The following is a 144,179-nucleotide window of genomic DNA, read 5'->3' as shown; positions in this document are numbered from 1 at the left end:
ATTGAACATTCATCATTTCCTCCTTGAAACTTTTGTGTCCCTTGACTTCCTTAATATCATTCTCTGATGATATTTCTCTGATTTGGCCAATCCTTCCCATTTTCATTCACATAATATCTATAGCATTCATCCTTTTTCCTTCTGTACCTTAAATGTGAACCATACCTGGACTCCAGCTTCTGAAATTTCAGTTCTATATACCCTCTAGATGACCTCATCCTCAAGACTTCAAATGCTCCCATTTTATTGAGTCTACCAAAATAATAAAATCATAATGAGGGCAAGATTCACACCAGTCTTGGTTTAGAGCATAGGAAACACCTAATATATATTTGCTAAATGTGTTAAATAGCTATCTCCAGCTCTCCTTCTTGAGCCCCAGACATGCAAGTACATATATGTACATGTGTGTATACATATTATACAAATATGGTATTGCATACTTGTATGAATCATATTGTATATCTCCTTATTGGATGATTACCTGAATGTCCTCTAAGCATCTCACATTTGTCTATTCAAAAGTAGCTGACTCCCTATTGGTCCCCACCCTCTTTGCTACCCTTTTGTTCTCTATTTTAGTAAAATGGCACCATGAAAAACAAGCACCCTGGAAGCCATCTTCATGACTCTCTCTTCATCAACACACCCTCTTTCCATTTCCATCCATTCAGCAAATCCATTTCTTTTCCTTTTGTAAAAGTTTTCAGTCTGTATTCTGTACTGCATCTGCTCACGCTACCGCAACTTAGCTCAGGGCTTCGTGGTTATGGAGCTAGCAGAGTTCCCTAGCTGGTCTCATTCTCTCCGTTCTCTCTCCAGTTGCTAAACACCCCCCACCCCCATGCAGCCTCTAACTGCTGTCAGAATATTTTATTCTGAAAACAAATCTGGTCACATGCAATTGTAGAACCAGTGCTATAAGCTCCATGAATCCAGCTTTCTTTGCACCTGTGAACACTGCAACAGGAGCTCTGTATGAAAAGCTCACCAGAGGCGAATAGAAACACCTCCTTGTCACAGGAGGGAGCCAATCTTCCAATGGAATTAGAGACCCGGGTCAAGAGCACCTAGATGCTTACATTTTGATCATGCCAGGGTAGTGTTGCCTGTGCATATTTCTAGCCAACATACTTTATCTTGAACAGGACTTATTTCACTAATATAAAATTATTGCTAGCATCCCTCAGGCTAGTTAATAAACCCTCTAGAGCTAATTGAGATGACTGAGAGTTAAACATTTATAGTAACTACCTGATTAAAGTCTTTCAAATGCTGACTAACCTCCCTGGAGTGTGTATTTCTGATTAAGGTACTTCAAATATTAGCAAATATTAGCAAGTTGCCCCTGGAGGTAAGTTAAACTAACTAAACACACACATATGTATCATACTTTCTATGCTGGGTGATTTCAAACTAAATTGCAGACAATATAACACCCTATTTTACAGGGCCTTACATGCATGACGAATCTGCCTACTGGGTAATTAAGTAGTGAAGAATGGAAATGCAACAAATGTTCTGTCGATTAATAAACGAGTGACTTTACTAATCCATTCATTATAAGGACAAAGGATCTTGATGGGAACCCAGAATTTATTTTATCTCTGCAGGTTTCAATCTTCCATTTCTCTGACAGTAGCTACTATTTATGAGTCTCAACCTTACCAAAATATCATCTTTAAAGTTCAAAAGCACACAAATATTGGCAATCTTGTGTGGTTTAGCCTTCTATGATGTTTCCAAGCCACCTTTGAATAACAAGGAGAAACGACTGTCAAGCACTGGTGAGAATCCAGTTCCATTCAGACGCTCAATGACAAGGTCCCACCGAAGCAGATCCCCACCTCTCAGTGCTGTCAGTCGCCTCCAAACTCATTAATATTCTTAATCATTCAATGGGAGGCTGTGGTTGCCATGAAGTTGTCATAGATCAATTAAATCCCTGGAGATTCTGAGGTGACATTCAGATTAGTGGGAAGGTGAAAGGAAATCAATTTTTACTTTTTAGCCTGCAGGTGCCCACAGATGTTCTGGTGTGAACAGAGAACTCTCATTCAAACACAAAGGCAGAGATGGCCTCCTTTCCTGGGCCAGTGGCTGAATCTTGCCTTGCCCACTATGGGCTCTCTCTTTCTCTCTCTCTCTCCCTTTCTCTCTCTCTCTCTCTCTCTCTCTCTCTCTCTCTCTCTCTCTCTCTCTCTCTCTCTCTCTCTCACACACACACACACACACACACACACACACACCCTTTGTCCCAGAAATTAGAAAGAGAGTGGAATTCCTGTTTCTTCAAACCTTGAAGTAAAATTACCTTGAGAATCTGGGCTTTGAACAGGGATAAGAATACCAGCCTTCATTATTCAGCCAACTCAGGAAGGGAAGAAATGCTTTTTGTGGAAAGGTGTCACTTCAGAGGGGAAGGGAAAGGAAAAATGAGTCAAGGTGGGGCAAAATGAATTCCACCATTTAATTAGCAATCACCCCTGACCTGTCATCCTCAGCGAATGTGATTCCTGAAAGGTTGAGTCAAAGCAAAAGAGCAGGTAATTAGACAACAAGCACTAGAGCATAGAGAAGCTTCACGTTTCCAGGGTTTGCACTGTGAACAAACTGGATATATGTGCTATGCTTCTAATATATTCTGCTTTCTAATTAGCAATCAGGGCTGATTTGTCAGTCATTCCACCTATAATGCATAAAGCACTGGAACATAAGGGGGGGGAACTAAGTTCAGAAAAATCAATTATGCTTATATTTGCATTCCCTCCAGGCTGGGGCGTTGCAAAAACTGCCGAAATATTATCTTTCTCTTTACAAAGGAACAGAAAGGAAGGGTGAGGTTGCAATTCAATATAATGAATAAATCTCTGACTGTTTGGGGAAAGGTACAATAGCTGAATATTTATGAGATTGGTGATGGGAAATGCATTTCATATGATCAGCAACTGTGGAAATAGTCCGCCATTTTTAAAGAGCATAAGAACAAGTATATGCTCAAGAATCATTTTTGACATATAGGGAATAACAGGAAACATGTTAAAACTCAGTCCTTTATTGGATGGTTATTGGCAAAATGGATATTTCTCATCCCTCCTAAATAGCCGTAAGTGTAACATGATAGTCAGACAAGCCTTCTCAAAAACGGTAGTCCAGATTCATCAGTGTCTCTATTTCCTTGGCTTATATTCCACCCTCAACCAAAGTATCTGTCTTCCATTTCCACCTTTCCACCCAAACCATCTTACTCAAGTCCCCCAGTTGCTCTTAATTTCCCAGTCAGTGCATGCTTTCCAATAATCATCTTTACCAGCCTCCCTGCACTTGCTGACACTGATAGTTCTGTCCTCTTCTTCCTGAAACCCTCTCGTTCTTGCTTTCTGTGGTTCTCCCTTGTGATGCTCCTTCTGCCTTTTCCTGGTCATCCCATTTCTCTTCTCTGTGTTTGTCTTTATTGGCACATGTCTTAACTATTGGTGCTCGCTTCAGCCTTCATACTTTCTTTGCATGATATTTGTTTCTATCCTTATGATTTAAACTGCCATTGACAAACTAAAGATGCCTAAGTCTCTCTACCTCCCTTCCAACCTGATACCTGAACCTCAGTTCAACATGTAACTTCAGATGGAGCTCTACCTAAATACTCACCAATACTTTATTCTCCACCTGTCCTAAAAAGAAGTAAATTTTCCTCCTTTGACTGATGCCCCCACTTCCTCTTTCCCTCCCTACTGCACTTCAGTTTGCAGCTGGCAGCCTCCTAGACATTCTCCAATGAGTCCCACTTTCTGATGTCCATGTCCCTCTGATTCCCAATCTCTTGAGTGTGGGCTGGATCTAGCAACTTGTCTCTGACAAGTAGAATACAGCAATATGTCACTTCCTAGATTAGGCTATAAAAAGGACACTGACTTCTTGCTTTGTCTTTCTTTTTTTCTTCCTTATTTATTCCAGGGAAAGTCAGCTGCCATGCAGTGAACTGTTCAACAGCAAGGCCTGCAGGACCAAAGACTGATGTTCCTATTCAACAGCCCAGGAGCACCTGAATCCTGTCAATGGCCCTGTGCCTGAGCTTGTTAGCAGATTCTCCCTCAGTTAAGCCTTGAGATGTCTCAGCTCCAAACACCTTTATTATACCCTGGCAGAGTTGGATGAAGCTTATACACCATATGAATTCACTTCATAATAGATTTAATAATTTATTATTTAATAATCGTTTGCAGAAAATACACATGTGGTGAAACCATATAGGAAAAAAATGAAATGAATAACATAATTGAGAGCAGTGTGACTTTCATTAGGGGGAATGGTCGGGGCAGGGGTGGGTAAAATCAAAGAAGACGCCACAGGGAATACCAGGGAGTTAATAGTATTTAAAATTGATTGTGAGAAATGAATGTTTTATTATTCTTTCCATTTTGTATTAGTTATTCTTCTCCAGAGAAACAGAACCAGTAGGAGATACAGAGAGATAGAGAAAGGGAGAGAAAGGAAGTTCAAGCCTTACTGTGTACATATAGAGTATAAGAAATTAGCTGATGAAATTATGGAGGCTGAGAAATCCTACGATCTGCTGTCTGCAAGCTGGAGACTCGGAAAAGCAAGTGATGTAGTTCCAGACAGACCTCAAAACCTGAAAAGAGTGGCCAATGGTGTAAGTCTGTCTAAGGACAGGAGAACACTGAAGCCTCAGCTCAGGCAGTAAGGCAAAGAGGAAATTCAACCCTCGTCTTCCTCTGAGTTCTGTTAGGACCCTCAATAGATTGGATCACGCCCACCCATATTGAGGAGGACGATCTGCTTTACTCAGTCTCCAAGTCAAATTCCCTCACAGAAACATCCCAAAATGATGTTTATCCAAATATCTGGGCACTATTTGACCCAGACAAGTTAACTCATAAAGTTTAACCACCACATCTATATTTGTGTATGTGTGAGTATGTTATATTTAAGTGTATATACAAGATGCATAAATATATATTAGCATATATATACCCACACATGTATAATGTGTGCATATACATATATATTTATATGTATATGTATATGTATATGTATATATATATATGATGTACTCTTTGGCTATATAATACACTTTGTAATAAAAAAATAAATAAAAGTAAATGTGTACCATATGATTCAGCAATCCCTACTCTAGGTATATATCCACAAGCATTGAAAGCGGGTCTTGAAGAGATATTTGCATATCCATGTTTATAATCTCACTATTCACTATGGCCAAGAGGTAGAAGAAACCCCAATGTCATCAATGGATGAATGGATAAGCAAAATATACTGTGTGTATACAATAGAATATTATTCAGCCTGAAGAGGGAGGAAATCTTGTCACATGGTACAACCTTGAGGATATGATACTAAGTGAAATAATTCAGTCACAAAAGGACAAACACTGTATGAGTTCACTTATGCATGTTATCTAAAAGTAGTCAGAGTCACAGATAAAGAAAGTAGAAAAGGGTTTGCCAGGAGCTGCAGGGAAGAGACAAAAGGGAAATTGATCTTTATTGGACACAGCATTTCAGTTCTTCAAGATTAAAAAAAAGTTTGGGGCTCTATTTCACAACAATGTAAGTTTACTTCATACTAATGATCCAAATACAGTCATCCACCACATAAGGATGTTCAGGTCAATGATGGGACACAGTGGTCCCATAGACTCTAAAGGATCTTAAAAAGTCCTATCACCTGGTGACATCATAGTTATTGTTACAAGGTCATAATGCCAATACACTCTATGGTATTGGCACCACAGTGAAATCACTTAAATTCCACCATTTCTCAGAACACATTCCCATTGTTTAAAAAAAATGACTATATTTAGAAATGGCTAAAATGGTAAATGTTATATGATTTTTACCACAATAAAAATATTTAAGCAAATATTTAATGCATATTTTTCACTTCAAAATAGTAAACTAAATATATATCTTTCTGAAACTATATTAAAATGTTAATAAAGAAATTATCAGACCTTTTTATTTTGGAATGATTTTAGACATACAAAATATAGAAAAAAGTACAGTGTTTTTGTGTATGCTTTTCTTAGCTTCCTCTAGTGTTGGTAATCTCCTAGTTTAATTATCAAACAAAAATATTAACCTGGTAACAGTTTCTTTAACTAAGCCACAAACTTTAATTCTATCAGTTTTTCCCCTAAAATCCTTTTCCTGCTCAGGACATAATCAGGAATCCCATGTTGCTTCCTTACTGTTTTCCACATAATCTATAGTGATTCCTCATTTTTTCCTTGTTTTTTATGTTCTTGACCAAGTAGTGGTCAATTATTTTGAAGAATGTTGTCTAAAGCAGATTTGTTTAATTTTTCCTTTAATTATGAATTAAGCTTGTTTTTCAAGAATTAGTAATGTTTTGTGTTTCTCAGAATGTATCAGAGAGTAAATGAATTCATCTGTTATTACTGATGATGTTAACCTTGACCACTGGCTAAGACAATGTCTGCAAAATCTTTCCCTTCTAAAGTTACTATTAGTCCTTTCTTAATCAATGGATATAGTTTTGAGACTTTTATTGATATCCTCAAACTTTTGTTCAGTGATTTTTATCATTCCTCTTTCTTCGGGAATCATATTGCTATGTTTGCCTAGTAATGAATTTGTATTTTCTTCATACCTTCTGCCATTGTTAATTAGAATTGTCTGTAGGGAAGACCTATCTCTTCTCTCCATTTATGTATTTATTTGATTATTTATATCTGTATGGACTCAATAATATTTATTTTACTTCCTTGGTTAAAATACAATATTGAAGTTGCATATTTTATCATTCAAATTTCATTTAACATACCCTCCTCCTTTTTCCTTCCTTTCTTTCTTTTGTTGTTGTAGTTGTACTTCCTTATTTTCTGGCCCCATGATATATTCCATTCTCATCTTATTCTCTCTCCCCTAACTCTTGAATCCATCACTTTTCCAAGGGGCTCTGGTTCCTTTCTATTGTAAAATAGTATTTATAAACCAAGATTTTGCAATAGGTGTTCTAACAGCTAGGGAGTTATTTACTGTAAGGCCCTCTCAAAAGACAAAGCTAGGAAATATATATATATATATATATATATATATATATATATATATTGACCCATGCATCTATACTTATTTCACTTTTTATCTATTGACCATCCATCTATCTCCTACTCAAAATCATGAGCACATATTTGTCCCTCTGATTCCAATCCAACACCATGAGGTTGGTTCTGTGCTTCCCTCTTTATTCACCTCTGACTTCCTCCAACAGTGGGAGATCCTACTCTCAATATCTACCAGAGACTCACTTCTCTGTCAATACTAGTATATTCTAAGAGGTCGCACAATTGATAAACTGTGCCCGTAAAAAAAAAAAAAAATGTACAAACTGGATAACAGAATTTTCATGCAATTCTTTTCATCTTTCATCTCATGGTATCCAAAGTGCTATTTTCCAAAGTTATCCAGGCTGGTTTTTTGCCTCTCCACTCACTTTAGTGTGGCTATGACCTTCATTTGTTGTACAGTCACGTCCATCAGCATGGACTCCATCCCATTGGGGTTTCTCATGTTAATTTTAGCTACTTATTGGAGGACAGGTGTATAAGTGGGACATTAGCATGGTTCCAAGAGCCCAGCCTTTGTAAAAAAAAAACAAACAAAAAAAAAAACACTCTATTCCTACTAACCCATTCCCATTCACTCCTTTCCATACCTTTTCCTCTTTAGTCTCTAAGTTATCATTTTTTATTCCTTTTTGCATAAATGTGTTGTTGTTGTTGTTGTTGTTTTTTGGGGGGGTTGTTTGTTTTATGTCTTCTTTTTTTGTTTTTTTTTAATTTTTTATTTGTTTTAATTATTTATACATGACAGTAGAATGCATTTATACACTTTGATATATCATACATAAATGGGATATAATTTCTCATTTTTCTGAGTGTACATATTGCAGAATCATATTGGTCATGTAGTCACATATACACATACAGTAATAATATCTGTTATATTCTACTATCTTTCCAATCCCCACATCCCCTTCTCTCCCCTCCCATCACTTCCCTCTCTCTAATCTAAGATAATGCTATTCCCAAGAAGTAAAATTAAGAATCAACATTTGATGGATTCAAATTTAAAAGCTTCTTCTCAACAAAGGAAACAATTAATAACATGAGAAGAGAGCCTACAGATGGGGAGAAAATCTTTACCACATGCACCTCTGATAAAGCATTAATCTCTAGGATATATAAAGAACTCAAAAAACTTAACACCAAAAAAAAAAAAAAACCCAATCAATAAATGGGCTAAGGAACTGAACAGACACTTCACAGAAGAAGATATACAATCAATCAACAAATATATGAAAAAGTGTTCAACATCTCTAGCAATTAGAGAAATGCAAATCAAAAGTAGTCTAAGATTTCATCTCACTCCTGTCAGAATGGCAGTCATCAAGAATATAGGAAACGATAAATGTTGGTGAAGATGTGTTGAAAAAGGTACACTCATACATTGCTGGTGGGAGTGCAAATTGGTGCAATCACTATGGAAAGCAGTATAGAGATTCCTCAGAAAATTGGGAATGGAACCACCATTTGACCCAGCTATCCCTCTCCTCGGTGGATACCCAAAGGATTTAAAAACAGCATACTACAGTAACACAGCCACATTAGTGTTTATAGCAGCTCAATTCACAATAGCTAGACTATGGAACCAATATAGGTATCCCTCAATAGATGAATAGATAAAGAAAATGTGGTATATATACTCAGTTGAATATTACTCAGCTTTAAAGACGAGTAAAATTATGGCATTTGCAAGTAAATGATTGGAGACGGAGAATATCATGCTAAGTGAAATAAGCCAATCCCACAAAACCAAAGGCCAAATGTTTTCTCTACTTTCTTACTCTTTTACAGGAGCAGAGTAACCATGCTGCAATTTATTCAATCTTTCTTTACTGTACTCAAATTTAGGTAGCTTCTTCTATCTTGCAATTACAAAAAATACTACAATAAATGATGTTGGTATATGTATTTTTGTGTTTTGAAAAAGTATATCTTCATGGTGGATTTCTATAAGTGGGATTTCTGAGCCAAAAACCAAATGCCAGTGTAGTTTTGTTACGTATTTTTACCAACTTGCCTTCCGGGAGAGTGACCAGGGTTTCTTCTCTTCAGAAACTTGGGCGGAAGCGTCTGTGCCTTCATGGCCTCACTAGCATATTAATATACTCCTTAATTTTTCTCAGTCTGATAGTGAGAACATGTATCTCAGCATTGTTTAAATGTGCATTTCTCTAACTGTAAGAGAACATGAACATCATTCACATGTTTGAGAGCTGGTTATATATTTTTGGGTCTGTTGATAGTTTTTCTGTAACTTTTCCAAATATTCTCTCTCTCAATTTCTATAAGTTCTTTATGTCTTTTGTAGTATATGTGCATCATAAATATCTTTTTATAAGTTGTCAGTTGTCTTTCAGTTTTGTTTAAACTGTGATTTTTGTCCTGAAAGTGTGATGTGTGTGTGTGTGTGTGTGTGTGTGTGTGTGTAAATTTCTCTTTACTTTTATTGACCTGGATCTTCAGTCACAGAGAAGTTTTCCCTTTCTTTCCAAATAAAAAGAAGAACTTACCCATGTTTTCTTCCCATGCTTATCTGCTTTTCTTTTTCACATTTGAATTCCTAACCCTGTTAGGATTTGTTGTTGTGTATGCTATGAGGTGGTATGGGTCCAATTTAATCTCCTTCCAAGTGGCCACCCAGAGATCCAGCACCATTTAGTAAACAGTCCAGCTTTATCAGTGATCAGAGATCCCACGGAATAAAGTAATTTTTAAATCTACAACAATGAAGAGATTATGAGAACCATGAGCAGATAAAAAAAATAAAAAAGAAATTTATTTTAAAAAGCAAACAGGGTATTGACAGATGAAGCCAAGCAAAGGAAGCTGGAACCTAAAATACGTGAAGAGGAAGGATATTTTATAACGATTTTCAAAAAGTCAACACATCAAAAATATACAACGATCTTAAATGTGTATCCACTGCAGGGTTTTTGACTGGTTTTTAATCTAACCGAAGTTCTATGGCTCTCATTTAACACAAGAGTTGGGTTGGAAAATCATTTCTTTATTTGTTCTTCTGGAATTGTTTTCCATTTCAACCCACAGGGCCAGAGGCACAATGCAGAGCTGCCAGCCACATCTACAGTAACATCCTGACATCCCTGACAAAGTTTAGGTCCTTAGAAAACAGCTGGATATAGGATTAATTCAATTCTTCCAGCTGTGAGTTTTTATCTTTTGCTTTTGGCTTTTTAAAATTTTACCAATTCATTTCCATTCTCCCAGAAAAGCTTCAGATACTCAAAACATCAATTTGTTTTAAAGACAGTGGTTCTGAAAACTCTTTTTTTTTTACTCTGAAAGACCATGAAAAGCAAGGAAATCAGTTGCTGGCTACCTTTCATTAGTCATTCAATTTCACATCAGTCCTGAGCACCTCTCTTGCTTCGTACCCTACAGAAGTACTGAGAAATGAATCATTTAACTTAATAAACACTTGGTGCTAATTCCAAACTGGATGATGAATTTTCTGTAAGTAGGATCCGTTTGACATTTAAGAAGTGCTCCAGAATCCAGCTTTTAAGGTGTGCACGAGGTGGGTAAACTAACTAGCTAGGACTCATACCGAAAAGATTCATCCATACCCTGAGCTGTGGGAACCAGAGAGCCAGCCAGTCTTCATGTTTATGAAATGTCTTTCCTCCAGGGAGTTCTCCTCACATTCATTATCTCATTAATCACCCAACTATTCCCTTGGAGAAAAGAAAGTGGGGAAACATGACTTCTATTAGCTCTTTGATTCCCAGGAGGAAACAGTGAAGCGTAGAGAGAAAAAATGATTTCCTCAACTGTAAAATGAGTCCTCTGGCTCAGTCCATGCCTTTTACCCCAGGTACTTGGAGAGGATAAAAAATTTGAGAAGTTTCTTTCCTCCTTAGGAAAAATAATTACATATGGCTAGTCAGGCAAATTATTGGAGGTTATACCACTATGATTTAAGTGAGAATTTTAATGAAATTGAAAATACTCTGTGCAAGAACCTATTGCCATTTGTGGCTACTGATATTTTTTTCTGGGGGGGGGGGTCATTGTTTTGATCCCAACCTATGAAGCTTCTAGTTTAGGTACCTCTCAGAGGTATTGACACATTTTTTTATACATATAAGGGAATGAAATTGATTACCATTAAGGGAATATCATCTTTGTATAAAATTATATTTAATCCTGGCAACAATCAGAGGAAGAAGGTATTGGAAGAAAAAAGTTACCAAGGATATCACAGCCAAGTAGATGGCAGAGCTGAGATTTGAATCCAGGCCTTTTAATTCTTAAATACATGTTCTTTCCAATACATGAAAAATTCCCCAGAAATAATATGTTTCATCTCAATTTCTGTTAATCTAGATATTTTAAATAGTGTAATGTACAAAATGGGTGTCTGTATTTGTTGCTTTGGAAATACTGTGTTTTGGAACAAGACAGGCACAATCTCAATGCTCGTAAGAGAGATAAAAGGTGTCATTTTTGCTGGGGATGTGGCTCAAGCGGTAGCGCGCTCGCCTGGCATGGGTGCAGCCCGGGTTCGATCCTTAGCACCACATACAAAAATGTTATGTCTGCTGAAAAATTTAAAAAATAAATATTAAAAAATTCTCTCTCTCTCTCTCTCTCTCTAAAAAAAAAAAAAAAAAAAGTGTCATTCTCTGAGAAAGGCAGAGGAGAGGTTGCAGCTCATAGGTGCCTTCTGTAAGGTACACCACAATTGTCCCATGACTTGGAGTGTCTGGGGAAGAAGATACTGTATTTTTTAAATATCTGAGAAACAAATAATTTTCAAGGTTGAAATGATTACTGTCATTAATTACATGTCAGTGATTACTGAGGATGGGATAGTGAAGCTTCCACAGAAATTCAGAAAATGGACCTTCCTCAGGTGATTCAACTCTGAAGAGCTGGGGAGCTGGGGATGTGGGGAGAGATGAGCACCCCTTTAGGCAATCAAATCATGCCTTTGCAAAATTATGAAAAATGCAGCCTAAGATATTACAAACAGGTTACTCACTCCCACTCTGAAGTAGCCCCACGCCAAAGCCTACAGGTTGACTAGTATAGGCTGTACTCCAGTCTCATCCTCCCTTCTGGGCAACTGAAGCATTATCTCTACCATTGTGAGTAATGACCCAGCTCAGGAGCTATGGCAGTACACTAATCTCACAATCCGGATTATATAAATCTGAATACAAATCACACTATTTACTGTTTAATCATATTAAACACCTATGTCTGAGTCCACGTGTGCTGCTATAGTACCATAATTTATAAAGAACAGTTATTATTATTTCTTACAGTTCTGGAGGCTGGGAAGTAAGGGCTGCTCTTTGCTTCCAAGATGGCACTTTGTTTTGTCATCCAGAGGCAAGGAACACTGGGCCTTTCCGTGGTGGGAGGAGCAGAAGAGGCGTGCTGTCTCCCAGTTCTTTGCAAACTCCAATAACCTCTCTGTTGTCTCTTACATCTGCTTGCTGACTTCAATCATATTACTTGCCTGGCCCCTAATGGCTCTTGAGTTTGTAAACCTTAAGTGCCTCCCTCTGCTCCAATCATTGTAGAGCCAAGTGACAAAAATCACCTCCTTGTTTATAAGAAACAATATTTCCATAACAGAGAACCTTGAACAGGAAACCTTCAGAAAAAAAATCTAAGGACATTATACGTATTTTGAGGTGTGGCCTTCCTTATATATGTCACCAACAGGACAAAAGCATATATTTTTCTAAATATCAATATGTAACATAAAAATCAATAAGGTTATATCTATTTTTATTAAAAATTTAATTTACAAGCATTCTTGTTATTTGAATATATTTGGTTTGACATGTTAGATAACAAATTTGGAAGGAGTGAGAGATATAAGCAATATATTTCCTATTATTTTAAGTGGGAAAGATTATACTCTGCTTTAAACGTATCTAAAACCCCAATAAATATTCCAGAATTTAACTAAATACTCTTAAACACCCAAGGACCCAAGGATTTCTCCATAAGTATGTTACAAAATGCCAACTAAGATAGATGTGGTGGCACATGCCTGCAATCCCAGCTTCCCAGCATCTCAGGAAACTGAAGCAAAAAGATTGTGAATGCCAGGCCAGTCTGGGCCACTCAGGAAGATCCTAACTCAAAAAACAGAACAAAATCCCAACTACATAATTATTTAATAATTAATGGGGTTTCAGTGGTCATGCTTTCATGTAATATGCGACAATACAATAAAGTACCCATTAGAAATTAGTTTTCTCTCTGTAATGCACCAAGCATAAACTTTTATGCAAATTTAAAATTACTCTGTGTTTTAAAGTTATATAATGAATATACTACCACTAAGTTAAATAAAATAAGCAAATATGGAAATACTTTTAAATGATTAACCAAATAAGGAATGGTTTGGGGAGAGAAAGATGGAGGCTGCAGTCAAACTTGGTTGCTACTCAGGTGTTGAGGGAGGAAACCAGGAGTGAATCTGGCAGAGAACCAGCAAAACCTCAAAGGCCTGTTATGTTCAAGTCCGAGCTTCCCGGGGACAGTCCTCTCTTTTTGGTACTTGATACTCTAGAACTGGATGGCTATAAACAATTATCTGAAATGCTGGATAAAGTCATGGACCAAAACAAAGCCCAACTTGCACAGTCATCTTTACATAATTCCAAATTTTCCTTAAGATCTGGCAATAAGTTTAACGGCTCCTTTTCTTTCTTCTCCTGGGATTTAGAATGAGCATCCAGTTGAACTAGTTCCTGGCTTTTAAGTTGTTTGCACCATCCACCTCACTAAATCTAGCCTTCTTCACAAGATTTAGGATTTCTGCTTTGTGTTAATCACTTCCACAAAACCTTGGAAGTCAGCAATAAATGGCAGGACTAGTTTCTCTTACAGTCCATTCATTGTTTGTTATGATACATGCCAAATCCCGTTGATAAATGTGAAGACCTTCTGAATGTCAAAACTCTCCCATAAATCCTCCCTTGAAGCAGCGTTGCCTGCGTCGTCAGACCATATATCAGCTTATAAGCACCGCGTGCGGCATCACCATCTGCAAACAATAAGCCTTGAAGGCTGCAGTGTCTCCTAGGTCCAGAAGCTACAATAATGACACAATGCTGGAAGGCAAAAAGACCACTTCGATATCATCTCCATAATTGCCAACACTAGAAGGACATCTGGGAGCTTAGTCTATTATCAAAAGAGCCTTGTTTGCAAGTTTTCCATCCTTGTGTACTCCTTGATGAATAGAGACAGTTAGCTCCTCATGTAATCACTGAGCACTGCCTTGGTCACCCAGTCTTTATGAGCTGAATATCACATAACAGGCAATTCACTCTTCAATAGTCTCTAAAAGGCACTGGGGTTTTTGAAGTGTTGCACACCAGCAGAGGTTTCAGCCTAACTTCCCGTTCACTTCAAAGCAAGACCAGCCTATTTTAGATGCTTTATGTTCTAGCACTTTTGTCTCCTTTTCCAAAATGGACTTACAAGATGGCATTTGTATCCAAGAGAGCCCAATTATCATCAATATTAAAAAGTTGCTGTGCAGTTCAATCACCTTTGTCGGTAGTTTCCTGCAATTTGTGGGCGTGTGTATTTTCTTTGCAGGCTTTTCAGCATTCTTAGAAGACATCTTCATATAATAATGCAGGGGATCTGATGAGATAATGCACAACATGTTGATACTGTGCAAACACAAGACTCGGGATTATCAAAAGAAAAGCTGAGACTCTACTGCAGCACATTCTCTATTTTCTCTCCTTGAATTTGTGCTCATATCAGTCTTCCTGCTGTGACAGTCTGGATTTGTTACAACAAATTTGTCTTTCACATGGCAAATTTTGGGCAAATTTGTGTAAGTCTTTAAAACGGATATTTAGATCGTAAGATTCACAAGGCAAAGAATGTCCATTACAGCATAAGAAGAAAATAAAAGGATTTAAATCAAGGTTGTTGGTAACTATCCCTAAGAGATGGAACATCGTAATTTTTACAATTTTTCTTTTGGTTCGCTGATGCTTTTAATCTACTTAAAACGAATATGTGACAATTTTATAGTTTAAATGAGGGAAATAGATAAATAAACAGAATAAAATGCCATCTACCTAGGCTAGCAGAGTATTTCACACCTAGAGAACATTCTTTTGAGCTCCAAAGCAGGAAAGCACTTCAACAAAATTTCCTATTCACTAATACTGCAAGACTTTATTAAAAATGTAACAGGATATTAAAAGGGGACTCGTTTTTTACCTTTATTTCAATAGAGACCACGAAAAAGGTGAAAATCAAACAATAGAAGACAAAGGAGACTTGGAAAGGGGGTGTCAGAAAGCTACCTTTTCGACTTTCAGCTCCACACCATGTCAAGGGGATAAAAGGGCATGTAGAAGATTCCAAGAAAGAAAACTAGGGGAATGTTTTTCACAGCCTTGTGATATTTTTCCTTTATTCTTCACTGGGAAAGAAACAGGATACTCGCCCCTTGTGGCAAGCTTGGAGAAGGAGTTTCAGGGGAACATTTGGGAATCCTGACATCAGTTTCCCAGAATGTGGAACCCACAGTGAAGATGTGTTGAACATACCCGGAAGGATTCACCACCAGGAAGAACCCAGAAGCAGCCCGGGTTCAGGAAGCAGGAGCCACACTTGCAGCTCTAGAGAGGCCCAGCATGGCCAGTCAACCAAGATGTTCCCTGTCCCCGACTTCTCTCTTCCCCAGTCAGAATCCAGACACAGGGCTAGAAAACAAGGTTCAACAAGTAAAGAAAGAAATCAAACCATAAGGCAAGCAAGAAGTCAGACCGTGTCCCTCCTTTACCACCACAGACTCCCAGCCCAACCTGTGGGCTGCAAATGAAGTTCAACTGCAAATGAGGTTCAGAGTTGGATTGTGTTGGTGAACCTCAGAGTCATGACTAAAAGGAGACAATTCTAGTCACTAAAAGCAAATGGAAACATTTTGTTTTCTGAGAATGATGAGAACCCCAAGAGTTGAATCTCAAAATCCACTCCCAGAGGGGTGGGGGAAAACCAACAGGCACAAAATGGTTGGTGATAGTGGTGTAGGGAGAGGAAAATAATATACTGTTACCCTATGGAGTTCTGCTTGTTCGTAGAACTAAATTCCCATATGCATAATATTGTTGTTCACTGCAGGAAGTCATGGGGTACATCAAAATCTACAGGAAACATATCTTCTTTACCAGAGCCCATGGGAAGGAATTTGCCCAGGTCTGGCTCCAGCAATAGTTCTCTTTCTCCACGGCAAGTTGTTGTGATATGGGCACCGTAAACCAAGGAACTGGTCCGGCTGCTTTTGCTTAGCTGCCAAGGGCTCAGAATGAGGTGTGTACTGCATTTCTAACAAGTGAACCACTCTACAGTCACTGAAAGTACCAACCTCATTCCTGGATTCATCTTACATTCCCACTCTTTTGCCCATGGTTTTATTTTGTCTTTGTGTGCAGTATGCATGTGTGGAAGCCACTTCTTTCTTTAATATGACAGGACGACAAATACATGTGTCACATACGTCTGTCAACCTGGCTTGAAATAACTTGGGTTACAATTCATCTTGAATTATGAAGGTGCCAGGGTCCTGCATGGCCTTAAGAATATCAAGATTATTATTGTGCTGTACGTGTGATTAAGCAGATAGGGGTGTCTAAATAATGGTAGATAACAAAATTTTCTCTTGGTCATCAGTCTGGAATAGAAGTGAGAGGCGGAGAATAATATCTTGAAATCATCTTCTTTCATTTTTAAATATTTCTCAGTAAATACTTATTTATGTATAAATCATTCCATTTTAAAGGAACAAATACTGTCTCTACTACACAATAATATTTGTACATGTTTAAGATTGTGTGTGTGTATGTGCGCGCGCGCATGTGTGTTTAATCTCAACTGCTTAGAATGTGGACCAAGCAGGATTTCTAATTCAAAATTCAAAAATTGGGTTCAAATTTATTGTCCAGTAATTCCAATGAGGAGTGAAGAAAACATCTAATAAAAGTTGGGCGAAAGAAAATAGTAGAAGAGGAAATTGAACACATTTCTAGAAGATGGAAATTGGAGAGAAGCTACTGAAAGATAGGAATGAGGGAGCAGGGACCCAGAATTCATTGAAGAAAGAAAAGTAGGGGGAAAGAAAAACCTGTTAACCTTAATTGCATAACCACGTCAGACCCCAAGCTCAAGGCCAAGGTGGAGAGATGTATTAGTCAGCTTTTCATCTCTGGGACCAAAATACCTGACAAGAACAACATAGAGGAGGAAAAGTTTATTTTTAGCTCACGGTTTCAGAGGTCTCAGTTCATGGTCAGTCTGAGCCTGGGGCGAGGCAGAACAGAACATCAAGGAAGGAGAGTGTGGCAGAGGGAAGCTGCTCATTTCATGGCAACCAGAGGCAGGGAGAGCACAAGGAGTCAGGAACAAGATATAATCCCTGTGGGTACACCCCCAGTAACTAACTTTCTCTAGCCACACCCCACCTTTTACAGCTCCCTCCCAGTAACCCATTCAAATTATTACTCTGAAGGTTCTGGAGAGTGAAATCCACCACAATATACTGTTATATACTGTGTGCATGTTACACAACATGTAACAATGAATACCATTGTTGTGTATAATTACAATACAAAGAAAAATAATAATAAAGTATTAATCCACAAAATGGATTAATCTATTGATGAGGTTACAGTTTTCATTGTCTCATTATTTCACTTCTGATATTCCTGCATTGCCTGAGCTTTTAGGAGGACACCTCATATGCAAACCACAATAGGAGGAGAACAGGAAAATGGGTAACTGAAAAGGAGGGATTAACTAAAATTCCTCCACCAAACAATACTGCAAGAAGGCAGAGAAGATAGGGAAGGAAGGAAATAAGAAACACCAAGGGGAAAAAATTGTACAAGAAAATCACATCCAGAAAGTATGTAAACTAAAATACAGTGTGGTTTGGAAGAAATGAAGGAGGAAGGGATGATAAAGGAAGCTCCATCTGAACTAGATGCAAGGATCATGTGGCTCTGATTGGTTCCAAGCTTCCCACAATGAACTCATAATCCTACACATTGCCTGTCTCTATACCAGACAGTGTTCACTTATCCATAACAATGTAAATGCTGGGTACGAATTTTCAATTTCTTTTGAATTATTCCATAAGCCAAATCTGGGCAACTTAACAACATTAGGAAGCAGAATGTAAATGTTATCAATGCCAACAACATAATCTTGAAGCTAAGAGGAGATAAGGGTGAAAGTGGAAAGGTGAAAAAAAGGAAGGCCAGAGTCTCTAATAGCCTCCTCTACCATCAGTGGAGACACAATAGAGCAGGATCATAGCAAATCAATCAATACAGCCACCTACTGCTCCACTGCTTACTAACCAACAGGTTAAATGACTGCTATGTGCCTCAGTCTCCATACCTGAAAATTGGGACCATGATCTCTATTTCAAAGGTCTGATGTGATGACAAAATGAATTAATGTACATAAAAGGTTCACAGCCATGTCTGGTACACAGTAGGCACTCAAATGTTTAATATTATCTGACACCATTAGTTATGAGATGCTGTCTCACTTAGAATAAAAGCTGCAACCACAATAACAACTGTTTTAAAATAGGAGGGGGAAAGGATGGAGAGAGAGTCCACTTAAAGAGACTCAATTTTTTTTCAGCTTCTCAGAAGTTCAACTATTAAATAATGTCTGAAGTTGACAGTTGAAAAAACAGCAGTGTTTGTACTATCTCAAGTTAAGGAGGTAACCATTAGAAACACTGAATCCAGAAATAGTTACAAACATGTATTATTTTTTCTAATCAAATAAAGAATCATACAATTTTTCTTTTAAAAAATAAAACTATAATAGAATTGGCCAAAAGAATTAATTCTATGAAAACTGAAAACCCAAAAGCCAAACAAATCAAACTAAATCTGTTCTTTCACAAATGAATTCAACGTGGCAGATCTATTCCAAAGTGAAAAATAATCTCTCAGCCTACAATATTTTCCCAAGTCTTTCCCACACTCTCCCGGATGATAATAATGCCACACCTCTTGGCAACCAGACCCAAACCTTGGGGAGGTATAATATTAATGCCTTATGTCACATTTTCAAACTCCACAAAAATTGTACTGGCCCACAGCCCAATTCTGTCCCCACTCACACAGCTGCTTTTCCAGCTCCAGCTTGTGGAAGCCACTTGTGTGGAGGGCTAGAACTCTCTCCAGAAGACCCCTGGCAGGCATGGTCAGCGTTCACACTTCTTGCAGGTGAGTGACTGCTCTTCAGATCATTCTAGATCTCAGAGGGGCCACCTTTCTCATCTCTTCACCTAACACTCCTCCTTCATGCAATGCTTAAAATCTTCCTTGTTCCAAGGCACATCTTATAGGGACATTAGATTAACACCTTTGAAGGAAACTGAACCCCTAAAAGTCCTTAGGTATATATCGAATGTAAATTAGTCTTCATGTCAGTGAGGTAGAGGGTCCAATTTCCCCTCTAAACAGCTTTCCTATAGACGTTGGAAAAATTTCAATTCTTGTTGTCTATCAGGTCCTGTGCTAGGAGTTAACCATCTGGTTTCTCAGATAAATTAGATAAAAATGGAAAGAAATGTAATAAATCCTGTGATGAAGGTCAACACCAGGTGCTACCGGACCATATAAAAGGGCAAGGAGCCTGATATTAAAGGAAAGGCCTTTTTGATATGCTAAGGAACATGGATTTTTCTGGAAGTCTCAAAGAGAAACACTGAAATCTTTCAAGCAGAGAAGCAACATAATCATTTTGTATTGTGACAATTACTCTGGTTATAAAGGACGGATAGCGGCAGGAGAGCAGAGAGATCAATCAGAAGTTTAGTTGAACACTTCCCCTGGGCTGCTCCGCCTCTCAGCCCACCTCTTCTTACTAAAGCTTACTTACATTGCTGGAGGATGTGCCACCCCCTCTCACTTCCTGCCTGCAGGATTCCCAAGGCTTTTGCTACTGGTGGGCATTTGTGCAAATGCACCCTGTAATTGCAGGACTTCAATCATGGAGCTGCCCTTGAGCTGGGAGAGCAATACTCTCAAATACCATTACAAACCCCTGCCGCACAGTCCTGTGCACAAATGGTTTGTGCTGATGGCCAATCTGTGTTGGCGTGCCCTCCTTCTGTTTCTTCACTCCCATTCCTCAGGATAAATACCCAGATAAACCTGAGCCCAAGCCTTTGTTCCATTCCAGTTATGCTTTTGTGAACCTCAGGTTAAGACAGAGACTACTGCATAAATCCAGGAGAAACCATGGATGCCTGAATAAAGCATGGCGGTGGGGATGGAGATGAGGAGATGGATCAAGTCATGGGATCTTAGGGATATGGAATAAACAGCCTGGTTAGGAGGAATGTAGGAGAGACGAGCCCAGACCTAGGCTGATTCTTGGGTGTCTGCCTCAAGTAGCGGGGGTGAGTGCTGACATGGTAGAAAGCCATAGGAAAAAGGGAGAATTAGTGTCTGAGGAATGAAGGACAGGTGTCTATAAATTTTTTGATTTTGTACTTTTTATATATTCTGGATATCAGTCTTGGATAGAGTATGTGTGTGAATTGGTTTTTAATCATCAAGGAGTTTATGACCTGAGGGCAATTTTACATACATATACACACATGTACATACTATGAGTATGTAAAGGGGAAAGAAATGTAAAGATAGGTATTTGAAGAACCTGTACCTGAGAGGGGCACACAGACAATTCAGTGGAATAGACTAAGATGGAGCTCAAGAGGTGTTTTGAAAAAAAAAAAAAAAAAAGAGCAGTGACTCAGGATCCAAAGAAGGAAAGAATTTTTTAAAGTTTTTAAAAGGAGGGAGAGAACCAGAGGTCTCTAATAAACAACTGAAAAGTGTATCTTATATTTGACAAATAGGAAGTCATCATTGACTGTGGAAAACAGCTTTCAGTGGAAGGATAGGTGCAGAAGCCAACTAGCAGTGGGTTTTAGAATAATCAGAGGATGGACAAGACAGGCAGAAATGTCAAGGCAGGACTCACTGGATATGGATGGACAGATGCATAGATCAGAAGTCCATTATTTTAAAATTCAGACAATAGAAGAAAGCAGAAAGGTTTAAAAGGAATCACCATTGTTCCCACCCATAGATAATAACTGCTAATGTTTCAATGAATCTCCCTCTAAACTTGTTTTTATCTGTATACATTGCTTTCAGAAAAAGAAAGTGATGATATCCTATATATCACTTTATAATCTGTCTACATCATAGAAGAGTAAGCAATGAACATCTTTCCATGTCCCTAAATCTATATCTACAATATCATTTTTAATAGAGGTATGGATTCCACTGAATGAATGAATCACAACTTACATAAATCTCTACTGAAGGAAATATAATATTTTTTTGAATTGACAATCTTATACAACCATCTACATTTGACCATTTGCTTAGGATCAGTTTTTAGAAAGAGATTGACTCTGGATGCTTGTTTTGTTTAAAGATTCTTTCAGAACTATGCACCAGAAAGCTTATACCACAAGCACTTTATGATAGCATCTATTCCCACATGAACCTGACAATAATGCACCGTTTTTTTGTAGTATTTTCCAAACTGATTTTTAAAATAGAATCTTTCTTCAGGTTCTTGGCCCATTTATTGATTGGGTTATTTGGTTTTGTTGGTGTTTAGCTTTTTGAGTTCTTTATATACCCTAGTGATTAGTGCTCTATCTGATGATTGAGGGGTAAGGATTTGTTCCTAAGATGTAGGCTCTCTATTCACCTCACAGATTGTTTCTTTTGCTGAGAAGAAACCTTTTAGTTTGAGTCCATCCCATTTATTGATTCTTGATTTTAATTCTTTTGCCACAGGAGTCTTTTTAAGAAAATTGGGGCCTAATCCCAACTTCCTTGATGGAGATTAGGGCCTACTTTTTCTTCTAGTAGATACAGGGTCTCTGGTTGAATTCCTAAGTCCTTGATCCATTTTGAGTTGAGTTTTGCGCATGGTGAGAGATAGGGGTTTTATCTCAGAAGAATGATGTACAATCAATCAACAAATACATGAAAAAATGTTCATCATCAGCAATTAGAGAAATGCCAATCAAAGCCACTCTTAAGATTTCATCTCACTCCAGTCAGAATGGCAGCTATTAGGCATACAAACAATAATTAGTATTGGTGAGGATGTGGGGGAAAAGGTACAGTCATACATTGCTGGTAGGACTGCAAATTGTGCAGCCAATATGGAAAACGTTATGGAGATTTCTTGGAAAATTGGAAATGGAACCACCATTTGGCCCAGCTGTCCCTCTCCTCAGTCTATACCCAAAGGACTTAAAAAGAGCATACTACAGGAACACAGCCACATCAATGTTTATAGCAGAACACTTCACAATAGTTAAACTATAGAACCAACCTAGATGCCCTTCAATAGATGAATGGATAAAAAAATAAATGTGAATAACATTTATTGATTTCCGTATATTGAACCAGCCTTGCATCCCAGGGATGAATCCTACTTGATCATGGTGTATAATTTTTTTGATACGTTTTTGAATCCGATTTGCCAGAATGTTATTGAGGATTTTTGCGTCTAGGTTCATTAGAGACATTGGTCTGTAGTTTTCTCTCTTTGAAGTATCTTTGTCTGGTTTAGGCATCAGGGTGATGTTGGCCTCGTAGAATGAATTTGGAAGCTCTCCCTCTTTTTCTATTTCCTGAAATAGCTTGAAAAGTATTGGTGTTAGTTCCTCTTTAAAGGTTTTGTAAAACTGCTGTATACCCATCCGGTCCTGGGCTTTTCTTAGTTGGTAGTCTTTTGATGGTTTCTTCTATTTCCTCTATTGTTATTGGTCGGTTTAGGTTGTCTATATCCTCCTGACTCAATCTGGGCAGATCATAAGACTTAAGAAATTTATCTATGCCTTCACTATCTTCTATTTTATTGGAGTATAAGGATTCAAAATAATTTCTGATTATCTTCTGTATTTCTGAAGTGTCTGTTGTGATATTGCCTTTTTCATCCCGTATGCTAGTAATTTGGGTTCTCTCTCTTCTTCTCTTCGTTAGCATGGCTAAGGGGCTGTCGATTTTATTTATTTTTTCAAAGAACCAACTTTTAGTTTTGTCAATTTTTTAATTGTTTCTTTTGTTTCGATTTCATTAATTTCAGCTCTGATTTTAATTATTTCTTGCCTTCTACTTCTTTTGCTGTTGTTTTGCTCTTCTTTTTCTAGGATTTTGAGATGAAGTATGAGATCATTTATTTGTTGGTTTTTTCTTTTTTTAAGGAATGAACTCCAAGCAATGAATTTTCCTCTTAGAACTGCTTTCAATGTGTCCCCTAGATTCCGATATGCTGTGTCTGTGTTTTCATTTAACTCTAAGAGGTTTTTAATTTCCTCCTTGATGTCTTCTAAAACCCATTGATCATTCAGTAACCTATTGTTCATTCTCCAAGTGATGCTTGATTTTTCCTTCCTTCTTTTATCATTGATTTTCAGTTTCATTCCATTATGATCAGATAAGATGCATGGTATTATCTCTACTCCTTTATATTGTCTAAAAGTTGCCCTGTGACATAATATAGGGTCTACAAAGAAACTATTAGAGCTAATAAATGAATTCAGCAAAGTGGCAGGATATAAGATCAACACGCATAAATCAAATGCATTCCTGTATATCATCGACAAATCCTCTGAAACGGAAATGAGGACAACTACTCCATTCACAATATCCCCCCAAAAAATAAAATACTTGGGAATCAACCTAACAAAAGAGGTGAAAGACTTATACAATGAAAACTACAGAAACCTAAAGAGAGATATAGAAGAAGACCTTAGAAGATGGAAAAATATACCCTGTTCATGGATAGGCAGAACTAACATCATCAAAATGGCGATATTACCAAAAGTTCTCTATAAGTTCAATGCAATGCCAATCAAAATCCCAACAGCATTTCTTGTAGAAATAGATAAAACAATCGTGAAATTCATATGGAATAATAAAAGACCCAGAATAGCAAAAACAATGCTAAGCAGGAAGTGTGAATCAGGCGGTATAGTGATACCAGACTTCAAACTATACTACAGAGCAATAGTAACAAAAAAGCATGGTACTGGTACCAAAACAGGCGGGTGGACCAATGGTATAGAATAGAGGACACAGTAACCAATCCACAAAACTACAACTATCTTATATTTGATAAAGGGGCTAAAAGCATGCAATGGAGGAAGGATAGCATCTTCAACAAATGGTGCTGGGAAAACTGGAAATCCATTTGCATCAAAATAAATCTGAATCCCTTTCTCTCGCCATGCACAAAAGTTAACTCAAAATGGATCAAGGAGCTTGATATTAAATCAGAGACATGGTGTCTGATAGAAGAAAAAATTGGCTATGATCTACATACTGTGGGGTCGGGCTCCAAATTCCTCAATAGGACACCCATAGCGCAAGAGTTAACAACTAGAATCAACAAATGGGACTTACTCAAACTAAAAAGTTTTTTCTCAGCAAAAGAAACAATAAGAGAGATAAACAGGGAGCCTACAGCCTGGGAACAAATCTTTACTCCACACACTTCAGATAGAGCCCTAATATCCAGAGTATACAATGAACTCAAAAAATTAGACAATAAGATAACAAATAACCCAATCAATAAATGGGCCAAGGACCTGAACAGACACTTCTCAGAGGAGGACATACAATCAATCAATAAGTACATGAAAAAATGCTCATCATCTCTAGCAGTCAGAGAAATGCAAATCAAAACCACCCTAAGATACCATCTCACTCCAGTAAGATTGGCAGCCATCATGAAGTCCAACAACAACAAGTGCTGGAGAGGATGCGGGAAAAAGGGTACACTTGTTCATTGTTGGTGGGACTGCAAATTGGTGCAGCCAATTTGGAAAGCAGTATGGAGATTTCTTGGAAAGCTGGGAATGGAACCACCATTTGACCCAGCTATTCCCCTTCTCAGTCTATTCCCTAAAGACCTAATAAGAGCATGCTACAGGGACACTGCTACATCGATGTTCATAGCAGCACAATTCACCATAGCAAGATTGTGGAACCAACCTAGATGCCCTTCAATAGACGAATAGATAAAAAAAAAAAATGTGGCATTTATACACAATGGAGTATTACTCTGCATTAAAAAATGACAAAATCATAGAATTTGGAGGGAAATGGATGGCATTCGAGCAGATTATGCTAAGTGAAGCTAGCCAATCTTTAAAAAACAAATGCCAAATGACTCCTTTGATATAAGGGGAGTAACCAAGGACAGGGTAGGGACGAAGAGCTTGAGAAGAAGATTAACATTAAACAGGGATAAGAGGTGGGAGGGAAAGGGAGTGAGAAGGGAAATTGCATGGAAATGGAAGGTGATCCTCAGGGTTATACAAAATTACATATAAGAGGAAAGGAGGGGTAAGACAAGATAATACAAGTGGAAGAAATGATTTACAGTAGAGGGGGTAGAGAGAGAAAAGGGGAGGGGAGGGGAGGGGGGATAGTAGAGAATAGGACAAACAGCAGAATACATCAGACACTAGAATGGCAATATGTAAATCAAAGGAAGGGTAACTGATGTGATACAGCAATCTGTATACGGGGTATAATTGGGAGTTCATAACCCACTTGAATCAAACTGTGAAATATGATATATTAAGAACTATGTAATGTTTTGAACGACCAACAATAAAAAAAAAGAAAGAAATTTTAAAAAATCTGAGAATACAAGAAAAAAAATAAAAAAAAATAAATGTGGCACTTATACACAATGGAATATTACTCAGCAATAAAAGAGAATAAAATCATGGTATTTGCAGGTAAATGGATGGAATTAGAGAAGTAATGCTAAGTGAAGTTAGCCAATCCCAAAAAACCAAATGCAGAATGTTTTCTTTGATATAAGGAGGCTGATTCATAGTGGGATAGGGAACAGGAGTGTGGGAGGAATAGACAAACTCTAGATAGGGTAGAGGGGTTGGAGGGGAAGGGAGGGGGCATGGAGTAATTAATGATGGTGGAATGTGATGTTCATTACTATCCAAAGTACAGGTATGAAGACACAGACTGGTGTGTATACTATGTATACAACCAGAGATATGAAAATTGTGCTCTCTATGTGTAATAAGAATTGTAATACATTCTGCTATCATATATAAATAAAAAATGTACATTAAAAATAGCATCTTGCTTTGTTTAACACTGGCTATTTACTAATAATGTCAAGTATCTTTTCATATTTTTGTCATCCTCAATAAATTGCTTGTTAACAACATGTCTATTGGTTTTGATACTTATATCTTGATACTAAAATACCTTTTGGATTAAAGGTATTTAACTTCTTACTGTTGTGAATGTTATAAATATTTTTTACAGCTCTTCACTTACCCTTTGAGTTTGTTCTGGGATACTTTAAAGCTCTTTTTATTAGTTTTTTTTTTAATTAAATGTGTTAAAAAAATCTAGATCTTAATTCTTTTTCCATCCAATTTTAAGTCCCTGGGGTAGATGGTGTCAAAGAAAATACATTTACATGCTTTCAAAAATACATCAAGATTCTGTATTTTATGTATTCAAGATGCCTTTTTTTTTCCACTTACAACTTTTTGTACCATTCTAACAAAAGCTTCCCAAACTATATAAACATTCACCTTTAATTCTAATATTTTTATTTTTACATTAAATGTTTTAATCTATCCAAATTTTATCTTAATATTTGATAAAACACACAAATCTAAGTTGTTTTTCAACCAAGGGCTGTCCGGTTGTCTGAGCATCAGTTATCAATAATGTAATTTTCCCTTTCCTCAATGATATGAAACAAAACTTTTGTCATAAACTAATTCTTCTATCTTAGGTCTCTTTTTGAACTTTCTATTCCATTCCATTAGTTTGTTTATTATGGTATAGGTGCTATAATGTTCTAATTATTGCCACTTAGAGATTTTTTTTTAAGAACAAAACAGAATCGGTTGAATAGTGAATTGCTATTAACACCTGCCTTCTCTTTATATAAACAACAGAGACGATGTATTGTTCACCCTCTACTCAGGTGCTGGGGATTGAACCTCCACTTGGAATTTTTAACAATAAGAATACTACTAATCAGCATTTACAATAAGAATATTGTCCTATTCTTATTGTAATAATCTTTAACAATAAGAGTGATTAACATTATTACTAAATGCTTGTGTGCAGTACACATTAAATGCTTGATGCTGATCCTCTACTCATACCTTCCAGTGATAGGAGAGACTAGGTATCATCCCCAGTTCACTAATAATACTAGTAATAATAATTTGTTTGCAGGATATCAAGCAGTGTTCTAAGTAAAAATCTCACAATAAATCTTTAAGGGAGCAGCTATTATTACCTCTGTTTTAAAGACAAACTGATTTATAGAAAGAGGTTAAGGAACTTGTCCAATGTTAATTACTAAAGGGGTGAAGCTAGAATTCAAGCCCAGGCAGCCTATATTACTCTGCTAAAACACTTCTAAATGATCATAAAAACATGTTTTAAAGACCTCATTATCCATTTCTTCCACAGGAATTTTGTTGGTTTATTCTCCACAAATTCATTTGCAGGATCACTTTGTATTTTACAGATATGCATCTTTTGCCATATGACATGGAAATTTTTTTTCTCACTCACCTTTAAAATCTTTTAAGTAGACAAATTTTTTCACCATATATAAAAACAAGTTAATGTTATGAAGTAAAATACACTTCCCTTGATGTTTTTTACTTCTGAATTTTTCTCACACACCAAGTTTATAAAATTGTTTCCTAAATTTTATTCTGTATTTTATACACCTATATTTTAAAACTGAACTTATTTTTTCTTTCAAAAAAATATGAGCTACAGATATAACTTTATTTTCTTTTTTTTCTTGGCCCATGATGCCTGCATATCTACAAATATACCACCCTTCAGCCCCCAAACTGAAATGACATTTTTATATTTGCTAGTTTCTCACATGTAGTCTGATCTTTTTCTGAAAGAGTTTATATTGTTACTAAACCAATGTTCTCCTACCATTCTGGTACTGAGTGGGTATAATTATAGCAACTCTGAGGTAAATGCCAATCTTTGCAAAGGCAAGACGTCCCTTACTAATTTGCAGAAGAATTCTGGCTAGTCTCAGCTGTCTATTCTCGCCTACAAAAACATTAGAATCATTTCATCTTGTTTGAAGAATAAAAGCCCAGGCATGATGATGCACACCTATAAACCCAGAGACCCTCAGGCAGTGGAGGAAGGAGGCTTGAGCCCAGGAGTTTTGAGCCAGTTCAGGGGACATAGTGAGGTTCTATCTCTTTAAAAAAAAAAAATTTTTTTTGAAAAGGGGCACAGTGGTACAAGTCTGTGATCCCACCAGTATTGTTTTTTTTTTTTTTTCCAGAAAGCAGAGGCAGAAATGTTAGGAAGGCTAGTCATCCATGAACAGGTGGGTAAAGGAAAGAATTCCGAAGGGCAGTAACATACAGGGGTGCAGAAAGACATCAGACATATGCAGTAAGAAAATCCATGAGTCACTGAGACCAGGAGGAGATGTATCTGGCCGGCAAGCATCTGGAGAATGGAAGCCGGAATGTCCAACCTTTCCCAAGACTAGATAATTACAATTCTTAAAGGGAGCTATCACCTAAACTCACTTATCAAAAAGCAGACAAGCTTCGGGAAAATGGGGCCTGGTGTGTGAGATCCTCCCCTGGCCACAGTTAATTATGATTCCTTAAGGAAACTGCCATCTCCAGACCAAGTCATTTCTCTCATAAGCAGGTTGCCATAATCCTCCCTTATCACCGAAACTACTGTCACAACTACTCCTGTGGCTAGGACATCAAAGCCCTCACAGAGAGCAGCTGAGGGCTCTCCCAAGGGTAATAAACCAATTGAGGGGGTATGAGAAATACAGTCAAGGACAAAAGAACTCAAAACCCTGAATACCCCAACTTTGTCAGGGCCAAGGCGACCCATTCAGTCTGTCCTGAACATCTGCACCTGCTATCTATCCTAATAAACTCCTGCCTGTTACTGTGGAGACATTGCAATTCTTCCCATTTGAGAACCCCTGTGGCCACTTCTCTTCTGCAAGAGGGTTCCTTCTGCAACAGGAGGATGGCAAATTAGAGGCCAGCCTGGACAATCGAGCAAGACCCTATCTCAAAAACACAGAAAAATAAAAAAGGCTGGAGATGTAGCTCTGTGGTAAAGGACCCCTGGGTTCAATCCCCAGTACTAGGGGAAAAAAATTTTTTTAAAGATAAATAAGATTCTAAATGGAAATGCTGTGAGTTTATATATTAATTTGAGAACAATTATTCTAATCTTACGTATTACCATTGGGAAAAATAGATGTCCATAGTCATTCAACACAGATTCAAGCCCCCTACTAAAGGATTTGTAGTTACATAATATGTGTTTTTGTTTGTTTGCTTGCTTTTTCCGATACTAGGGATCAGACTCAGGGACTCAGACATGCTAGTCAGGCATTCTATCACTGAGCTATATCCCCCAGCCAGGATCTGTACCTTCTTTATTGTTTCTTCCAAGGAATTTTATAAACTTTGTCACTATTGAAAGGTCTTTTGTTTTTTGTTTTTTTTTTTTGTTTTTCTTTGCTTCAAATGGTAACAGGATACTAAAAACTTGGGGAAAATCTTTTGATTTTTATGTATTAGTCATGTGACTAGGCAAAAACTAATTCTACAAGAAGTCTCTAGAATATATAGCCACATTATCTGCTAATAATAAAATCATTGCTTATTCTTTTATTTATACCACTTATTTAATTTTCTTGCATTATTGGTTTAGCTAAAACTTTAAAAATCAAATAAATAATGGTGGTGATACAGGATAAATTTACCTTTTTCCTATTTTAAGGCAGTGGTGTTAGTATTTTACTATGAGCCATGATCTGTCAATATTGTTAGAAAGTCTTTATCATTTTTAGGTGGTTTGCTCCTATTACTATTTTATTTTGAAGATTTTTTTCTCTTTAAAAAATTGTTTTATGTTCCAGGCATGGTGGTACATACCTATAATCCCAGCTACTTGAGAGATCAAGGCAAGAAGATCACAAGTTTGAGAAACTTAGTGATGCCCTACTCAAAATAAAATAAAAAGGGCAAGTGGTAGAACACTTGCTTAGTGTGTGCAAGAACCTAGGTTGAATCACCAGAACTGCCCCCCAATACATTATGTTAAAATACATCATGCATGCAACTTAAGATTTAAAGTGAGTGCTGTAATAAAATAAACACTCATGTACATAACATCCTTTTGAAGAAATAAAAAAATTGCCACCCACTCTGTACTCCTCCTTGACCTCATCTTTGACACCCACTCTGTACTCCTCCTTGACCTGATCTTTCTCCCTATACCTGCCCCTTCAAGAGGTAACTGTTACCCAGAATTTCCTGTTAATTACGCCCTTGCTCTTTCTTTAGAGTGTTACCCACTCTCTATTTCTGAATGACTCAGTTTGAGATGTTTTGAATTTTTTGTAGATAAAATAATGCTACGTGTATTTTTTCTAACTTGCTTTTTCACTAGGTATATTGAAATTAATTTGTTATTACATGTCGATATCATGCATTTTTTTTGTTGTTTGTTTTATTTATGTAATACCGAGAGTCCAACCCCTGGGTACTTTACATCCCAGCCTTTTTTTTTAAATTTTGTGACAGGATCTCCTTAAGTTATACCTAGGCTGGCCTTGAATTTGTTGTCCTCTTGCTTCAGCTAAAGCAGTAGTGAGATTACTGGTGTGCCCCATCACACCCAGCACTTGTGTTGATTTTTTACTATTGTCTATCAGTCAGTTGCACTCTTGGAAACATTGGGTTGTTTCAGTTTGGGAATCATAAGTAATGCTGTTGTAGAAATTCTTGCTCCTGTGTCTGCTGGTATACCTGTACAAGAATTTCACTAGGTAGATATTCTGATTATTGTCTAAAAGGATAATATGATAATGTGCATAGAAAAGGAATTACTGTAAATAACTTTACATTGCTATGGCAACTTCATTGTTAAATTGCAAATAGAATATATTGTTTTTAATCTTTAATTTAAATCAACCTTATAATAAACAACCAAAAAATAATAATTTCCCTAGGTAAAAGTGGGTGTAGGTTTAGTCGTGTACAACTTTACTATAAATAACAAACTGATTTCTATTCAATTTATCCACTCACCAATAATCAATTGGTGAGTGATCATTGTACTAATCATATGTTTTTAAGACTTGCTATCTGGCAAACAAAATACTCTTGTTTTGTTCTTCAATAACATCTTAACTACCATTGACTCCTTGCCCTATCCAATAAATTTTAAAATCAGCTAGTTTAATAAATTAAAAGGTCTAATTGAGGATATATAATCAATTAGAGGGACTTTCTGTTCACAAATACTTTCTATTTACCACAATCTTCTATATGCCTTCTAATAAGGTTTTAATTTCCTCCATAAAAGTATTGCAAATATTCTATTAGAACTAGTTTTAGCATATAACTAATTAAAACATAAATTTTTAAAAAACAGTTTTAGCATTTTTCATTGATATTATCTATTGAAACAGTTATCCCTTTTTAAACTGTTTTGAGTTTTGCTAATATATAGAAATAAAATTAATTTTACTCATTTATTTGTTTCTAGGAACTTTTAAACTCTCTTAACTACTAATTTAGATTCTTGGGATATTTGACCAAAACTCTCCTGGTGATAATGAGGTGCTTTTTTTTTCTCTCTCTCTCTCTCTCTCTTCTTAAATTCTTATACCTTTTGAATGAACCAGACATGGTGGTATATGCCGTCTACCTAGGAGGCTGAAACAGGAGGATTGATTGCTTGAGCCCATGAGTTAGAGACCAACTTGGGAAATATAACAAGACCATCTCAAGGAAAGAGAGGGAGGGAGGGGGAGAGAGAGAGAGAGAGAGAGAGAGAGAGAGAGAGAGAGAGAGAGAGAGAGAGAGAGAGAGAGAGAGAGAGAGAGGAGAGGAGAGGAGAGGAGAGGAGAGGAGAGGAGAGGAGAGGAGAGGAGAGGAGAGGGGAGGGGAGGGGAGGGGAGGGGAGGGGAGGGGAGGGGAGGGGAGGGGAGGGGAGGGGAGGGGAGAAATAAAGAAGAGGGAGAAAAGGGAGGGAAGGGGAAGGAAGGAAGGAAAGTAGGTAGGCAGGTAAGGAAAGAAAGGAGAGAGAAATTCTTATATCTTTTTTTTTTCCCTTTTGTCACTAAACTGTGTAGGGCTTCTAATACAATGTCTAAATGACATATTTTAAAAATAATTTTTAAATATTTTTTTAGTTGTAGGTGGACACTTTTTTAATATCTATATTTTATTTTTATGTGGTACTGAGGATCAAACCCAGTGCCTCGTGCATGCCAGGTGAGCGTGCTACCACTTGAGCCACATCCCCAGCCCTAAATGACATCTTTTAATTCTGATCTTGAGAGGAATGCTTTCAAAATTATATCTTTAAATATCATGTTTGCAATAGTTTTTCTTTGGTGAATACCCTTTATTATTTTTAATAATTGCCTTTCTATTCCTATACTACTGAAAGCATTTTTCCTCATCATTTTAAGAGTTAAATGTTATTGACTTTTCCAAATGCAATTTTTTTATCTACTGAAATAATCCTATGATTTGCTCTTACATCTGTTAATGAGGTTAATTACCTCAACTTATTCTGTACTGTTAAGCCAACCTTGCATTCCTGGGATGAACCCCATTTAGCCCTGATGCATAATGGTTTTTACATAATGCTAAATTCACTTTGCTAACATTTACCTTGGAATTTTTCCATTTATAGTCATAATTTCCCATTTCTGTTCAGTCTTCATTTGGTTTCATTACCAAGGTAATGTTAAACTGTTTAAATTGGAAAAATATTCTCTCCTCACTGTTCTCTTAATGAGTTTAAGAATAGAAGAAATGTTTCTTCTTGTTTTTTTCCTTCTTCCTGGTGGTAGAAGATGATTAGATCACCTTTACTCAAGGGAGAGCCATGGTGAGAGTTTTAGGGGCCACTGCAAAAGGGTCCTACAGTGGGGAAGAGAGATTGGGCTCAACTCCTAGAATCTGTTTCTTAATATGGGTGTACTTTCCCTAAAACCACATAGACCAGGTGTTTGTTTCCTTTGTAGGAATGAATTTTAACATTAGAATCTATTCTTTAATAATCATAGAACCGATTATAGAACCAATTGGAGTTTTTCCTTACTAAATGAGTTTCATGCATTTGTATTGTCCTAAAAATTTATCAATTCCAACTAAGGTTTCAAATTGATGATTGGTAGAAAGTTATTCATTATATCATATGCCATGTATCCAGGTGTATGAATTCATACCTAGTGTTACTTATTTGGGTTCTTACATACTCTCATTCTCTCTTGTCTATATCTTCCTCTCAATTAACCTTGTCTGAACTTTGTCAATGTTAAAAGTTTTCTCAAAGAGTTAACTCAATGAAATGATAAATTATCATGAACCATGTGAACATCACAAGGTGGGAAATAGCATGCTGCCAGTGCCCATAGATCTCCACAGGGCACATCCTCATTTTCCCATGTGGAGCTTACGTTACCTCGATTTCTGTGACAATCACTTTCATGCCAGGTAACTTTTACCAAATAACTCTGCAACCTTATACCACAAAATGTCATTTTACCACTTTTTCAACTTTTTGTAAATAGAATCATGTAGTATTTATTATTTATGTTTCCTTTTAGTCAACACTTTGAAGATTTACCCAACCATTGCAGGTCTATAGAGTTCATTCAATGCTTGATTATAAAGTTCATTAGTCAATTTTTTTTTCTGGTACTGAGGATTGAGCCCAGAGTTACTTTACCACTGAGCTGCATCCTCTGGCATTTTTTTTTTAAAGACAGGGTCTTTTTAAATTGGTGGAGGCTAGGCTCAGTCTTATAATTCTCCTGCCTCAGCCTCCTAAGAAACTGGGATTATAAGAATCTGCCAACACATTTGAACACGTTAATCAATTCTAAAATGTTGAATATGAGTTTATGATTTTTTTCAGTTTCAAGCTATAATATATAATGCAATTATAAATATTCTGGATAGTGGCATTCATATGCCTAAATTTCTTTGGAATAAATATCCTTTAGAATTGGAATTCCTTACTTGTGAAGAACCTGTTTTTCTATAGAATGTTTGATTTTTATTTTTTAAATCTTTATATATTCCAAATATGAGTACTTTTTCAATTATATGTATTACAAATATCTTCTTCCTACTTTCTCTTAATGATATCTTTCCATGACTAGACATTCTTATTAAATGGACATCAATCATCACTCCTGTAACGAACTTTTGGCAACATGTTTAAGCAATCCTTTATAATCCCAGAAAGACTAAGATTCTCACATAAATTATCTTAAAAAATCTATATAATTTTATCTTTCATATTTATATCTATAACCCCCTTAGAATTCATTTTTTTGTACACAATATGAAAGATTTAATATCTTTCTTTTTCATAAGTATACATATTTTTATCACCACCATTTATTGAATAAACTGTTTTCCCCTCTATTTTACAGTGCTACTCCTATCTGTCTTGGGGATTATTTAGATTCAGCACACCAAGGCCTCCATTACTTCATTGTTTTGGTTACTGCAGTTTTATAATAAACCTTTGAGGGCTGGTGATGTGGCTCAAGTGGTAGCACACTCGCCTGGCATGCGTGCGGCCCAGGTTCGATCCTCAGCACCACATAAAAAGATGTGTATCTGCCAAAAACTAAAAAATAAATATTAAAATTCTCTCTCTCAAAAAAAAAATAAAAATAAAATAAACCTTTGATGACGATGACTTCTCCTTGTTCAACTGTATTGATTAACACTTTTTATTTTCATGCAAGTTTTAGAAAGTTTTTCATGTTGCATACACATACACAAACACACACACACACACACACACACATACACACACACATGATCCTTTGGTATTTTGGTTTGCTTTACTTGAATTTATTCAATTTGAGGAAAATGCTATTTTATAATAGTGAGGCATCTAATCCATGAATAAAATAATATCTCTTTCAAGGTCTTCTTTAATAACTGTAAAATTCCAGAGTCTTTGTAGAGATGTTGTACATCTTTTATTAGATTTATCCTAAACATGTCAATGGTTTTTGTATAATTGTAAAGGTATCTTTTAAGAAAAAGTATTTATTACTTGTCTGTGTCTGGTATCGATCTGTATATTGATTTGGTATCAGAACAATCTAACAAATGATCTGTAGATTATTTAAAATTTTATATCTATATGATCATAATTTTTGAATAATATTAGCATTTTTTCTTCTCTAATTCTTATTTCTTTTGGAACATGGATCCTGCCATATTTCATTGGTTATAACTACAGTATAATGCTAACTAAAGATGGTAGAATGGGTACTTCCTCCTCCTTCCTGATCTCAAGGTAAATGTTGCCTGTGTTTCATCATTAAGAATGCTACTTATTATATTTGTTGATTGATTGTATATCCTCTTCTGAGAAGTGTCTATTCAGATCCTTGGGCCATTTATTGACTAGGCTGTTCATTTTTATTGGTGTTAAGGTTTTTGAGTTCTTTATATACCCTAAAGCATCAACAAACCTATGAAAAAATGTTCATAATTTCTATCAATAGAGAAATGCAAATCAAAACTACTCTTAAGATTTCATCTCATTCCTGTCAGAATGGCAGCTTTTAAGAATACAAACAACAATAAGTGCTGGCAAGGATGTGGGGGGAAAGGCACACTCATACACTGCTGGTGGGACTGCAAATTGGTCTGCAGTATGGAGTTTCCTTGGAAAACTGGGAATGGAACCACCATTTGACCCAGCTAACTCTCTCCTTGGTCTATCCCCAGAGGACTTAAAAACAGAATACTACAGGGACACAGCCACATCAATGTTTATAGCACAATTCACAATAGCTAAATTGTGGAACCAACCTAGATGCCCTTCAGTAGATGAATGGATTTTAAAAAATGGGGCATATATACACAATGGAATATTACTCAGCAATAAAAGAGAATAACATCATGGGCATTTGCAGGTAAATGAATGGGGTGGAGAAGATAATGCTAAGTGAAGTTAGCCAATACCAAAAAATTAAATGCTGAATGTTTTCTCTGATATAAGGAGGCTGATTCATAGTGAGGTAGGGAGGGGGAGCATGGGAGGAATAGACAAACTCTAGATAGGGCAGAGGGGTTGGAGGGGAAGGGAGGGGGCATGGGGTTAGAAGTGATGGTGGAATGTGGTGGACATCATTATTCAAAGTACAAGTATGAAGACATGAATTGGTGTAAATATACTTTGTATACAATGAGAGATATGAACAATTGTGCTCTATATGTATAATATGAATTGTAATGCATTCTGCTATCATATATTTAAAAATTAACAAAATAAAAAAGAATGCTACTTATTTTAGTAGATATCAGATTAAGGGCTTATCATTCTATTCCTAACCAGCAAAGAGGTTTTACCATAAAGGACATTGCATATACCAATATTTCTTCTGTAACTATTAAAATAATATAGTTCTCCTTTAACCTATTAAAGTATGAAAATATGCTGATGAATTACCTAAAATTAAAACAACTTTGCATTCCTGGCATAAACCCATGATTACAATTATTTTTATAAAATGGTATTTCTTTTGTTAATATTTTATTTTGAAAGGCTGCATGTATTTTCAAAAGTAAGAATAGCCCTTCTTAAGATGCCCAAAGTTATCTGGGACTCCCAAGTTGAGAAATGTTCTCTTTCTCTAGTCTCTGTATGAAATTGTGTAAGATTGGTATTAATTTGTCACTGAATATTAGTTAGAATTCATGAGTGAAACCATTTGGGCCTGGTTCCTTCTTTCTAGAAATGATTTTAAATGTAGGCTCCATTTCATTAGAGTTTTATAGTATTCACTATAGCAACATGTCTCAATTTGCCCGCATCTCCCTGCAGTCACACCTCTGTGGAGTAGTACCTTCCCACGTTGAATTTAGGCTTGGCTGTGTAATTTGTTTTGACCAATAAGAAAGCAGAAAAAACCAAAAAACAAAACAAAGACTTGAAAAACTTATTTGCTTCTTTTGGACCCCTGCAACTGCTACTACATAAACAAGCTTGGAGTAAGCTGCTGCTGATGACACATGCCCCCATCATGTCATCCTAACAAGGAAACCCACGTCACTCTGAGTAATGCCCCCTAAGGGTTGATACCAAAATTCCAGGACCAATGAATATGTTAGATGGTAAAGGGACTTTGAAGATGTGATTAAGTTATGAATCTTGAGATAGGGACCTTATCCTAGATTATTCGGGTGGGCCTGATGAAATCACAAGTGTTCTTATAATAACAGGGAGGCAGATTTGTCTACAGAGAAAAAGGTGATGTGAAACCAGGAGCAGAGGTTGGAGAGACGCAGTCAAAAAACAAAGAATATTGGCAGCCTCTAAAAGTTGGAAGAAGTAAGGAACCTAGAGCCTAGAACCTGCTGACACTGAGTCAGACTGATATTGAACTTCTCACCTTCAAACTAGGAGGAAAAAAAAGTTGTGTTTAAGCTAGTGGGACAGATGGTGGAATGGGATGGACATCATTACCCTAGGTACATGTATGACAGCAAGAATGGTGTGACTCTGCTTCCTGTACAATCAGAAAAGTGAAAATGTGTTTTCCATCTGTGCACAACGAATCAAAGAACATTCTGCTGCCATGTATAACTAATCTTAGAACAAATAAAAAATATATATTAAAAAATAACAATGGGGCCCTAAAGATGAGGTTCAAATTATAACCCATGAAAAATTGTGCTACACTCCAAAAGAATTAGTTGAGTTTTCTAATTTGTTCAAGCAAAAGTCCAGGGAACATATGTGAGAATGAATATTAAGGGTTTGGGATAATGGTGAGGAGGCATAAAGTTGAGTCTGGACAAATGTGTTGATATAAGTGCAGATTTTGTATTCAACATTGCAGCACAGGGAATCAAAAAATGTTCTAATAGTTTGATTGGTTGGCTGAAACATGGTTCCAAAGGTAGAACACGAGGAGTGAACAGGAAGATAGAGGAAGGGACTAAAAGCCTTAAGGATATTGGAAAGTTCCAGTCATGTAAGTTCTATTCATTCAAACTGCAAGGGCCCAAGAGACACACCTTTCATCAATACTTTGAAAAATAAGACTGTGAGCATCCTTGAAGAGTTCTGTGATTTCTCTTCTCTGTAGGCCAGACCTTACCATGGGAACCATACCCACTGAATTGCAAAACTTAAATACTATATGAATAATTGGACCTTAGGGTACCAGGGGCCAAGTGTCAACTCTTAACTGCCAAAGGATGGGTATGTTTACCATAATGGAAAGCACAGTCAAAGCAGTGATCAAGAAATTTATCTCAAAACTCTAGTGAGACATCATTCTCAAAACAATGGCTATTACAAAAAAAGACTAGATATAAATATTGGCAAGGAACTATTGTATACTGTTAGTGGGGATGAAAACTAGTGTAGAGTCATTATGGAAAAAAAGTATGGAACTCTTCCAAAAAATTAAAAGTAAAACTACCATACAATACAGAATTCCCATCCCTGGGCATATAATCAAAGGAAAAGAAATCAGTGTCTTGCAGATATCTATGATCCAATATTCTCTGCAAGATTTTTCACAATAACTGAGATAGGGAAACAATTTAAGTGCCTATCAACAGATGAATAGGTAACAAAATTACAGTACACATATACCATGATAAGGGAATTCTACCATTTGCAACAATATAGATGAACCTGGAGGATATTATGCGAAGTGAATAAACACCAAAAGACAAACAATGAATGATCTCTCTTATATGTGTAACACAGAGTCGAACCCATAGAAGCTGAGGACAGAATAATGGTTTCCAAGGGGTGGATGATGGAAGAAGAGGGTAGAAGTTCAAATCACACAAACTTTCAGCTATAATGAATACATTATGAGGATTTGCAGCATGGGTTGTGTTATGGTTTGGCTGTAAGGTGTCTCAAAAAATCTCCTGTTAACCGCAGGAATATTCTCAAGTAAAATGATTACCTTGGAATTGTATAACGACTAGATTAGGAGCACTGTAATCTAATCAATTCATCCTAGTTTGAATGGACTAATTGGATGGTAATTTTAGGCAGGTGGGGTGTGGCTAAAAGAGGCAAGTCACTGGGGGCATGCCCTGGTAGAGTTCATCTTCTCTGTGGCCCCTTTTCCTTTTTCTCTCTGCTTTCTGGCCACCATAAGCAGAGCAGTGTTCCTCCACCACACCATCCTGCCTCACTCAGGCCCAGAGCAATGGAGTCAGCCAACCATGGACTGAACCTCTGTAACCATGAGCTAAAATAAACTTTTCCTCCTCTAAATTGTTCTTGTCAGGTATTTTGTTCAGAGACAAAAAGCTGACTAACATAAGTGGTGATGGGTGTACAAATTTGACTGTGGCAATCAGTACACAAAGTATACCAAGAGCTATACAAAACAAAACAAAAACCAACAAAAAACACTGAAAGATAGAGTGATGATGATTCCCACCCCACCTCCATTCAAACTGTCTTATTTAGCCTGTACAGAAGATGGATCTTGGAGAATGGCACTGAATTGCCATAAGCTTTAACCAGTGAATTCTATTGTAGTTGCTGTTCCAGATATCACATCATTGCTTGAATAAATCAGCCAAATACCTATGATGCCTATTATGCAGCTATTAGCAAATGCTTCTTCTCCATCCTTATCCATAAAGCCCACCAGAATCAGTTTGCTTTCAGCTGGGAAAGCCAGCCACATATAATTTCACTGTCCAACTTCAGGGGTACCTCAACTCTCCAGGGCTAGGGATGCAGCTCAGTAGTAGCTAAGTGGAATGCCTGCTTAGCTTGTGTAAAGTCCTGGGTTCAATTCCCAATACATCACACACACACTCGCACAAGAAAACAACTCTCCATCTCTAGGTCCTAATCTAGTTTACAGGGGCCTTGACTGCTTTCCCTTTCACAACATATCACACTGGTGCATTGCCTTAAGGACCTCATGCTTATAGGCCTAGTGAGTGAGAAATTGCAACTACTCCAGAATATTGGTAAGATATTTGTGTATCAGAGGGTGGGAAATAAATCCAACTAAAATTTAAGGGGCTTCCACCTCAATGAAATTTCTAGAGATCCCAAGGTGTGGATTCCCCTTCTAAGGTGAAGGATACAATGTTGGAAGTGGCTCTTCCTATAACTGAGAAAGAGGCACAAGGCACAGTGAGCCCTCTCAGATTGTGAAATAATATTTTTCTCATTCTGGTGTGTTAGTTTGACCAATTTATCAAATAATCTGAAAAACTACTAGTATTTTTTTTAAGTGGGACACAGAAAAAAAGAAGAAAAAAAAATGAGGCAATTCTATTACAGGTCTAGGCCACTGTAAAAGTTGCTGTTCTTGGGGCTGGGGAAGTGGCTCAAGCGGTAGTGCGCTCGCCTGTCGTGCGTGCGGCCCAGGTTCGATCCTTAGCACCACATACAAACAAAGATGTTGTGTCCGCCAAAAAAATAAATAAATATTAAAATTCTCTCTTCTCTCTCTAAAAAAAAAAGTTGCTGTTCCACTTAGGCCACACAATCCAGCAGATTTGATGGTGCCTGAAGTTTCAGTAGCAGATAGGGATACTATTTAGAAACTTTAGCAGGTCCCCTACCAAACTGAAGTTAAGTCTTGCTTTCATCTTCAGGTAATGACTCTCTTTTACAAATAGCTCTTGCTATTGGGCCTTAATAAAACTGAACATTTGACCACATGCCACCAAGTTACCATGCAATCTAAACTGCCTCTCTTGAACTAAGAATTATCTGACTCTCAAAACTATAAAGTCAGGCATGAACAGCAACACTCCATCATCAAATATAAGTGGTATATATATGATGAAGCCTGAGCAACCCTGAACTCATAGTAGGTTACATAGATGGCCCAGTATCCACGGTCCCCATTCTTGCCATACTTCTTTCTCCCAGTCTGCACCTATTACTTCATGGGGATTTCTCTATAGTCTGTTGAGAGAGGAAGAGAATTCTAGGACCTGGTTTACAGGTGATTCTCCATGTTGTGGACACTTTCTGAAAATGGATATCTGAGACACTACAGCCTCTCTCGGGGACATCCCTGAAGGACAATGGTGAAGGAAAATATTCCCAGTGGTCAAAACCTTGGGCAGTTGACTTTCTTGGAAGAAGAAACAAATGGTCACCTTATGTAATTACATACCAATACATTGGTTATAACCAAAGGTCTGTATGCTCAGGGACTTGGAAGGACCATGATTAGAAAATTAGTGACAAAAATTGGGAGAAGAGATATATAAAAATTCTCAGAATGAGCAAAAGATGCAAAAATATTTTTTCCTATGTGAATGATTACCAAAGAGTAACAAACTTTAGCAGAGAACTTTAATAATCAAGTGGATATCACCTATTCTATAAATAACTACTTTTCTTCTCAGTTACCTGTCAGCATCCAATAGACTTATGAATAAAATTGCCACCCCCCGCCCCAACCTTTTTTTTTCATACAGCACAAGCTCAGCAACAGGACTTCCATTCACCAAGGTTAACCTGTCCATGACCACTGGTTAGTGTCCAAGCTGCCAATAGAGTCTGAGTGCCTGATATGGCACTATTCTATGGGTTGATCAGACAGGTTTGTACTGACAGGTTGATTACATTGGAAAATTTCCATTAGACAGGGCAGCATTATGTCCTTTTTGGAACAGACAGCCTAAATATTTGTCTTCCTTGTATTCAGTAGTTCTACCAAAACTTCTATCTCATCCCCATGTCTCTCCACAGTCATTGTATTCCACATAGCATTGTTTCTGATTAAGTAACTTCACAGTCAAAGGAGTAGAGCAATGGGCCGGTGCTCATAAAATTCACTGGTCTAACCATGTTCCCACCATTCTGAAGCTGAATAATAGAATGGCCTTTAAGGCTGTTAACAGCCAGGCACTGTGGCACATACCTATAATCCCAGCAATTTAGAAGGCTGAGACACAGGATAGTAAGTTTGGGGCCAACCTTGGCAAATTAGTGAGACCTTGTCTCAAAATAAATAAAATGAAAAGAGCTGAGAATATAGCTTAGTGGTAGAGTGCCCCTGGGTTCAATCCCTGGTAGTAGAAAGGTGGCAATAACTTGCAGGGCTGGGCAAGGTTCTCCTACCTGGGCCATGTTTGCTCTGAATCAGAGGTTCAGAGCAATATATATATATGCTATATATATGGTGCTATTTCTTCTATAACCAGAAATCACAGCTCTAGGAATCAAGAGGTAGAAATGGGAGTGGCATCACTCACCATTACTGCTAGTGATCCAATAGCAAAAGTTTTGCTTTTTATTCCTATGACTATATCAGCTGGCCTAGAAGTCTTAGTTCTGGAGAGAGGATATTTCCAACAGAAGATACAACTGAAGATTTTCAACAGAATGTTTTCAACACAAGATTCCACTGAACTGGAACTTAGGACTGCCATTGAGACACTGGGTGCCTGATGCCGCTGAAACAACAGAGTGCTATAGTGTTGGCTAGGGTGGTGGATCCTCATTACCAAAGGGAAATGGCATTACTACTCCACTACAGAAGCAAGGAAGAACATGTCTGGAATACAGGAGATTGGTTAGGGCATCTCTTCTTATTACTTCATTCTGTGATTAAAAAATCAATGGGAAATGACACCTATTCAGACAAGACTAAAAACATTCCATACATTTCAAGGATGAAGGTTTGGGTCATCCCACCAGGTGAAGAACCATGACCAGCTGAGGTATTTAAAGAAAATAAAGGATCTACAAAATGGGTACTAGAAGAAGTTAGTTACAAATATCAGCTACAATCACGTGGTCAATTACAGAACAATCATATTTGTCTTTAGTATTTCCTCATTTTGTATGCATACATGTATATAAGCACAGAGATATCTTGCAAACATGTTTTCTTTCATTTAATTCTTGTATTATGAGATGTTGCTACATTTAGATCTTGAATGTCCCCTAAACGACCATATATTAAAACTTTAATCCTCAAGGTAACACTATTTGGAGATGGCAGCACCTTAAGGAAGTGGTTTAGTGAGAGGTCCTTGGGTGATTAAGGGTGTGCCCTTGAAGGGTATTATGGAATGCACTCTTTCCTTTTTTTTTTTTTGCTTCCTGGCCATGAGATGAGCAATTCGCTATAATGCACTCTCAACCACTGCCATCTAGCAACCCCACCAGAGGCCAAAAGCAATAGGTCTGCCTAATCTTGAACTGGAACCTTAAAAACAATAAGTCAAAAATAACTTTTCTCTTTATAAAAGTTATCTATCTCAGGTATTTCAGTATAATAACACAAAACTAACAAAGATGTGTTATGAACTCAAGACATTTATAAACACATTTTGACCAACTCAAGAAGCCTCTTTATATCCTGTAATTTTCTTTCTTTTATTTGTTTTACTTAGTTACACATGACAGTACAGTGATCTTGACATGTCATACATTTGAATCAGATGGGATATAATTTCTCATTTTTCTGAGTATATAGGTTGCAGAATCACATTGGTCATGCAGTCACATATATACACACAGTAATAATAATGTCTGTTTCATTCTACTGTAATTTTCTACCTCCAACTTGGAAACTTTCTGGAGACACTCTTCCTATGTATTCTTATTATAATCCTATGATTTTGACATTACCAGTAGTGAATTCCAAAATTCACCAAGGAAAATTTAAAATCATAAGGCTGTAATGGGACTTCTAAATATTAAACAATGTTTAAGAGGAATTCCTAAAAAAGGATAAAATACCAATTGCTCAGTGATCAAGTTTTTCTGATTCACATCTGGGGCTCAAAACAAACAGCAATCTAAAAATGGTCTCAAAATAACCAAAATAGTTTATTCAAACCCAAGACACCTGAAATATTTTATATGAATTATTCTGACTCCCAAGAGCCATACCTTCACCGTCAATTCACATTTCTAGTGCTCCTTATTGCTTCTTTCCTTGACTTCCTTAACAAGTTATTTTTTCCATGGGGTCAATCAACATCTATGCTGAAGAGCAACTGCAGGCTTAGCTAAATTAGTTGAAATATTGTCAGATCCTATTGGGGAGTCACCTTTAAATCTTGCTCTTATCATTTCAAAATATATCTGGATATGGAGATATATATATATATATATATATATATAAAATTATACATAATGACTTTTCACCGCTGCAGAGTACTCCATCTATGGGTAGACACCATTTTATTCACCCAATAACCTATTAATGAACATCAGTTTCCAGTGTTTTGCTACCACCATAATGCAGCAATGAAGGCTTGCATAGGTCATTTTGTACTTTTGTCAGCATATTTTAGAGGAAAAAGTTAGTATATGTGGCATTACTAGGTCAAAGGACAACTGTATATATAAATTTTGATAGACCGAACTAAATTCCCCTCCATAGGGGGTTGTAGTCATTTTATATTAACACTAGAAATGTGTGAGAGTCCATTTTTACCCAGCAAAAATATTGTTAAACATTTAAATTCCAGATAATGATGCATTTAAACTCTACGTTTGTATCATTTTAGTGAACTTTCTAAGTTTCATTATCCTATCCTTTTAAAGGGTCACCTTTTGTTCGTGTGTGTAAACCATCTATTTGTATCTTATGGCAATTTTTCTATTGGAGTCTTTTGAAGATTCATTCTTAACCACCATATATTCCACATAACCTCTAAATTCTTTGTTTTATGCATTATAATTTTTCTCCCAGTATGTGACCATTATTTCTCCCAGTATGTTTTTTAAAAATGTGTTGACTTCATGCTTGCCTTTAAGTTGCAAGTTTTCATCCATTTTAGAAAACATTGAGGTAGTATCTCTTCAAATACTGTTTTCTACTCCCTCCCATGATTTCAATTTCTGTCTCTTGATATTTTCTTAGAGAATATTGAATTACACATTCCATTTTTTTACCTCTTAAACACTTTTCATACTTTTCAATGTTGCCTGTGAGACCTTCTGTTAATTTTCTCAAATTTATCTATTAGATCACTAGTTTCTCCTCAGTTGTGCCTCTATTTTTATATCTAGAAGGTGATTCTATTTCTTTATCAAATCAAGTTTTCAAAAAAAAAAATCATCCTGGCCTATGAATTCTTTCTAATACACATATGCAAGTGTCTTTTTGATTGATTCACTATTTCAGTTCTTGGAGTACAGACTCTATTTGCTTCATCTGTTTCCTCTCCTTATACTTCTCCATTTCTCTTTTGCTTTTAAATGAGTTATCTTAAGCCAGATTTTCCCTATCTTTTTTTTAAAAAGACTGTCTCATGCTCTAAGCCATTTCTGATGGTTGGGTCACATTTTTATTAAAAGTTTAGAATATAGGTTATTAATGCATAAACATACCATAGTCTTCTACAACTCCAAGGCTGCATTCTCCTTAACATTTTATGGTCCCAAAGTACCATCTCCTATGTCTGCAACAAAATGAGTTAGGGATCAACTTTCTAGCACTTTAAAGCCCACATCTTCAATTCCTTCTGCTAATTTTTTGGTTTCAGTCTGCACTTATCATCTGGTTTCAATTTCTAAATCTCTCATACCCAAGGAGGAAGTCGGCATTGTTTCTTTCTTTCTTTTTATTTTTTTGAGTACCAGAGATTGAACCCAGGGCTTCACACATGCTAGGCAAGTGTTCTACTACACAGCTATTTTGAGACAGAGTCTCCCTATATGCCAGGGTAGCCTTGAACTTGTGATTTTCCTGCCTCCACCTCCCAAAGAGGTGGGATTACAGGTATGTGCCACCAAACCTGGTTCTGTATTGTTCTTTTAACCTTGGTAATTGCCACAGTCTGGTTAGGCTCAAATCACGAGCCACTCAAGAGGAACAAATTTTATTTCTGAACTCCACCAGCACACTCCACACACGTTCCCCAAGAACTCTCCTGAACACCACGCGGCTCCTCCAGGAACCACCAACCAGAAATCCCTCCTCCGGCACTTCCCCAACCAATGCAAACTCTTCAGGAACTCAACGGGAACTCCGGGAGAACTCAAAAGTCATCATCTTAATGGCTCGCTGGCATCACCTCTCAACCCTACTTCTGGCAAAAATGCCATGCATCATCCTGATTTGGCTGTGGCCCTCAACAGGTAATATACATATAATATACATTATATATAATATGCATATTATATATCATATATTATATATATTTTGATTATATTTCATAAAGAAATGCTTGCTGTTTCAGTTGAGTAGTTAGGTAATGAAAGCCAGAAGCAATCCTTTAAAATTACCTGCTCTGTCTTACCAGGGCACAGACAATACTTTTTCAACTTCATGCCTTATCTCTTGGCATTTCTTCTCTCTGGGAACACACTCACACCACATTGAGGGAAAAATCACACCTCTACCTCTAACAAAATTGGTAAAGATTATGTTTTCTGCCAGAAAAAAAAAATGCATATATACAAATCAACAAAAAAAATTACATAAAATATAGAATTCACTATTCTCAATCCACAATGTAGATTTCATATTAAAAACTTCCATCCTACAGTATACATAACACAGTATACAAAAATGTTCAATATATTAATGGAAGGAATAAGCCAAAACCAAAACAGAGCAGAGCATGATGAGACATTCATACCTAGTATATGAAAATTTGATGGAAGGAATTAAGACATGAGACATAAAATGCATTAGGTTTTAAGTTATTTATTTACAAAGTTCTATTTATGTAACTACTTTTAAAATACAGCCCAAAAAAGGTCATTTATTAATCTCTGAAGTGACACATACATGGCATAGAAAAAAATCTATATGGTCAATTAAACTATTAAAGTAGATAATTAAAAACTGTTAAGTAACTATGAAATCTTCTCAGTAATCCTTAAACAGGTAGAGATGACTAAAAAAAAATACCACTGTGAATGATAACATGACTTTGAAAAATATTTTACAAAAGTAAATTTCCAATTTTACATTTAATTATAAGATCACAATAAGTTGACCATACATATATCTATGCATTCCACAAGAGATTAATAAAACTGATGGCAACTTTAGAATTACTGCATCAAGAGCATAAACAATCTTTACAATGGTTTTCTCCTTTGAAATTAAAGTCAATACAGTATCAAACTAAATCAATATTTGCTAATGGCTAAAAATTACCAAAAATATATTGTCTCTGAAACAGCTATAAGTGTATCCAATATCTTGCTTTTGCAAAATATACAAAGTTTTTAAATCTTTCTGTCCTTATCTCAATTTGCAAGCACATTTTGAAACACTCTTCTTTAAATGTTATACTTATTGATAAATGCAAATCATGCTAGATCTTGAAAATGTTTAAGAAAATATACAGCAGTTAAATACATTAAATGGTGCATGTGAAACAAAGCTGCACTATTTAATCAGGAATATATGCAGATTTTTATTCATTAAGTATTGTACTATCATTTAATCTCCGCACAAATTGAGATACATAAATATGTACTTCCATAAACTCATTCACAGATACTATACAAACACATTCACAAGTAACACCTACAATAAAATTTAATTACTGTTTCAGGGTTACAAAGCTAGTGATAACATGAATAACTTAAATTATTGGTCTTCGGATAAGAAATATAAGCAAAGAGATAAATTACATCAAAATCAATATAATTTTTTACATGAATTAACTTTAAACAGAGAGGTAAACTTTAGTCTTTCGAGAAGAAAATCAAATGGCATAGTTTAGTGTTAGTTTTCTTCTTTTCAGCTTTTACCAAGGGCTAAATACAAGTACCAAAAGTCAGTTTCTTATGTGAATATGAATTTACATATTTCTTAAGTTTTTTTTTTAAGTTTCATATCAAATGAGTTGTAGATCTACTTAGAGTATGACTTCTTCTTTCAAAGAAGGAAGGAAGGCTGACAAGAGAGGGAGATGGGATACCCTGTAAGACAAAACAAATACTTTAAATTTTTGTTTAAAATTTCGGCATGATTATCATGCCTGTCGTTTTTACATTATACAAATTATTTAAAGAATTAGTTAAATGACATTTGACAATTCTAAGCCCTTTAAATAAAAGAACTTAAAAATCAAGAGAGTGAACCTCTTTTAGCATTCTGAAACTAAATGAATATTAACTCAACTAGAATGGACATTGGCTTACTGCTAGTAGTGACAATCAAATTTTCTTCTGTGAGATATTAATGACTCAGTGTTACAGATTATGAAAGAAAAAGTTAAAAACTGATCAAGTTTAGTGGTTTCTTCTTAATTCATAAAGCAAAACTGGGAAGGGCGAAATCACCTCATGGGAAATAATTTTCTAAAATTAAAAGTCATATAATCCTATCTTATTGTATGTGAAATTCGTGTGTGTGCGTGTGTGTGTTTGTTTAATTTTGCTCCATATGAAAACTGAGCAAAACAGTAGTGCTTCTGGATAACAGTGATTAGAAGTTGCTAGCTATCTAAATTCTGTTTCAGAGGCCAAAGTTAAATATTATCAGAATTTTTAACTATAATAAAGAAATATGCATATAAACAAGAATATAAAAACCCAAGGGTGGGTGTAAATCAGATTAGAGCCACAGGAGGTGGCATATGCCTGTAATCCCAGAAATTTGGAAGGCTAACACAGGAAGATCACAAATTTGAGTCCAGTCTGAGTAAATTAGTGAGACCTTGTCTCAAAATAAAAAACAAATGGGCTTGGGGTTTAGCTTAGTGGTTGAATGTTCCTGGGTTTGATTCCCAGTACATACGTACATAAGTACGTGTGTATGTATGTATGTATGTATGTACACACACAGTTTCATTTAACATATAAATAGCTAACTAAACTTATAGTCAACAAGGTAGCTAGTTATAAATTCTTAGCAAAAGTAGTAAAAAGAATTTTTTTTCAAAGAATTAAGTTAGTTTTTCTCTGGTGGAACTTTTATGATGACATATTAAAAATATGAATTTTATATAAATGCCAAATATTTAAGATTAAGAATCAGATTTAGAGTAGAAATCTACATTTTATAACATTTTTTAAAAGAATATTGCCCTAAATAAAATTTTCAGTGGATCTTAAATATTCTGTACAGAACAGTAAATTACTTTGTAAAACTGTTTTTATTTGGCAATATGCAAAGAAACACTATTAAACTTATACTATTTTTAAACAAAGCAGTAATAAAGTTGTGAATTCAAAAGTCCCAACCCACCCAATAAGTAATTCAGTGGAGAAAGAACACTCTCTTTTTTTTTTTTCAGAATATAAATTTCAAATAGCTAATAAGCTCACATTAAACTTCACGAGGCTTGTTTCCATTATTGCTTGGCATATCTCCTAATTCTTCACAAATGTCAAAGATGACTTGGATAGGACTTTTTTTGAATTTTGAAAAATCAATATTTCCTTCTAGTATCTTTGAAAAACTAGCTCGGGAGGCAGAATGATGTATAGATCGAAACCAGGAGAACTGAGAGCGCCCACCAGTAGAGTTTGAGCGCTGAACATAAATATGCTTAGTAAATCCAATTATATTGCTTGTGGAAACAGAATGGTTTATCTGTTAGAACAGAAACAAGCAATTGAGAAGAGGACATGAAACTCTTAAAAATATCTTAATTTACTTAGGTATATATTGTCTATATAAAAGTATTATAACTATAAATAATTTCCTGAAGTCTTTCTATAAAATCCACTTGCCTTCATTTGAAAGACAATAGTTAATAATAGTTATATAAATGCAGAAAATAAACAAAAGATAATACTTTGACCTTGAGAAAGCTTAAAATTTAATAAATGAATGTGTATCTGCATTATCAATTTAAATTAGCCAAATTACTTTGCATATATTTATATAATCAACTAAGTACAACTTGTCTCCTGCTGGTTAAGGTTAACCTTGAAGGAAAATCTGCATAAATATAAATTCAGCTGTAACTCTTTGTTGTGTTAACTAAAGACCTAAATAACTAGCTTTAAAAAATTTACTGAATATTATGTGCCTTGCCTATATGAATTTTATATAATATAAAAGGTAATATACTTCTTAATCACTAGAGCACCCACAATGTGCAGGTACTATTCTAAGTACTTAGTATATATTAACTCGTTTAATCCTTACAACCACTTTACATTCATTTTATGACAGTAAAATAGAGAGATCTTTAATAACTTGCCAAAAATCGTACTGCTAAAAAATATCAGAGCAAAGTTGAACACTTGGGTTCATGCTCTTAATCACCAACCAAATTGTGTCTCAACATATAATCATATCATATATATAAGTTGTGACTTTATACATTGATATGTATAATTTGATTCTTATTATAACACTATGGGAGATAAGTACTGCTGACCTCCTTCCTCTCATCTATAAAAAGGCAGACAAAGAGAGAATAAGAAACTTTCTGAAGGACACATGGCTGAGAAGTGATAGTCATTTGCTTTTCTTTAACCTTAGATACTTAAGTTAATAATAACTGTACAAAGAAAGAACAGATATATTTGTACACTAAATTATATGTGTTAAAAATGCCCTTATTGAATAAATCTGACACTTGTGAATTTGGATTGTTCAGGGAATTATTTAAACATACACATACAAACTTAGAACCAGTATCATCCTCTAGAGTTCAGTTTCAGAGATTATTTTCTACTCATCAAAGAAACAGTAAAGGGAATAATACTCAATCTCTGTAATTAGAACCCACGTGCATAAACAACCATAGTATTTACATTAGTAAAATGACAATCCAGATTGAAACCTGCTTCTTTTTTTATGAATTTAGAATAAATTTTAAAATAAATTTCAATCCCAGTTAAATTTCATATTGAATACACTACACATTAAGTATGTGTCTAGTTTATTAAAATGCTAAAGAATTCTAAACCAACTCCATGAGTTAAGTCATTTAGCCCATTAAATCAGAAACACTTACTGCTAATGATGATGTGCTAGGCAGACGACTCACTCCATGTTTATCACTGCTGGGAGGACTTCTTCCCTCCACTGAGCTATGGGATGGCATAAGAGCCATTCGTAGAGCTCTCTTTGGAGTTTTTGAAAAAGAAAATGCTCTTGTAACCTAAAATTAAAAAGTTACAATTAGTTAAGCCTATATAAATTTAATGTATCTGATCAGAATGGGATAAAGAAAGCCAAATATACAATTTTCTACAAGTATTATGTGACAAAATTCTATAGGGAATAAAGCAGTGAGAAAATGTAGGTGTAGATTATTCTATCTTACATTTAGAAAACACTGAAATCCTATGAAAAAAGAGGGTGGGAGGCAAAAAGCAGTCTGGGAGTTAAGACACCTGGGATATGTCAAATTCTGTCACAGCCTTGTGAAATCTCTCATGTAAAACCATTTGAACCTCAATTTCTTTGTTGGAATAGTGATAGTTTCTTTTAATCATCATTTAACATGTAGAGACATAAAGATGGCACAAAGCCTATCCTTTACAGGGAAAGAAAACAAAACAATATTAAACTTACACATATAAGAGTAAGCTATCTGGTTGCAAATTACCCTAGGAACCTTAAAATTCTAGTTCCACTTTTAAAAAGCCTTACTATCAATTACGCTGATAAGTCTTCAATAACTCTGATACAATGTTAGAAAGTCATCTTCATCATGAGAAGATTAAACACACTTCTAGAGTCACGACTAGATCCTCTGTCCTCAGGCTCAAGTCATTAGCCCTTTGCTGAAAAAACATCTGAGGCAATATTTAAGAATGAACACATAGCTATATCTAAAACACCAAGAGCACAATGCCACTGCAGCATAATTCACAGACTACCACTGTAACAAGAATGGAAGGGAAACCAAGTTATTATAATTGCTCTGACAAAGAAGCTACGGAACCAAAACTATTATCTCAATTCTGTGGGTAATTTCTTAGAACCAAAGAATGGCTTTGTTGTATAGACTATCTTTATATACCAGTATTTATGATAATATTAGTTCAATATGACCTAAAAAATATTTTAGAGATATGTCAAATAATTTCACTGAAACTCACCTTTTTTGAAGTCTTTTTTATTGCTCTAGATGCTCTACTCAATGTACTATCCATATCTTTTGTATTCATTTCAAAGGACTCAGGATCAGCAGTGTAAATAAGATTCTCCTGTTGAAAAATAATTATTACTTTAAAATTAAGAAAAAAACTGCTTCTAAAATCAAACATTTAAACACAAGTACACATATGTGGATATTTATAAATTGAGTCACCCAAGATTTGTAATGTGCTTGAAATAATTTTTCCTTTGAAACGCACTAATTTAAGGATATTTGCATAAAATAAGTATTCAGTAAATGAATAATTCACTGCAAGGACCACAATCAAAGCAATGAGAAAGAGATATCAATATAGAATCATACTAACAACCCTAAACTAACAACTTTAGAAAGTTTGCATTCTTAGTGCAAAACCAATAAAACCTTAATAAATTTTCAAATTAAGATTTCATCTTTCTTCTACTTTTCTCTTTCTTCTTCAATCCGCATATGGAATGAGAGGTTCTAAGCTTGTGATCAAGAACTCGTAGGGTCACAAGAGCAGAAATCAGGGAAATTGTGTGGAAAATTTTGAATGATCACGTGCAGGTGCATTTTTCTGAGGAGCGAGTTCATAGTTTGTATCACATTACCAAAGGAATCAAAGACCTCATATAAGCCAAGAGTCACTGATCAAAATTTACAAGTGAGATAACTAATCTGTTAGTCATTCAAAATCTTACTTGTTCAAACTGTTTTGGCTTTCAGAGAAAACAAATTAAACAAGATAGCTTTTGTATATTCCTATAAATAATTTTCACTTAAAATGTATAAATCTAGACTATGAATAGGCAAATTGCTTCACTATTCTAACACTATAAGACTATGTCTTCAAGCACATTCATTCTGTGGCTACAGAGAATTTTATAGAAAATTGTAGGGAAAATGTTTTTCTGAAAGATTTCACAAGTTCAATGTAGAAAATGTTGTATCTAATTTATAGTATTCATAAGGCTAAAACAAGATAATTCACAGAAACATTTTGAAATGAAATATTAAGCCTTTTAATATACACCAAGTATTAAATATTATACTCCATAATTATAATTGCCCACTCTGGCTTTCCACCACTGACAGTCACATAGATGGCCTTAACTTTGATAAAGCTTCTCTAATTTCTTCATTAGAACAACCAAACCTGCTCTTCCTGCTCAAGACCTTCTTTTTCCCACTTGATCTGTTTATTAAATGATTCTTGGGCTTATCTAATCCCAATTAAGTAACAGTATTTAAAATTACCAGTATCTTTTTAAAAGTAATTACTAATTAATTACTAAATAATGTTACTAAGGCACAAATTTAAAATAGAATAATATATATCACTCAACTGTACTAATCAATTACTATTTACCGTTTAGTATTATTTCTCATAGATATTTTCCTACCTACATAAAAATGTTTTTATAACAAAATTGGAATCATTTTCTTTAGTTTTGTATCTTATGTCTTTCAATTAGTTGTGCGCTACATTTTCAAGTCATTAAATACTCATAAGAATTATTCTTAACAAACAGCTGACAAGTCTCTTCTGATTATACCATTTTCTAAGCTAGAAAATTAGAAGTAGAAAAGCAGAAAAATAAACATTTTTAAATTCTTGATGTATAAATTGCTTTCCAAAACAGATATACTGTTACAATATCCCCACTAGCAGATTAGGAAAGGGTCTGACTATTTTACCTCATTAGCCCTGAGTAACTTCCTTTGGAAAAAAAAAAAAAAAAGCAACGTGGTTTGCAAAACAATTTGATAGCCAGGCACAGTGGTGCACGCCTCTAATCCTGCAATTTAGGCTGAAGCAGAAGGACTGCAAATATATGTATTTCCTGGGCTACATGGCAAGACTCTGCCCCAAAATAGATCAGTGGCAGAGCACCCGTGTGTGTGTGTGTGTGTGTGTGTGTGTGTGTGTGTGTGTGTGTGTGTGTACTGCGGATTAAACCCAGTAAACACAGACACACAATCAACAGATTGCTTTCTTAAACTATGTTGCTTTATGTTACTAGCTAGCGAGGTATATTTTCTAACTTTTAAAACTGTATTTATAAATTGTCTATTTATATACTTTGACCATTTTTCTAATGAAATACCAGTGCTTTGGTATTTAATTATGAAATAAGCTTTTAAGAAAGGAAATAATTGGCCAGCTTTGTCACTATTTCCCCCCAATATTTATTTTGTCTGATTTTATATTCCTAATTATTTAATTTTTTATATTTTAATTGTTCATTATTCACTGTTTTAAAAGATTTAATTTTGACAAAATTCATGTTTGATGCCATAGTTAGTTTATATAATTGTTACATTCCTGATTGTTTTAACATAAGGAACAATATAGATGCTATTTCTAGTCTTATATAGCTTCTATGCTGAACAAGCATTTCCTTACTTAAAGAGCTAATATGCACTACCTACATTTTCTTATGTTTTTGAAATGGTTTGGGCTTTTTGCATTTAACTCTTGTATTTATCTACAACTAATGTGTATAAGTGTTGTCAGCATTAAAAACTTTAGTTAAGGTTCTACATTTATAATACAATAAATGTCTTATATTTCAAGGCCATCTATTCCTTCTCTTATTTCATCTATAAATTTCTGAAACTGAGCAGTAATGTTGATTAGTTTAACTTAAAAAGTATAATTTAATGTCTCACAAAGAAATTACTGTTTTCTAAATTTTCTTAGGTATCATTGCTTTTTCTTTAAAAACCACCTTTGGAATTATTCTATAAAATTCTAAAATGTCCCTGTAGGATTTTATAGACATGGCAATAAACTTGTAAATTAATTAAAGACAACTTGACATCTTTGTAGTAGTCAGTATTGCCATTCAGGAATATCAGAGGTGTCTCAGTATTATAGTTTTCTTAAAATAGTTATCATGTGTTTCTTATGAGACCATTTGTAGTTATTTCATGCCAAATTTTATTGGAAGACAGATCTTTATTTTCTAAACTTTCTAAATGGTGACTACTAGCACAAAGGAAAACCATTGATAAGTATATATTTACATATTCCTTGGTTACTTTATTAAATTATGTTTAAAATCCTGATAGTTTTCAAGGTTTTAATCATCTTCACAATAATCTGTAAAATAACTGAATAGGGAGACCTGAACAGGAAGCTAAGGCAGACGGTTCCCAATCCAAGGCAAGCCTAAGCAACTTAGAGAGAACCTGTCTCAAAATAAAAATAAAAAAGGATGGATATGTACCTAAGTGGTTGAGTGTCCTTAGGTTCAATCCCCAGTACCAGAAAAACAAAATTTATAAAAATATATATATTTCCTACAGATCATAATAAAGGGATCATGTTTCCTTTATTAGTGTACATATGGCACCATAAAGTAATCAGAGCTGTAAGGTCATGTGCTGCTTTAACAATAAGCATACATTCTGAGAAATGAATCTTTAGGGAATTCCATCATACAAACATCAGTGTACAGGAAACAATGTAAGATGGCTACAGTGTCACCATAAGGCTATATATCTTTTATTTATCTAACTATTTTTTTATTTATTCTTTGAGATGGGATCTTGCTACATTGCTAACTTGTAGACTTAAAAGATCATCCTGTCTTAGCATCATGGAGCCACACCTGGCCCTAGATTCTTTATTTGCTGTTGTTGCAGTGCTGGGATGTAACCTAGAGCCTCAAGAATACTAGGCAAGTACCCTACCCTTGAGCCACATACCAGCCCCACTAGAAATCTTTTATGCTCATAAAATATAGAAGCACACTCAGAAAAAAAAAGAATGTTTTGACATTTAAATACATTTTCCATCATCGTTTTATTTTTAAACTATAAAGTAATTTGCCAATGCTTATTTTAATTATGACATTTTAAAAATTGAAAGCTAAAAAATCCAATGGAATTGGTTGGGGGGGGGAATTAGAAACAATATGGGAACTCATTTATTATTTATTAAAAATATATATCAAAGATCCAGGACACACACAGGCCCCTAGGCTCAATCCTTAGTACAAAAAAAAAAAAAAAGAGAAAGACTGCCAAAGAAACAGAAAATAAGGTGGGCATAGTGGTACATGTCTATAGTACCAGCAGCTCCAGAGGCTGAGGCAGGAGGATTGCCAAGTTCAAGGCCAGACTCAGAAACTTAGCAAGGCCCTAAGCAACATAATGAGACCCTGTCTCAAAAATAAATAAATAAAAATAAAAAAGGTCTGCTATGGAAGTAGGTTCAGTGGTAAAGTACTCCCCTGTTCAATCCCAAGTACTGAGAAAGAGAGAGAGAGAAACTTACAAATAGCCAAAATATCCTATTTATGATACTATTCTACGGAAAACTGCCTGACAATTAATATTAATTAATGCTCAAAAGAGGTTTTATGTTCATGCTTGATACTTCTGGAAAGAGAGACTATCAAAAGGTATGTCTGTGAAAAGAAAGACTAGAGGGACAGGGGTTATGTGACATTTTATTGCAGTTTACCTTTATTTATTTGACTTTTCTCTTATGTGCAAATATTATTTTAAAATATAGAGTAAACTCAGCATGAACAAAAAGCCAAATCTAGCATATTAAATTAACTCCTCAAATAAAATATTTAGATGCAAAATGTTCAATGTATATGTAATGAAACCAACTCCAATATGCTCAGTATTTGGTATAACACTCTTTACAATTGAAGGTCTCTGAAATTTAAAATTCTAGAAGTTGCTTCTAAAGAAAAAAATTATTACCAAGTTTATTCTCAGTTTTTTTTCTATTATTTTTACTAAGCATAGAATAATCACCTCTAAACCAAACAGGGAACAAATGGCTTCACATTTTCTTTAAATGAACAAATAAACTGTTACTGATTTGATATAGAAGGCTCTGGGTCAAGAATGACTGAAAGGGTTAATATCTAGATAGTTCACTAGTGGCTGAAATGACAATATGGCCCTTTTCAAAAATGTAAAGATGAAGTATTTCCTTTCCTTCTCTTTGCGCGCATACACACAACAAAGGTAAGTTAGGCAAGAGTTCAATGGGGGAAACTTATCAGCAGTCTTGGGCTTCTTTCTGTTTCTTTCTCATTAATAATTCCCATTCTCTTTTCTAAAAGTCCTTTCTATATTTTAATCTCTTCCTCTAAATTTCTAAAATAAAAATAAAATTTATAGTATAGCCAAAACTCATTTTTAAATAACATACTAAATAGAATTCTGAAAACAATTTGATTTATTAAAAGTATGTTTAGCATTAATGAAATTTTGGAAAGGCAGGATTTTTTCAATCAGCTCCAAATTCACATTTACCTAAGACTAGTTCTAAAGAAAGACTAGCTGAGTTTAAGATTAGAAAGAAGAACTTAATCTCTCCCATTGAAATACATAATATCTTTCAAGAGAAATGGAGCCTCTGCTACAGATCTTATACTATTCGTGGGTGTTAAATTACAGAAAATTTTCTAGCATTTCTAAGGTAATGATCCAACTTAGAGGTGAGTTATCAGATTCTTTTCCTCTCGCTAATTTCTTTAAGCTCTCCTTTCCCATTAGTCTTCAAATTTCCAAATGGTTAAGAAACAACCAAAAACTACTCTCTTCTGTCCCCTTCTTTACTTAACCTGTACCTCAGGGTTTCCTCAAACTCTATAATCATTTTTATAGCTTAGAGCTTTGATTTGGTCTAATTAAGGTAATAATAATAATAGATATATAGTAACCATTTACTATAAATTGAGCATCCCAAATCCAAAAATATAAAATGCTTTACCCCACATCCTTGCCAGTACTTACTGTTGTTTGTATTCATAATAGCTGCCATTCTGACTGCAGGTGAAATCTTAAGAGCAGTTTTGATTTGCATTTCTCTAATTGCTAGAAAAGATGAACATTTTTCATATATTTGCCAAGTGACTATATATCATCTTCTGAGAAGTGTCTGTTCAGGTCTTTGGCCCATTTATTGATTGGGTTATTTGTTTTTTGGGTGCTTAGCTTCTTGAGTTCTTTATATACCCAGAGATTAGTGCTCTATCTGATGTATGAGAGGTAAAAATTTGCTCCCAAGATGTAGACTCTCTATTCATCCCACAGATTGTTTCTTTTGCTGAGAAGAAACTTTTTAGTTTGATTCCATTCCATTTATGGATTCTTGATTTTAATTCTTGTGCTATAGGATTCTTATTAAGGAAGCTGAGGCCTTACGGCCAATATGGAAAGCAGTATGAAGATTCCTTGAAAAATTAGGAATGAAACCACCATTTGACCCAGCTGTCCCTCACCTTGGTCTATACACAAAGGACTTAAAAACAGCATACTATAGGGACACAGCAACATCAATGTATATAGCAGCACAATTCTGGAACCCACCTAGATGCCCTTCAGTAAATGAATGGATTAAAAAAATGTGGCACTTATACACAATGGAATATTACTCAGCAATAAAAGAGAATAAAATCATGGCATTTGCAGGTAAATGGATGGAGTTGGAGGAAATAATGTTAAGTGAAATTAGCCAATCCCAGAAAACCAAATGCTGAATGTTTTCTCTGATATAAGGAGGCTGATTCATAGTGGGGTAGAGAGGGGGAGTATGGAAGGAATAGACTCTAGATACGGCAGAGGGGTAGGAGGGGAAGAGAGGAGGCATGGGGTTAGAAATGATGGTGGAATGTGATGGTCATCATTATCCAAAGTACATGTATGAAGACATGAATTGCTGTGAATATACACTGTATACAACCAGAGATATGAAAAATTGTGTTCTATATGTGTAATATGAATTGTAATGCATCTCGCTGTCATATATAAATTTTTAAAAAATTAATAAAAATAAAATGCTCCAAGATTCAAAATTTTTTTGAACACTGATGTAACACTCTAATTGGAAAATTTCACACCTGCTCTCATGTGACAGGTCACAGTTAAAATGTAGGTGCACTAAAGTATTGTATGAAGTTACTTTCACACTGTGTATACAGTACATATGAAAAAATAAATGAATTTCATGCCACATCCCCAACATATCTCATGTGTGTGCAATATTAAAAAAATCTAAAAAATTACAAAATCTGAAATACTTGTGGTCCCAAGCATTTCAAACCCAAGGAAGTTATTTGTAGACTAATCAAATTGGAAAAAGGGTAACATTGCTTACACTTATCTATTAATAAAATTATACTTCAGATATTAGAGTTAGAAATCTGAAATCACTTTACAAAGATACCACCTGACAGCAGGTAATATTTTTAAACTTCAGAATATGAAGCATGCACTTAAAGATCACATGTTGACAAGAGACAATAAACACATACTTAAGTATTCTGAGAGATAATAATTTTAAGAAGCTTTAAATTCTGAAATAACAGAATATGCAACATCATATCCATGGGAAGAAACACTATAAAGAAAGTTTGACCAAGAGTAAGGAAGCCCAGATTTTATACTAATCTCTACTTTTATACTTAAAGGTCACTGTTCTTGGCCTTGGTTTCACATTAAAAAAATAATAAGTTTTCTGGGGCTGAGATTGTGGCTCAGCAGTAGAGTGCTCATCTACCACCTGCGAGGCCCTGCGAGGTTTGATCCTCAGCACCACATAAAATTAAATAAACAAAATTAAGGTATTGTGTCCAACTACTTCTAAAAAATAAATATGAAAAAAAAATTAGTTTTCTTTCAGCCTAGAAGTCCTAATTCTTAAGTCATTTATGAAGGGTCATCACAAATGAAAATATCATGAAATATATTTATAAAATAAAAAAACTGTATTTATAATATATCAAGCAAGCTTCCATTAGTTAGGATACTAAGAAATACATAATAGGAAGACAAAACCTACGATTCAAAGTATGAGAGATTTCAATATATTTTACATGTATATGTCTTTTGTGTTTATATATTTATAAACATTACCTCTTCAACATGGAAAAACGTTGTCAAAACACTGACTCAGGACTTTTTAAAAAATTTACTATGTGCAAAATTTTAAATGCAGGAAAGGGAAGACACCATATATCTGAATTTACAAACAAAATTCTAAGAAAAATTACAACAGATTGGATTAATTTTGTAGGATAAGAATATAAATCAGAACATAGTTAAATGTTTGCTGCCATCTTGTGGAAAATTATATTTTATGAAATTTTTCATTTGCTACTTATATTTCAGTTCTAATATTATTAGCCATATTGTGTCTTTAACTTTACATTTTACCATTAAGGTTATAAATTTGGAAAAGACTACATAGGCCATCAAGTCTCACATCCTGACAATGCAGAAGTCATTTCTACAGTAATTACTATACTGTAAAGAAGTCCATTTTATAGACAAATACCTATAACTAAATTTAAAAATTCTTCCTTATAAGAGATACTTTTAATCTTTAGGTTGTTTTCAGTCAGGCATGGTGGAACACACCTGTAATCTCAGTGACTTCAGAGGCTGAGATACGAGAATGGCAAATTTAAGGGCATCAGCAATTTAGTGAGGTCCTAAGCAACCTTGTGAAGCCCCGTCTCAATATAAAAAATAAAATACAGGGCTGGGGATGCAGCTCCGTGGTAAAGCACCTCAGAGTTCAATCAATTCCTAGTACAAAAAAAAAAAAAAAGAAAGAAAAGAAAACTCTACTTTTTCTATGACCAAATACATTCTTGATCCATAAAATTTTTTTAAAAACCAAATGAATCACGATGTCTGTTTATTGTTCTAAATACCTAGGTGGGAAATTTTTTAAAACAAGAATTGTCTATTTTATAAACTACATAATAATAAATGTTTTTTAAAGTCAGATTTAACTATGATAAAATGTTTTATTCCCACAAGCATGTTCAGGAAAATCTCAATTATAGTACTATTCTACTGAAAAGGATAATCTATTATATGATTACATTCTATTCAATCTATGTTATTGGTACAAAGAGTTAAGAGCTCTATCTCTATTATATGTCTATGTTATACATGGAGTACATTTCAAATTATCTTTAAGGGAACTGACTGAGATTTTATCCAAGATCTATTATAGGCTAGTAGATTTCTGGCCGATCATTTAACTTCAATATTTTGATTTCCTCATCTATCTTTACTTTAATTTGTATACTACAAAGATAATTATATCTTCACAATGGTATTTGATTTTAAGAGGTGATGTGAGAAAAATGTACTGGTCACCTGTCCTGACAGGAAAAGCAACATGCTACAACCCTTTATTGCTTTCAATAAAATAAAATAAAATACTGCTGTTACTAATCATTACAATAGAACAAAATGTTCTCTTCTTTCTATTGATTGAGCAAATTCTTAATCCAAAAATCTGAAATTCAACATACTTCATTAATAAAACAATGTAGCCCTCAAAATTTTTTGAATTTCAAGCATTTTGGATTACAGATTTTCATGGTAGGTGTGGGGCCACCTCACTCGGCCAGACTGAAGTTTTGACCTGCAAGTTTTGACCTCAAGTTTTGTCCAGCCTTGAAACAGGCCCAGGACAGTCCTCATCCAACCTATGCAGGTTTCTGTGGCTATGAGACTCAGGTATAACCAATTTAGCGTCAGCATGAGTGACCACAGGACTGTCTGCACCACCAACTCCTGAGCATAGCTATGGCCAGGCCAATACTCACAGATGAAGCCTCTGGACTTGCTCTGGCACCAGCAGAAACCTGAGCACTGGAGGGACAGATTCATTTTTGGCTTATTAGTTGCAGAATGGGACTGGGTACATGCCAGAGACTATGCATGTACTTAGTAGCACTATGGGACTCAGGTACAGTGCAGGCGTGATGGCCAAGTTACTGCCTTTACCAACATTACAGCAATCTTGGGCAACAAAGCATGAAACAAACCTCCATTTGCTGAGAGAAGGGCAGAGTACTTAGCACAGGATTACCTTGGAGCTTTGTGCTGAGCTGGTGTACTGGGCAGATACTAACAGCACTAATCCCCAGGACTTTGCCCAAGCAGAGTCTCTGAAAAACTCCCAGTACCAGAGGTGGTTCCAGTTTGTCAGACTTCTATTCTAGCCAGCATCATCTGTGTCTGCTTGAAGCAATCTTGGGCCTTGCTTGGGCCAAGTCCACCCAGCAGTAGGTATCCCATAGTTGTGAGCCTTGCTCCTATTCCATTGCTTTGCTGATTATGGTGGGCTTTGGGCTCAGAGTATGACATGTCTCAAAGCGAGGCAGAATCCTATAGTATCCAACCACAGGACAGTGGATAAAGCATCTTGACCTATCACAGTCTGAGAGAGAGACTTAAAGGGATGGAGTACCCTTTGTTAGTACTCATTTCACATTGAACAACAAACCAAGTGCAGATATGGGACAAGCTTGGACTTGGATAGCCCTCTCGTATTGAAACAATGACAATACACCAATAGTGACTGATGATTAACGTGGACTTAGGGGTGCCATCTAGTGCCGAAATAGAAGTAACTACAGTCTCAGAGAACATAACTAGTTTGCCTTAAATTTCTGATCAGGCATGAAGCTAAAATTCAAAGAGTGGAAGAAATGCTGATCTTTCAATGCCTAGATGATTTTACACACCAAGGACCAAGAGCTTCAGGAAATCATGACCTCACTCTTACAGTTAAAATAACACACCAGAAACTGAATAGATAGCAACCAGTATGGATGAACTCTCCAAAAGTTCAAAAGAAAATTTTAAAAATTTTTGGTTCTGGGGATTGAACCCAGGGATACTTTACCACTGAGCCATATCCCCAGTCCTTTTCATTTTGATAGGGCCTCACTAAGTTGCTGAGACTGGCCTTGAACTTGTGATCCTCTGCCTTAGCCTCCCGACTCACTGGGATTATAGTCATGTGCCACAGTACTTAGTTCTAATAGAAAATATAAAATGGCTGTTTTAAGGAAATTCATCAAGCTTCAAGGGAAGGAAAATGAGAGGAAAAATTCAATACTCTCAGAGATACTTTCAGAGAGAGAGAGAGAGGCATTTTTTAAAAATTAAACCAAACAATTCTTGAGCTGAAAAACATACTGGGCAAAATTAAAAACATGATCAAAAATATAAATCAGGGAAGATCAAACAAAAAAGAAACAGCTCAAAAACAGACTATGTGAAACATACAGAGAAGAAAAATAATAAGGAAAGAAAAGGAATGAAAAAACACTGCAGGAACTTTGGGGCCGCCTTAAAAGAGCAAATATTCAGTTCATGGATTTCAGAAAGCCCAAGGGGTAGAAAGCTTATTTAAAGAAATAAAAGGAAAAAACTTTTCCAAATCTAGAGAAAAATACAAATATCCAAGTATAAGAAGGTCAAAGATCACATTTTACTCAACCAAGTCTAGCCCAAGACATACCATATTCAAACTTTCAAAGGTGAAAAAGATTCTAAGGCTTTAAGAGAAATGAAAAACAAATTGCATAAGCGTGTCCTAGTTTGACAGAAAGCTGACTTCTCAGCAGAAGCCTTACATGCCACAACAGTAGCATAAGATTTTCAAAGTAGAGAAGGAATGAGGGGCGGGAGGAGGGGGGAAAAGGAGGAAAGAAAAGGGGAGGGAAAGAGAGAAAAGGGAAAGGAGGGGAGAAAGGAAAAAACCCCAACAAAAACTCTGCCATCAAAGAACACTGTAGCCAGCAAAGCTATCCTTAAGAAATGAAAGGTAATATAGACATCCCAAATAAATAAAAGCTGAGGGAATATATCTCTGCCATACCTGTCCTATTAGAAATTCTTAAAGAGTTCTTCAAACAAAAAGAAAAAAACATTAATAATAAGATGAAAACATGGGAAGGCATAAAATTCACTGGTAAGAGTAACTAGAGAGACAAATGCAGAAAGCTCTAATATGTATACATGGTTTGTAAAGCATTGTTATCTTTAGTAAGAAGACTAAAAAATAAAACAAAAACAATAACTACATTTATGCGTTAAAGAAATAGGCAATACAGAAAGATGTAAAATAGGACATCCAAACTTCAAAATGTGGTGAAGAATCAAGTGCAAGTGAAGTTTTTTATTAGTGTATTTTCTTTTTCTTTTTGTGTCTCTTTATACTCATGTGAAGTTGCTGTCCTTTCAAAATAGCCTGTTACAATCAAAAGATTTTTTTTTGTAAGTCTCTTGGTAACCATAAAGCAAATATTTGTAATAGACTGCCCCAAAATAATAAGCAATGAATCAAGATGCACTACTAGAGTATCACTGTATCATTTAACACAAGGATTATAATAGAGTGAGAAAAGGAAGTACAATAAAATTAGAAAACAAATAACAAAATGACTATAATAAGACCTTGCCTTTCGATAATTCCTTTAAACATAAACAGATTAAATTATCAACTAAAGGCATAGAGTGATAGAATGGAAGATTACAGGGTATGTTACAAATCCCCAAAACCTCACCACATCAAGAGCCATAGGAGTTAGGCGGCTATGAGGACCTGTCTGTAAGCTAGGGACTCAAAGAATGTTTCACATGCCTAAAGTTTCAAGAATCTTTTCTAAAACAACTTATTAAACTAGTTTTTCTGCATACACACAAAACTAAAACTCTTCAATACTCATAATTAACAAGTCATTAGAAATATACAAATTCAGTGTGAATGCATTGCCATGGAGTTTAAATTTTCATTATAACACAGGTTAAAGAACTTACGGCATCTGCTTTACAAATGGTGTTGGCTACATGTCGACACAGCATCTTTAACCAGTTTTCTTTTGGAAGTTCATCTGATGTCATCTGGAAACTTAGCAGCACATTTGCCTGCTCTGTCGGTGGCCTCACAAGCAAGGCAAAAGCATTATGGCAATCTAGGGTTCCAGAATAACCATAAACATTGTTACTCCTTGCAGAGTGTCCTCGCAGCACCAAAATTCAAATATAATTATTTCTTCTCCACCCTCCCTGTCCCCTTTTTTTCAAATGAACAATAAAAAAATCATCAGTTCAAAGAAAGTCTATTTGAAGATATACAAAATATCACCATATTAAGTTGAAGTAAAGAAAGAATTATAATAGTAATAGCATACCATGTAAAGAACCAACAATAACTTAATAACATTAAGTAAGCAGTATTTTCCATGAATTTAATATTTTCTATGATAAATTTTAAGAAAAAAATTAGATTATTTCATTTCTTAGAATTTTAGAATTTGTTTCAAATTAAAATGGCATTATAAGAATAATTCAATAGCAATCCACTTGGGGCTGAGGATATAGCTGGGTAGAGTGCTTGCCTCGCATGCAAAAGGCCCTGGGTTCAATCCCCAGCTCCACAAACAAACAAACAAACAACAACAACAACAACAAAAAACACTTGAATCACATTCAAATAAATGTGTCCAAATATTAAAACCATTACAAAATGTTTTTTGCTCAAGATGCTAAAACAGAACCTATTTTAAACAATGAACTCTTTCATAATAAAAATCCCAAAAACATTTAAGTTATTTAAATAAATGTCTCGTAACCTTAATAAACTTAGAGCTTGACAATTAAATAAATGACCCATATAACCTTTAATAAGTCCAGAGTTTGGCAACTAAATGAAAACAGGAATTTAAGCTGCTGCTCAAGTTTTCTTTAAGAATCATTTCTCATGAACTCAAAACTTCTATCGTTAGAGGAATCAGTAATAGAAAAAGCTTACATTATAAAAATGTATGCCTAACATCCAAAATATGGGCATAAAAACACATTATTATGTGACAAGTAAACAGGTAACACTGTTTTAGGGCTAGGGGTGTGGCTCAGTGGTAAAGTGCTTGCTTAATATGCACAAAGGTGTGGGTTCAATCCCTAGCACCACAAAAAAATTTTTGACAATCTCAGGCCTTCCAAGCACCCTCCCTAAATACTACCAAAATTGAGAGAAAAGGCTTTCTTTAATACAAGCCTATGACTTAGATATGGAACATCATCCAAAGGTCCATCTATTAAAGGCATCACCCCCAGCTAGGCACTACTGGGAGATCTGAAAACTTGAAGAGATGGGGCCTAATAGGAGGTTTTAGGTTATTGGTAGCATGTCCTTGAAGGAGATTATGGGACCCCAGTCTCTTTCTCCTTCCCTTTTCACATGCCAGCCATGAGGTGAACACTATTCCATCACACACTCCTGGCTTAATGTGCTGCCTCTCATGATAGGATCATACTAATGGATTTCAGTCATAGACTGAAACCTCCATAACTACAAGCCAAATACTCTATAAATTAACTATATCAAATATTTTTTAACAGTAACAGAAAGCTGACTAACACATATATGACCTCATGTCAAGTCTACCAATAACTTTAAGGTAATATTTATTTCACACACAATCTATTCCCAAGCCATATCTTAAACATAGCCACTGGCACTGGGGATGGTAAGATATGAAGCATAGACTGGTGATTTCTTTTAAAAAAAGAAGAAAAAATTAGAAAAAAAATATTTCAATGTGGAAATAAAATAGTTTAGTACTATTTTAACACATAACCATTAGAAGTAGGATATCCTATAAGTTGAAGTAGTACTTTCATTAAAAAAAAAAAATCAAACCTCTTTCTAGAAATGAAGTTGGGATACAGGTACAGGAACAATTACTTTACCAAACTGACTCTCTGCACTGAAAGATAATATATCAGTTAAAAAGACAAACATATACTTGAGGGGATTGGCACACACCTATAATCCTTTAACCTATAACTTGGGAGGCCAAGACAAAAAGATTCAAGTTGGAGGCCAGCCTTCTCAATTTAGCAAGACTACCTCAAAATAAAACAAAAACAAAACAAAAACAGGCTGGGATGTAGCTCATAGGTAAATTGACCTAGGGTTAAATTGTTAGAACCACGAAAACACAAAAAGAAAACATACAGAAGCAAATTAAACCTCCTATGAATATAAACTATTTTTACCAAGCCCATAAGTTAACCAATGAGCATACCTTCTGTCTCTCTTATGTCCAGCACCTTCTTAATCTGAGAAAGAGGCATTAGGTGAATATGCTTAAGGGAAGCTGGAGGTCGGGCATGGCCGTGAGGACTCCTAAAAGTGCCAATAACTTTGTGCCGTTTTCTTGCTATCTGATTATAGAAAATAAAAAAGTCATCATCAATAATGTGAATAAAAACCAAGGCCAAAAACTTAAAAAATAGTACTAACCACACAAATCCATATACAACTCATCTGATTATTAGACATTCCAGAGTTACTATCTGATAAGAAGCAGAATTACTATGTGACAAAATCACACATGCAATTGAGTAGCAGACATGCTTACATTTAAGGAGTGCTCAAAAGTCAAGAAAAAATAGGCCAAGGGATAGGGTGGGTGGAAAACAACCCTAGAGATGTGAAAGAATAAGAAACATTGTGAGAAGCAATATTATGAAAGGATAAAGGAAATGAAAGGCTGTGAGTTCTGGAGGAGAACAGGTACTCTGAGATCTTTTAGGTTCAAAAGATCATTAATTTTAGTTTAAGAACAGAATTTACAATATCTCAGATCCTATGCACAAATTGAAAAACAGAGGAAATAACACAAATGGTTCCTGCTCTCATTATTATCTATATACTATTGAGAAAGGAATTAAAGAAGTAATCAAACAATATATTAAACAAATGATGCAAATTATAAATTCAAGATGCTTGTTAAGCTACAATTTTACCTAAACCGGGTACTCACACAAAAAGAAGAGTTAAGTAAGGTAACACTGGAGAAGATAAGAGCAAAATCAGAAAAGACCTTGTGATTCATGATATACTGAAGTTTTATGAATTTTATAAAGTCTACATTTTTTTGGTTTCATTTCCATGAAAGTCTTACATATTATTTACAGACTTTACTAAAAGAGTTTTGATTAAGTTCCTTGGATTTTGATTGATCATCATGAATATAACGAAGTACAGCTGAAAATGTAATACTTTGTGTTAGGGCTAATGAGCAAACCAAAACTAGTCAGTATATCATATTCACATTGAAGTAGAAATATGAAAAACATGTTTATATTGCATATGAAGTACACATATCAAATATTAAAGGTTCATTTATATAAGTATATTGAAAATAAGCAATAAAGACTCTTAAAATAATTATTTCCATTGTAATAGTTGAATATACGTTAAAGTTTGGCTAAGTAAAATCATTAAATGATTTTAAGGTTTATTTTTAAAAAGAAAAGAAATGACAAGTATTAATATTGATGATACAAATGTTAAAAAATTAAGGTAAAAAAGAGATAAAATATACAAAAGGAAAATGTATCCTTAAATCCAAAATTTGTTTCAGTAAAAACCATTACCTGTCAAAGAGAAAAAAACAGATTTTTACCTACAGTCACTACTTCTAACTAGTATGATGTATACTAGAGTTTTTTTTTAATTTATTTTTTAGTTGTAGTTGGAAACAACACCTTTATTTCACTTATTTATTTTTGTATGTGGTGCTGAGGATCAAACCTAGGGTTTTGCACGTGCAAGGTGAGCACTCTACCGCTGAGCCACAACCCCAGCCCCAATACTATAGGTTTTTAATCATGTTAAGGAAGTAGCATATTTTCATTACAAATTTGCTAAGAGTTTTATTTTTCTAAAACAAATTAAAGAATAAAACTTTACTTAGGATTATAAAGTTCAAATTTAATGTTATTTACAAATAGAGCAGTTTCTATCAAAGTGATTCTGAGACAGAGAACCTAAAAAGGAGTCAAACGAAAAGTCACTAGCAGGGAAGTAAGAGGCTAGGGACTTGGAAGCTTATAGAGGATGAGCCATGGCTTGACTGAAGTAGAAGGGACGTCAATGAGGCTGCTACAGAAGACTGTGAAGGAAATTAAGATCAAAGAATACAAACTAAGTCTTTGCTCCACCAAGAACAGGATGGCAAAATTCAAAATGGATTGGAACAGAGTCAGCTGGGCTAGGGAGTTGAACAGGAAAAACCTAAAATGCCTTAAAATGCAGGAGATATATAGTTCAGAATTAGCCATGCCTCATGATATTTTTATGATTTTCTCACTATAGGATATGGTCAATTGTGTATGGTATTTGTAATGTTGTTAGTGTTATACCTTTTGTAACGTTACTGATCTAATGAAAATATTTTTTCATTAATTTCAAAATCACAAAACTCTGCATTTAACAATTGAATTTTTGGTGAGATTTTATTGCACTTGTAACTGCTTTATGCATGGCTTGTTCTCTATGATTCCCTGTATTTTATACTTTAAATAATAATGTACATGATATAAAAGGGCAGGACTTCAAGGGGAGTACAGCAGAAAAGGATAAAATGTTGGGGTACAGACTTTAAAGAAAACCACCAATTGCTCTGATGAAGGCAACGGAAAGTTACCCAGTTAAAAAAATATAAAGCAAAGTCTTATCAATGTCTGTTTTATCAAAATGAACATTTTTTTCTCTTTAAACATGAAGAAAAGGCACTCCTTTTATCTATCACTAAACTGTATAGTTGTATAAAAATGCATATTAAAAGAATCAAGAGAAAAAGAAGAATTTTTTTTTAAAAAACACACAAAAATAATTCAACAATTTTCCTGAAAGAGTAGTATGAAGAAAAATCTTAATTTGGATATAAAATAATTTCAGTATTGGAATCATTACACATTATCTGATATACTAAACATTCATTCACTGCAAAAAAACATTAATTTAAAGAATAATCAAAGAATCATAAGGAATTAATAATATTTTTTATTAAATTCTCTCTTCAACAAAACATTGACTTTTTCTCTACTGAAAAAAATCTACTTAAATTCAAAAAAGAACAACTCAGAATTATTTTGTGAATCTTGAGTAAATATACATAAAAACAAGAAGTTCCCAAAATTCTTGATCTAGGCATTTATTTGTATGGCAATAATTAAGTTTTCATTTTGACTTGAATTTGAAGTAATAGAAATTCATTTTACTTACTAATATTAGATCTTATCTTAAATACATTTTATTACATTAAACTAATGACTGGTTTCAATTTTTTTAAAAGTGACTAAATTGGGCTTACTTCAAACTTCTAAATTATACTTTAATTGAAGCTTGGTTTTAAATATTCAGAGAAGTCACAAAAAGGACAAAAATCAAATGACTGCCTCAAAAGACAAAATATTTGACAAATTTAACACCCTCTCATAAACTAAACATTCAACAAACTACAAATAGGTATGCTGAGATTTTTGAGAACTTCATTTTTAATCTGTAATAAAATTTTACAATTTGATTTCTTTCAAAAAAAGTCAATAATTGCAAGTACCTGTTAATAAATACATCTTAAATAATTTTTTAAAACAATAGTAGTGTACAGTGTTATTATATGTGTATAACTTTACCTCAAGGCAGTCATTGAAGAGGAAAAGAGTCACTTGTTCTCCTCTGTCACAGGGGTGCTCACCTAGAGAAATTGTTTCGACTCGTTGCACTAAGCTTCGGTGAGAAGATAAAAGATTAGCCTGTACAGATGGAAAAATATTAAGAAATCAATTGGTATCAAGTAATTTTTTAAAAGCTGTATTTTAAATGAAAGTGCTGCCATGATGTTGCTTATATCAAAACTTATTAACAAGGAAGAAAATAAATGACAATCATCAAAAAATACTTACTGGGCATCCATCTACTTCATAAACAACATCAAAAATTTGCTTTTGTGCTTCTGTTTTTCTCTTATCCTCATTGATATGCCTAAAAAATTAAGTTATTTTTAAAGCTTTGAAAAACAGAATACAATATCAGAATATGAATACATCTCATGTCACAAAAAATTCATATCAGTCTGTCTTGATTTTGGTGACTAAAATCAGTTTAAATATTTTCTTAAAATACACTACTAATTTATTTCATAGAATCTTTTTAAAAAGTATATTTTCCTAGCATATATCTTTATATTCGTTATACATTTTATTTAAAAAATTAAATGTACAAATATTTGGATTAAACAAAATTTTGAATTCTAAATATAAATTCAGTTAAGGCTTCATGCAAGTCATTCCCAGGTCATATGCTAATTATTTCTTGAAATAATCTTAAAATCACTGTTTACAGACAAAATGGAATATCAGAGAATATATTTATCATTCTGCCTGAAACAACTAAAAAGCCAGTCAAAATATAAAGAAACAAAGGTTCTCAAGATACTTAAATCAGTAACATAACCTTCTACCATAAGAGTGGGTGGAGGAAGAACAACCTAATGCAAAAAGAAGGAAAGTCATAGTAAGATTAGAGTGAAAATTAATGAAAACATAAAATAAAAAACTTGAAAAGATCAACAAAATTGACACTTTTAGCTATACTAGCCAAGAGAAAAATAAGACTCAAATTAGTAAAATCAGCAATAATAAAGTCTAGACATCATTACTAATGTTATAGAAATAAAATCATATAGAACTCTATGAACAACTACTTCAAAACAAATTCGATCACATAGATGTAAAGGGCAAATTTTTAGAAAGACACAAACCACAGAAACTGACTCAAGAAGAAACAGAAAATGCAACATTTTTGATAGAACAAAGGACAAAAATCAAATGACCGCCTCAAAGACAAAAGTATTTGACAAATTAACACCCTCTCATAAAATAAACATTCAACAAACTACAAATAGGTAAGAACTTCTGCAAGCTAATAAAAGCTATCTATGAGGGCTGGGGTTCTGGCTCTGTGATGGAGCACTTGCCTAGAATGTTTGAGAGACTGGGTTCGATTCTCATCAACACATATAAATAAAGGCCCATACCAACTAAAAAAAAATTTTTAGAAAACAGATATATGAAAACCCCCATCATACATAACAGCGAAAAAATGAATGTTTTCCTCCTGAAATCAGGTTTGTAGATGACATGGTACTTATTTACAGAAAAACTTAAAAATTCAGTAAAAAATTACTATAAAAAGCAAGGAAAGCAAAATTGCAGAATATAAAGCAAATGCATTTCTATATAACATCCATGAACAATTCAAAAATTAAATTAAGAAAGCCATTCCATTTGCAATGTAACAAAAAGAATAAAATGCTTAGAATAAGTTTAACAAAAGAAATGAAGAACTTATACCCTGAAACTACAAAACACAGTTAAAAGAAATTAAAGAACTAAGGCTGGGGGTTGTGGCTTAGTGGAGAGTGCTTGTCTAGCATGTATGAGGCACTGGGTGTGATTCTAAGCACTATTTATAAATAAATTTAAAAGGGAGAAAGGGTCCATCAACAACTAAGAAAAATATTTTAAAATAAAAGAAATTAAAGAACTAAAAATATATGGAAATAAATCTCACAGATCACTTAATATTGCTAAAATAACCATATACCCCAAATTGATCTATAGAATCAATAAAATCATATTCAAATTTGCCACTGTTTTTAAAATATTATTGTTTTTCAGAAACTATCAAGATGGTCCTAAAAACCATATGTTAAATAAATAAATAAATAAATAAATAAATAAATAAATAAGGGAAAAAATATGTAAATTCAAGGGGACCTGAATAGCAAAAATAATCCTGAGAATAAAGAACAAAGAAAATGGGATTCACACTTCCCAATTTCAAACTCTTTAACACAGTAATCAAAACTCTGTGAAACTGGTATAAGGATGGATCTATAAATCAGTGAACTGAGAATCCAAAAAATAAATAAGCCTTACATTTCAGGTACAAAAGCAATTCACTGGATAAAGGATATTCTTTTCAAAATAGTGCTAGAAAAGATTTCCATATTTATAAAAAATGAATAAACTTTGATCCATACCTTGCCTCAAATAAAAAAATTACCTCAAAATGCATCATGGACTTTGTCTGGAGCTGCTCTGGACAGGAGCTACGTATGTGGCAAGCCAGCCATGGGCTGTGTCACAGTGTGTGAACTATGAGCACTGAGCACACAAAGTGAACTAGACTGACGCTGCCTCTCTATTTGGGCTGGTGATGTATGTGTCCTTTTAGCTAGCTCTGCCTATGATCCCCACACAATACACAGGATGGGCATGGCCTTCCAAGTTGTCAGTCAATCTGTTGACAGCAAGACATCAGGAAGCTAGACTCAACCCCCTGAAAACTGAACCCCCCTTGCCTCATTTAAATGGTTTCTTCCCAATAAAAGAGTTCTCTTGCCTGCCTTGTCTCCTTTGTGGGAGCTAGGTCAGAGGAGCCATCACAAAACCCCCCCAAAAAAGGTATTTCTCTGTGTGTCATTATTTCGTGCCATCCCAGTTCACCTGGAGTGACCCTTACTGGTTTAGTCGTGTGTTGAGCAAGACCTAAATGATTTTTATGGAAAGACCAAAACTGAAAATCTCCTTGAACAGGAGAACATTCTTGTAGCCTTGGGTTAGACAAAGATTTTCTTAGATAATATGAAAGTATCATCTAGGAAAAAATTAATAAATTATACTTCAAAATCTAGATCTCTTTTTTGAAAGAAAAACATTAAAAGAAAAAACAAGATACAGATAAGAAAAAACTGCAAATTACACATCTAATAAAAACTTTTTAATCAGAAAATACTCTATAAAGAAGTCTCAAAACTTAATTATAAGAACACAACCTGGAGGCTTAGGATATAGCTCAGTTGGTAGAATACTTCCCTTGCATGCACATAGCCCTGGGTTCAATACCTAACACCACAAAAAAGAACACGACTCATATGAAAAGAGAGTAAACAAAAAATTTCAAGGTACATATCACCAAAGAAGATAATCTTATAGCAAATAAACACATAAAACAATGTTCAACATCATTTGTAACTACGAAAATCCAAATCAAAACTATAATGAGATAACCACTGTATATCTATTCGAATGCCACAAATTAAAATGACTGATCAAAATGAGGGTTAGCAAGGACATAGAGACACAGCAGGAATGTAAAAGTACAATCATTTTGGAGAGTCTGACAGTTTCTTTAAAATATTATGCATACATAAATTAACTGATCTGTCCACTCCTACTCCTACCAATTTATCCAAAAAAGCATATATGCATAAAAAGACTTGTTCACATATATTCATATATTTATTTTTAATAGCCAGTAACTAGAAATAATAAAATGTCCATCAACACAAGAAAGGATAGTGGTATATTCTTACAATGAAAATAATAAAAGTGAACGAACTACTGATATAAGAATAAGTACTATCAGTACCTTTGCAGAACTCCAGACTACACGCGGCTCCTGCACAGGCCACTCGGCTGCTACTTATCCACAGCACAAGGCCATCGCCCAGCTCCCCCAACATCACTAGACACTCCATCTTGGAAAACCCTTCCTCTGCCATTTTGTGGTGGGCATGGCTATCAAATCAGATGGCCATTTGAGCATTGATTTTCAATTCCTCTCCCCTTCCCAATGGTGTTAACTTGGCACAGTGACCACCCAATACAAGAACAACTCTCAGTTGGACAGGAGCGCAATGCAAACAGGGCACCGCCTACCTAGTGTGAGCCTAGGGATGAGAGGTCCTGCAGTTGGGACCTGATAAGTAAGAGAGGGGAGGAGACTAAAGTCTAGAGCATAACAGAGAGACCAGGATCCTGGAAATTTCCAGGCAAGAGAGGGAGACGATACCCGGGGCTCAAGTCAGACAAGTGGTCACAAAAAAAAAAGACCCATGAGGCACTCTTTCCCGGCTGGGACTGGTGGGCGGTACTCCCAACTTCCAGATGCTCCACACCAGGTCCAGTCTTCAAACCCTGGTTACCTAGACACCTACTGGATGAGACAACCCCACCTACTGGATAAGAGAAAGAAACAGATCTCTGAGAGTATTTTTTTCTCCTCTTCTTTCTCTTCTACCCTTCTATCATCTGGTCCTCACATCCCCAACATATGTAAAACGAAGAACTCTGCATGAAATAGGACTTTGAGGACTGAGTCACCTGAATAATATAATAAGCTCTTTCTTCTTTTTTTCTTTTTTCCTTTTTTTTCTTTCTTTCTTTCCCTTTTTTCTTTCTTCTTCCTTCACCCTCCATATTATACTATCTTAACATCTTGTATTTTTCTAAAAACATGTGTGTCTGTTTTATGTACTCTACTGTCCTCCCTCATAATTGTCTACCCCAAATTACCTCCAATCTATTCTCCTGCTACAAATCCTCTTCACTAGATTTCTCCTTCACATTTCCTAAGATATATTAACTATATACCCTGACATCTTCTCCCCTCAACATACCGTCCTACACATGAGCCCCAGTTCATTGTCCACCGCCAGAAACTGTAAACTTTTTATGAAACTACTGATTATATTTTAAATAATAATTGAGTCCAACATTTCTGGACATTGAGACTAAACTGTAAATGTTTTAATAACAACAATTTGTTCACAGGTGATCAAAAAGATTGTGCACCATGATCAAGTGGGATTCATCCCAGGGATGCAAGGTCGGTTCAACATATGGAAATCAATAAATGTAATTCATCACATCGGTTGACTTAAACATAAGAATCATATGATTATCTCAATAGATGCAGAAAAAGCATTTGACAAAATACAGCACCCCTTTATGTTCAAAACACTAGAAAAACTAGGGATAACAGGAACATATCTCAACATTGTAAAGGCTATCTACACTAAGCCTCAGGTCAACATCATTCTAGACAGAGAAAAATTGGAAGACATTCCCTCTAAAAACTGGAACAAGACAGGATGCCCTCTTACACCACTTCCATTCAACATAGTTCTTGAAACACTGGCCAGAGCAATTAGACAGATGAAAGAAATCAAAGGGATATGTATAGGAAAGAAGAACTTAAATTAGCACTATTTGCTGACAATATAATTCTATTCCTAGAAGACCCAAAAAACTCCACCAGAAGACTTCTAGAACTAGTAAATGAATTCAGCAAAGTAGCAGGATATAAAATCAACACCCATTAAATTAAAGGCATTTATGTATACCAGTGACAAAGCCCCTGAGAAGGAAATGAAGAAAACTACCCCATTCACAATAACCTCAAAAAAAAAAATAAAAATAAAAATAAGATACTTGGGAATCAACTTAACAAAAGAGGTGAAAGATCTATACAATGAAAACTACAGAACCCTAAAGAGAGAAATCAAAGAAGACCTTAGAAGATGGAAGGATCTACCTTGCTCTGGGATAGGCAGAATTAATATTATCAAAATGACCATACTACCAAAAGCACTATACAGATTTAATGCAATTCCGATCAAAATCCCAATAGCATTCCTCATAGAAATAGAAAAAGCACTCATGAAATCATCTGGAAAAATAAGAGACCTAGAATAGCTAAAGCAATCCTTAGCCGGAGGAGTGAAGCAGGTGGCATCGCTATACCAGACCTTAAACTATACTACAGAGCAATAATAACAAAAACAGCAGGTATTAGAACCAAAACACACTGGTAGACCAATGGTACAAAATAGAGGATGAAGAAACTAACCCACAAAATTACAATTATCTTATATTAGACAAAGGTGTCAAAAACACGCACTGGAGAAAAGACAGCATTTTCAACAAATGGTGCTGGGAAAACTGGAAATCCATATGTAACAAAATGAAATTAAACCCCTAACTCTCACCATGCACAAAACTTAACTCAAAATGAATCAAGGACCTAGGAATTAAACCAGAGACTCTGCGTCTAATCGAAGAAAAAGTAGGCCCTAATCTTCATCATGTGGGATTAGGCCTCAACTTCCTTAATAAGACTCCTATAGTGCAAGAATTAAAACCAAGAATCAATAAATAGGATGGAATCAAACTAAAAAGTTTTTTCTCATCAAAAGAAACAATCTGTGAGGTGAACAGAGAGCCTATATCCTGGGAGCAAATCTTTACTCTTCACATATCAGACAGAGCACTAATCTCTATGGTATAGAAAGAACTCAAAAAGCTAAGCACCGAAAACACAAATAACCCAATCAACAAATGGGCCAAGGACCTGAACAGACACTTCTCAGAAGAGAATATACAATCAATCAACAAATATATGACAAAATGCTCATCAACTCTAGCAATCAGAGAAATGCAAATCAAAACTACTCTAAGATATCATCTCACTCCAGTCAGAATGTCAGCTATTATGAAGACAAACAACAATAAGTGTTGGTAAGGATGTGAGTAAAAAGGTACACTCATACATTGCTGGTGGGACTGCAAATTGGTCCATGGAAAGCAGTGTGGACATTCCTTCGAAGTCTGGGAATGAAACCACCATTTGACTCAGCTATCCCTCTCCTTGGACTATACCCAAAGGATTTAAAAACAGCGTACTACAGGGACACAGCCATATCAATGCTTATAGAAGCATAATTCACAATAGCTAAACTGTGGAGCCAACCTAGATGCCCTTCAGAGGATGAATGGATAAAAAAAAATGTGGCATATATACACAATGGAATTTTACTCAACAATAAAAGACAATTTGCAGGTAAATGGATGGCATCGGAGAAGATAATGCTAAGTGAAGTTATCCAATCCCAAAAAAACAAATGCCCAATGTTTTCTCTGATGTAAGGAGGCTGACTCATAGTGGAGTAGGGAGGGGGAACATGGGACGAACAGATGAATTCTAGATAGGGAAGAGGGGAGGGACAAAAAGAGAGGAGGCAGGGGATTAGCAAGGATGGTGGAATGTGATGGACATCATTATCCAAAGTACATGTATAAAGACACGAATTAGGTGTCCACCTACTTTATATACAAACAGAGATATGAAAAATTGTGGTATATACGTGTAATAAGAATTGTAATGCAAAAAAAAAGTACATGTATAAAGACATGAATTGGCATGAACATATTTTATACAAAGATATGAAAAATTGTGCTCTATATGTGTAATAAGAATTGTAATACATTCAGCTATCATGTATTTTAAAAAATAAAATAAATAATAAAAAAGAATAAATACGAATCTCAAGATACTTATACTGAGAGGGAAAAACATGCAAAAGAGAATAAACCATGTGAGTTGGTTTAGATAAAATCCTGGAAAATCTGTATTATAGGAAGAGAGAGAAGAGTAATGGTTGCCTTGGAATATATGAGATAGGCAGAGGCAAAAGAAGTGGAACCACTACCAAGGCATCTATTACCAAGGAGCATGAGTAAATTTAGGGGGTGATAGAAAATTTCCTGAATTGTGGTGATGGTTTCATAGGAGTGTATGTATGCCAAAATTAATCAAACTACATTTTAAACATATAATTTGAGGGGCGAAAAAGCATACTGAAGTTATTAGAAACTTATAACAAAATCTATTCATAATAATCACTTCTTGGCCTTTTGGCTAAAATCAAATGTAGTATCTGTTCTTATCAGTTTAATACCTGATACGTCCTCATCCGAGGACAATATATTAAATGGATTTTTGGAGCAGGGAGATGGAATAGTAGCTTGTTCCATCCACTCCACGCATAGACCTGGTATTGCAGTACTTCCAGCAACGGTGCGCACTCGCGCGCACGCACACGCACACACACACACACACACACACACACACACACACACACACACACATTCTCTCACAAAATCTATTATAAGCAAAGCATATGTTACTAATGTTGTCAGAACTGAATTTTAGCAAGTGTTTTGGGCTTACTTAAATGGCAAGGATTAGTGAATTGTGCTGACTCGTTATTTGCTTAACCTGACAGATTATGGTGGTTTCAATAAATCATAATAAGCATTTACATGTTAGACTAGATGTTCAAGAATCTAAATCTAGTCAAATTCCAATAGGTTTATAAATCAACATTACAAATCAACACTAAAATACCTCCTATAATTCAACATTAATTGAAAACCTATGAGCAAGGCACTTAAGAATACATTGAAAATATTCATAAATTCTCAGGAAGCTCAAAAAAATGTTAAAAGGAAAAGAAATCTTTAATTATTTGTCTTATGGATTCAGTTTATCTGTTAACAATCACCTTAACACTATTGTAAAGGAGGCCACTAGACAAATGATTGGTTTACTCAATACTACAATACCTATTATTAATAGTAACTTATTTCTTTACAGTTTGCCAAAATATATTATACATAAATAACAAATAGCATAAGTTAATAGAGTATTCTACACATTAAACAGGCAAACTGGGCAAGTAACAACCTCACAGCTTTTCTCTTTTATAAAAATAAATAAAAAGTAATTGCCCATTTCATGAAGCTTATTGAAAAGACCAAAGCAAATAATAGTACATTGTTTTAAATTTGTTGAGAAAAAGGGAATTATCATCATCATAGCCTCAAAAGTGTTATCCTGATTTCAGGAAAACAAATCAAAAGTAGGAAAAAAATTAAAAATAAAACCCAAAAATGTATAAAGCCTGGCAGGTGAAAACATTAAAAACACCACAAGGAAAAAAATAAAATAAAAAATGTAACTCCATAACCCTTTCAGCAGCAACAGAAGCTGGTATTAGCTAATTTGATGATTAATCTCTCACATAAGTGAATAATAAAGAGTTCCAACTGGATTTTCTCTCTAAAGCTAGTAAAGTTTCTTTCTAAGAGCTCCTTTGCAAGTGTTTCTTTCTTTTCTTTCTTTTTTCTTTACCTTCTTTCCGTTTCAGTACTAGAGATTAACCCAGGGTCTCATGCATGCTAAACAGGCATCCTACCACTGAGGTATATCCCCAACCCTCCTTTGCAAATATTCTAATAAATGATGTCATAGATAAGAACCTCATGCAGTCACAGGAATCATTCAATCAAATATATTAAATACATTCATGTATAAAGTTCAAAGAGTTTAAGTGAATTTCACGAGGTAAAACAGGTAATGGCAAGAATCTTCCACTAAATCCTAATAGAAAAGATCATTTCTCATCAGACCTGTTTTCCAAATTAGACCTATAGTCAACAGCCTCAGTTTAAGGATCAAGCCTCTCAAGTCAATTTCATTGAGTTTGGACTTGTAATACATCTCTAATCAATATGGTACTAGCAATTTAATTTCATAAAATTCTAGGTAAGAAAGAAAGAATATAGAAATATTATAAACCTTTTGTTTTGTTTTGTTTTAATTTACCTGGTCAAACTTCTGTTAACATTTGGGTAGTTCACATTAGTAAGAAAACAACAACATGCTATAACATAACTGAAGAAAATGTCTATTTGAGCATTTATAACATTTTTAAGTTTCTAAACCGTTAATCTGTCTACACATAATAGTTTAATTTCAGAAACAAATGTTTTGATTAATAAATGTATTTGCCTCATCTTTTTATTTTTTTAATTTTTTTTTTCTTTTTGCAGTTCTCAGGGTTGAACCCAGGGCCTTGGCACATGCTAGACAAGCACTCTATCCTAGGCTACATCCTCAGCCTCTTGTCATTTTAATGTGCAGCTACACTATTAAGAAATAATTTATCCCAGGGCTTGGGAGGCTGAGGCAGGAGGATCACGAGTTCAAAGACAGCCTCAGAAAAAGATGCTAAGTAATTCAGTGAGACCCTGTCTCTAAATAAAATACAAAATAGGGCTGGGGATGTGGCTCAGTGGCCAAGTACCCCTGAGTTCAAATCCTTGGTACCAAAAAATAATAACAATAAGTTAGATATTATTTTATAAAAAGTTGCTATTGATACTCTTCTATTTATGACTAGCATATCAATTCCATTCTAAATCTAAAGAATAAAAAACTAAAACAATGCACTTACGTCATTACTTCTTTAAGTGATCCAATAGCTTTTTCTAAAGTGCTTTTGTCAGGATTTTCATCAGCTGTATGCTTCTTAAGATCTATAAAAATAAAATGGCTGTTTCATAATTTTAAAAAATTCAATGGTTTCCGATCCAAGACTTAAAAATGTGGTCAATCTTGATATAGCCTGATTGTTTTAAAAAATAACATCTACCCTTCACTTAAAAAAAAAAAAAAAAAAGGTTTAAGCAATATTCCTTAACAAGCTTTTTCTTTTACACTTCACAATCAGGTATCCATACTTTTTTATTGACTAAATTTTTAGAAAATGTCACACTGATTTTCTTATTGAACTGTCTCAATTCCCTTCTAGTAACACTTGGGGACTAGTAGTAGAAGTTCATACTTCTCTTCTAGTAATACTTGGGGACTCCTAGTAGAAGTTCATACACATTGACTCTTTTTTATCCAGGTTGCTTATTGTGTTCCTTGTGCCATCCTTGGCACATTCTTACCACATCTATGTTCAATCTCATACCATGTCCACCCAATCTTTTATGTGGACTAATAAGACAAAAGGCTTACAGATCACATTCATTTTAGTCATGACAACATTTGATAAATTTCTACAAGTACTTAATGCAATAAAATTGAGATATGCAAATTGGGAAAAAAATCACAGCTTGAGAAACTTGAAGGTTTGTTTATATACTGACATTATAATTTGTAAAACAGGATAGGTTTTAAAGAGGGGGGGATTTTATAAGCTGGTAATTCTCAAATACATTAGATAATCACAATGAAAACAAAAATCAACTTTTTACAATTAGTACTTTACCTCTTACTAACCAAAACATTTTACAGAAAAAAACACAGATTAAACAGTCACAAAAGTCAGCCTCCTTCTCTGCTGTACATATTACTATAAACTTAGGAATCAAAATTCTTTATTGCAAATTTTTTGTTTGTAATTTAGCCTTACACTTTAATTTTTTTAATGTAATAAAAGGGAAATACTGGGGAATGATATTAGCCAAATTGTACTGTTATATTGTATACATGTATGATTATATAATAACAAATCCCACCATTATGTACAACTATAACATATCAATTAAAAATGGGAAAAAAATTTATAAGCCCAAAAAATAAAAAATAAAACCAAAAAAGTAATAAAAACTGGCACTGTCTTAAAACTACTCACTACTTTAGTCTGCTGAATGTAGAAGAATAAAATATATATATGTATACACACTCCCACCCACATTCATATACATACTTTTTTTTAACCAAAGGTAAAATTTATTCATAAAAAATCTTTGATGTCCAACTTTCTTCTACTGATATCTATAGTTCTAAAATAAATAGATACAGCTTTGAACAATATAAGGAAAAATAAGAAAGTATAAGACCAAACATAAGAAATTTAACTAAAAATTTGGGACATATGTATCATCCCTTGCCTTTTAATTTTGTGGGTGAATTTTGTGGTACTTAAATATAAATTGATTTTGAATTAGTGACACACCATGAAATACAAGAAGATTTTTAAGTGGAAAGAAAAAGGATAAAATATTAGTCAACATAAGTAATTTCAGAACAAATAAAGTATTTCAGGTACTAAACTTAATTTTTATAGCATCTGTAATTTTTTTGTTTTGTTTTTTCTCTATTGTTATCCTTTCCTGTCATTTATTATGATTATACATTTATCTGTCTTCCTTGCTAGCCTGTGAGCTCCTGAGATATAGTATCTTCCTAATATTTGCAAGTGCTTTTTAAAGTTATCCATAAAGATGCTTTCTATATAAAAGATATATAAACTTCAATTCTCAAGTATAAGAAAATCTGAAAAGAAGAATTTCAACTGTTTTAGAAAAGTCAGTTCCATGAAAATACATGAAGTAATCTGAAAACAGTCCAGACAAGTACCATTTAAAAGTAATGCAACACTGGGTAACCTCTGTACTGGTCGAATGAGAAGTTCAACAAGGCTTTGCCGTCCACATTCTGGTTTAGCTTGATTTATCTGAAAGGAATTAATTTATTCATTAAGTTTTCTTCAACGATTAGACATCTTACATTTATTAGATTAGATCTGATCATAATTGTCCCAGATAAGAACTAATGGAGAAGACATGGGATCTCTGGAAAATCACTGTGGATAATAATCTTCCAGGAACTGAAATTTCCTCTTGGCCATCAAAGGTTAACATATTTTAAGGAAGTGAGTTCTTCTATAATCCTCTATATATCCCATCTTAATTTTCTCTTACATCTACATTTTAAACCAAAAAAAAGTTTTAAAATATTAAGTATGCTGGTACATTAGATAAACATATAAGGCACAGGTGAGGAAAGGCAACCATTAAAGGCAAAATGATGTCTCACTGGAAAATTGCTAGGTATTTTGAGAGTTAAAACAAGTATAATTTTTTTCTTTTTAAATAGCCATATATAACATCCTCATTTGCTCATCTGCCTTTTGTGCTCTACTACTTAATATATCAAATCTTCTGAAACAAAAAATATTTGTCACTTATACGGACAACTAAAATTAACAGACAATATTAGAGTGCTCTTATATGTAGGTAATTTTACTTAAATTATAATTTAATGAATTCCTTCAGAAATGATTCTGATTTTTATTTGAAAGATATAAAAATTACCTTGAGAAATGCATGAAATCTGGGTTTCTGTTTTTCACATTTAATAATAGTATCCTTGCTCATTTCAAAGAAGTTTACAAAGGGAGGGTAGGTTTTTACCAAATCTTTTGACTAGGAACAATGGAAAAGAATCATTAATTTGTTATGCATATCACTTTTAGACAATGAAACTTAAGGTCAAATAATCCAGTCACAGTCTGACATCTTGAATGTAAAGGGAAAGTGTTTAAAGTAAGTTTCTTCAAGTAAGTTTCTTCACAAATTAAATACAGAAATTCATCTTCTAAACTTCCCAGTAAAGAGAGTTAATTGCTAAACAAAGTACATTAACTTGTAATTTTAGAAAATTGAAAACCAAACAGAAGCAAAAGTATATTAAATCTTATCATACTTACACAAATATAACAAAGAAAACTTTAAAACTTAACAAATTTTTAGAATATATGAAAAAATAGAATTGATCTACAGAAAATCTAAAAGCATGCTATATTATTTATAGAAGATTCCAAAACACCATTAAAATACCAACTATATTACCCAAAAATGCAAATGAGAAAAGGAAAACTATCCTGAGACAAGTAGGTATCAAAAAAGATACATGGTAATGATTTGCATATGTGGATTCTTAATCAACCAGGAAAAAAACTTCTAAGAGGGGCTGGGGTTGTGGCTCAGCACTGGAGTGCTCACCTAGCATGCAGGAGGCACTGGGTTCGACCCTCAGCACCACATAAAAATAAATAAATAAAATAAAGGTATTGTGTCCAACTGCAACTAAAAAAAATTTTAAAAAGAACTTTTAAGAGACTATATGCTAAGGAAGAAGTTAAAGAGAGTCCTTAGAAAACAGAAGTACATGTGCCAGTACTCAAGGCACTGACTTGTAATTCCTATTCAAAGAAATTTTTTAAAAAAATTATACAGTAAATCCTATTCACAGCACCTCACCAAAATTATTTTAATTTTATAAGCAACCTAGGGAGTTCTTACTCTAATAAAGAAGCAATTCATTAGAAACCTTTAAACAGAAATAAACATAATGACAAACAAAAGTGACACCAACTAAGAAAAAAACAATAAAAATTTAACATTTTCAAAAACTCATGAATCTGTGACCATTAGAAAGAGCAAATAACATAAAGTAAAATCTAGTGCAGTGCCACAAGTAGGGTTCTAACAATGATCATGTGTTAAGTCATACATAGAAAACATGTTAGAAGTCAAGAAAAATTCCGATATATTTAATAAACATAATCATGTCAATTTTAAAACATCTCACATTTCAAAAAGTAAATTTCCCTCTTTGCCAGTTCCTGATAATACTTCAATCTGAAAATTTTTTAAAAGGAAGAAACTACTTACATATTTAAGAAAGATATCACCAATGCTTTTGCTCTCATCCCAATTAATTATAAGGTCTTCAAGATCATCCTGAAATAGCACAGATTGGAACATTTAAAATCAAACTTGACACCTCCTTATTGGGAAAAAGCACTCCAAAAAATGTTTTAACTTAATGTATAAAAATAGTTCATACTTTGTTCTTCTCCTCAATAAGGAATTTTTTGTCTACAAAGAAAACATCCTTTGAAAAATAATTAAGAAAATATAAATAGTATCAGTCAATAAGACAAAACCTAACTTCTCAAAATGTTATCACATTCAATCTTTTCTTATTAACTATAAAGCTAACTAGTGGTGCTATTAATTAGAAAACTACATTTAATCCTGCTGCCGAAGCATGTTATTTAATATAAATTGACACATAAGGTTAACATGTCTATAATCCCAGAGACTCAGGTGACTAAGGTACGAAGATCTCAAGTTTGGGGCCAACCTGGACAATTTAGCAAGCATGTCTCAAAATAGAATTTTTAAAAATCTGGACATGTTGTTCAGTAATAGAGTACTTGCCTACCATGTGCAAGCCCTTGGTTCAAACCACAAGGACAACCAAAAAACAAAACAAATTTTACTGACGGGGTCAGATGATAAATATTTTATTTATTTTTTTAGATCCTTTTAATTATACATCATATTAGGGTTCATTTTTAAATAATTATATAAGGATGGAATATAATTTGCTCTAATTCAGTACTATTTCCTTTTTCCCTTTCTTCTACTCTACTGATTTTCCTGCTATCTATTTAAAAGTTTGGGTTTTCCTTTTTGTTGTTATTTCTTTGTTTGTTTGTTTTTAATTAGTGCCTTGCAAATATACACATGAAGGATAGATTCACTTTGGTATATTCATACATGTACCCTGGAAAGTTAGGTGAGATTCATTTCACCATACTTCCCTTTTCCCATCCAGATGGTAAATATTTTAAGGCTTGCAGGCCATATGGTTTCTGTCACAACTCTTCAGCTCTATAGAGTAAAAGCAGCCATACACAATATTCAAACAAATGAACGTGGCTATGTGCTAATAAGACTTCCTTTATTTAAAAAAACGATCAGGCTGGAGTTGGTTCATAAACCACAGTTTGCTAATTTCTGGTCTACAAAATTCCTCACAGTAATTCTAAAATGTTACATTCTTGAAAATTTTAGAAAATATTCTAAAGCTTTATAAGATAATAAAACAAATTAAACAATTAAATGAAATGCCAAGAAATGACATTATCTAAATTAAAATTCTAAGTGATTTTAAAGTAAAAATCAATTAAGAGACTCTTCTACCAGCTGTTCTCCACTTGTCATCCAAAGGAGCCAGTGGTGCATGCCTATAATCCCAGTGGCCAAGGAGGCTAAGACAAGAGGATCACAAGTTTAAAGCCAGCCTCAGCAAAAGCAAGGGGCTAAGAACTCAGTGAGACTCTGTCTCTACATAAAGTACAAAATAGGGCTGGGGAGGTGGCTCAGTGGCGAGTGCCCCAGAGTTAGATCCCAGGTACCCCGCCCACCACAAACAAACAAACAAAAAACACCCTAGGAAACAATTTCAGTGGGATCCATGAGATTAAAACTATTTTCATTTAGTAATACTAAGGCATTATTCGACTACTTCACTCATATTCTCTTACAAGTATATAGTTTTCTAGAAGCTACATGATGTGATATTCCAACAGACTGAATGAATGCAGAAGGAAATATGATAACTCATCTTCGTTTAAAGCCAAATAGTAAATAAAATACAAATAATGTAAAACATCACCACTCTTCTCAATAATCAATTCCTTGAAAATTGATTTTCATAAAGAATATATTATTTATGTAACCAGATAATCTATTACTATTATTTTAAATGAATTAATATATTTTAAAATTAGGTATCCTACATTTAAAAAAAAAAGACAAACTATAAGCCCTCACCTCAAGGTAAACAACTTTTAGAAGAAAATATAAGAGGATATATTTAAAATCTTGGATTAGGAACAACTTCAAAATTTAAAACTTTTGTACTTTAAAATAACTTATATCCAGAATTTACAAATGCTTACAACTCATTAAGAGGAAAAATAACCCAAAGAATGGGCAATAGATCTAAGCAGATATTTCACCAAAGATGATATTCAAATTGCTAGTAAGGCAAGCTGAAATGGTATTCAATGCCATTAATCACAAAGGAAATGCCAATTACAACCATAAGAGATTCCACTTCACTATTAGGATTGTTCTAATTTAGAAAAATAAAATAAAGATAATACTAAGTATTGATGAGAATGTGGAAAATTAATGGAATGAAAACAAAAATAATGGAAAATCCTGGCAATTTCTCACAATCTTAAATATAAAATTACCCAGTAATTCTCCTTTTAAGTATCTACTCAGATTTGCAAACAATGATCCCAGTAATATTATTCATAATCACCCAAACTTGGAAATAACATAAATGTGCGTTAACTGGTAAATAATTTTTTTAAAAAAAAATCTGTCATAATGAATATAATGAAACATCCTTTTGTCATAAAATGAAATAAACTAACATGAACAACATATACAAACCTGAAAAAAATGATAAGTAGGAGCAAGACCTAAGAGATCATAAACTATATAAATGCATTTACATGAAATATCTAAGAAAAGACAAATTCATAGCTAAGAAAAGACAAATTCATGTCTAAGAAAAGACAAATTCATCTGGAAATCCTGGAATTCTTCACTAAAGGAAAATGTTTAAGAAGAAAATAATACTGTCTTACATGGTTTGGGCATTTATCAGCCTAAACAGAGAAATAAATTAAATGACCTCTAGGTCCCTTACAGCTGTATTTATTTTCAAATATATTCAAACTCAAACAAACCTACATAACCCAAGAACAATGACAGTAAAAAAGTAAAATTAGTACTAGGAATCACATTTCTATAGAAAAGATTTCATAAAGCCTTAACTCCTATTTTTAGTATTAATCGAAATCAAAAGATAAACAACAAATATTAATAAGGCACTAGAACAAAGGGGCAACCGATTGAAAGAAACAAATGAGGTAATAAGAAGTTTTCAAAACAAAATTTATTAAGATAACTAAAAGATCACAATAATATACCCTATCCAAAAAAAAAGAAAAAAGAAATACTACCAACCTAAAGGATTCAAATTTACCTTTATCTTAGTGTGTACATCAAAGATATCTGGGATGCTACCAAAAATAGTCTTAATCTCTTCTGGTGCAAGGATAGGCCCACCACGCTGTCCTTCCTCTTCCAAGGGTACCTGAAATAACTAAATGAAGAAAAGTGCTAGTTAAAATAGATTGTAGGGAAGGAACAAAAGGTAAAATACAGATAGTGGTAAAGAGGGACAAGATGTTGATGTGAAGAAAAATAGTAATAATAAATACTTTCCCTAAATTCGAGACATTTTTTCTCATAACATTTCTATTCACTTACTTATATACTTATATATGTATATGTGTGTGTGTATATATACACCCTCGTCAGGAAATGTTATCTTACCTTAGAAACTAATAATGTTATCACGGTTTTATAAAATGAAATTAAAATTGACAAGAATAATTTCTACTTCTTTATTCAACATAAAAAAGAAATCAATAACCAATCATTTCCAGACATATAGTTAATATGAAGCATTAAATGTTTTAGAGACTGTAGTATAAAAACTTGATGTAAGGGAAAACTGAATTTGATGCTAGAAGATCTATTTGTGTCCATGTTGTTGCTTGTATCAATTCAAAATTATAAAAGGAAAAAATCTCCAAGAACTAATAAATGTATTTTCAAAGATTGAAGGATACAAGGGCAGACATATGTACATACACACACACGCCTTAACTATAATATACAAGTAATATACAAAAAAATTTAAAAACAGTAACATTTATAACAAGAAATTAACATACTGAGGTGTAAATATTATAAGACAAATAATTCTAAAAATTTCAAAAAGCTGATAAAAGAAAAGGAGCTAAAAAAAAGAAGACATACAGTCATGGATTCAAAGACTCAACCCAGTAAAAATGTCAATTCTCCTACCAATTCACCTATGGATTTTAAGCACATGCCCATCAAGGACATTTTGTAGATACAGAAAATCTGATCCTAAATATTTCTTTGTAAATGCAAAGAAACATCTTATTAAAAAGCTATACTATTCAAGACTGTGTGATATTGTGAAAGGAAAAACACAGATCAATAAAAGAGAATTAAGGTCAGAAAAAACACCCTATGCAAATATGGCCAAGTAATTTTAGGGAAGGGTGCAAAACATTTCAATAGAAGGAAAGGAGAATAATCTTTCAACAAATGGTATTAGAACACCATTTTACTATAGCCACAAATGAACATCAGCCTAAATATAACATCTTATATGAAAATTATCTCAAAATGGATCGGAGACCTAAAAACTGTGAGATATTTAGAAAAGAACACAGAAGAAAATCTTCATGATTTAGTTTAAGTAGAGTTCTTAGACATGACCTCAAAAGCATTACTTATAAATGAAAAACTCATAAACTGGACTCAAATTCAATAAAAATGTAAAACTTTCTCAGCAAAAGACATTTAACAAAATTAAAGACATGCTATGGACTATGAATATTTACAAATCACATACCTAACAAAGGACTAATATCTAAAATATATAAAGAATCTAAAAAAAAAAAAAAAAAAAGAATCTAAAAACTCAGGAAGAAGTAGGCCAATTTAAAAATAGGCAAAAAAAAAAGTGAAGTTATTTTTATGAAAATAGATAAAGATGTCAAGTACAAGAATAGATGTTCAAGATCATTACTCATTATGGAAATGAAAACTAATGTCACAATGAGATAACACCACATACCTAATAAAATGCTAAAATTAAAAAAATACTGATACTGTCACACTCCTATAATCCCATCTCCTTAGCTGAGAGGCTGAGGCAGAAGGATTACAAATTGAAGGCCAGTCTTGGCAACACAGCAAGACCCTGTCTCAGATTTTTAAAAAGCTGTTGATATAGCTCAATGGTAAAGTGTCCCTGTGTTCAATCCCCAGCAAGAGGATGGGGAAGGGAGGTGAACAGACACAGAGACAAGAACTGATCCTTTCAAGCACTGGTAAGGATATGAGCATTAGAACTAACATACATTGAATGCAAAACTATATAGCACCTCTGGAAAAACATTTGTCTGTTTCTTAAAATGTTAAACATTTCTTACCAAATGATCCAACAACCCCACTCCTGAGTATTTACCCAAGAGAAATGAAAACTCATGTTCATATAAAACCTATACATAAAGATTGATGAAAGCTCTATTCATAATCTCCAAAAATGGAAATACCACAATATCAGCTGCAAATGAATACAACTACTCTGGAAAACAGTATGGATTTTGCAAAAAACTAGGAATGGTACAACCACATGACCCAGCTGTCCCACTTCTTGGTATTTATCCAAAAGATCTAATAACAGCCTACTATAGCAATACAGCCACTTTAATGTTGACAGCAGCACAATTCACAACAGCCAAATTATGGAATCACCCAGATGCCTGTCAATAAATGAATAGATTCAGAAAATGTGGTATAGATATACAATGGAGTTCTACTCAGCCATAAAGAAGAATGAAATAATTATATTTACCAGTAAATGGATAGAAATGGGGAAAAACAGGCTTAATGAAACAAACCACACTCAGAAAATGAAGAGTCAAATATTTTCTCTCATATGCAGAAGCCAGAGCTAGAGTAAGACAAGGGAAAGAAGGCAGTTGGTAAAGGGATTGAACACCATAAAGACATAGGGAAGATCAGTGGAATAAGTAAAAGAATGAGGAAGGAAGGGAAAGAAAAGTGGAATGAATGCAACAAGATATATAAAGGTACTAAAGGGAATATCACCTTTATGTATATGTAGAAAAAAGAAAGTTTCCTACAGTACAGGGAGAATAAGGGGAGGGAAGGCTGGGAAAAGTAGAGTGTGGAAATTGGGATTGAAATCAAATTCCTCAGGGCTGTGGATATAGCTCAGTTGGTAGAGTGCTAGCCTCACATGCACAAGGCCCTGAGTTCAATCCCCAACACCATAAAAAAAAAAGTATTTGAAACCAAGTTCCTTGCATGTATGATTTTGTCAAGATGAAATTAACTCATGTACTATGTAAATTATAGTGCTCTAATAAAATTAAAAAAAAAAAAGCTAGGGCTGGGGTTGTAGATCAGTGATAGAGTGCTTGCTTAGAACATGTGAGGCACTGGGTTCAATCTTTGGCACCACATAAAAATAAATAAATAAATAAAGTCATTGTGTCTATCTACAATTAAATATATATAAAGAAGCCAGCCTCATTAGGTTGTATGCCGTATGATTCCACTTACATGACATTCTCAAAAAATATGAAAATTGCAATGATGAAAAAGAGACTGGCTGGGAGAGGCACAAAGGTGTGACTTATAAAGGAACAGTATCAAGGAACTTTTGGAGAATGAAAAAATGTTCTACAGCCTAATTGTGGATACACAAATATTCATGTGTTAAAATTTATAGAACTGCATATTTCCCCAACAAAACAAAAATTTTAAAAGGTCAATTGTTCTTTCAAAGTAAGCAAAATAATAATAATGTATTATTGGGCTCTTAATATATAGAGAGGTAAAATGAATGACCATAATAACACAAAGAACTGAAGGGACTGACTAGAAGTAAAACACACACATGGGAAAAAAAGTAAACTATAAATACCTGAAGATTAAGAGCTATTACTATTTTTTTTAAAAAAAAAAAAAGAAAGGTATGAAGTCAGTAATCTATCAACTGAGGATATAAAAATCAGTAATTTAAGCTTCCACTAGAAAGTGAAAATCAAATTGAATCCAAAGAGAAGAAGTAAAAATTCGAGCAGAAATCAATAAAATTGAAGATAATAACTCAGTAAAGAAAAAAAAAAATCAACAAAACCTGAAGGTGGTTCTTTGAAAAGACAAATAAAATCAGTAATTGTCTAGCCAGGGTAACTAAGGAAAAAAGAGGACACAAATTACTAATATTAAAAAAGCCTATTTAGTTTCTTTGCCTATTGATTGGGTTGTTGTTTTTGTTGTTATTGTTTTAATATTATTTTTTGGTATAGATGGACACAACACGATGCGTTTTATTTTTTTTATGTGGTGCTGAGGATAGAACCCTTGTCCCGCCCGTGCTAGGTGAGCACTCTACCACTGAGCCATAATCCCAGCTCCTTGTTTTGTTATTTAATGTTAAGTTTTTTGAGTTATTTGTATATCCTGGATATAAATGCCCTATCTGAGAGCAGTTGAGATTTTCTCCCATTCTGTAAGTTCTTTCTTCATGCTTTTGATTGTTTCCTTTGCTGTGAAGAAGCTTTTTAATGATTTCTGGGTTTACTTCCTACATATCAGGAGTCTTGTTAAGGAATTCAGTTCCTGAACCAACATTTGGAGTGCTGGGTCTACATTTTCTTTTAGCAGGAGCAGGGTTTCTGGTCTAATTCCTAAGTCTTTGATCTACTTTGAGTTCAGTAGTGTGCAGGGTGAGAGATTGGGGTTAAATTTCATTCTACTATATATGGATTTCCAGGTTTTTTTCAGTGCCATTTGTTAAAAAGGATCTCTTTTCTCCCATGTATGTTTCTGGCACCTTGCCAAATATGAGACGACTGTATTTATGTGGGTTTGTCTGTTTCTTCTATTCTATTCCATTGGCCTTCATGCCTGTTTTGGTGCTAATAACTATGCTGTTTTTGTTACTATAGCTCTGTAGTATAAACAAATAACCCAACCAATAAATGGGCAAAGGAACTAAACATAAAATTCTCAAAAGAAGAAATATAGTCAACAAATATGCAAGAAAATGTTCAACATCTCTAGCAATTAGAGAAATGCAAATATAAACAACACTGAGATTTCATCTCACTCCAGTCAAAACAGCAATTATCAGGAACACAAGCAACAATAAAGTTGGTAAGGATGTGGGGAAAGGGATACACTCATACATTATGGTGGGATGACAAAGTGGTACAACCACTCTGGAAAGCAGTATGGATTCCTCAGAAAACTTGGAACAGAACCACGATTTGACCCAGTCATCCCACTCCCCGGTATATATACAAAGGCGTTAAAATCAGCATACTACAGTTGACAAAGCCACATCAATGTTTATAGCAAACAATTCACAATAACTAAGCTATGGAGCCAACTTAGGTGCCCTTCAAAAGATTATAGAAAATGTGGTATATATGCACAATAGAGTATTACTTAGCCATAAAGAATGACTTTACAACACTTGCCAGTAAATAGATGGATCTACATACAGTCTGTCATGCTAAATGAAATAAACTAGTCACAAAAAGCCAAAAGTTGAATATTTCCTCTGATATGTAAAAGCTAATTCACAATTGGGGTGGGGGGATGGTAAAAAATGTTCAGCATCTCCAGCAATTAGAGAAATGCAAATCAAAACTACTCTAAGATTTCATTTCACTCCAGTCAGAAAGGCAGCTATTAAGAATACAAACAATAATAAGTGTTGGTGAGGATGTGGGAGAAAAGGTATACTCATACATTGCTGGTGGGACTGTAAATTGGAGTAACCAATCTGGAAAGCAGTATGTAGACTCCCTGGAAAATTGGGAATGGAATTACCATTTGACCCAGCTATCCCACTCCTCGGTTTATACCCAAAGGACGTAAAAGCAGCATACCACAGTGAGGAAGCCACAATTCACAATAACTAAATTGTGGAACCAACCTAGATGTGGTATATATACACAATGGAATTTTACTCAGAATTAAAAGAAAAAAATCATTGCATTTGCAGGTAAATGGATGAAGTTGGAGAATATCATGCTAAGTGAAGTAGGCCAATTCCCAAAAATCAAAGGTTGAATGTTTTCTCTGATATGTGGATGCTGCTCCATAATAGGGGTGGGGGGAAGCATGGGAGGAATGGGGAAATTTAGATAGGGCAAAGGGGAGGGAGGGGAAGGGAGGGGGCAAAAAAAAAAAGGCTGGGTGGTTAAAAAAGAGTTTTGTGGAATAGAAAAAGGGGAATGAAGGGAAGGGAAGAGGAATGAGAAAAGGAAAGACAATAGAAGGAACTTGACTTAACTTTCCTATATACATATGTGAATACACCACAGTGAATCTCACCATCAAGTACATCCACAAGAAATTATTTTTAAAAAAATAACTAGGATAAATGGCAGAAAGATCAGTAGAGTAGAGGAAAGGGAGCAAGAAATGGAGCAGTGGAGGGGAATGGAAGGTATTAAGGACTAAATTAGAATAAGATGTATTCCATGTTTTTACCATTATGTTAAAATGCATTCTGTTATATATCACTAAAAAGTACCAATTAAAAAAAGAAAAATACAGGGAGGAGGAAGATGCGCCAGGCGCCCAGCCAGACAGGAGGAGGAAGTCCGGCCCCGCCCCGAGTGCTAGTCCAGAGGAAGCCCATCAACCCTTAAAACCCATCAAGTTCTGCGGCTGATCCAGGTACCCAGTTTCCAACTCCCCCACCCTTAGCTGCGATAACTCAAAATATTTCCCACAAGCTTTTGGGGGTTGTAGCTATCAACGCAAAACAACAACTGTACAGGCACCTGGTTTCTACCTCAGAGACTAGAGGAGGGAAGATACAGGTGGAAGCTCATTTCCTTTCACACTGGCTACACTCACCACCCTGAATACAGAGCCTCAAGCTAGGAATAGACAACGCGACCTACTGGAAGCAAGGAAAACAGTGTTCTGAGAGACTTTTTTTTTTTTCTCTTTCTTTCTCTTTTCTTCTCTCTCTTCCACAACTTCAGCATATGTGAAACCAAGAACTGAGCATGAACAACCGAATTACCAAAGTAATACAATATAGAGGAACTGCATATACCCCACCTCCCCCCCATTTTTTTTCTTTATTTCTATCTTACTTCCCTTTTCCTTCTCTTATTTCTCTTTTCTTCCTTGTTATCTTTTTTCTTTTTTTTTTATTCGAATTCTCTCTATCCCACTTTCAACCTCCTAACTTTTGCTATCTGTACATAGGGTAACTATCTAAATAGAGATGTTGAGTCAATACATTCTTCCATAAATTACCAGTCTAGTGGTTAGAGTTCTCCAAAGGTGCTAAGTTAGTTTAACCTCATACCCTCACTCCTTTCCCTCTAAGTATAACATCCTTCGTCTGAAATTAGGTTTTCTATATGCCACCAGATATGGTATGCCTTTTATGAAACTAATGAATATATTCTTAAGTAATAATTAAAACCAATATCTATAGTCATAGAATCTAACTATAAATGTATTAATAATGAAAACTTGTGCTTAGATAATGTACTGTTGATATTGGGATGTGTTAATATTGTCTTTCTCTGCAAAAGAGGGATTTTAGAGCTATACAAGAACAATACAAATATATAAGGGGAAAAACATTAGCACAACAGTTTCACAAAGCTAGAAAAAAATCATGAGCAGTATGAAAAGACAAGGAAAGAAAGGACCACAAACAAAACAGGTCAATTCAACATTAGATGAGGTAACATCTGCAGCTGATGGAATGTCAGACAAAGAGTTCAGGATATACATGCTTCAGATGATCTGGAGTCTCAAGGAAGACTTTATACATCAAATTCAGACAATGAAAAATCACTTTGACAATGAATTACATAAACAAATCCAAGAAGCAAAAGATCAACTCTATAGGGAGATAGAGGATATAAAAAACAAATAAACAGAAATCCTGGAAATGCAGGAAACAATAAACCAAATTAAAAACTCAAATGAAAGTATTACCAGCAGAGTAGAACACTGCTGGTAGAGAACTTCAGACAACGAAGACGAAGTTTTTCAACTTGAAAAGAACATAGACGGCTCAGCGAGAATGTTAAGAAATAATGAGCAGAACATACAAGAATTATGGGATAACATCAAGAAACCAAACCTAAGAGTTATTGGGATACAAGAGGGTACAGAGGTCCAAATCAAGGGAATGAGCAATCTATTCAATGAAATAATACTAGAAAACTTCCCAGACTTAAAGAATGAAAAAGAAATCCAAATACTAGAAGCCTACAGGACACCGAATGTACAAAATCATGAGAGATCCACACAAAGACACATAATAATGAAGATGCCCAATATACAGAATAAGGAGAGAATCTTAAAAGCCACAAGAGAGAGGAAGCAGATTACATTTAAGAGGTAAACCAATCAGGATAACTGCTGATCTTTCAACACAGACTCTGAAAGCTAGAAGATCCTGGAATAACATATTTCAAACGCTGAAAGAAAAAAGGGTTCCAACCAAGAATCATGTATCCAGCGAAATTAAGCTTCAGGATTGAAGATGAAATAAAAATCTTCCATGATAAACAAAAGTTAAAAGAATTTGCAGCTAGAAAACCAGCTCTTCAAAACATCCTTGGCAAAACATTACAGGAAGAGGAAATGAAAAATAACAATGAAAACCAACAGCGGAGGTAGTATAGTAAAGGAAAAATTAAGCATAGAGGAAAAACAAATCATGTTAAGTATCATACACAACCAAATATGGCTGGAAATACAAACCATATCTCAATAGTAACCCTAAATGTTAATGGATTAAATGCACCAATCAAAAGACATAGGCTAGAAGAATGGATTAAAAACAAAGATCCAACAATATGCTGCCTACAGGAGACTCATCTGATAGAAAAAGACATACACAGACTGAAGGTGAAAGGTTGGGAAAAATCATATCACTAATACGTACCCCAGAAGCAAGCAGGGATGTCAATACTTGTATCAAATAAAATAGACTTCAAGCCAAAGTTAATGAAAAGGGATAAACAAGGACACTACATACTGCTCAAGGGAACCATACACCAACAAGACTTGACGATCATTAATATATATGCTCCAAACAATGGTGCAGCTACGTTCATCAAACAAACTCTTCTCAAGTTCAAGAGTCTAATAGACCACAACACAATAATCATGGGAGATTTTAACACACTTCTCTCACCAATGGACAGATCTTCCAAACAAAAGTTGAATAAAGAAACCATAGAGCTCAATAATACAATTAATAATTTAGACTTAATTGATATGTACAGAATATACCACCCAACATCAAGCAGATACACTTTCTTCTCAGCAGCACATGGATCCTTCTCAAAAACAGACCATATATTATGTCACAGGGCAAATCTTAGCAATTACAAAAGAGTTGAGATACTACCATGCATTTTATCTGATCATAATGGAATGAAATTGGAAATCAATAATGAGAAAGGAAAAATCCTACATCACATGGAGATTAAATAATATGCTACTGAATGAACAAAGGGTTACAGAAGACATCAAAGAGGAAATTAAAAAATTCTTAGAGGTATACGAAAACTCAGATAAAACATATCGAAATCTCTGGGACACTATGAAAGCAATTCTAAGAGGAAAATTCATTTCATGGAGTTCATTCCTTAAAAAGAAAGAAAAGCCAACAAATAAATGACCTCACACTACACCTCGAAGCCTTAGAAAAAGAAGAACAAATCAACAGCAAATACAATAGAAGGCAAGAAATAATTAAAATTAGAGCTGAAATCAATGAAATCGAAACAAAAGAAACAATCGAAAAAATTGACAAAACTAAAAGTTGGTTCTTTGAAAAAATAAATAAGATTGATAGACCACTAGCCACGCTAATAAAGAGAAGAAGAGAGAGATCCCAAATTACTAGCTTACGGGATGAAAAAGGCAACATCACAACAGACAATTCAGACATACAGAAGATAATTAGAAATTATTTTGAAACCCTATACTCTAATAAAATAGAAGATAGTGAAGTCAGTCATCGATTAATTCCTTAAGACATATGAACTACCCAGAATGAATCAGGAAGATATAAACAACCTAAACAGACCAATATCAAGTGAAGAAATAGAAGTAGCCATCAAAAGACTACCAACCAAGAAAAGCCCAGGACCGGATGAATATACAGCAGAGTTTTACAAGAACTTTAAAGAAGAACTAATACCAATACTCCACAATCTATTTCAGGAGATAGAAAAAAAGGGAGAGGGTACCGCGAGCTGGCTCTGTGAATCCCAGCCGGCGCAGGGCACACGCTGCATTGTTCTTGAGAACCATTGCTGCCCGCCTGGACCCCCGCGGGCGGGCCCTGTGAACCCAAGCCGACCGCCGCCCACAAGCAGCAGCGAGTTTAGGAGCAGGAGCGACCTGCCCGGGTCCCGCGAGCTGGCTCTGTGAATCCCATCCGGCGCAGGGCACACGCTGCATTGTTCTTGGGAACCATTGCTGCCCGCCTGGACCCCCACGGGCGGGCCCTGTGAACCCAAGCCGACCGCCGCCCACACGCTGCAGCGAGTTTAGGAGCAGGAGCGGCCTGCCTGGGTCCCCACAGCCTGGCTTTGTGAACCGCCCACACGTAACATCAAACTTGGAAGCAGTTGCTGGCTGTCTGCCTGTCCCAAGCCCTCCCCCGGGCTGGCTTGGTGAACCTCAACCAGCCGCTGCTCACACAGCGCAGTGAACTTGGGAGCCGGCGCTGCCTGCTTGGCTGCTTGGGCCCCTGCAGACCAGCTCTGTGAACCACCGCTGGCTACCGCCAAGCAGCCGCTGCCTACACCCTTGCAGTGAGTGGGGGAGCAGGCGCTGCCTGCCCGGCCCCGAGGGCTCGACTCTGTGAACCTCCTCTGGCGGTTTGGAGCTGCAGACGACCACCCTCCACCTGCCAACCCAGTGCTGCAAACGACCCCTGACCAGCTCTGCAAAAGGCCCCGCCCACACAGCGAACAGCAGGAATGGAGACCCGCCCAATCCGGGAGGAAGTACCGCTGCACAGTGATTGACTCCCGCCTACTGAGAGGAGAAACTTGGCCCGGTGGGCATAGCTCCACCCACTGGAAGAGCAGTTAATCGAACTCTAGGACTGCATTTATAAATTTTTTTTTTGCTGTCTTTTTAAATGTTTTTTAATCCATCTTATTTTATTTTATTCTATTTTTTAAATCTCATTTTCCATTTCTACTATTATTATTTTTCTTTAAATCCCTTTTAATCTTCTATTTTTTTCTATCCTTCTTTTCTCCTGTCTTTACATCTCTTTTTAATTTTCTTATTCCCCCTTCCTTGAATTCTACCTGCTTACTCTTATTCTCTTTAGTAATTTCTACCCATCCCTTCTAATACCTTTCCTCCCAAGCTTCAAATATATTTATAGGAGTAAACAGTAACTCAGCAGTCAAACAGAACAAGAAACAATATGAACAGCATGAAAAAGCAAGGAAGAAAAGGAGTGCAAACAATGCAGGGCAGCCTAAATATTCAGGAGGATATAGAACCACCAGAAAAATGGTCATATAAAGAACTCATGGAACACCTGAGACAGATGGAACGGAACCTTAAAGAGGATACAAGACAGCAAATTCAAGCAGCGAAAGAACACATTGAGAATGTATTACACAAACAGATAAAGGAAGAAGTTAAGCATCTTTATCAGGAGATAGAGACTATAAAAAAGAATCAAACCATAATCTTAGAAATGAAGGAAACTATAAACCAAATTAAAAACTCAAATGAGAGTATCATTAATAGAGTGGAGCAAGTAGAAGCTAGAACATCAGATAATGAAGACAAAATATATCATCTGGAAAAGAGGCTAGCCATCTCAGATAGGCTGGTTAAAAATCATGAGAGAAGCATACAAGAGATATGTGATAATATAAAAAAACCAAATTTAAGAGTCATTGGGATAGAGGAAGGGATAGAGATTCAAACAAGGGGAATGAGTAATCTACTAGATGAAATAATCACAGAAAACTTTCCAGAATTAAAAAAGGAAACAGATATTCAAATTGTAGATGCATACAGGACACCGAACATACAAAATCACAGTAGACCAACGCCAAGACACATTGTTATGAAGATATCCAATATACAGAACAAAGAGAAAATATTAAAAGCTACAAGAGAAAAGAGAAAGATTACATTCAGGGGTAAAACAATAAGGTTAACAACGGACTTCTCAACTCAGACGCTGAAAGCGAGAAGATCCTGGAATAACGTATTTCAAACACTGAAAGACAATGGATGCCAACCAAGAATTCTGTACCCAGCAAAATTAAGCTTCAGATACGACAACGAAATAAAAATCTTTCACGATAAACAAAAACTAAAAGAATTTGCAGCCAGAAAACCAGCGTTGCAAAGCATCTTGAGCAAAACATTTCACGAGGAAGAAACGGAAAACAATAACCAAAGCCAACAGTGGGAAGTACCTCAGTAAAGACAGACGGAGGGGGGAAAACTAATCATGGTGAAACAAATGCAATTAAAAAAATAAAAATAAAAAAATGAGATAAATAATCAAATATGGCTGTAAGTACAAACCATATATCAATAGTAACTCTAAACATTAATGGTTTAAACACTCCAATAAAGCGACATAGGCTGGTAACATGGATCAAAAAAACAAATCCAACAATATGCTGTCTCCAGGAGACTCACCTGACTGGAAAAGACATACACAGGCTGAAGGTGAAAGGTTGGGAAAAAATATACCACGCACACGCTCCTCGCAAGCAAGCAGGGGTGGCCATCCTCATATCGAATAAAATCGACTTCAAGACTAAGTTAATCCAAAGGGATAAGGAAGGACATTATATACTGTTAAAAGGAACCATTAAACAACAAGACATAACAATTATCAATATTTATGCACCAAATAATGGCGCTTCGAAGTTTATAAAACAAATTCTCCTCAAGTTCAAGAATCAAATAGACCACAACACAATAATTATGGGTGACTTCAACACACCTCTCTCATCATTGGACAGATCCTCCAAGCAAAAGTTGAATAAAGAAACTATAGACCTCAATACCACAATCAATAACCTAGACTTAACTGACATATATAGAATATACCAACCATCATCGAATGGATATACTTTTTTCTCAACAGCACATGGATCCTTCTCAAAAATAGACCATATATTATGACATAGGGCAACCCTCAATAAATATAAAGGGGTAGAGATTATACCATGCATTTTATCCGATCATAATGGATTGAAACTGGAAATTAATGATAAAAGAAGGAAGGGAAAATCCAATATCACATGGAAAATGAACAATATGTTACTGAATGATCAAAGGGTTACAGAAGACATAAAGGAGGAAATCAAAAAATTCTTAAGAGATAAATGAAAATGCAGACACAACCTATCGGAATCTATGGGACACAATGAAAGCAGTTTTAAGAGGGAAATTCATCGCCTGGAGGTCATTCCTCAAAAAAAGGAAAAACCAACAAATAAATGAGCTCACACTTCATCTCAAAGCCCTAGAAAAGGAAGAGCAAAACAATAGCAAATGCAGCAGAAAGCAAGAAATAATTAAAATCAGAGCGGAAATCAATGAAATTGAAACAAAAGAAACTATCGAAAAAATTAACAAAACTAAAAGTTGGTTCTTTGAAAAAATAAACAAGATTGACAAACCTTTAGCCATGCTAACGAAGAGAAGAAGAGAGAGAACTCAAATTACTAACATAAGGGATGAAAAAGGCAATATCACAACAGACGCCACAGAAATACAGAAGACAATTAGAAACTATTTTGAAAACCTATATTCCAATAAAATAGAAGATAGTGAAGACATCAATAAATTTCTTAAGACATATGATTTGCCCAGACTGAGTCAGGAGGACACACACGATTTGAACAGACCAATATCAATGGATGAAATTGAAGAAGTAATCAAAAGACTACCAACCAAGAAAAGCCCAGGACCGGATGGGTATACAGCGGAGTTTTACAAAACCTTTAAAGAAGAATTAATACCAATACTTTTCAAGTTATTCCAGGAAATAGAAAAAGAGGGAGTCCTTCCAAATTCATTCTATGAGGCCAACATCACATTGATTCCGAAACCAGACAAAGACACATCAAAGAAAGAAAACTACAGAACAATATCTCTGATGAACCTAGATGCAAAAATCCTCAATAAAATTCTGGCGAATCGGATACAAAGACACATCAAAAAAATTGTGCACCATGATCAAGTAGGATTCATCCCTGGGATGCAGGGATGGTTCAATATACGGAAATCAATAAATGTAATTCACCGTATCAATAGACTTAAAGATAAGAACCATATGATCATCTCGATAGACGCAGAAAAAGCATTCGACAAAGTACAGCATCCCTTTATGTTCAAAACATTAGAAAAACTAGGGATAACAGGAACTTACCTTGATATTGTAAAAGCTATTTACGCTAAGCCCCAGGCTTGCATCATTCTGAATGGAGAAAAATTGAAGGCATTCCCCTTAAAATCAGGAACAAGACAGGGATGCCCTCTATCACCACTTTTATTCAATATAGTTCTCGAAACACTGGCCAGAGCAATTAGACAAACGAAAGAAATTAAAGGCATAAAAATTGGAAAGGAAGAACTTAAATTATCACTATTTGCAGATGACATGATTCTATACCTAGAAGACCCAAAATGGTCTACAAAAAAACTACTAGAACTAATAAATGAATTCAGCAAAGTGGCAGGATATAAAATCAACACGCTCAAATCAAAGGCATTTCTGTATATCAGCAACAAAACCTCTGAAATGGAAATAAGGAAAACCACTCCATTCACAATATCCTCAAAAAAAATAAAATACTTGGGAATCAACCTAACAAAAGAGGTGAAAGATTTATACAATGAAAACTACAGATCCCTAAAAAGAGAAGTAGAAGAAGATCTTAGAAGATGGAAAGATATACCCTGTTCATGGATAGGCAGAACTAACATCATCAAAATGGCGTTATTACCAAAAGTCCTCTATAAGTTTAATGCAATGCCAATCAAAATTCCAATGGCATTGCTTGTAGAAATAGATAAAGCAATCATGAAATTCATATGGAAAAATAAAAGACCCAGAATAGCAAAAGCAATTCTAAGCAGGAAGTGTGAATCAGGTGGTATAGCAATACCAGATTTCAAACTATACTACAGAGCAATAGTAACAAAAACAGCATGGTACTGGTACCAAAACAGGCGGGTAGACCAATGGTACAGAATAGAGGATACAGAGACTAATCCACAAAGTTACAACTATCTTATATTCGATAAAGGGGCTAAAAGCATGCAATGGAGGAAGGATAGCATTTTCAACAAATGGTGTTGGGAAAACTGGAAATCCATATGCAACAAAATAAAACTGAATCCCCTCCTCTCACCATGCACAAAAATTAGCTCAAAATGGATCAAGGACCTTGATATCAAATCAGAGACTCTGCGTATGATAGAAGAAAAAGTTGGCTACGATCTACATATTGTGGGATCAGGCTCCAAATTCCTTAACAGGACACCCATAGCACAAGAGTTAATAGCAAGAATCAACAAATGGGACTTACTTAAACTAAGTTTTTTCACAGCAAGAGAAACAATAAGAGAAGTAAATCGGGAGCCTACATAATGGGAACAAATTTTTACCCCCCACACTTCAGATAGAGCCTTAATATCCAGAGTTTACAAAGAACTCAAAAAATTAGACAATAAGACAACAAATAACCCAATCAACAAATGGGCCAAGGACCTGAACAGACACTTCTCAGAAGAGGACATACAATCAATCAACAGATACATGAAAAAATGCTCACCATCTCTAGCAGTCAGAGAAATGCAAATCAAAACTACCCTAAGATACCATCTCACTCCAGTAAGATTGGCAGCCATTATGAAGTCAAATAATAACAAGTGCTGGCGAGGATGTGGGGAAAAGGATACTCTTATACATTGCTGGTGGGACTGCAAATTGGTTCGACCAATTTGGAAAGCAGTATGGAGATTCCTGGGAAAGCTAGGAATGGAACCACCATTTGACCCAGTTATTGCCCTTCTTGGTCTATTCCCTGAAGACCTTAAAAGAGCGTACTACAGGGATACTGCCACATCGATGTTCATAGCAGCACAATTCACAATAGCTAGACTGTGGAACCAACCCAGATGCCCTTCAATGGATGAATGGATTAAAAAAATGTGGCATTTATACACTATGGAGTATTACGCAGCACTAAAATATGACAAAATCATGGAATTTGCAGGGAAATGGATGGCATTAGAGCAGATTATGCTCAGTGAAGCTAGCCAATCCCTAAAAAACAAATACCAAATGTCTTCTTTGATATAATGAGAGCAACTAAGAATAGAGTAGGGAGGAAGAGCAGGAAGAAAAGATTGACATTAAACAGAGGCACGAGATGGGAGGGAAAGAGAGAGAAAAGTGGAATTGCATGGAAATGGAAAGAGACCCTCATTGTTATAAAAAACTACATAAAAGAGGTTGTGAGGGGAATTGGAAGAAAAATAAGGAGAGAAATGAATTACAGTAGATGGGATAGAAAGAGAAGATGGGGGGGAGGGGGATAGTAGAGGATAGGAGAGGTAGCAGAATACATCAGTCACGAGTATGGCATTATGTAAAAATGTGAATGTGTAACCTATGTGATTCTGCAATCTGTATTTGGGGTAAAAATGGGAGTTCATAACTCACTTGAAACTATTGTTCGAAGTATGATATGTCAAGAGCTTTGTAATGTTGTGAACAACCAGTAAAAAAAAAAAAAAAAAAGAAAAAAAGAAAAAAAGGGAGAACTTCCAAATTCATTCTATGAGGCCAATATCACCCTGATTCCCAAACCAGATAAAGACACCTCAAAGAAAGAAAACTACAGATCAATATCCCTAATGAATTTAGATGCAAAAATCTTCAATAAAATCTGGCAAATCGTATACAAAAACATATCAAAAAGATCCTGCACCATGATCAAGTAGGATTCATCCCTGGGATGCAAGGCTGGTTCAATATACGGAAATCAATAAACATTATTCACCACATCAATAGACTTAAAGATAAGAACCATATGATCATCTCGATAGACGCAGAAAAAGCATTCGACAAAGTACAGCATCCCTTTATGTTCAAAACATTAGAAAAACTAAGGATAACAGGAACTTACCTCAACATTGTAAAACCTATATATGCTAAGCCTCAGGCTAGCATCATTCTAAATGGAAAAAAAACTGAAGGCATTCCCTCTAAAATCTGGAACAAGACAGGGATGCCCTCTATCACCACTTCTATTCAATATAGTTCTCAAAATACTGGCCAGACAATTAGACAGACAAAAGAAATTAAAGGCATTAAGATAGGAAAAGAAGAATTTAAATTATCACTATTTGCGGATGATATGATTTTATACCTAGAAGACCCAAAAGGGTCTACAAAGAAACTACTAGAGCTAATAAATGAATTCAGCAAAGTGGCAGGATATAAAATCAACACGCATAAATCAAAGGCATTCCTGTATATCAGCGACAAATCTTCTGAACTGGAAATGAGGAAAACCACCCCATTCACAATACCCTCAAAAAAAATAAAATACTTGGGAATCAACCTAACAAAAGAGGTGAAAGATTTATACAATGAAAACTACAGAACCCTAAAGAGAGAAATAGAAGATCTTAGAAGATGGGAAAATATACCCTGTTCATGGATAGGCAGAACTAACATCATCAAAATGGCAATATTACCAAAAGTTCTCTATAGGTTCAATGCAATGCCAATCAAAATCCCAAGGGCATTTCTTGTAGAAATAGATAAAGCAATCATGCAATTCATACGGAAAAATAAAAGACCCAGAATAGCAAAAGCAATTCTAAGCAGGAAGTGTGAATCAGGAGGTGTAGCGATACCAGATTTCAAACTGTACTACAGAGCAATAGTAACAAAAACAGCATGGTACTAGTACAAAAACAGGCGGGTGGACCAATGGTATAGAATAGAGGACACAGAGACCAATCCACAAAAGTACAACTATCTTATATTCAATAAAGGGGCTAAAAGCATGCAATGGAGGAAGGATAGCATCTTCAACAAATGGTGCTGCGAAAACTGGAAATCCATATGCAACAGAATGAAACTGAATCCCTTTCTCTCGCCATGCACAAAAGTTAACTCAAAATGGATCAAGGAGCTTGATATCAAATCAGAGTCTATGCGTCTGATAGAATAAAAGGTTGGCTCCAATCTACATATCGTGGGGTCAGGCTCCAAATTCCTTAATAGGACACCCATAGGACAAGAGTTAATAACTAGAATCAACAAATGGGACTTACTCAAACTAAAAAGTTTTTTCTCAGCAAGAGAAACAATAAGAGAGGTAAACAGGGAGCCTACATCATGGGAACAAATGTTTACTCCTCACACTTCAGATAGAGCCCTAATATCCAGAGTATACAAAGAACTCAGAAAATTAAACAATAAGAAAACAAATAACCCAATCAACAAATGGGCCAAAGACCTGAACAGATACTTCTCAGAGGAGGACATACAATCAATCAATAAGTACATGAAAAAATGCTCACCATCTCTAGCAGTCAGAGAAATGCAAATCAAAACCACCCTAAGATACCATCTCACTCCAGTAAGATTGGCAGCCATTATGAAGTCAAACAAAACAAGTGCTGGCGAGGATGTGGGGAAAAGGGTACTCTTATACATTGCTGGTGGGACTGCAAATTGGTGCAGCCAATATGGAAAGCAGTATGGAGATTCCTGGGAAAGCTGGGAATGGAACCACCATTTGACCCAGCTATTGTCCTTCTCGGACTATTCCCTGAAGACCTTAAAAAAGCCTACTACAGGGAAACTGCCACATCAATGTTCATGGCAGCACAATTCACAATAGCTAGACTGTGGAACCAACCCAGATGCCCCTCAATAGATGAATGGATAAAAAAATGTGGCATCTATACACAATGGAGTACTACGCAGCACTAAAATATGACAAAATCATGGAATTTGCAGGGAAATGGATGGCATTAGAGCAGATTATGCTAAGTGAAGCTAGCCAATCCCTAAAAAACAAATGCCAAATGTCTTCTTTCATATAATGAGAGCAACCAAGAACAGAGCAGGGAGGAAGAGCAGGAAGAAAAGATTAACATTAAATAGAGTCATGAGGTGGGAGGGAAAGGGAGAGAAAAGGGAAATTGCATGGAAATGGAAGGAGACCCTCATTGTTATACAAAATTACATATAAGAGGTTGTAAGGGGAATGGGAAAAAAAATAAGGAGAGAAATGAATTACAGTAGATGGGGTAGAGAGGGAAGATGGAAGGGGAGGGGAGGGGGGATAGTAGAGGATAGGAAAAGTAGCAGAATACAACAGTTACTATTATGGCATTATGTAAAAATGTGGATGTGTAACCGATGTGATTCTGCAATCTTTGTAATGTTTTGAATAACCAATAAAAAAAAAGAAATAAAAACTGTGACATCACTATAGATGCCAAAGGTACAGTTCCTGACTTATGATTTTAACTTTATAATGGTGTGAAAGTGACATGCATTTAGTAGAAACCATGTTCATATTCTGAATTTTAAATTTTGATCTTTTCCTAGGCTAGCAGTATACACTATACACTATATATTGTGTTGCTAAGCTATGATGTCCCATAGGTTAGGGGATTTCAATGAATTTTTGATGTAACCATATTTTGAACATAGGGTTCACCCTACAGAAAGACACAAATAGAAGGTGTATGGGGGGGGAACGTATGATTTGTAAAGAGTAGACTAGCAGAATTTTAAGAGTTCTTAAAAAATAGTAATAATTTTGTTACTATTTTTGTTACTATTTGTGTGTTAGGGTAGAACCAAGGGTCTCTGTGTGCTAAGCATGTACTCTACATATTCAGCCCCCGTAAAACAGTAATAATTCTTTGTTTTTCTCATTCATATTTTGTTTTATCATACAATTCTTAACTTAAACCTATAAATTCCAAATACACACCCACACCCACATACACATAATCAAGCTTTCCATTTCTACTAGTAGGGTGAACCCTACCTGCAAAAATCAACTAAAAATGTTGAATTAAGAAAACCAGGGCTTGGGATGTGGCTCAAACAGTAGCGTGCTCGCCTGGCATGTGTGCGGCCCGGGTTCGATCCTCAGCACCACATACAAAGATGTTGTGTCCACCGAAAACTGAAAAATAAATATTAAAAAATTCTCTCTCTCTCTCTCTGTCTCTCTCTCTCAAAAAGAAAAGAAAAACCAGATACATCAGTAAGCTCATAAGAAACTGGGGTGACTTTAAAAGTTAAAATCAGAGTGAAAACAAAAAGTTTAGTACTAAAGCCAACTTTTGCCCTCAAGGTCACTTGCCTGGTCTAATAAAAATTTAAGTTCCACCTATAGAAGCTGCAGCAGGCACAGAAGACTAACACAAAGCCTACTTTCCAACCTACCACCAAATTCCAGTAAAAATGAAAATGTGCATAGCATATGGCTCAGCAATTCCAGGCTTTTTATCCAGAATGTTTTCTAGGAGACATGTTTACATATGAATTTCCACAGTAGCACTGCTAATAATGATTAAAAAAAAAAAAAAAAAACAGAAAACAAGAAACCTAAAACTTACAATAACCCATATGTCTATTACAACAGAATCGTTAAATAAATAGGTATAATCACAAAGGAAAAGAATTCATTGTTTTGGGTAATAATGTGTATGCCTACAATCCTAGCAATTTAGGAGGCTGAGGCAGAAGGATCACCAAGTTCAAGGCCAGCCTTAGCAACTTAAGGAGACTCTAAAATACTTAGAGAGACCCTATCTCAAAATGAAAAATATAAAATAAAAAAGGACTAGAGATGGAGTTCAGTGGTAAAGAACCCCTGAATTCAATCCCCAGGACTGAAAAATAAAAAGAATTGCAGCTACATGCATTGACAAAGATAGATTTCAAGAATACTTCCATTTAAAAAAAAAAAGTAATTTGCTTTAAAGGTATAAAAATGACTATAAAACTTGTATTCTTACACATATGTGATATGTGTACCAGGGATCTATAAGTACGAAATTTCAGATAATGATTATCTCTGATCAGAGGGAAAGGAATGGGAGAAAAACACAATAAAGGTCTCAAAAATACCTGTAATCAATTTTTAAGTATTACTCTTTCTAGTCATCAGTTCATTCAAAGTCCTAACCAAAATACATCACTTTTCATTAAAAATCTCCCGGTAGTCTTAAGATATAAACTATCCTAAAATAGCTCTATTGTATTTGCTTTAATTCCCCATATAAAATTAGGTAGATAGCCAGGTATAGTGGTACATATCTATAATCCTAGAGACTTGCATGGCTGAGACAGGAGGATCAAAATTTCGAGGCCAGCCTCAGCAACTTAGTGAGACCCTGTCTCAAAATAAAAAATAAAAAGGATTTGGGAATGTAGTTTTGTGTTTTGAGTACCCCTGGGTTCAACAGTCAGTATCAAAAAATTAAAATTAAGTAGCTAAAAACTATTGATTCTACCTTTCTAATATTTCTGAAATATATCCTCTTCATTTTTACTGATTCAACCCTAAGAAGTTCAGCACCTCAAAATCTCTGATGAACTAGTAAGATAATCTCCAAACTTGTCTCTATCTCCACAATCTACCCTCTTCAACATCTTCAAAGTCAACATCTTCAAAGCAAACCAAGTTATCTTTCTGAAATGTATAAGTCAGATGTAATTATTATTCCCCCTTCACATTATAAATTTTCCTACAGCTTGTGGATAAATACATTGTTCAAAGGCCTTCGAGTCTGACACAGACCATCTTATCTCAACTTTCTCTGTATCCATGCACTACTCTACCTTGAATGATATACTTCTTCCATCCCTTGGACTGTTTGCCCAATCTCAAACAGACTTCCCACCCATATTGTGTTTGCATGTACCAATCATAACTATACTTTAAAATTTTACTTCAATCGTTACTTTCTTTATGCTGCTTTTCTGATGTAAAAGTCACAGAATTCTAGTAAAACTCTCAGTTTACAAATTTAATAGCATAACTAAACCTCCCTTGTAATGTTTATTATCTTACGATGTTCATAACCTTCCACATGGTAACAATTAGATTCTTTCTCCTCGTTCACTAGAACTTCCTTTAAAACAGAAATCCTCTTTAATACTTGGCTCAATAGTTTATATTAGGAGTCACCAAAGGATTATATAGAATAAATAAACTGTTTCTGGATATTCATTTAGTTTGAATAGCTATGCTGAAACTAATTTATTCCAAATACAATTCAAAATAAGAAAAACACTAGGCCTAAAACAAAGCTTAGAGAGAATACTATCATGAATTTAGGTTTGCATAAAACATTTGATGAGGGGCTGGAGTTGTGGCTCAGTGGTAAAGTACTCATCTTGCACGTATGAGGCACTGGGTTCAATCCTCAGCACCACATAAAAAATAAATAAACAAAATAAAGGTATTATGTCCATCTACAACTAAAATATATAATTTTTTTAAATTGATGAGTTTATACTAAGCAAAGTAGTATGAAAACTTGTCTCCAGTCTAATGATTTTATGGGTTTTTTAAAAAGGAGTTTTCATGAATTTATTTAACTGATATGAAAATTAGAATTCTGAAATTTCAGTGCCTTTTACCATGGCGTGAAAAGATTTACCTTTCTAGGTAATAATGGCTACCAAAGTACATGAATAGTATATGTTAAAGGAATTTTCTGATACTCAACCACATTGTTTCACTATAAATACTTACACTATATACTATAAATACAAGAAGTTCATCAATGATGATTTCCCTTGAGAAAGAGCAAAGCTGATTTAAAAATAAGTTTAAAACAGGAAAAGGCCTCATAAAACATTAACTACTGCTAATAAAAAAAAGTTGTGAACACAAATCTCTAGAAGAAGAAAGAAGTCTTTTCATTTCTTATTCATGCATTCTACCAATGGTATAAGCAATTAAAGGCCATTAGATTGGACTTGAAGGAATCGGGGTTTTTCCCCTCATTTTTTTAATGAGTACATCACAGTTGTACATAATAATGGAATCTGTTACATATTCACAGATGCATACAATAATATAATATAATTTGGGGCTAGAGTTGTAGCTTAGTGGTAGAATGCTTGCCTGGCATGTGTGAGGCCCTGGGTTCATTTTTAAAAATAAATAAATAATATAATTTGGCCAATACTATTCCCCAGTATTTCCCCTTTCCATTTTTTCCTCCTTCCCTCTGATCCCTTTCCTCTATTTTACTGTTCTCCCTTTTATTTCATGAGATCCTCCCCACCTTTTTTTTCCTTTTTTAAAAAAAATAGCTTCCACATGAGAGAAAATATATGAACTACTGAGTTTGACTTATTTCATTAACATGATGTTCTCAAATTCCAAACATTTTCCTGTGAATGACATAATCTCATTTTTCTTTATGGATGAATTGTGTGTATATATACACCACATTTTCTTTATACATCCATCTGCTGACAAATACCTAAGCCGGTTCTAGTTTGGCTATTGTGAATTGTGCTGCTATAAGTATGGATATGCACGTATCATAGTTATGCATGTATGCTGAGTTTAATGCCTTAGGATAAATATCGAGGGGTGGTATAGTTGGGTCCATTCATAATCTCTTGAGGAAACTCCATACTGATTTCCATAGTGGTTATACTAATTTATAATCCCACCAACAGTGTACAAGTTTTCCTTAAGGAGTCATTTTAAGAATTGAAACAAATTCTGTTCAATACTGAACTCACATCAAAAACTCTCTATTATTGTCTATTCAAAGATAAGTCTGGTGGCCTCAACTTTATTTTCTTGACAGTACGTAAAATTATCTCCTTCACTACCTAAAACAAATGTATTCCTTTTCTTTCTTTTTCTTTTCCTTTTTTTTTTTTGGTACCAGTGATAGAACCCAGGGGCACTTAACCACTGAACCACATCCCCAGCCCTTTTCATTTTTTATTTTGAGACTGGGTCACACTAAGTTGCTTAGGATTTACTAAGTTGCTGAGACGGATATTGAATTTTCGATCCGACTGCTCCAGACTCCCAAGTCACTGGGATTACAGGCATATGCCACCATGCCCCACTATTATTCCTTTTCTTTACAGGTACCTAAATAATGTTCTATTATTGTATCTTTCAGAGCACTGAATGTCAATTTACTCCTTAATATCTTCTTCAATCTTACCCTATAAAGATTCAATAAAATTGTTTTTCTTTAGAAATAACTTCATAGTACATTTCAATATTGGTAAGCAGGGCTGAGGATATAGCTCAGTGGTAGAGCTCTTATCTACCATGTGCAAGGGCCTGAGTTCAGTTCCCAGTGCCAGGAAAAAAAAAAATGTATACACATACACACATATATACATACATACATATGTGTGTGTGTGTATATATATATTCTTTATATAAGAATAACCACTATATATTTCATGGGTCACATGAAATGATTACTAAAAAATTACTGATATCAATATTGTTATGCTTCATTACTACTGCTTAGACAATCTTTTTCTCATGTATACTGTATTAAATACAGCAATGATTTATTACACACTTTCAAAAAAATTTTGTACCATTTCCAAATATAAATGCAGTACTTTGACAATGTCAAAGTTGTCAGAATCACAATGGAGTCCCTTGTGTCAATTCTAACCAAAGGAAACTAAATAAATCCAGGAAGTTAAGGGTCCTTAGACATAATTGCATGATAGTAAAAACACAAAAGACTTCCGAAAACAAAAATTTCCAAGAAGTCACCACAATCTTATACAAAAAGTACTTTCACAAAGGACATCTGACCAGCAATTGTTTGTTCAACCTTGAACTGACATTACTCTCATTAACCATCAGGAACAAGCATTATTATTTCAAAATATTGCATGTAATCCTTTACATTTTTTGTCTTTAAAAACTTTCCCTTGCTTCAACCTCTCTGAATACTATGACCTGCATATTCCCAACAAAATGCTGTTATTCCCAAATAAATATCATTATTCTTTGGAGAATCTGTCTTGGTTGCTTTAGTTGACAACCCAAATCTACATAGTTCTGAATCAAACATTGTCCTAAGACCACCAACTAAGACTCGGGGTCTTTCTCTCCTTAAAGTGATTACTAAAAATGGTGCTACTTCTGGATGAGTAATGCCATTCCCTAATAGTTTTCATCACACATTTTCATTTTTAATATCTGTATTCAAATTATATGCATATATACTTTTTATAAGAAACAGTATTTTTAACAAAAACAAAACACAAAAATATCCAAATAAGAACATAGTTTTCTAGATTATGTATTAGCAACGCTGGCAATCATTTTACAACCAAACCCATACTTACTTGAATAATTGTTGCCAAAATATTTACATAATTACTTTCAGTCTGATAGAGCTCTTTCGCAACTTGCCACCTGGCTGACTGCTTTGAAGGAATGGGAGTGGAATTTTTAGAAGATGTATTACAAGACTTCGGTGTTTCTGAAAGGTACGAAAGAAAGATTTAATGGAAGCCAGCTCTAAGTACCAAACATTTTACAGAATTAATAAAATGGGGGGGGGGCTGCTTAATATACCACTACCATATATATTTTCATTAAAGTAAAATTTCATTATAAGGCCAGAAAAATATAATGGTCAAAAACATCACTCATTCCAACTTGACACACATTCTACTAATAAATGGTACATATGCTCCCAAAAATATAAAGGTCATTAAATACAAAGAACAACAAGAACCTGTTCTAGAGGAGGATAAAGACAACCAACTATAATACTGCATTAGACCTTAGACCAAAAAAATGAACTTTTCGGTTTTGCTTTGCTTAAAAGGACAGTTATTAGTGGGTCAGTATGGGGGCTATCTAGATATGAAATCTGTCACTCCAGTGATTACAATGTTGATTTGGTGATCTGGCTAGCTACAGGGTGTTCCTTTCCTCCCTCACTGCTCCACAGGCATCTTTCAGGAAGCTGCATACTCAATCAAAGAGGACAACCTTCCCCACTAGAGGAGGAGTGATCTTCAGTCAAAGGTATACAATTAGCTGTGCTCTCCTGCTAGAACCTCCAAACAAAGCTCTAAAGATATTAGTGGGAAAACTAGAGAAATTTCAGTCTATAGTTCATGGCATCAATGCCAATTTCCTCATTATATAAGTATAATGTGGTTATTTAAGAAATAACCTCATATTTTGGGAAACAAACATATAGAGAGTTAAAAGCACATCATATCTAAAACTTACTCTCAAACAGTGCAGATATTAAAAGTGTATGTGTGCAGGCACTTGTGCACACATGTATGTATGTAGAAACATTTTTACTAAATGAAGGTTAAAGCAACATGGCAAAAAAAAATCCATTTGAAAATTCTATTTAGAAAGAATAGGAATCTTTGTAAAGCTAAAATCATAAAATAAAATGGGGGCTGGAGTGGTGGCTTAGTGGTGGAGCGCTTGCCTAGCATGTGTGAGACACAGGAATCGATCCTCAGCAACACACAAAAATAAGCAAATAAAATAAAGGCATTCTGTCCACCTACAACTACAGAAAAAAATTTTAATAAATAAATAAATAAAAATAAAATATAAAGTAACATATAAAAATGCTATGGTTAAAAAAGGAGGCATGCCAGGCAGAGTAGCATAGGCCTGTAATTCCTGCTACTAGGGAAACTGAAGGTAGGAGGATCACAAGTTTGACGTCAGTCCCAGTGACTTAGTAAAAATCTGTCTCAAAATAAAAAACAAAAAGGACTAGGGATATAGCTCAGTGGTAGAGCTCCCCTGGGTTCAATCTCTAGTGAAAATATAAAATTAAATTAAACTAAATTAAAATTAAAATAAAATTGGCTAGGGAATGTACCTTAGTGGTAGAAGGTTTTCCTAGGATGCATGAGATCCTAGGTTTAATTCCCAGTATGAGGGGAAAAAAAAAAAAAAATATATATATATATATATATATATATACACACATATGTATATAGTTATAATCATACAAAATTAATTGTGTAAAACTTCTTACATACATATGAAGGAAATACCTAACAAAAATAGAAAAAAAATAATTAAAAATTCTTTGTGACAGCCAGATGTTGTGGCACATGCCTGTAATCTCTGTGATGCGACTCAGGAGGCTAAAAGCTGGGGATCACAGGTTCAAAGCCAGCCTAAAACAACTTAGCAAGGCTATAAGCAACTTTGCAAGATCCTATCTCAAAATTTTAAAAACTAAATAAAACAGGCTGGGTATGTGGCTCAGTGGTTAAGAGTGTCCCTGGATTCAATTCCCAACTAAAAAAAAAAAGTTTTTTGTTACATCAAAGTATCATAATATAAAACATCCAGTCCAATTCAGAGTAGAATAAAGATATAATTTGGATACTTTATAGATATTTCATGAAAGGAAACAAAAAAAATCATGGAAGGTTAAAACACATTTTCTCAATCAAAATGTTTCAAATACTTCACCAGGCATGGTAGCATATGCCTATAATCCCAGCAGCTCGGGAGGCTGAGGCAGGAGGATCAAGAGTTCAAAGTCGGCCTTAGCAACAGCAAGGCGCTAAGCAACTCAGTGAAACCTTGTCTCTAAATAAAATACAAATCAGGGCTGGGGACGTGGCCCAGTGCCAAGTGCCCCTGAATTCAATCCCTGGTACCCACCCCCCCAATAAAAGAAAAGAAATGTTTAGAATACTTCAATATTATATAGAATATCTCCTAATGGCAAGTTTTTCAATTGGAAGAGGAATATATAACATAAAAGGAATATGTGACATGAAGTAAACAAGGTAATATATGCCCAACATATCAATTTTATTCAATACCAAATATTTTTAAACATTTTTATATGAAAACAAATCATGTGTGCAATAGAGCTCTGAAAGCTTTTCAAAGATAATAGACTTCAAAGAAATTTTCTACTTTCCTTACATTACTTCAGGCTACACTGACCTAACCCATAAATGTCTGCCATTACAGAGGGGAGGGGAATGGTGACACACTGATCTAATTTAATTATATGGTGTATAGGCAGTGATCTACAAACTGAATAGAGGACCTAATAGATTAGTGTAGATGTCATGCCTGTTTTCTTTCCTTTAAAAAAAAAAAAAAAATTGGTTCTTTTTATTTATACATGACAGTAGAATCCATTTTGACATAATTACAAAAGCATGGAATATATTTTTTTCTAATTCAGTCCTTAGTACCTCTCCTTCCCACCCCACCCGTACTTCCCACTGGCCCCTGTTCCCTTCCCACTACTGAACTTTCTGCCATTTATCCATAGTTATTTCTTTTTAAATTAATTTATTTAATGGTTCAATTTCTTCTCCTGTCTCCCAAACTATGTATTTCAGTATTGTTTGTTATGATCAGCACCTACCACCTCATTCCCTGTCCATTATTGTCAGAGTTACATATCTAATCATGATCCTCCTTCCAAGCACCAGGTATAACTTTTCCAAACCTACCAGACATTTCTACTTTGATATAACATGAATTTCGTTAAAATTGTACTAATAGTCCTGAAAAATATAAACATCCTATTTGTGCCAAGCCAATGTTTCTTTCATTTAAATCAATATTTCACCTTCATCTTCCCTGTTCCCTTCTTTTTTTTAAATTTTATTTATTTATTTTTTTTATTGTTGGTTTTTTTTTTTTTTTTAATTGTTGGTGTCTGTTCCCTTCTTATTACTCCTTTCTATCAGTATTTTCCCAGGGCTTCATACTTTTCACCACCAACTACCCTGATTTAGTGTCCTATCTCATGACCCAATCCATCACAGTAGATTACTTCATGGTCTAGATATTTCCCAACTACCTTTCAACTTTCTTAGAATAATCCACTACAAATTGTCCAACTATTCTGCTCAAAAGACTTTTAAAATTCCTTGTTGAGCCAGGTGCACAGCTGAAATCCCTACAATTCATGAGGCTAGGGCAGGAGGACTGCAAGTTGGAGGCCAGCCTGGGCAAATTCATGAGGCACAGCACAACATAGACAGACCTTGTCTCAAAATACAAAATACTAAGGGTTGGGGATATAGTTCAGTGTTAAAGTGATCCTGGGTTCAATATCTAATACCAAAAACAAAAACAAGAAAATCTACAATAACATAAAGCCACTGAATGACTTTTAAAGCATGGGAGTGGCTTTTAGAGTGTTGCTTATGGAAAGACAACATAAATGAAGCAATCATTTAGGAGACCAACACAAACATTTAGAAGACCTTTTTACAGAAAGACTATGAAAGATGGTAAAAAAATCGAGGAATTCAAAGTAGTAAAGAGAATCAAATGTTCTAACTTGGCTATGTTAAGTTTATAATGCCCATCAAACTTGGACAAGAAGGTATCCAATAGGGAACTAAATAGGGAAAAAGATATATTTAGTAATTATCAACATATAAATATTATTTAAAATCATGGAATTAAATGAGATCATTTAGAAAGAATATAATAGAAAAACGATGACTCAGTAAGAACATAAAACATATAGATTTAGAGTTGGAGAGAAATGTTAGGCAAAAGAGAATAAGAAATGAGTTGGGGCTGGGGATGTGGCTCAAGCGGTAGGGTGCTCGCCTGGTATGCGCCGGGCACTGGGTTCGATCCTCAGCACCATATAAAATAAAATAAAGATGTTTTGTCCACCAAAAACTGAAAAATAAATATTAAAAAATTCTCTCTCTCTCTTAAAAAAAAAAAAGAAAAAAGAATTGAGTGATATCACCAAAGCCAAAAGGAAAAAATATGTTCATGAAGGAATAGCCCATTCAATGATTGCTAAATGCTGTGAGCTACATAAAAACTATCTCCCCCAAAAAGAACAATTTGATATAGTATGGACTGCAGCTCTAATCTAGAATGAGCTAAAAGAACAATGAGAAACAGAGAAGCAGCTACAGCGCCGAGAGGAGGCAGAAGGCAGATATTGAGAAGCCGCTGGGTGGGCACCACCGTCAGGATCACCGCCATCAAGGCAATGAAGCACAAGATGCAGGTTCTGCAGCAGCAAGCAGATGATGCTAAAGAGAGGGCTGAGAGCCTCCAGCAGGAAGTTGAGAGAGAAAGGCAGGCCAGGGAACAGGCTGAGGCTGAGGTAGCCTCCTTGAACGTAGGAAAAAGAGCTGGACCCTGCTCAGGTGAAGTGGGCACCCCCTTTCTCCACAGAAAAGCCCTCTTCACCATGGCTGATTTTGGGACTGTCAGCAAAAGAGTCTCTGCAAAAGAGTCCAATGTAGATAAACTTCCTATTTTCATGTCACCCTGTTTACTTGGTCACTGGCCAAGAAGATACCAGCACTCCAGGTGCTGGACAATCCCTTACAAGTTTTCACAAACATATCAAGTATAGTACTTCGAAGAAATGTGCAAACAAGGCCTCTGGCCTTGAGCTGGGCTTCACAGAGATGTCTACATTTTTTAAGATAAGTTACAAATGGGCCCATGGTAACAGCTGGCAGGGGGAGGAAAGAAAGGAAAGATGAAGCTCTCCCCTTCTCAGGTGTTGTCCTTGAAGAGTTAACTTGCCCAGAACAGTGAAAGAAAAAGCTGCTTTTATGTGAACTTCTGCAGACTGTGAACTTCTGAGCCCCGCCCCTTATACGCTAGGTATAAAACTCTGAAACTCCCTGAACTCGGGGTTCAGGGGATTAATTGATTACAGCAAAAGTTGTACCCTCTGAACTTGGTTGCAGCCAAATAAAACTCTTTCCTGCTATCTTCGGTGCCTTGCCTCATTTGTCCCTACAACACAGGAGCACCTAAGCAAAAGCTAAAGGAAGCAGAAAAAGCTGCTCATGAGAGAGAGGTATGAAGGTTATTGAAAACTGGGCCCTAAAAGATGAAAAAAAGATGGAACTCCAGAAAATCCAACTCAAAGAAGCTAAGCACAATACTGAAGAAGCAGATAGAAAGTATGAAGAGGTGGCTCGTAAGTTAGTGATTATTGAAGGAGACTTGGAATGCACAGAGGAACCAGCTGAGCGCTGAGCTGGCAGAATCCCGTTGCTGAGATAGATGAGCAGATCAGACAGATGAACCAGAACCTAAAATGTCTGAATGCTGCTGAAGACAAGTACTCTCAAAAAGAAGACAAATATGAAGAAGAAATAAAGATTCTCACTGATAAACTCAAGGAGGCAGAGACCTGGCACTGACATAGGTAGCCAAACTGGAAAAGATAATTGATGATTTGGAAGATAAGCTGAAATGCACCAAAGAGGAGCACGTCTATACACAAAGGATGCTGGACCAGACTTTGCTTGACCTGAATGAAATGTAGAGCTCCCCAGTCCCACCCTGCTGCTGCTCCTCCCTCTGACCCTGACTCCACCTGAGGCCAGACAGCCCAAAGCTGACCTTGAAACTGAGGGCTGATCTTTAAGTGGAAGGCTGCTTTTTCCTTTCAACACCCCCTCTACCCCATCTCCTTTGTCTTTTTCACCAAACTGTCTCTGCTTCTTCCCAGAGATTCAAGCTGGGCTAGAGGCTGAGCACCTTTGGGAACAGCATTTAAGGGAATGTGAGCACAACGCAAAGTATCTTTAAAAGCATGTTGTGATGTACACATTCTATAATTACTTTTTTTTTGTTGTTACATTAACCATTTGTAAAACATTCCAAATAATTTCATAGCTCTGAAGTAGCAATCTAATTCCCTTCTCACTTTTGGAAGGTAACTTTCCAGCCTAATCCCTATTGCCCTCTCCATAAAGGAGGAAAAGAGAAATGGGCCTGCCTTACTGAGAGCCAAACAGAGCCCAGGGAAAGACTTTATTATGGCAAACCTCATTGCTCTGTGCAAAGTACCAGCCAAACCAGAAAGGTGATTCCAAGAGGAGTTAGCCAAAAAACAAAAACCTTGCTATTCAGGTTTTGTTTTGGTTTTAGCTTTAAAGTATCTTTAGACAACTGTATTCTTATTTTTTACTTTTTTTCATCAGAAATGACCAAATTAACATGGTGAGACCTCTGAGACTTTTTGTTTTTCTGGTGCTGGGGACTGAACCCAGGGCCTCGTGCATGTTCAGCAAATGCTCTACCACTGAGCCATATTCTTAGCCCTGAGACCACATTGTTCTCCCATCTCTACCCACTTCCCAAGTGTTCACAGAATGGATCATAGGCCCCTTAACCTTGTGGTGACCACTTATTTGCTTTCCTGCCTGCTTGAGAAAGAAAGAAAGAAAGAGAGAGAGAGAGAGAGAGAGAGAGAGAGAGAGAGAGAGAGAGAGAGAGAGGGCAGGAAGGAAGGAAGGAAGGAAGGAAGGAAGGAAGGAAGGAAGGAAGGAAGGAAGGAAGGAAGGAAAGAAAGAAAGAAAGAAAGAGAAAGAAAAAGAAAGAAAGAAAGAAAGAAAATAAATTATGTTTTGGCCACTGATTTAACCATATGAACTCTTGGCTAAATGACTTTTCTGGGTCTGAAGCTGCTATATCTAAAAGTACCATCTCATTGTGCTTTGTATCAGTCAGTGCTGGAGAATCTTGAATAGCTTATGTACACAACTTTTTAAATTATTATATTATTTTGAAACTGCATCTTTGGGGTTGGGGTACCTGGCCACCCCATCTGGCTGTAAGAGTCCTGCAGTCTGGGCTGGCAGTGTGCTGATCTTTCAAAGTTTCTTTCCCAGCACAATCCCCCTTTTTTAGGTGAGTTTCGTGAGGTCTGTTAGGTGTACATCCTGCAGCTTATTGGCTTAAAATGTATTCTCCTTTGTTGTGGTCTCTTTGGGGCCAGTTGGAAGAAAGAAAAACAATAGTGCAACTGTTTTGATACTGAATACTGACAAGTGCCTTTTTGAAATAAAGAACCAGTCCCTCCAAACTTCAAAAAAAAAAAAAAGAAGAAGAATGAGAAACAGGAAATGAGTTAATGGATCAAGGTAATTCTTTGAAGCATACTTATGTCAAAGAGAACAGAAAAACAGAACAGTAAGTGGAGAATCTAATGGGGTCAAAAAGGTTTTGAATTTTTGTTCATTTCTTAAATCTAGAAAATAAAATGTTTGTTTGCAGACTAAAAATAAAAGAGGAAAATTGATGATCAAGAAAGGAGTTAATTGTAGGAACCTTCCTGTATTGATATAGCACAAAATGAACTCACCTTCCTTCTACTTCATTCTTCCTATTTTATCCATAACTCATATAACATCTCCAACAATTTTGTTTAGTGTTAAGAATTTGCTTTTGGGGCCAGGCCTGGTGGCCTACACCTATCCAAGTTAAAAGCCAGCCTCAGCAAAAGCAAGGCGCTAAGCAACTCAGTGAGACCCCATCTCTGAATATAATATAAAGTAGGGGCTGGGGATGTGGCTCAGTGGTCGAGTGCCTGAGTTCAATCCTCAGTATCAAAAATAAGAATTTGCTTTTGGGGAAGAATAAAAGGCCCTGAATAGTCAAAGCAATTCTAAACAAAGGAAGTAATTATACTACAGAACTGTAGTAACTAATACTGCATTGGTTCTGGCATAAAAACATGTGTGCAATAGAGCTCTGAAAGCTTTTCAAAGATAATAGATTTCAAAGAAATTTCCCATTTGAAATAGAAGACAGAGATAGACCTACAGAGTATTCTGATCCTCGACAAAGACTCCAAAAACATACATTGGAAAAAAAGACAAACTTTTTAATAAATGACACTGAAAAAACTGGAAATCCATATGCAGAAGAATGAAATTAGATCCCTCTCTCTCATCTCATACAAGTCAACTCAAAATGGGTCAAAGCCTTAGGAATAGACCAGAAACTTTGCAACTGCTAGAAGAAAACATACAATCAACACTTCAACACACAGGTGCAGGCAACAGCTTCCTCACTAGGACCTAGAGAGCTCAGAAAATAATACCAAGACTTAATAAATGGCATGGCATCAAATAAAAAAGCTTCTGCTCAGCAAAGGAAACAATAGCATGGAGAGAGCCTATAGAATGTGAGAAAATATTTACCAGCTACTCTTTTGACAGGATTAATACTCAGAGTATATAAACTCAAGTCTTAACACCAGAAAAACTCAATAAATGAACAAATGAACTAAACTGATACTTTTTAAAAACATTTTTTAGTTGTTGATAGACCTTTATTTTATTTATTTATATGCATTGCTGAGAATTAAATCCAGTGCCTCAAACATGCCAGGAAAGTATGCTATCACTGAGCCACAGCCCAAGCCTGATTTTTTTTTTTTTTTAAATTAGGATTGAACTCAAGGGTACTGCCACTGAGCTAAACTCCCAGTCTTTTTTATTTTTTGAGACAGGGTCTCACTAAATTGCCAAGGATGGCCTTGAATTTGCAATCCTTCTGCCTCAGCCTCCCAAATTTCTGGGATTACAATATCTAGCTCTAAACAGATATTTTTGAAAAGAAGAAATGCAAATGGCCAATATGAAACATCATTTAACATCAGGGAAATACAAAACATCTCTAACAATCAGGGAAATACAAATCAAAACTACACTGAGATTTCATCTCACTCCTATTTGAATGGCAGTTAGCAAAAATAAAAATAATAATAAATATTGTGGAGAATGTAGGGGAAAAGGACACTTGAATATACTATTGGTGGGTAAATAATACAATCACTATGAAATTCAATATAGAAATTCCTCAAAAGACTAGAAATGGAACTACCTTATGACTCAGCTATACCATTCTTTGGCATTATTCCAGAATAATTAAAAAACATAGTATAGCAATACAAGCATACCCATGTTTACAGCATCCCTGTTCACAATAGCCAAGTTATGGAACCAGCCTAGGTATCTGTCAGCACATAAATGGATAAAGAAAATCTGGTATATAAATACAACGGAGTTTTATTCATAAATTAAGAAGAACAAAATTATGTCACAAGAAAATGAATGTAACTTGAGAGCATTATATTACGTGAAATAAACCAAACTCAGAAAATCAGGATTATATGTTTTTCTCTCACATGGGGAAGGTAGAGAGAAAAAAGGAAAAAAAGCAGGGAGAATCTCATGAAAACAGGAGGGAGACCGGTAAAGCAGAAAAGGAGGATGAGAGGAGGGAGCAGAGGAGGTAAAAGGGAATTGACCAAAATTATGTAATGTGAACGTACAAATATGTAACAACGAATCCCATTATTCTATATAATGCACCAATTAAAAAAATTCTTTAAATAAAAGAATTTGCTTTTTAAATAACTCTGTTACTCATTAGTTGTGGCAAATTACTTAATTTCTCTGTACCTCAGTTTAATCATCTGTAAAATAGGAATAATAAAAACCTATTATAAATACAGAAAATGCATAAGGCATTTGGCATGCAGTACGTACTTATCCACTGGAAGCACTATCATGCTTACCTTTTCATTTGTCTTTTCTCAACTATAACAAAGGTAGTTAAAGACAAAGTCTTTTGTATTCACTGCCATCGGAATTTATAGTCTTAACAATTATTTCACTTCCCTAAATTTTAAAGATCATTTTTTTGAAATGTAAATTACTGCTGAGCATGGTGGTGCATGCCTGTAATCCTAGCATCTCGGGAAGCTAAAGCAGGAGGATCTCTAGTTCAAAGCCAGCCTCAGCAAAAAGTAAGGCACTAAGCCACTCAGAGACCCTGTGTCTAAAAAAATTACAAAATGGGGCTATGGATGTGGCTCAGTGGTTGAGTGCCCCAGAGTTCAACCCCCAATACCCAAAATAGATAGATAGATAGATAGATAGATAGATAGATAGATAGATAGATAGATAGATAGATAAAATGTGAATTACCTCCATAATTAATGCTAGACTCTGGTGTGTTGGAGATATCTAGGAGTGACCCTATAGAAAGGGAATGTTCAGCTGACGGACGCTTTCGGGGAGGAAAAGGTGACATGTCTGTCTCTCTTGAAAGCTGAGCAAGTGTCTCTTTTAAACGACGTCTTTTGCGATTACTGTTTGGGGTACTTAAAGAAAGCAGTGACACTGATTTCTTGAGTTCAGGAGTATTGGCCTGAAATCAAAAGCACAAAAGTTCCATTTCACTTCCATGGTTCTTTTACTGAGACAGGAACAAGAAAAGAATGTATTTATGAGTGACAAAATCTGGATTTTACACAATTTTGTAATCCTACACTCTACTAGACAATTTAGAAGCTACATAAAACATAATGGTCAAGAGAGCATAGTAATTGTCTAACCCTGGAACCTCATTTTTTTTCTTCATAGCACTATAACCATTATACACTCATCTGTTAGCCTGTTTACCATCTACTCCTCTATTAGGCCATAAATTCCACAGGGGCAGAGACCATTCATATTCTGTCCATTGTATCCCAAACATTAAGCACTGTGCCTAGACATAGTACTTTTCAATATCTGCTGAATAACACTTGATTTTAAGAGCTCTCTATTTAAATCTAAAGCATACTTTTTAAACTTTATGTTATAAACTTAACAGTGAGAACAAGAGAGTCTAAAGAGCAAAATACGGTATCAATTTAGATTTTATAGAGAAATAATAATCCATATCTCATCTTCAATATTTTGCTCAAAATTATTAAATTCTAAACTGAAGAAAATCTTCTCTTGAAGTCTGCTATTGTTTGGGTGAATGATATTAATGTTCATCAAGATCCAATACAAAGGGTGGGTTTTCCTTGTCTACATACTACTATTAAAGTCATCTTTTTAACTGACATTGCTTCCCTTAATAATCTTTAGTGACTCCTAGCCCTTATGAATAAAATCAACTCCTTAACATATTGAAAACTTCTTGACTCTGGCTATTAAGTTTTATCTGTTAGCCTTCTTTCCTATATTCTTTTTTTAAACTACTTGCTATTTTAATATACTTTCAAGATTTCAGACTCTACCTCCCACATGCACTTGAATGTCCTTATCTGTTAGCCTCTACATATATTTGCCCTTTTCAATCCTGAGTCTCAGAGTAAGGCTCCCTAGAATACATTATGCAATTGTAACACACATCATTCTAGGCTGTCATTGTCTACAAATATCTTTTCATTAAGGTTCTAAGTTTCTAAACACAGGAATGTTACTATTCATAATGGTAACACAGAATGACATATATTCGATTAAAATAATACCCGTTACATTGAATACTTTCACTTAAATCTATATAGGCTAAGAATACAGCTTGATACGCAATTGTTTATTTTGAAATTCATACACATCATAAGATATGATATACGTGCTAATTATATCATGCTCTCTAAACCTTCTGCATAGAAAAGTATTATTTTTATACAATCAAGTCCACAGAACAAGTACTAAAGGGAAAAAAAAAAACATACCTTTTCATACAAATACATAGTTTCTCCAGCACGAGCATCCATTTGAATGCTTCCCCAGAACCACTAGATGACATAAAAAATATTTTAATTTATAAACCTTAACAAAGAAGCTATTACTGTTGTTTAAAAAAAGAAAGAAAGAAAGAAAGAAAGAAAGAAAAAATTCATTCCAGAATTACTTGCCTCTTGCTTGACAACGTAAAGTTTCTTTGAAGGTTCAAATGGAAGTTCTTTTACTGTATTCTCTTCAACTATTAGGTGAGTGCATCTTTCATCTCCAACCGCTAAATAGCTACCTCCTAAAAAGGAATGCATACAAGCATAAATAAGCCAAACTACTTATCTGCAACCCTAAATCTTTAAAAGAAAGTGACTAAATCTTTAAAAGGAAGTAATTAAGCAGGTCTAGAGAATAAAATACACATCATTTTTAAATTATGCTAATTTTACCTTGCATTTCTGTCATTTCTTCCATATTGGTTTTTTCTTCATCTGAGAATCCCAGGAAACTCAAAATGCAATCTTGAAATGGAGGAACTTTAAATTCATTTCTAAAGTCATCAACTGCTGCACAGAAATCTCTAAAAACAAAATATACTCTTTTAAAATCAGTTTAACTTCAGTTCCATTTGTTAGACAAATCAATCTACAAATCCACAGTAATTCCCAAGATCTTAGCATAATGTATTTACTGAAAATATTTTACATCTTAGCCAGGCTTGATGATGCATGCCTGTAATCCCAGAGACTCAGGAAGTTGAAGCAGGAAGATCACAAGTTCGAGGCCAGCATAGGCAAGCTGGAGGACAGCCTGTATAACATAGTAAACGGTGTATCAAAAGGAAAATAGAGGGCTAGGGATATAGCTCAGTTGATAGAGTGCTTGCCTTGCATGCACAAGGCCCTGGGTTCAATCCCCAGCACCAAAAAAAAAAAAGAGAGAGAGAAAGAAAGTGATAACGCACCCCTAGGTACAATCCCAATACTATTAAAACAAACAAACAAAATTATAATATCTAAACATTTTATAACTTATCTTGAAATGTTCACAAAACTTCAGTTTAAAAAATTTGGGGGCCTGGGGTTATGGCTCAGCAGGAGAGCACTCACCTAAGGGTTCAATCCTTAGCACCACATAAAAATAAATAAAAAATAAAATATACATATAAAAAAAATATACTTTTTAAAAAATAATTATAAATAAATAAATAAATTTAAAAGTGGGTGCTAAGGATGCAGCTCAATGGTAGTGTGTGTGCTTAGCATGCAAGAGACCCTGGTTCAATCTACAGCACCAGGAAGGGCAGGCAGATCGTGTGTCCTGGATTTACTCTGGAAGTAAATTCTGACAAAATGTCACCATATGTAGCTTTCACAAGAACAATCAAATCCTTACTGTGTAAATACCGTGTTTTTTGTGAGTTCCCCCCCGCCACCAGTACTAGGAACAGAACCCAGGTGCATTTTACCACTGAGCTACAACCCTAACCCTTTTTATTTTTGAGAGAGTGTCATGCTAAATTGCAGAGGCTTAACACAAACTTGTGATATTCCTGCCTCAGCCTCCCAAATTGTTGAATTACAGGCATGCACCATCATACCTGACTGTATTTGAAGTTTTGAGTTCTCTAATTTCATGAAATGTTAGTGATAAATTGCTACAGCAATGAAATTATAAGATTAGAAACCTTAGCACAACAAAGCAATGAATCATAAGCATCAATTAAAATGTAACCATACAAGCATAAAAATATAACAATCAAAATACAGGGATGCATTGAACTATTATCTAGTAATTTTAGAATGTTTATAATTAAAATTATTTCACAAAGTAAAACCCAAAGATACTACAGATATCTTTCAATTTGTAATTTTTTTATAACCTCGAGTTTTTCTGCTATGCTACCAAAAGACTGAATTCATCTTTTCTATACTATCTATGAATTTAGGGGTTTTTTTGGCACATAGATTTATCTTTAAAAACATATGGTGAATTCACAAAATGAACTACAGAATTTCTAAACACTTACTGCTCATTCCGCCTTTCCCATGCTTTGTAAATCCAATCTGGCTTCATAATTGGAGTACCCAAACTAACAGCAACCTAAAAATATTAACATTAATTACAATGAATTTTTGTCTAAATTACATTTTAAAAATTATATATATCTTAGCATAATTTTAGATTAGCATCATCTACTCTGTAGCAAACCATAAAGAAAAATGAACAAAAAAACTATCACTCAATCATACAACTTAAGTTAAAAACTTTAAAACAAGTTCCACTGTGTTCACACTCATTCCTTATTTGATTTACTTAGATACTGGGGACTGCATCCAGTGCACTCTGTCCCTTGCTGTAGGTCTCACTAAGTTGCTAAAGATGACCTCCAACTTGTGATCCTCCTGCCTCAGCCTCCCTAGTTGCTGGAATTATAGGCCTGTGCCACTTTATGCAAAATAAATTTCTATTTATCTTCTCTGTTCTTTATGTTCACTGCAATGGAAATACTGACCAAGAGAAGACTAAAGAAAAATCATAGAACCCTTTTATAAAAGAGCAGAGCTCTGTTCTTATAAAATAAAAATAAAGAGTAAATTATCTGCTCTCACAGTTCTTGACCCCTCATCATCAACGATCACAGGAACCTTTGCTGATACTATTCATCTGCCTACAACATTATCCATCTACCTAACTTTGCAATCCTACTCATTTTTCAAAACCTAACTCCAATTTCATTGCCTTCTTAAAATATATGGAACCAAACATCTATGATTTATAACTTTTATTAAATATACTCACAGTAAAAACTGAATTTCTAATCCTTAATAAATTATGCAAGGAATAAATAGGGGAAAAGTGCTATTTTTAAATCCATCCCACAATAATTCCCTATTAAAATACACAAAAATACCAAGCATACATACCCTGAATTTTTCTCCTTCTGTACAATTTGCCACCAAATGTGTGACTTTTGAATTAAAGTCTTTTCGAATAACTCCACCCATATGATGAACCAATGTCACCAATCTGACCTCAAAAAAAAAATTAAGTATACTATAATTAATTTGAACAAATTTTTAAACTATTTAAAATTCACTTAGCATTTACTACCTTCTACTTACAAGGTAATACAAGATTTTAATAAAGATATGTCAAAAAAGGATTAAAAAATTAGTTTGCCTACTACACAGGCAAAATCATACAGACATAATATAGACCATGCAAAAATGAGAAGCTTTCAAATATATATTATTATTTTTTCCTAAATTACCCAGATTATATCACACCAAGATTCTTCCCACAAAATTACAGAATTACTCATTAGCTCCAACATAGAAAATTTTGAGAAACAAAGAAAAAAGTTTCTGACTTCTGTAGGGCAGTAAGAATACTTACATAATGAAAAACTAAATGTATAAATAAAAACTTCATGTAAACATTGTAGCTGATATGATATTTAACAAGATAATTAAACAGATCAGGTCATTATGAAAATATTTTGTTAGTTCACATGCCAGTCATTCTAGATAAAATATTCATTTCTTTGCAAGGCTATTTAAGAATTTGTATCATCACAAAATTTAAAGTCAAATTTAGTCACATATTTTCTCCGTTAATATTTTTAAAATCAAATCATGATACCAAAAAGAAGAAAACAGCCAAGTTGATTTGGATGGGAAAAACATTTCTTTGAATAGAATTTGTTTTATAATACTTACTAGTTCCTCTTTCTTCCTGAATCCAGTAAAACATAACACTAGATTCATCATACTTGTGCAATACAGTGGGCGACAGGAAAATGGCAAAGGCTGAAGGATATAATAGTTTTAAATCTGTGAGCTTTCTTTTTAATAGAAAGTAGAAGACATCTTTCTCAAGCTAGAGGTATTTCCCCTCCTGTCAATCAACTTTCTAGCCCAAAGATTTACTGGTATTTTTCATTTTGCCACAAAAAAAGGGCAAACATCCAGACTATAAGTTCCACAATAAAAAATTTTCCCATAATTCTCAAATCACATTTGAATATACACATATATATGTATGCATGTATATATGTAATATCTGAATACACTTTACAATTAGCAAATTAAACAAAATATTTATAATTAAAATTGTTAACCAAAATGTACTCTGACATATATGAAATATATGTATGACTCATTCATACACTATTTTAAGTGCTTCCAATACATGTTATAAAAACAGGTCAAAGGCATTGTATAATAAACAGTGTATAAATGTAGCACATACTTAAATCAAATGTGATTTCAATTTTTAAGTTAAAAATGGAGATATTTAGTAAATATTTTATTCAATGGTTATATACATATATACCAGAAAGGCATAGAATGATTAAAAACCACTATACTTGAGTCCCACCATTATTCAAGAATTCAAGGTGACCGACCAGGTGCTCATTACTAGCATCTATAACAATAGAAGCAAAATGACCAAAGCAATTTTCAGTGATAAGGCAAGTTTAAGAAAGGCAAAAGTGGCTAGGTGCTATGGAACACCCTATTCCAAAATCTTGGGAGGCTGACGTGAGGTCACAAATTTGAGGACAGCCTCAGCAACTTAGAGACCCTGTCTCAAAACAAAAACTAAAAGGACCGGGGATGTAGCTTCATGGTAGAGCACCCCTGGGGTTAGTCCCCAGTACCACCAAAATAAAAGAAAGTCAAAAACAACAAAACCAATTAGGGACAAAATATACTATACCTCTTAAGCAAAAAGCTAAAATAATTTCCCTAATTTTAAATCATGCAGTAACTGATAAAAATTAAAATGTGACATCTGTTCTGTATGGAGGAAAATAAAAATTTATGTACATGTATACATTTCTGTAACCCAACTTTAAGCAAATTATTTCTTCCTAGACATTGTAGAAAGTAAGATTATATGTTTATATATACACACAATTGACATTGTTTAACTCTCAAAGATCTTTGATGCTTACTACTAAAATGTATAATAAGAAAGAAATACATTAGATTGGTCACTATTAATATTGTATACTCTTAATAATTAACAGGAATTCTCTATATGAATTTCCAAAGAATTCATTAATAACATTCCACTATTGTCATGTATGTAAGAAATTTTTTAAAAATTAACTTTGAAAAGTCATAACAAACATACTGTTTCTTACCTCTCCTTTTTGTGCAGAGTTTAATACTACTGGTGGTCCAATAATTCTACAGTCAGCCTTGTATAAATCATTAAAGACAGAATTCTGGAAGTCCATGAGTACGAATACATTCTCGAATTCTGGGGAATCCAAACTTTCAAATTCTTCCAATGAGTCCATCTTTATATACGGTACTTTAATTTCCTGATTTTTTCACATTATTATTAGAAATAAAAATTATTTATATACCTTATTAATTAATTCATGATCCTATAAGACCTAAAAATCAATTCCCTATCAATATTTTTAACATCTTTATTTTTTAGATTTATAGAAAACTCATTTAATATCATATAATAATCAACATTACACATAGTAAAAAAAACACATTTTACTTATGTACATTTGTGTGTGTGTGTGTGTGTATCCATCTGCATTAAGATCTTAATTTAGGGGCTGGGGATGCGGCTCAAGCGGTAGTGCGCTCGCCTGGCATGCGTGGGGCCCAGGTTCGATCCTCAGCACCACATACAAACAAAGATGTTTTGTCCGCCAAGAACTAAAAAATAAATATTAAAAAATTCTCTCTCTCTCTCTCTCTCTCTCTTAAAAAAAAGATCTTAATTTATAGTAATTGATTTTTAAAATCCATTATTATAAAGGCATAAACTTCTAATTACTTAGCAGTCATTATAAATCATACAGAATGAACATTAAGTTCCATAAAATTAGATTGATGAGATGTGTTTTAAGTAGATGCACTTTTATTTTTTTGGTATTAGCGATTGAACTCAGGGGCACTGAGCCACTGAGCCATCCCCAGCCTTATTTTGTGTTTTATTTAGAGACAGGGTCTCACTGAGTTGCTTAGTGCCCCTCTCATTGGCTAAGACTGGCTTTGAACTCATGATTCTCCTGCCTCAGCCTCCAGAGCTGCTGGGATTATAGGTGTGCACCACCTCGCCCTGCTTAAGTACATGCCATGTTGATAGTAGGACAAAAAGATCTTCTCCACTATTTCTTTTATCCTGATCAAGAAAATGATTCCATAATACAGTTCTTTCTGCACAAATTAACTATCTTCAGGAAAAAGAGAGAGAGAGAGAGAGAGAAATGTGAGTTTGTAGGCTTTTGCAGGATGGCAAAATAGGATATAAAAAGATAGTTACAAATTGTGACTTATTGTTTATACTATTTCTATAGAATAAGAATTAAAATATAAAAAAACTTATATAATTCCTGTTAAAAAGAACAGAACCACTTAAAAGAAAACTGTAAATTGATCAACAAATTATTTGATCTTAATTTGGAAGGATGGAATCATGGGTTCAATCATGTATCCATGATGTTTTCATACTGACGTCTTAGATCTTTATATGTTGAAGCCTTAACCAGAATAAATAATAAAGACCTTTTCCAAATGTTTCTGCTATTTGGAAATAAGAACTTCCAAGAGGAAATTAAGGTTAAATTAGGTCATTTGGGTGGGCTCTAATCCAATCCGGTATCCTTTTAGAAGATATTTGGACACACAAAATAAACACCACAGATGCACATATACCGAAAAAAAAAAAAAAGGCTATATGAGATGCAGCAAAAAAGAGGCCATCTACAAGCCAAGAAAGGCTTCAAGGGATACTAAATCAGGTGATACCTTGATCTTGACCTTGAACTTCTAGCTTCCAGAAATGTGAGAAAATAATTTGTTTAAGCTACTCAGGATGTTGTATTTTGATCTGGTAGCCCTAGCCCTAGCTGAATTAGAAATTTAGATGTTTCAAATGCAGAGGTAAATTTCTTGGTGATTATCAATTAATGTGATATATAACTTGGAAATACAAGAATTTAGGCTTTTTTTTTTTTTCTTTTTTGGAACTAGGGATTGATTTTAGGGGGACTTTACCATGAGCTACATCCCCAGACCTTTTTCTTTTTTATTTTAAGACACAGTCTTTCTAACTTGCTGAGGACAGCCTTGAATTTGCATTCCTCCTATCTCAGCCTCTCAAATAGATGGGATTACAGGTATGCACCATCACACCCAGCTAAATATAAAATTAATGAGAAAAAAGGTAGAGTTCAATTTTCAGATTTTTGTACATGTTATGTCACTTAAATTTAAATTGAAGCTGGACACCTGTAATTCCATGAGATTCAGGGGGCTGAGACAAGAGGATCACAAGTTCAAGGCCAGCCTCAGCAACTCATTGAGATGACAACTCAGCAAGACGCTGTGTCAAAATAAAAAAGGACTGGGGATGTAGCTTAGTGGTTAAGTGACCCTGGGTTCAATTCCCAGTATCAGAAAAAATACCTATATATTTAAACTTAAGTTTTTATAAACCTAGCATTATTCAAAATAGATGCTAGTTTGGGGTTTCATAAACACCCAATTTTCAGAATAAGTATAAAATAGTTTCCATTTGTCTAGCTTCAGATATATAAAATACACCTTGTGCCTAAACTCCCATCACCATAAAGTGGAATAATTTTATCAAGGGAAGTGCAACATGCCACATGCAATGAGATGTTTGACCTACCATATTAATAACACTTTTTATTAATTTTTCATCCGACTTTCCAGGACAACTTTCTTTTATCTTTAAAACTGGGACTTCCATTATTTTAATAGTCTGCGAAAAGAGACTTAAGTGTAAGATTAAGGAAGCTATAAACTACTTACATACTGATGGAAGAAAAATTACTGTTTAGAAATTTACTATAAATCCAAGTTCCATACCTTTAATGCTTGTATAACTTCTTCTTGTTTTCCTGCTTCTTGAACCATTACCACTCTTGTTTCAATCTGAGGCATTTCTTCTGTTAAAATTTTAATCAGGTATTAACATTACAATCAGCAATTCCTAATCCTTCTTTGGCTATATCTGGTATGTGTTCTACTTTTGAGGAGACCATAAAATTCTCTAAAATTAAAATGACTTAATTACTAATTTAGTAGAGGAATATTTGGCCTTATGGTTTCTTTGGAAAAAGAAAAAATTCCCAGGCCAGGGGCACATGTCTCATGTCTACAATCCCAACTATTCAAGAGGCTGAGACAGGAAATCAAAGGTTTGAGGCCAGAGCTATGTGCAGTGGTACACACCTGTAATCCCAGTGACTAAGAAGGCTGAGGCAGGAGGATCACAAGTTCAAGGCTAGCCTCAGTAATTTATCAAGGCTCTCCCTCAAAATTTAAAAAATATTTTTTTAAAAAAATTTATGGGCTCTGTGGTGAAATAACCTTGGGTTCAATCCCCAGTACCAAAAAAGAAAAAAAAAAGTTCAAGGCCTGAGCAACCTAGTGAGAGACTCTTTCTCAAAATTAAAAATGAAAAGGAATGGCCAGGTGCAGAGGTACACAACTATAATCCCAGCAACTCAGGAGCCTGAGACAAGAAGATCATAAATTCGAAGACCCTAACAACACACTTGTCTCAAAATTTAAAATATAAAATAAAAGAACTGGGGATAAAGATGAGTGGTAAAGCACCCCTGGGTTCAATCCCCAGTACCAAAATAAATAAAGAGGGCTGGAGATATGACACAGAAGAGCATTTGTCTCACATGTGTGAGGCCCTGGATTCAATCCCCTGTACCACAAAAAAAAAAAAAAGTGAGAAAAAATGTACCATAGCAGGGGATACAAACATATACCCATTCTTCTTAACCAAAGAAAGCACTATCTTTCATAGCCTTCTCCTTCAATAGTTCAAAAACAGAATCAATATAAAGATGCCCCCTCCTTTTTAAAGTTAGAAAGCATTAATCTAAACAATAAGCAGAAAATCTAGTGTAAAGGGATTCTGTCATATTCATGATTCAATACCTGGGCTCTAGCACAACAGTTGCTATTACAGCTATTTCATAAGAAAATTGCTAATGAGGTTAACATTAAAATAGCTATTCAGTGTCTTAAAACAGATAACAGATTTACCTTCAACACATGAAGTAGATTCAATAAATAAGTTTTCCTTGGAACTTTCAGTAACCTTAGAATCAAAAATGGAAGAGTCTGCCAAGCTAGTCCTCTCAGTAGTAGATGTTAATATACTAAGGTCAGCCATTGTTTGTACTATCAACTGAAAAAAACAAAATTTAAATAAAAACATGAAACAAATACGATCACTAGGCAAAAACCAGCATCAGAGGTTCTACTTTCACACCTAGAATTTATAAAAAGTATTACTATCCACTTTTCTTAATACTTACAAAAAGTAACTCTACTTTCTGAGCTTGTTTCCTTTTCTATAAAACAAGATACTAATACCTGACTAAAAGGAATACAGTAAAATATTTAAAATGTATCAAAAGCATAGAACATTACCAGACATAAGAAACACACAAAAGGTAGTCATAAATATTATTGTATCTCCCTCAATACCTTTACCCTCAATCATTTCACTTTCTATGTTTATTTATAAAACCATCATAACACTCATCACCATCAATAATCCTTACAGAAAATGTGGGATCCATCATTACTTTCCTCTACCTCATTTTCATTCCCCAAATTCCTGTCAATCCCACCTCAAGGATATCTCACCTCTCTTCTCTATGCACAATGATACAATAGTTACTTGGTATAATACAACAACTTCAAATAACTTTATCAATCTCTTCAGAAATCATTCCTCACATGGTCTTCAGGGGTATATTACTTTCTTGTTCAACAACTTCCATAAATACTCCTCCCTATATGACCAAGTCCAAATTCACCATCAAGTTTTCCATTTAGTTCCCTTCTACCCATTTGGACTCATCACCTATAAATGAAATTTCTCAGCACTTTTCAAACCCAAATCGCAATGTACTTCACAACTATTTATATTTAATAGTGCTTAACTCTCTACATAGAGTGGCTTCCAACTGTCAACCACCACTTGACTCACCCTTTATGTATCTCTCAGAACCTCTCAGGTATATTTAGACTGATTCCTTATCAGTATTTTCATATTACTTTTCAAACTTATTCAAATGCATAGGTTAGTGTTAATATAACTCTGGACTATGAAAAAAAAAAACTTTCATTTTTCTTTTTTTCTTCTTCCTTCCAGGATAAAAGAGTTAAAAAGTTGTGCAAATGAGGAATAAAGAAAACAGTTTGGCAGGTTTTCATCAGTTCAAAATAGAGGTTTTGTATAAGTTGATTTTCTTGAAGTAAAGTTCTAAAATATTAAACAAATAAAAAAGAGGAAGTTCCACCTTCATCTGGAGATACATGTCTGATCTCCGTTACTCTTCCCTACTTCTTTAAATTAATATACAAATACCTTGCTCCAGATTCTTAGCAAAGAAATGGTTTAAACTGTATGTTTTGGGAAAATGGTAAAGTTAGTAGTGGCATCAAGTCTGGATGGAACACTAGGTAGTGGGAAATGTGCTTAGTAATAAAAGAGCCCTGGCACGGTTGTGAGATTGTATACTTCAATGTCAGGCAATTAAGCTTCCTGTCCTAGCTCTGCAGGTTAAGAATCAGTTTCAATTTGGGTCAAGCAGAGTTGGTAATACAACTGCAATCCAGTTGTGATAAAAAGTGAATAAATGATTTCTTAAAATAAGTGACAAATAATTATTAATCCTCAGTGGTAGACCACTTGGTGAGCACAGACAGGGCCTTGGGTTTGATCCCCAGTACCACAATAAATAAATAAGCACAATAGAATCAGTGTTCCTATAACCTATATTTCTCACCTGTGAACAGCATCTGGAGGAGTTTCTGACCAAATATACTATAACCCATAGGCACTTGTAAACAAATACTCACATTAAGTTTCCTTTTACTCAAATTTCTTTTTTGTTTCTTTGTTGGGGGCTTTTTGTTGTTTGTTTGTTGGGTTTTTGTTTGTTTGTTCGTTTGTTTGTTTGGTTGGTTGGTTGGTTTTGGCAATCATCTTGCAGAGTGAAGGGCCAAAACACAATACTGGATATGATGGTGGTATTATTAATAAAACTGTGATTGACAACATTTAAAGCTTTATATGCAGCATTGTACTAAACTTAAACCTTTTGCTTGATCTTATTTAAAAATTGAGACGATCCGAAGAGACAGATATTATCCCCATTTTATGAATAAATAAAGTAAAACTGCGATTCAAAGCCCAAGCTGATTCTAGATGCTGTGCTTTTAATCACTAAACCATATACATCTGTGGCTAGGAAGAGGGGATGTTGACCATACATTTTCATGTAGAAACCAAAAATTAAACTTCCTGCAAAGACGAAGCCAAGAATCCTAAATGAAACCACTAAGTTCTCTGAGATAAGCTCCCAAAAGCTGCAGCGGCCCGCCCCAGAGCTGCAGAGTTCGCGGCTAGCCAAAATCCCTTTCCCAATTCCCTCTCTTCACCACATTCTTCCGGAAGAGATGCAACTGGGTGAGTGGTGAAGATGCCCAGCAATCTCGGGAACCAGGCTGCATTCTGCTTCACCACCGGCTGTGGGTGGGGGTGGAGGAGTTCCCACAATCGGGAAGCCTGAGCCAGGGTGCTCCGGAATTCGCGGTCACCAGGACAGGGATGCTGACCGCAGGCAAAGGAGTCCACGGCCCCGGGGGACGAGGATCACTCTCACCTCCCTCACCCACACCACAGAGTCCTCACCACTCCAACAAAAGTCCCGTGAGATCCACCTCTTCAAGCGCTGATTCCTCTCACCGACTCCGACATTCCCTGCCGGTGGCTGCCACCTCCAATTCAAAAAAACGAGCCGTTCTCTCTAAGAGCCATGCCGATTGGCGCGTGATGTCAACCTCCTTCTGATAGGCTGGAGCCTCCAAAGGTGAGGTGATTGGCCGCTCTTCAATGCCCGCCTCCCTGCAGGAGACCATTGATTGGTTGTGCGTGAGTTTCAAATAAGCCCAACGGCTTGGGCGTCGGGACGTCAGGAATTTGTACAGAAGTGCCCGGATGTGACCAGGAGGTGGCGGTGGTGGCTTCTTGTCGCCTCTGGGAGTAGCAGGTGTTTCTGTGACTACCGCTTGTTTACTCAGTAAACATTCCGTTTCCTGAGGAACAGCTAGGTAAATTTTCTCCACCATCATCCCCAACATTTTTTAAAAAACAGAAAAAAGCGGCATCAAATCTTTTAAATTATCGGATTTTTTAAAAACCATAAACTTGCATTGGAACAAATTAAAAACATGCACGAGGTTCTAGAATCCCTAGAAGTAAATTGCTCCCTCCCCCACCGTGAGAATATTAGTTCCTTTAAAGTCTAGCCAAGAGTTTTATCAAGTTTTTCCCTGTGATTTCTATTGCTGTTAGGAAAACAAGTTTTTATATTTTCTAATTATAAGACACAATCTGCCAAGAAGAATACAAAGAAGGTGAGGTGGCGCAAGCCTGTAATCCCTGCTCCTCCAGCTTCTAAGGCAATAGGCTCTTAATTCCAGGCCAGCCTGGGCAATTTAAGGAGATGTATATATTTCCACTGATGATTTAAATAAAGAAAAACGGGGGAACTCATTACTAGAATCCTAAATCCCAATTTAAAAAAGAAAAAAAAAACTTGCACTTTGGAACAACAACAACAACAAAAATCTCAAACAGGTTTTAAGAATTTTAACTTTTTCCTAATTTTGTCAGGCAACCTTAAGAGTGTCTGAAAAGTTTGTAATATAATGCACAAAAGGAGTGAAGCAGTCTAAGCAGTCTGTAATTGTTGATTTTCCTGCTTATCAATATTTATAGTCTGCCCTTCAATATAATGCTGTAATAACCGTTAGAGCAGAAGAAAAGAAAAACAGTAATTGAAATTTCCCTTTGGAATGTAACTGCATACTTTAAACTTGGGTGTGCCTAGCATTTCAAAAATTGTCCTCACTAGAAATATATTAAGCTACTGTGGAATCAGCCTACTTCCTTTGTACATTGCTCCCTGTTAAGCAGGCTTTCCACCCAAACTAATAATTGACCAAGGGTGGTTTTACTCCCCGAATTTTATGCTAGCCTAACAAAAGCTGTACTTCATTCCTCTCAAGGAATATGTGGCAGTTTGACTAGCAAATAGGCAGTACAATCTTCTCTCTCTCAGGTCTTTGTTGACTCAGTAGATACTTATTAATTGCAAGACATTCTTTATGCTTGCTGAGGGTACAGAGATGAATGAGGCATAAATACCTACTTCTCAGAACCCAACAATCTGGTGAGGGATATTAACAGGTAAAAATGACTACAATGCAAGGGAAAGAAAAAAGAAAACCTAATACTGATAATTTACTAAGCATTTTACCTTATTTAATCCTTAAAACAACCCCCTGATTATTCATCATTAACCCATATTGGTATAATCGGGTACCCCCATGAAAAACATCTAACTGAAGGAAATGTTTGAGTAATTTAAACAAGATCACCTAGTAAATTTTATAACCTGCCTTAGATCAATGTAAACAAAGCCTGCATAGATCTGTATTCTGGTTCCCCAACAAATGGGGAGGCTGAGACAGGAAGATTGCAAGTGCAAAGCCACTCTTAGCAACTTAGCAAAACCTTCAGGAGTTTAGCAAGACTGTCTCAAAATAAAAAATAAAAAGGGCTGGGAATGTAGCTCAGTGTATTAGCCTTTGGTTCCCCAGTACCAAAAAAAATCTGTCTTCGGGCTCAATGAAAGCAATGAACAGGAAGGTAATTTAGATAATTGTGTGTTTAAAATGATTGTTTGCCACCTAATTGCACTTGATAATGAAGTAAAACTGTCCCTAATTTTTTCAGTTTTAAAAGGCTACCCCTACAAAGATAAAAGTGACACATTGCGGGCATGCTCTCGCTCGCTCTCTCTTTTTTTTCCCCCCTTGTTAGTACTGAAGATTTAATCCAGGGCACTTGACCGCTGAGCTACAAAACCAACCCTTTTTTAGCTTATTTTGAGACAGCTCCTCTCTTAGTTGACCAGACTGACCTCAAACTTGAGATCCTCTGACGTCAGCCTCCTTTACTAGGATACATTGCTCTTAATGTGTGGCTGGACATGTAGCTCTAATGTAGCTCTATGGTAAAGGTCCCCGGTATTCAGTCCCCAGTCAGTATCCAATGAACAAAACCAAAAACCTTGAAGCAAGAAAGGTATGTAGTCTCTGTAACTTTTTAATAATAGTAATCTAACAACAGATTTTCACTTGAAATGGAACAATGAAAGAGAAGAAAGACTAGTCAAAATGATGTTAAATTGAAATAGAAATGAAGTGGCAGTTTGGAAGCACAAATTCATAATGTGCAACGCAAAGAAAACGTCCTACCTAAAGGAGCTCATCGACAGGAAGGCCGAGCAGAGCCAGGACGATTCCAACTCTGAGGACTCGGTCGAGGGAGGCAGATGGCCAGGCACCTGGAGGTAGCCACTCTGGGGACTGAACCTTCACAGTCCGAGAGAAGGATCCCAAGAATCTTTTTTTTTTTTTTTTTTAAAGAGAGAGTGAGAGAGAATTTTTAATATTTATTTATTTATTTTAGTTCTCGGCGGACACAACATCTTTGTTGGTATGTGGTGCTGGGGATCGAACCCGGGCCACAGCATGCCAGGCGAGTGCGCTACCGCTTGAGCCACATCCCCAGCCCCGGATCCCAAGAATCTTGAGAACGGAGCTCTTCAGCCGTCGGATTGGAGAGAAACAAGATGAAAGACATCCCAAAGAGGCCTTTCTCTCAGTGTTTATTGACAATTATTTCTCCTCTGTTTGCGGAGCTGAAGGAGAAGAGCCAAGCATGTGGAGGGAACCTGGGGTCCATAGAGGAACTGCGAGGGGCCATCTACCTGGCAGAAGAGGCCTGCCCCGGGATCTCCGTCCGACACCATGGTGGCCCAGCTGGTGCAGCGGCTGCAGAGATATTCTCTTAGTGGTGGAGGAACTTCGTCCCACTGAAACCCTTTGGTCTCTGGGGTTTTGTTTTCCCTCCATTCTTCTGCAGCCTCCTTTTGAAAGTTAAGGAGAACCTTTGCCGGCTCTGCTGGAGGCGCCACGGAGGGCCACCCCCAAGGCCTCACTGTCCAGGGACACACTCAGCCCTCGCTGTGCCACAGCGTGATGAAGTCTTCACATGGGGTGGGGAGGGCCAGCTCCTTCAAGCAATTATTTTATTTTATTTTTAAATATTTATATATTTTTTTTTTGTTTTTGGCGGACACAACATCTTTGTATGTGGTGCAGAGGATCGAACCCGGGCCACATGCATGCCAGGCGAGCATGCTACCGCTTGAGCCACATCCCCAGCCCAATTTTTTTTATTTTTTTATTGTTTTTAATTTTAACCATAGTGCACATAGTAGGACTTTGAAGCTAATTAAATATAGAGGATGAGAAGGAATGTAAAATGTAATGTAAAATCATTTCATCTTTCTGAATGAGTGGAAAACTAGCAATATTGTTAAAGAAATAGAATAATTGCTTATATCCAGAAGACTTTAATTCCCTGTCCTCCTTCCCTCCCCAATGATTATTTTCTTTTTTTTTTTTTTAGAGAGTGAGAGAGAGAGAGAGAGAGAGAGAGAATTTTTAATATTTATTTTTTAGTTCTCGGCAGACACAACATCTTTGTTGGTATGTGGTGCTGAGGATCGAACCCGGGCCCCACGCATGCTAGGCGAGCCCGCTACCGCTTGAGCCACATCCCCAGCCCCCCCAATGATTATTTTCATCCTCAGTTACTTCAATATCCTTACTGATGAACCAACCAACCAACCAGATTAAGTTCCTTGAATTCTTGGAATCCCAAACCCTCAACATCCATTTTTTAAAATATTTATTAGCTGTAGATGAACACAATATCTTTATTCTTATTTATTTTTATGTGATGCTGAGGATTGAACCCAGTGCCTCATACATGTGAAGCAAATGCTTTACTACTGAGCTACAACCCTAGCTCTCCTCAACATGCATTTTTATGGTCATGTCTTATGTACTTTGCACTCAAAAAATCTTTAGCTCTGAAATTTTAGCTTCAAACATGCCACTCCAATCAGAACATTCTTCCCCACTTCTTATTTTTCTGTTTGTGTTGGGTATTGGGGATGCTCAAAGGAACTTTACTACTGAACTATATATCTCCAGCCTATTTCATTTGCTATTTTGAGATAGTGTCTTGTTAAGCCTGGCCTCAAACTTGCAATCTTCCTGCTTTAGCCTCCTGAGTCACTGAAATTTCAGAGGTGTGCCACCACACCCAGTGGGTTTTTATCCTACCTCTAAATCCCTTTTACCCCAAACCAAGAATTTTAGCCTTCAATTCTGCCAAATGATTGCATCCTTCCCTCTCTTCGTAACCCTTGATCACTTGCTTCAACTGAAAGATCACCAGTTTAAATGGTTTATTTTTCTTCCTGCCTCACTGATTTTTCCTCTTCAGTTTCTTTGGCTTAAATATTATTGTTTCCCAAATTATTGTTCTTATGCAACACTCCCTAGGTGAACTCAATCATTTCAAGGAATTTAAATTATATGCTAATGATTCTAGATCTCTCTACCTTGCCTAATGCTATTGAAACATAAAGCCAGGATTTTAATAAAGGTCACTCCTGTGACTTACCCAATCATATCGAATTCCACCTGTACTTTTTTTTTTTTTTTTAATTGTTGTTGTTCTTGTAATACTGGGGGTTGAACCTAGGGATACTTTACCACTAAGCATTATCTCTTTCATATCTCTCTGTCTCTCTCTCTCTCTCTCTCTCTCTCTCTCTCTCTCTCTCTCTCTCTCTCTCTCTCTCTCTCTCTCTCTTGAGACAGAATCTTACTGAGTTACTGAGACTGGCCTGAAAATTTGTGTTCCTCCTTCCTCAGTCTCCCTCCCTGGTCCCTGGGATTATGGGCGTACACTGTGGCTCCTGACTAAACTCTACATGTTCTGAAGGGAATTCCTCATTTTCTCCTAACTCTCCACTCTTATCTCTTGTAAAGACAAGAGCTCTTTTAATTGGGTGAATCCCTTTCACGCAGATTCTGCAGTTGGATCTCTCAAAGTCATCTTCTATTCATCCTGTTCCTTTCCTTCTTTCTGTCTTTCTACGCCACCCCCGACCCCAACATCATTCACCTAATTTTACCTCAAAATGTTTCTAGAATCTGAATATTCCCTTGTCAGAACACTGCCTGAGTTTAGGTCTTCACTATCTCTCATTCCAACTCCAACAACAACCTTGTGGATCTGCAACCAATCTCTCTCTCTCTCTCTCTCTCTCTCTCTCTCTCTCTCTCTCTCTCTCTCTCTCCTTCCCCACCCTTTCTCTCTCCCCCTCCCTCCCTTTCTCTCTTCCCCTCCCTCCCTTTCTCTCTCTCTCTCCACCCCCCAGTCATTATTCTTTCGGAAAGATAAAAGAACCATCTTTTTTTTTTTAAGAGAGAGAGAATTTTTTTAAAACATTTATTTTTTAGTTTTCGACGGACACAACATCTTTGTGTGTGGAGCTGAGGATACCCCTTGAGCCACATCCCCAGCCCAAGAACCATCTTTTAAAAAATAAACGTGATTATGTCTCTTCCTACTTAAAAACAACATTTTTTAAAAATGTGTTTTTTCATTGCTCATAGAATAAAGTTCAAATTCCTAAAGAGAATACAGATCCTTCTCAAATTTTCTGTTACCCTCTTTGCTACCATATATACACCATGTGTTCAGTTATACTGGAATTCTCATCAGTCCCCAAAACATGTCAAGCTTTTATAAATATCTACATTTACATATTCTTTCCCACTTGCCCTGTCTCTGTTTTTCTACATGAAAATTCCTATTGATCATTGAAGACCCCACTGGAACCTCAAGAAACCTTCTTTGACTATCCCATAGAGGGTTATATGCCCCTTCATCTGCATGTGAACACAATACTATTTAGACCTCAGTATGGCTGTTGTCAGTTTTTTATTGTAAGTATTAGTTAACATGACTGTCTCCTCTATTGAAATACGAGGTATTCAAGGTCAGAGAACAAGACCATATTCCTTTCATCTTTGTACCCTAGCATTTGTGCACTCGATTATTATGTATGGGAAAATGGAAAATATTTCACTATTTGGATTTATGTATATATCTTATTTGCTGTGACAGAGGCTAGGTGCCTGAGTATAAATCATTTTTTAAATTAGTGAATTAGCAGTCACAAATACTCCTCTACTTGTTACTGTTGCTTTATCAATTGTTCTGTCTTAAATCCAAAAAGTTACATATTACCTGCTTACTCTTACATTTATGACACCCATACCAGATGTTTAGAGGTGGTCAGGGGGATATAAGAATTTTATAATATCTAAATAGATTAATAAATTCATATCAGGTTTGGGATGGAGCTCAGAGATAGAGCACTGAGTTTAAACCTCAAGATTGAAAACAGACAAATAAGCTCATGTTGTCTTAGTTTTCTGGGACTTCTCATCTTAATGCTTTATTTCTGCTTACTAAATTGATTCTAAAGCTTATCATTTTGTGTCTAAATTGGAATAAATTATCTACATATTAAAGTGTACTTTTTAACCTTATTCTTAATCAATATTTAATAATTATTTCCCTATGATCAGGGGTAATATTCAAGGAATGAAACTTAAAATAATGTAAGCCAATGTTTCTGTCTTAAACCCAAAACATAATTGCAGAGCCATGACTCCTTCCAAGTCACTTCTGCAAAATGACTTTCATGAATTGCCTGGTAGTTGCTAACATAGTTTACTTCTCTCATGGTGTATGAACTAAAGAGTTTCCTACCTCTTACTTCTCTCCCTTGTCTCTTTCCCTTGCATTAATCCATCTACTTGCAGATTTAATCTGCAGCTACCAGATTAAGATATGTTGGTTTATATGCTGTCATTCTTAGTAGCCTTTTCCTCCTTGGGCCACCATTGCTTTGCAGAGTTCCCATACTGTAGGGTTCCAGAACTCAACTCTAGACAAAGTCTTCCCTTGTCTGCTTGAGAAGCCCTCTAGCTTTGGGAAATGGAAACCAATTCCCTGGTTCTGGTCCTGGCTTTTCCATTTCCTAGCCA

The 144,179-nt window shown here is 35.2% G+C and overlaps 1 protein-coding gene, 1 non-coding gene and 1 pseudogene across 10 annotated transcripts; 2 read left to right on the top strand and 1 right to left on the bottom strand.

Annotated features, from left to right (window-relative positions):
• Nucleotides 1-46,922: 46,922 nt before the first annotated feature.
• Ect2 (epithelial cell transforming 2) lies at nt 46,923-136,966 on the bottom strand. Of its 9 annotated transcripts, none has more exons than XM_040270096.2 (26): nt 136,819-136,966; nt 134,154-134,298; nt 132,957-133,036; nt 132,757-132,849; nt 130,238-130,420; nt 128,805-128,894; nt 128,010-128,117; nt 127,112-127,185; nt 125,532-125,662; nt 125,265-125,380; nt 125,082-125,144; nt 123,556-123,778; nt 113,146-113,282; nt 88,057-88,176; nt 84,873-84,941; nt 83,511-83,621; nt 82,774-82,870; nt 80,858-80,939; nt 70,836-70,914; nt 70,566-70,685; nt 67,166-67,304; nt 64,893-65,047; nt 52,264-52,371; nt 51,171-51,317; nt 49,525-49,792; nt 46,923-48,174 (listed from the first exon to the last, which is right to left on the bottom strand). In XM_040270096.2, the coding sequence occupies exons 2-25, from the start codon at nt 134,281-134,283 to the stop codon at nt 49,526-49,528; spliced, it is 2,922 nt and encodes a 973-aa protein (XP_040126030.1). In that variant the 5' UTR covers nt 134,284-134,298; nt 136,819-136,966; the 3' UTR covers nt 46,923-48,174; nt 49,525. The 9 variants fall into 9 exon arrangements, with proteins under 9 accessions (XP_040126030.1, XP_077899777.1, XP_040126032.1 ...); XM_078043651.1 differs by having other exon boundaries at nt 132,957-133,033; XM_040270098.2 differs by having other exon boundaries at nt 136,848-136,966.
• Nucleotides 78,458-78,647, top strand: LOC120884630 (U2 spliceosomal RNA). The gene has a single exon (XR_005727053.2). It is a non-coding gene; the product is annotated as a U2 spliceosomal RNA (small nuclear RNA).
• On the top strand, nt 118,587-119,233 carry LOC101957548 (tropomyosin-like; annotated as a pseudogene).
• Nucleotides 136,967-144,179: the final 7,213 nt, after the last annotated feature.

The sequence above is a fragment of the Ictidomys tridecemlineatus genome, chromosome 3 (genome assembly GCF_052094955.1).
Source record: "Ictidomys tridecemlineatus isolate mIctTri1 chromosome 3, mIctTri1.hap1, whole genome shotgun sequence".
Classification (NCBI taxonomy): Eukaryota; Metazoa; Chordata; class Mammalia; order Rodentia; family Sciuridae; genus Ictidomys; species Ictidomys tridecemlineatus.
This window is presented reverse-complemented; position numbering and strand designations above follow the sequence as displayed.

Bases quoted from the DNA above. Each gene is read 5' to 3' on its own strand.
- Ect2 (XM_040270096.2), bottom strand. From the start codon at position 134,283: ATGGCTGACCTTAGTATATTAACATCTACTACTGAGAGGACTAGCTTG. The intron at 128,895-130,237 runs GTAAGAAACAGT...TATATCCTTCAG, and splicing joins ACTCTGCACAAAAAGGAGAG to CCTTTGCCATTTTCCTGTCG. The intron at 123,779-125,081 runs GTATGTTTTTTT...TTTTGATTTCAG, and splicing joins CTATGTATTTGTATGAAAAG to GCCAATACTCCTGAACTCAA.